Source organism: Apteryx mantelli, chromosome 2 (genome assembly GCF_036417845.1).
Source record: "Apteryx mantelli isolate bAptMan1 chromosome 2, bAptMan1.hap1, whole genome shotgun sequence".
NCBI lineage: Eukaryota > Metazoa > Chordata > Aves > Apterygiformes > Apterygidae > Apteryx > Apteryx mantelli.
Window position 1 is genome coordinate 32,518,375 of NC_089979.1, and position 144,179 is coordinate 32,662,553.

At 36.9% G+C, this 144,179-nt stretch overlaps 1 protein-coding gene across 1 annotated transcript; it reads left to right on the forward strand.

The window, feature by feature from the left end:
- Positions 1–29,607: 29,607 nt before the first annotated feature.
- On the forward strand, positions 29,608–30,972 carry LOC106494386 (elongation factor Tu, mitochondrial-like). Its single transcript, XM_067292322.1, has one exon. The coding sequence runs from the start codon at positions 29,623–29,625 to the stop codon at positions 30,970–30,972; it is 1,350 nt and encodes a 449-aa protein (XP_067148423.1). The 5' UTR covers positions 29,608–29,622.
- Positions 30,973–144,179: the final 113,207 nt, after the last annotated feature.

Here is a 144,179-nt window from a genome sequence, read left to right on the forward strand (position 1 = left end):
AAACTATATCCAGGAAAACTGCAAAGGCACTAGTTGAAAACTGCTAGAAGCAACTCTAGGATGGAAAGGAAAGAACTGGCACAAAGCATTTCAAACTATTTATTCTATATCCTAATTAAGCTCTCAAAATTACAGAAACTGATTGCTGATCAGTTGGATTATCAGTCGATAAGTTATCAACTTTTCAATAAAGTGCAGTTTTTATAAAGACATTCTGCACATTCCCTTTTTGCCCATCATCCTTGCTGATCTTCCTGTAAAAATATTTAGCTAGCATCCTAGCGTACAACCTGTGGACCAGACTAATGTCTTCCACTTGCAAAGCAGTGTTTAACACCATACAGATAGTTCAACCCCAATTTCTCAGGAAGAATGTTGCCAAAAATAGAAGTTCAAAGACTAGATAACATAGTAGGCCAATTTATTATTCAGATTAGTTCCTGAAGTGTGGCTAAAGACCATTCAAACACAGCCTGCCATAGCATTCCTTTCTGTTCTTCCCAGACCTGCAGCTATGAAGGAAATATTCAGGCCTCTTACACAAAATTAAAGCAAGTGAAATGTCATCAGAAGGATCAGTACTATAAACTGAATATCCATTTTTTAGTGAGGAAACACAATTAGTAGCCCGTTTTCTCAGATGAAACACCCTGCATTTGAAAGTCAGAAACCATGTACAATGAACAAATGAAGTAAATATCACATATACATTATATCCTTGTACACATCTTTATACACTTGTACACAAATCCATTTATATATCCAGATCCCAATGCTAGACAGTGTGAAACAAAAGGCAGACTTTAACTTAATAACTCAGTAGTGCAGTGATCTGGCATATCTGGGCAACATTCCTGAGCAAGGCTACCACAGGTTTGCACTGGTATTTGCTCTCTCTCTCTCTTTTTTTTTTTTTTTTTTTTTTAGTGAAGATCTAATGTTCCAGGTTGTAGGAAAAATAAAATAAAATTCATCTAGCAGTGTAAAAAGGAACATTACGTTTCAGGAAGGATTGTGGCAAAAATATTGTCCCTATTTTTAAAGTGCTTTTCACAAAATTATTTTAAAGTGACAATGATGAAATATTAGCAACAGTGGAGTGAAAATATTTGTTTATTTATAATCACTGACCGATTATCTGGAGACTTTTCCTTGCCTCTTCTTTACATAGATGTGGCTCCTTTAAATGATTTTCTAATGTTTGAGGAACTCTTTCTGCTTTATCTCTTGGGCTAGGTTTTTCACCATTAAAATAAGTCATAAATCACCCTTTGCCTTCAATGACACAGGACCCATGGTCTAATGCTTCAATATTAATCCTTTATTTTATAAAGACCAAACTCACAGATATTTTAAACATACTCATTTTATAACTGGTTGATAAGATGCAAAGGCTTCTTGAATCAATTGCCTAAGAGAGATGGCTCTTATCTCAAAGACAGGTGGCTGTTGTCAAATAAGAGAAGGTACCTAGTTAAAATTATTTTAAAATGTCTCCTTATGGAAGGAAGTGGAGTAAGTCTAGTATGAAGAAAAAAATGAAAGACTAGATCATAACCATGATACAACTCTTAGAGAAATAACTTACTTGGCAAATTAAATTTAACATTTGCACTGGTATGGAGCAAACTCTGGAACAGGAAATGGTAAAATCAGGAAAATTAAGGAATAGTCATATGCAACAAATAGTTGCGTCAAATAGCATGACATTAGAAAAATTACATCTATTGAGACCCCAAGGCAGATGTTGTTCACAAATGCAAATGATAGATCCCATAAGACAGAAACAGAAGAAAAATACAGATGAGAAGACTTTGTTGGAATGATGCCACTGACTTTAATAAAGCTACTCAGGTTATAAATTTAGCTCTTGAAGATCTGTATAAGGCATAGCTGAAAAAGAATGAAGTACATCAAAAAACAGCTTAGGTACTTTTGAAGCTAGGGCTGGGTAAGCACAAAAAGGGAGCCATTTTAAAACAGAAACAGAAGAAAAAAAAAATCAATAAAGCCTCATTATATGAAGGAGGGGGGTTAAAAAAGAAATAGGTAGGTTTTATCTTTCCGTAGTAATTGTGACATGAAGTTTTATACTCACACTTTTGCTAAGCTCAGTGCACAGGGCTCAGGGCACCACACCGTGCAGCAGGACTGCAGCCGCCTCCTGCCCCCGCTGCACTATGTCCCGGGCAGCACGGCCTGCAGCTGGACCCACCAGCGCCGCTCCTTAAGTGCGGAATCGTCCGGGTACAAGAATGGGCAATCCTGATACTCAGGAGAACAAGCAGACCTGTCAGGAGACTGGATTGGCTAAGCAGTGAGCTTGTGATAGAGCTACAATGTGAAAAGGAGGTATATGGGAGGTGGAAGCAGGGACAGGCTACGAAGAAGGAATTAGAAACACTCTCTGGACAGGTAAGGATGGTGTTAGAAAATGCAAAGCTCAACAGGTGTTGAGCCTGTTTTGAGGAAAAGTTTGGACTAGAGACCTCCTGTGGTCCCTTCCAACCTTGAATTATTATGATAATTTTCCCTGTGTTACATAAACATAACGTTTTTCATATTTTGGGAATATACTGATGATATTTCAGTGCCTGATACTACTTTATTCTCTTTTCTGTACACTGTCTTGTCATTTTGAAGTTTCCTCCCAAAACAGTAGTTATCAAAACATCTCCCATGTTATGTGGCTTTCTTCTGGACAGGAATTTGCATTTGCAGCTTAGCTAAATATTGATGTCTGTACTTGGTTATGCAAAGGAGTTTACCAGATTATTTAAGAGACAGGCATTTTTGTAAAGGTTTGTGGTGGGTTTGGTATCTATTTTACTTGTTTTTCTAAATTTATGATTGTTTTTCTGCAAGCATCCAGTCCTGTAAAGCCCATTGGAAGTTTTCCTTTAGGCATTGTACTGAGGGGAGAAGGTGTGAGAGGCAGTAAGGTTAGAGAGGCAAAAGAGTCAGAGTATGTGAATCCACAGATCAGCTTAGCTGAGGCTAAGAGTTCAGAGAGGAGCAAGAGAGTGAGGTTTTAGCAGTGACTCAGATCCTCCCAGGAGCCCTAGGGTATTGCCTTTCACTGCAGTTCAAAAAATTGCTGAGTTGCCTAGAAGCAAGGACTCATCTCTGAGGACACAGTGATCAGGAGCAGAGTTACATACAAGACCTGTCTTTGCTCAGTAACATTAAGCTTTTTTCTTTTAGTTTAAGAACCCTTTTAGGGAGCTCACTGAAGGGAAGAAGTCTAGGTCCACCCGCTTTGAAACTGCAGTTGTTTCAGGGTCCTGCCACAGGCAGTACAGGTGCCTAGTGAGACAGGACAGTTCTGTGGACCTCAGTAAAATTCCGCTGAGGGAAAACTGTCAACTTCAGATGAAGAACATACTCCTAGCCATTCCAGCCTACAGAGTGTGATGTAAAGCAAGACCTTATGGCACTGTGGTTTTCATAAGCTGTTTGGAGTTCCAAGTTTTGCATGCTCTATAAGTAGTATTCACCTCTAATATCACTTGCAAGTTTGTAAAGCAAACTAAAATCAGTATGGTTTCCCTGTAGTATGCAATTAAAAGCCCTTTCTCAGCAGCACGTACTCTTGTGCTCACAGAAAGAAGGGATAGAGAGGATAAAGGAAGTAAGAATATTCCTTTCCCAATAGAAGTCTTTCAGTCTCTGGATCTGTTAAATTCATGTTAAAGCAAGAATATAAAGCAAAACTGAAATTTGTTTTGTGCAAGAAAAACTCTATCACTGTTCTGTATCTAATTTAACTTTGGGACCCTGACATTTTTATGATTAAACAATTTCTCAAACTTGCTACCTAAAGATTTACAAGTTTATTCCATATAGGATCAAATGATTTTGTATGATTTCTGTAATAGAATACAGATGAGTACAGTCCTTTTGTCATAGATTTTTATGATGTGGTTCTTAAACTGTGGTAATTATACTTCTTGGGAACTCTAATAAAATGAATTCATCACAGTTGCATCATGGGCTCAAAGTTATGTTATTCAGAGTTATCTAAATGTTAACACTTCTTGGAAAGTTCTAACCACCAGAACAGTCGATGAATTGCAAACTAGCTCTCATTTAATAGTCCAGTATGTAGTCTTGGGATTATTGAAATGTTGTAGATAAGAAAAAGTTTGTTTAAGAAAAGTCTGTTTTCCAGTTGCATAAAGTATTTTGCTTCTCTTTTGGAATGCAAAGAAAAGGAGGAAAGTACTTTGAAAGTAAAATATTGTTTTGCTGCAGTTGTATTACCTGAACTCTCTTTTGCAAAACTGATGTGACATGAAAATCCTCCAGTTAACAAGTTATTTAAGACTATTGCTGAATTTCAGCCTGGAAGTAATTTCTTTGATGTTTACTAGGTAGGACTTCAGTAAATTCTTAATTTTAAGTATTTACTTTTTGAATTAATATTTTACAAGCACATTATTTTCAATCTTGTTTTTTGAATGGGAAAGTACTTTCAGTGTTTTAAAGTCCAATATTCAAACACAATATGGCTTCCCAGTATCCTTAGTAATGAAATCTGGGATCTAAAGGCTAAATGGTTGTCTGCTTGTACCATTGTAACTGTAGTATAGTAATGCTTTTTGACATTTGCAGTAATGTTCCCAGCTACTATATTTACTCTTACTGGCTCTTGATTTTTACTGGATTTTAGTAGTTTAATGCAAATGAGTGGTATTGATGCAAGCTTTTCACATGGAAGTAGTAATTCAGATATTGCTATGTTCACTGACAATATCTGTGCCTGAACTTTGCTAATATAATTATTTTTTGATTTGTGCTATGGCTAAGCCACTTTAACCTTCTGTACATTTAGCAGACAGTCTCTCTGTGGTGATAATTTGTTTTCTTCTAGACCTTCTGGCATGATCCTTGTGGGAGACCTTTTGGGAAAGATGCTGGAGCTAGGGACACTTTCTGATATGGCAGTCTTTGGAAGGATCTATGTGCAAGAATTAAGGCATAGCTTACCTTTTTTTTTACTTTTTTTTTCCAAGATGAATGTTGAAAATTACAGTTGGGAAATGTGCATGGATATGCTATGTAGAAGAGCGTGATCTGCAAAGAGGCTAAGTGATGCATTATTTCTTTTTTGCATAAGCAAATCTCAGTGCTTTGCAGAAGTGTGTTTTATTGCTCATTCATCATGAAAAATATGAGGCAGAGGTTAAAAATACTAATTTTGATTAAGGAAGGTTGATCTTCCTCAACTTGCAGTCTCAGTGGAAGAGCTGCATTTTTATGTCTAAGAGCAGCTAGAGTTCAGATCCTGCTTAGATTTATCTGGGGAGAAGCTGAACTCTGTCTAAAGACTGTGGCCTAAAGTTATCTCTGCAAGCTAAGGAAAATCTTCTGAGCATCCCTTTCAGTACTTGGCTACATACTGGTCTCCTGGCAGGATGGTGGACTTCATTAAACAAGATCAGTCTGTCTACCAGAGGCTTTATAATAATTCTGAAGCTGTAATGGTTATCATACTTCCTATTCCTGATAAATTTAGTCTGTGCTACAGAGTTGTTACCTATGCTACATAATAAAGCCATTACCTGTGTCCTCCTCAGTTACTTGTTGCTACTCTGGCTGAAGTGTATGTCTGAATGCATTATACCTTTACTTGACTGTATGGCTGACTTTGAGCTGAGGAAGAAAACAGAAGAGCAGAACATCATCAGTTAGGGTTGGGCTGAATGGGAAAGCAAAACACTCCAGAAGCTCTTGCTTATCAAGCCACATTGTTAGCTTCTGAATAAAGTTCAAAACAAAAAGCCCTTTCAAGGTGGTTTGTTTTTTTTTCCCTAAGCTGGAAGGAATTCAGCTTTTAAAGATCATTTCAGCTCATGTAACAAAATGCTTTACTTTAATCTGCTTGGGGATGATAATATTTAAGTATAACGAAGTAGTGGAAAAATGAATCTTAAATTTGTTTTAGATTTAATTGTGAATATGTGACTGAGCAATGAAACCAGATTAGCTGAGTATGCAGTCAAGAAAGTAATTTCTGTTAAATCTGAATCATCTCCTCAAATTAAAAACTTTCTTAATTTCTGTAAAGTTTCAACTGTTCTAATAGATACAACAGCCTGCTGCATCACAGTTATGGTGGTTAAAATAGCATGCACAGATAAGGTCTGTCCTGCATGATATGGTTTTCATTCACATCATGCATTACCACCTGCAATGTATGAGGTCTGATACAGAATTAATTTGTTTTTCTCAGTTCTTTTGTGGACAAGTGCTTATGCCATTAAACTTACTATACAGTTCAACTGTCTACTGTGAGCACAGGGACTTTCCTTTGTTTTGAATCTGCTTCTTGATAATTTTTTTCTGTTGTTTATTAATAACTGTGTTACGGGGTATGGAAAACAATGATTTCTTATTCAATTTCCTCATGCCACACAAAGCTACTCTATTATATTCCCCTTTATCTGTCTCTTGTAGGCTGAAAAGTCTTGGTTTGTTTTGTTGCTACTCTTATGGGAGGCATTTCATACCTTTAATAATCTTTGTTGCTCATCTTCATAACTCTTCTAGTTCTTTTTGAGAGTGAGGGGAATCAGAAAAGCAGACCACTTTCGAAATACTAAATGCTGTATAGCTTTATTCAGACTGTTTTCAGAAGGAAAAAATCAAAATAAAAGAATCCAAAACCCTCCAAATCTCTATTAAAAACAAAAGATGTTCCCTCGGAATGTGTCTCTTGGACATGACACATCCGGTATTTTCAAACATGATAGTTTAATCAAGTAAAACTAAAGCACATCTTTGAGTCAGACTTCAAAGTAACTCTTCAGGCTCCAGAGATGTGATTGTAGGTGTATTTAGTTTACTTGTTCTCCTGCAGTGGACTGTTATTGTGTGTCTGTCAGCTGGAACACTAGCAAGGAACATGTGAATGATTCTTTAATAATTAAAAAATAAGTGTTATTCTAGTCTAGCCTCCAAAACATTTTAAAAATAATTCCCACTGCCTGCTAATTCAATTACAGCTGGACTAACTGGAAAGTTTAATTTGTTCAACTCTTTAAAGAGATGGCTTATTCAGCTCTTATTGATGATAACTGTAAAAGGTACTGTTAATTTCGTAGTATTTATAGTCTTTTCTTTTTCTTTCCTTTTCCATTTTAGAAATAGCTCAGTTGCTAACTACTTGCATAAGCCTTCTACTAGGAAATTTTTTTAACTCCTCTCTGCCTTCATCAGCAGAGAAGAAGCCAATTAGACCTTAATAACAAATCAGAGTTGAATAGTTCAAAAGTGAAGTGCAAAGAAGTTTCAGTATAAGAATTTCAGAAAAGACAAGGGGTCATATATTAAAATCTTCTTCTTAAAATCTTCTTCGGTGTTTGCTATAGAGGCTATATTAAAACTGAAGCAGTGCTAATTTTTTCATCTTCACTGATTGCCAGATGAGACTAATAAGGAATGAAAGCTATATTCTGCTACATGTTCAACTGTTGAAGTATGCCTAAAAGACTGCTGTCTCTTCTGCTTTTCCTCTGCAACCAGAAAGTGTGGTTGATAAAGGCCTTCTGTGGGGGCAGCAGACAAGCCATTTTTTGTCTTTTCCAGTAATATTAAAATTCCAGATAATGGTAGGGTGGAAATATGCATTTGCACAGGAAAATTATGGTCAGCTTTAAGTGTATCACTGAATGTTTCCCAGGCTGCTAATACGGCATACCAACATTATGCCTTTCATACTTGACTTACTGCTTTGCCTCGAAATGCTAGTAAAGGAATATCTTGACTAAAGATGTAAAGTGGATCCTGTTCTCAGTCTGTGTTGTCTTTATCCAGCTGTGTACTCTTCCTAGACCTGTACCTCTTTTAATCAAGTTATTCCCGATGCTCAAATTTTCTGAGAGTTTTTTGAGATGGTAATGTAATGGAAAGTAATACCTTCTAAGACACCGGTATGTTTACTTGCAAACCTTCAGTGCGTACTATTTCTCTTAAACCTCTTAGAAGAGGATGAATTGCATTTTGCAATTGAGCCTTTAAAATTTGTCCTTGATAATGACAGTATTACCAATGATCATTTCATTGGCTTTTTAGATGTTAGGATCTCACCCATTTTCTGTATAACTGAATGATAAAATAAAGGGTGGGGGGAACTATACAGATTTTATCTGTGGAAAAAATATGCAGATTCTGCTGATAGGTAACTTTAGTCTTAAGAGAAGCCTGAAACTGCAGTAATACTTTTTTTCTTACATATAATAATCCCTGGTTTAAATATAATATGCATTCATTCCTTTTTCCTGACCTGGAGAGACAAGCAGATAGGGGGATACAAAAACACAATGATGATTTATTCAGATGCTTTAATGCAAACCTCAGGCAAATTCATTACTTTGAAAAGGACAGCAGCAGTGAGGAGCAGTTTCTTACAGGACAGCCTGAAGGACTTTGGCCTTCTAACAGTTGAGGTGGGGGGGATTCAGCTGAGCTGTTGGTTAATGGATACCTTCAGGGTACTGCTCTGGTGTATGGGAATACAGACCTTTTGCTACAATGGCAGTGCACTTCCCACTGTTTTTAATAACTCTTAAGTGACTAAATTTTCCCAAAGTGTTTATTCTCAGTACAGTAAGTGATAAAATTCCTTATGGGTAGAATTGTCCTGTCCCAAATAATGTGGAGAGACTGTCCCTCATGAAAGAAACATATGAGTGCTCCCGATGAAACCAACCTGCTTGTTAAAGTAAATGACTCTTATTAGGGTGAGGATTTGGGAAAAGACAGCTGCCTAATGTAATGCTGTGAAGACCAGAAGTCTATATAGTTCGTGTAAATTATATATAGTTCTTGTAAATTTATAGCTCTGCTGTAAATGGTTGGTTTTCAGTTTGCTGTGCTTGCCTCACTTATTTCTCATTAACATTTCTTAAAAGCCAAGGTGTATGCGTGTTGATATTTAGCTAAAATAATTTTCTGGTTTCCACTTGCTGTTAATTTATTGTCTGATTAAAATACCATGGTGGTAGTGATATCTGCATAAGTTTCCACTGTGTCTTCCTGGATGGTTGTTTAGCTTATTTTGTGGACTTCCTGAAATAACAGGCATATCTTTTAGTTAAACATAATATCTGGTATCAAGTAACATTTAACAAGTACCTAGCTGTCATGTTAGTGGAAACACTATTATTAACTGCATGAGCACTTAGATTGAGTCTTCTGAAGCATTAAGATATATGCTAGGCTTGCCCAGGCTCAGAATAGCCTAAGAATTCTCCATCTTTCATTAAAAGTACACTATCTTATTTGACTCCAGTGCTACAAATTTAATACCTCTTTTTACATTACAAGAGTGTCTCAACACTGATCAGCAAGGCAAGATGAAATGCAAACAACAAAGATGACACTCCCAACATACTTTTACCTGCTTCCATTTATTATAACAGCAGGGTACTGTTTTGAAAGCTTGAAGCAAGACAGATGCTTGGAGCCATATGTGCAGGAACATGATTACATTTAATAGAAATGGCTGTTTGGGAGCTGAACCATAATTGTGGTTCTCGTTAATGCCCCCCCTCCTGTCCTCCCTGAGGTTTTCTCCAAGGACAAACCACTCTTCACTTCCTTCATATCTCATAAATGTACTGAACCTCATTTTCCATAGTGACTGTGTGGGTTACAAGTGTTCTGAGGTGTCTGTCCTCTTACTGCTCCCAGGCTGGCTTTAGAAATAGCATTGGATTTTGTCTGGACCAAAGAACAGTTAATCTACACAACTAAGAGTGTCTTCTTAGTATTATGAGTTTGAGTCCCAGAGCCAAGAATAAGGACTATTGTTATTTAGCTCCAACTTCTTAACTTCTAGGATGGTTTACAGCAGAAATCTGACATTTATAAAGTCTTTATACTTTTTTGAAGACTGCTGAAATAGTAAAAGATAAAAGTAGCATTGCTGTAGCCATCATTTTTTGCTGTATCCGCAGTGCTTGTTTCACTCTCTTGATTAGTGTCTACCTTTCCTTGGTACTGGTGTTTTTCATGTCAAAGAAACGGCAATTTTGAAGTATAACTTGTGCTGAGATGTACAACACAACAAAGTGCTCTTTAGATGGGGAAAACCCCTGGAGACTATGATCCTAAAGCAAATATATATTGCTTTACCTGCTCCTGCTTTGAGGAGGTATCAAACTAGGCTACAGAAAATGCTCTGGTTAATGAACCAGGGATTTGCAGTGCTTCTGTGAAGGTGAATGTAAAATCTGTTGTAAGGTCATTGTTAGCTACTAGGCACTAGAGCTTTCTGTACATAAGGGTGGCATCTTGCATACTAGCTTTACTTTGCTGTGCTAAGGTTGACATATTATTACATGTGAACTAAGTCAAGTCTAACTCATTTTTCCTGCTAGATTAGGTAAGCGATTGTTAAAAATTGTACTGAATAAAAGTGGTTATTCTAGGTATATAGTAAGAATCATACTCCTACAGACAATATATTTTATTTAATACCTTGCACAGGCCTCTAAAATGAAAATAAAAAGTTTAAAAATCAAGGAACAGAAGTATTGAAATCCTAGAATAAAATCTCTAATCTTGTTATTTTCTGAGTTAGAAAACTGTAAACTTTATGAAAGTCTGTACTTGTATGTTAGCTTCCTGCTGTTAAAAGTTGAGTAAGTCCAAGTGAGATAAAACATTCTGGATACAGAATCAAAAATGATGAAACTCATGTGGATTTTGTTAGAAGCCACTAGGCCAAGCCTGAAGAATTTGGAAAATTCCTCCTGTTTTGTACATATAGGAATTCAAATGAAGTTCCCAATCTCACGGTGAGCTTTAACAGAAGATTTGTTGTCAACAGAATTGTTACCTTTGTTTTGAGAAGCTTATGTGACTGTAAGAGTGTGAATTAGATTCTGTGGGAGTCATTTTTGGAAAACTAAGAGGTGGTTGAAATTTAGCAGTGTTGTATTGACAATATGAAACCCCAGACCTACTAACCCGGGTTTCTTGTTTTTGAGATTTTGACTTGCTTCTTGTTCTCACAGTTGAATATAACACATCTCACTTGCTTTGGCTGTTGCTGGGGAAAAAAAGAACACATTGTGTGTTTTCAAGAGTTACTTTTTTCAATATACAATGTTGTTCTTCCTGATAACATGGAAATATTACATACTTCAAAAGCTGTGTTTCATACATGAAAACTTTCAATAGAATTTTAGGGGTCAGGATACAGGCCATTTCTAGCTATCTTTCTATTCTTATGATTTTTACTAAAAAATTCTTTTTATAGATTTTTAGTACTGTCTTCTTAAAGATTTTTTTTAAATGTTGCAATTTTGAAAAGCTTTTCAAAGCTCTCTCAAATTAGGCCTAGTTTCCTGTGAGATTTATGAGAACAAAAGAAACAATAGAAGACTAATTTTTCTGTGGACAGTAATTTGATTTGAAATGAGTGCTTATTTATTTAGGAAAGTGGAATGGGCCCTTCCCACTTAGGCATGTTAGTGTAAGAATCCTACAAGTGTCCGGAAATGCTGATTATGTCGTATTATTATTTGCCTTTAAAGATTTATCAGTAATGTTCAAATTCAGAATATAACTGAGTAATTACATTAAGTATAGTAACTTGGAAAGTCCCATATAGCTTTACAGATTTAACATATGCACTTCAACTTCTGAAAGTCTTTCAGTTAGAAATCAAAATCTATTTCTTTTTAGCCTTTTAAATGAATCATCTTCAAAATCCAATATTGCAACAATCCAACATTTGTATTATCCTGAATCTTATTTTCCATTTCTTATGACTCCCAAGTGAAGGTTCTCTGAATTGACTTTCTTTGAGTGGAAGCTCTTACATGCCATTTACAGCCACACTTACAGGGTTGTAGTTATTAAAATGTGTCTTGAAGTACATCTATTAGAAATTGTGTGTAAATGAAGTAATGAAGGTCGCTAAAGCCATCAGTAAAAAATCACACATATGTGTTTGCACACACCACATATTTATATATATAAATGTTTACACACACCGTGTATATATAGACTTACATGCAAGCATGTTTGTGTGCATGTATTTACACATGCACCCATATGCACATTTACACACACATGCATATGTTTACATGCACGTGTGCCTACACACATGTATCTCCACATGCACACTTGCATGCACATGCACATATATTTGCATGCACATACATGAACACACACACGTATTTTCATGCATGCATATATGTATTGCCCTCATGTGCATATTTGCCCACATGCACATATTAACTCCCTCACAGTTATGTATGTTTTGCTCATGCCGCAACAAGTGTAATACCACAATAGTATCTTAAAGAGGCAAACAGAATAATGAAATATTTTGGCAAGCTCCTCCTGGCCATAATGGGAAGCAGAGAAGAAAGCATAAAGATACTTATTGGGTAATTTGACAGATGAACACAGAAACTGGACATCCAGGATTTGTTAGAAGCAAGAGATTAAAATTCAGTGGTAAATATGAGGCATAAATGGCAGAGAAAGTGCACTAAAGGACTCCTAGGTTATGTGCTATGTGAAAAGGGAAACAGTGCAACGTAGTCAAAGCAACAAGTAAAGAGGCTAGTCTATAGACACAATTTTAAAAGCTATGGTAGGGCATAGCTAGGTTTACCTTTGTCAAGAGAAAGTGATGATTCAAGAAACAGGACATAATAGGAGAAAGAGCTAAGCATGTATTTTAGCTGAGTAGAGGTATAGGAAAGGTATTTAGCGATCTTATGTAAAAAAAACCCCAAAAACAAAAAAACCCTCAGCAAGATATAGACTTATCCTGCAGTTGAGAATTTGTCAGGGTCAGAGATGATGCCTGGATTTATATGCCTGAGTGACAGGCAATATAATATTTAATAGGATCTACGGTCTTATAATATCGCATTGATGGATAGGAGAATGGGCTCAGGGGTGAGGGAGGGAAGGAATTAAGAGCTTTGTTTAGTCAAGTTGTGCTTGAGCTAATAACTAGACACCTAGGAAAAAGCACTGGAAAAAGAGGCCAGAATTTTGGTTTGGTTAATATTTCTGCACTGAAGTTGACTTTCAGCTATGGAACTTTTACAGATTTTGGTAATTATAGATGAAAAAATTAAATCTTTTTTTAATGAAATAAGATTGGGAAACAATCTATGGGAAGAGAGGGGTATAAAATAAGTGGACTATGAAAATGTCAAATGAGTAATTCAGTCAGCATTTTTTCAGTGGAATATTAGTAATGCATGTCTCATTGTGTAGAGAAACATTGAGGTGGAATAAAGCTCAGAGACTTAGCTGAGTTCGTGTAGCATGTCAACGGCAGAGTGTGGGACTGGTTTCAGATCTTATATCTCCCTGTGTTGCAGTCTACCCAGAACAGCAGTACTATGTGAAAATTACAATGAACAGCAGGGATAAAAATGTACTAAACATTTCTTAAGTCAAGAGAGGAAGAAGGGATTAAAGAGATGGATATAGGAAAGAGAAATAATGAAATACAAAAGTAAGAAAAAGTATAATTGCAGTAGTGTCAACAGAGACTTATATGATGATCTGTTTGTCATGAAGCACTGAGTGCTATAGTAATTTTAAGGCTTGGGTGTCTTCCAGGGATTTCTTTAACATATATGCCATGGGGAAGGAAGGCAGGAAATTCAAAAACTATTTTTGGACCTATGCATCTGAAATATTAACCCAAGAGAGTGCTTTTGTTGGTGTGAGTGTGAGCTGGGGTGAGGAAAGGGAGGGGAGAACAATGCTTTGGAAGCAGGTAGGGAGTTAAGCGTGGATAGAAGTAAAAGGAAGAAGACCTCATTAGGCAAAGCTATGATAGGGGAGAGAAGAGTAGGTGAATGCTAATAATAATCAAGGAAGAAAACTCGATGGAAAAACTAATGGTGAAAACTGGAAGTAGGGCATTTAGAAATTAAATGTATGTATCATATTTAACAATAGTAAAAAATTCTAGAAACGGGGACTGCTGAAATAGTGTATAGTTGCTCTGAGAGTACTCAACAGCTGTTTAGATGGACCATACAAGAGAGGACAAAAAAGTCTGTGGAACTGAAAAGTTTTGCAACTGTTTTTCTGTGATTTACTAGGTTTGCTGTGTTTTACTAGAAAGCTGAATACAGTTTTGAGAGATAGTTTTTAGATGCATTGCTGTGTCTGTACACTTTGCCCATCACTGAAAATAATTTCCATTGGTATGGAAGGAAGTTCCAAAATTCCCATGATTATCAGCTTCTAGGGTAGCCTGCCCATTTTCATTGCTTTCCCTTCTCTGTAGGAAAAGGGACAGTCTTCAGGGAGAGAGGCAATGAACTAAGCGCTGAGTTTTCAAATATTATATTGTTTTATATGGCTGGAAGGCTATTTTCCTGGGCGGAAGCAAAGTTGTAGCTTTTATGTTCATTTAGTGTTTTTGTCTTACTTTGTTTTTTTAAGAAAGCAACACTCATAGGCACATATATTTATCTGAGTAGTTTTAAAATTTGCCAGGCTGGATGACCTGTTGCTGGAGGACACCTACGTAGTATTGACTGGTGGAAGGTAAGTGTCTTTTTTGTATTTTGTTTATAGAATGGCTTTCTGAAAGAGTACTTAGAATGGTTTTCTGAAAATGTGGATCAAACCCACTTTGTTTTTGGGGACCAACAGGATGCTTCAGAATACTCTGCAGTTGGGAATAAGCATAATTTTCTCCACCATGAAAACAAAGCAAAACCGAACTTTGAATCTCAGTGGAACATTGGATATTTTTGTCCCTTTTAATTTTGTATTGGCCACACTAACTGCTGATGAATATTTAGAGTAGTGCTCTTTCCCACTGCTTATAAAATGGAGATAAGTTTTTAATTACTTTTTCTTGGTGAATTGACCACGGGGGAGAAATTAAATTAAACTGATTAAAAGCATGGCAAATGTAGCCCTTTAAACAACCTTATCTATTGATTTTTCCTATTGGTTGTCTTGAAAATTCCCCTTTTTCCTGCATCTTTTCAATGTCAGAAAATTTAAGTTATATTTGAGAAGAAAAAGTATTGGAAATGGAGCAGGCTATTGCTAGCAACCTGAAAGAGCATCAGAACTGAGATTCTTTTAGGATGAGATGGAGTCAAGAGGATCAGACAGCTGTGAGGAGAATAAAGTTACCTGAAGGTAATGCCAACATAATATCTCTACAGAAAAAGTGGTAGGGATATTTCAAATATTCCCAGTCTAGAACTCATTAATGTTGATTTATTTTCTATTGACACTATCATTGCAGAGAGAAAACTGATGTGAACGTGGGGAATAGCATATAAAATTTACCAGCATCTTAGAATGTTGAAAAATCGAAACCAGTTCAGATGATTTCTTATGATTTTCTTCTAAAGATGCTATATGCATAATATACACACTGATATTAATCAGTAGATTCTGTAGAGTCATATAGCTCAGCATCCTTTTCCCCAAATGTGCGATTTATGAATTTGATTCTTACTGGTGTTACTATTTGGTGGAAGCCTCCTGTGAGACTTTTTCATATCTGCAATCTGCCAGCCCCATGCGTATGCAATGGATACCCTACAGTTTCTAAAAAGGCACCTAAGCATTTACATTTAGGCTTTTGTATGAATGGTCTATCGATAAGTTATGCTGGAACAAGGTGAGAGGTTTTGGGGAGAGGAAGCGTGTAACTTGTGCACTGTGGTGAAAGCAATGTTAATGTGTCTGGAGCTTTCTGTTACTCTTGTGATGGGATTCCTCCAGATTACACAAGGTCTACCTAAACTACAGCCTAATGAATCATGTTACCTTCCAAAGTTTGTCCTCTTTTTATCTTTTTTGATATTCATTCCAATTATTATTATCATCATCATCTCTGAAATATGTGTGTATGATTCTCAGTTTACATATTATGGAGTATTAAATACTAGAGCTTAACTTGTGTAATACACTCATAAATATTAAGGCTTGAACCACAAGTTTGTTAGGAGAGGTGACTGTTGCATCATATAAATGAGATCATTTATTGACTAGCCAGGTATTATTCCTGTCTAAGCCTGCCCAGCCAGAGGGTTACATATCAAAGATATCTGTGCCTATCTCAGACTATCGTTGTAACAAACAACATGTCATTACCAAGAAAGCTACAAGTCAGTATTACTTAAAAGAGGTGCCAAAGAAACATTTGCATTTAATGGTGTTTTCAGGGAGTAGGTATATACATAAAAGAAAGAAATTCTACAGTTCTCCCAGCCTTTCAGAAATTTGAGAAAACAGTCTGTAATTGAAAGAGCTACAAAATTACCGTGTCAGCTAATTCCATTTCTCCCTCTGCTGAATGAATTACAAAGAAGATTTCATAGACAAGAGAAAAAGTACTAGGTATTAAAAAATATTATTTCTAGTTATGTGCCTCCAAATTTAATGACTGAATTTTGTTAGAATACAGTAATAATGTTTACTCTTCTCTAAAATGGTGCTGGATAATTTCTGGGTTGAATGATATAGATACCTAACTTGTTCTTGGAGTGTCTTGATATTGGTGTTTTAGTTGACACCATAGGTCACAGCTGCAGTGAACCTATTAGGTGTTTCCACTTTCTATGCATCAGTTCACCATCACAGGGCAATCTCAGAGCACGCAGACTGGATTCCTTTTAGAAGGAAGACAGAAGATGTGAACTTAGTGTCCAGAAGTGCACCTAGAGCACTCCAGCCATTGTTTTTCAGTCCCCTAGACTGGCTTAGAACAAATCTGCAGTAAAAATCCCTAGAGATATGTATAGCATGAATGTTGGGCCATTGGTACCAACTGTTTCACCATAAATCTATTCCTGTTACTGTGCTCTACTGGCTGATATAGACAAAGCTCAGGTATCTTGAAGAGTGAAATGTTTTAAGGACTTGGTTATATGCAGGTAACATAAAATGACAGCTTTGTGAAGAGACGTCTCCCTTAAAGTAAGCTAGAGTGTGCCTGGCATACAGCAGATAAGTGGGGACCTCAAGTGTTCTCATAGGCTAGTCGGAGGATCAGTCCCATCAGTGTGATAGCAAAGTGTTTGGATTGGTTATTCTAAAGCAGCTGCAGGTGGCCCCCCTGAGGAAAAGGCTAGTTTCCTATGAACCCTCTGCCCTCTTCTTCTCCTTGTAATGATCTCTCTGCTAGTTCATGTCATTTCTGGAGCTCTTTTTTTAGCTTTACTTAAGCCATTCAATTGCAGGCAGACAGAAGTCATGAGAAGACTATATTTACTGCCCTAATCAAGCTAACGGGATTGAGAAATAATGTTCAATGCCGTTGTAACAAAAGTCTTCCAAACATCTCCACTGGAAAGGAGGAAATTCTGTCAAGCTCTTTGTTTATATGAAGTCTTGAAAGGACTGCTGGAGCCTTTTGTGAAATGCACTGGATTTTGCATCAGCTATGAAAGAAGCTGGTAACTGAATTTTTACCTACTTAGTGATGTATTTCCACTACTCCCAAAAGGAGAGTTTGTGTAAAGTTATAGTCTTCCTTTAAATTGTTATGGATTTTACTATCTTGCTAATGAAAGATGATGAGCAATGCAAAGATTTTTACAACCATAAACTTCTCAACCCTGAAGTGCACAGTTCTGCAGCCTCATGAATGTTATTTCAGACTGTTTTCAAGCCTTCTTTAGCCATTGCAAGATATGCATCCCGCTCAGTTTCGCATTCTGAAAGGAATTTGTCTGCCTACTTGACCACTGGGGACGAGCATCAATCCAGAGTTGCACATTTGATGCCAAATACAATTTATGCAAGTCCTTTATCTGTATTGAAATTTAATGATTTTAAATCTTCAGTTCTTCTAATTCACTTCCTATATTCATTAGGTTGCTTAGAGCAAAAACAACTGACTATCTAAGCATCCTTTTCAGAAGACCTGATCATTTGCTCTTGAATAGTGATGACTAAGAGTGTGATTTTGCAGTATTGCTGACTTTTAAAGTATATTGTGAATGTTTCTTCTACCTGTATTATGCTGACAGATACACTGTTTCTGGACTATGTAGTTGGTGTGTATGTTAACAAATTCTTTATATTCCTTCTGCCCATGATATGGCCTTTATCCATGGGCTTGGATTTGTAGTGCAACAATATTCTTGCACAAAGCTTTCTTTAACTACGTGGGAGCCACTCCTTAGCTTTTCTTCATACTTGTAGTGCACTGATACACAGAGAACTTGATGTGAACCCAGGGGAGCACTGGAAAGGGATATAGACTATTGCTGCCTCCAGTGTGAATGTAACTCTACCAGAATTGATGGAATCATGGTGATGAGGCCAGATGAAACTCTCTCCTTTAACTGGAGTGCAGCAAACCTTCTATAGGTTCAGCGATACTGTATGGCTGCGGAGCACACTCCAAAATTCTTTAGAACTTACTTCATTAAAGCAGCTTACCCACCTTTTGTAGTGCCTTGCCAGAGGTCTAAAAGTGAAACATGTAAGACTACACTAGCTCTCCAAAGCATTCTTTGTAGTCAATAGAAAGAACATGAATCATAGTCTTAACTGATTCATTCCAGATTAGGAGTCTAAAATGAATATAAGCAATTATGACTGTTTTCTCTTCACTGACTGTAAGAGACTGCCAGGTGGCTAACTCAAATTTTGATGTTTAATTTTAGATGTATAGGGTAGGTTCATCATATCTAATTTTAGATACTGTATATTCCTTACATTTAGTGTATGATAGTAATTTTATTTTGCTCAGCTAAGTCTATTTTCTATAGCATTTCTCTCATACAATCTGTCCCCAAAAGCATAACCTAGTAAAATGCATTTTTTTAAGCATTACAGAGAGAAACATGCCTTTTTTTGAAATTGGAGAGATTATGGTTAATTGATTATAGAAAAGGAACATTCTCAGATGAGATTTGAACACAGATTGGAGAAGATTATAGAATGACAGAGAAGACTGGTCTGTGCGAAATGGACACAGAAGATGTTTTTTGTCTTTCCAAAAAAGGATAGAGAAGGCTATAGAAATCCATGCTACCACAGACAGTGTCCTGGCAGTGCTTCTTTAAACATTCTTTCTTGAAACAGTCTGGCATATGCGTTTTGCATGAAAATGAAATAAAATGTAATGTAACATTATGTTACTAATTTCCATTCAGCAACAACTAACTCAAGCACCACCTAAGACCTTGTGATTTCTGAAGAGATTTACTGGAACACCTTTTAGATTATGCTGTGAAACAGAAAAAAGAACTGGTTGTTCTAGAGGATGATTTTTTTTTTTTTTTAACATGACTAAATGCAGACTTGCATGATATTTCTTGATAGTGCTTAAAACATTAGCCTTCTCTCCTACCATTACTTACAGGGTGGTACTTAATTGCAAGTCATTTTAGAGCAGGATGGATTGTTTGGATCTGAGGAGGTATGTTAATGGTGCTCTTGCTATTTGCCTTTCACTTATATCACTGTGCTTCTTGATGCTTTTAAATGTTCTGCAAGACCATGAGACAGCAAAAGCATAAAATAAATGCTAACTACTCAGATTTTTACTCCTGTTCCTCACTTGCAAGTAAGGAGCTCGAAGAAAACTAAACGGTAAAAGAAAGGCATCTGAACTGACTTAAGTTTGAAAATGGAAAACTAATTCTGCATGGACTTGAACTTGGTATGCCTGTACAGAAAGTGCCTAGAATGGATGGAAGTGATATCCAGGTACATAAAGAGGGAGTGATGAAGAGGTGCTGAAACATTATTTCATGCAGATGGAATCCAGAGAATTAGTGATTAGTATCATACATTAGTATTAGAATTAGTCTTAGTAATTAGGGTTTATGTCTATTCTAATTTTGGTAGGGTAGCAAAGAGCCGCTCTTTCTGTCCATCTGAGACAGAGTACTTCTATGTCAGATTACTTCCTGGACATATCACTAGGTTTGCCTAAGGCAGATGGAGTGGACTTTCCGTCTGTAACCTTTGTTTTTTTTGGAGTGGACTGCGGCTCAGGTTTGCATGTTTAGTTTTAGAAGCCTGCATTAGGTGAGATGAATCATACCAGGAGAGGCCAGGGCTCTATGTCTAGAAGCACTGGCTGTGGTCTCTGTCCCCTGTAATGCATAGAGCCTCACGGGGCTTTCCACAGTGCTCAAGTTTCCTTATCCACAATTGCTTTCTACAATGCTTTGTGTATCATGTTCTGTGATTTAGATCCATTTCATGGACAAATTTCGAATATCTGCGTACATATTTGGATGAAACAAAAGAGTTCATTAGCTTCTAGGTTAAATTTGTTTGTAGATGATCAAACATCCTCAAGGTATTCTGTCAAATACATGCTGTAATTATGAATTTCTCTGACTTACAGCACTGGTCCCTACACTATTTGCAAGGTATACTTCTGGGAGACGTTTGAGGAGAGATGTTCTTGTGATTAAAGCACAGAACTGGGAAATCTGATTTATCGTCAGTTCAAGCTTTCCAGTGTGACCTTGAGCAAGGACTTCAAATATGCTTCTATTCTGAATATCTATATTTAAAAGTAGTACCTTGGTACTCAAGAGAATGAAAGCCTGTAGGTATTCAAAGTATTGTCTGCTGACAATACTGGCACAGAGTCTCTCCTCCCCTTCCCCCTGCAAAAAAACAAAACCAAAAACAAAACACATAATTTTATTCCTTTTAGCCCTGAGGAGCTATTTGTCAGGGCTGTTTATCTGTTCAAGTAATGCACTTTAGTTCCATACTTTCACTATTCCCTCGCTCCTCCTACCAACCCACACATACACTGAACATGTAAGACCCATCTTCAGTGAATATTGTAATGCTGCTACTAGTATTTCATTCATAAAGCACTCTTTTACCCTTTAAGTTCCTATTGAATTTAACAAAAACGTTTGAAATATCTTAAATTAAAACAGATATGAGTGAAATGAGAAAGAACCAATAAAAAGGTACATGTAATAACTAAAAGCAAAAAGGTGAGGTAATAACTGTAGGACCAAACTGGACACTATTAAAATTGCCTTTTAAAATACAGATCTTGATGTAGTTTTTACTAGAGAAGCAAGAACTTGGACAATATATCTATGGAAATATAGGAGTGGGATCAAAGTATTAGGATCATACAGCCCCAGCAAGACAATGCTTGAATGGACCTCAGGAGGTTATCTCATTCATCCCCTTATCCCTAGTGGGAGCAGTTACACTTTTGCTATTTCTCACAGATGTTTTTTCTCTGTGGCTTTTCATACCTCTAATGAAGGAGCCATCATTTTCCTAGGAAATCTTTCTTTATTGTTGAAGTTTACCTGAAGTGAGGAATATTTCATCTAGACATTAGATGAAATCCATTGCTACTACTTATCTACCATGAATACAGAGAATAGATTATTCCCTCTTTTCATCTGCTTTTTATATAGACTCAAAAAATGTTCCAACCTGAATCATCTCTTTTTTAAACTAAATAATTCTTTCGGCCAGTTTTTTTTTTTAAGGTCATGTTTTTCCAGGCCTCAGAATCATGCTGTGGCTCTCATCAGAACTAACTCTGGTGGTTTCCCGTCTTTCATGACATCCAGCTATTTGCTTCTTCCTATGTGAATAGCGTTAGGTCCCTACTGAATTGCATCCAGTTACCTTCAGGTTATATCTAAAGGCAGTACCATTTAGCCAATTAGAGCGTACTTCAGTCAGCTTTTAAGGAATGTCACTTGTCTGGATAAGCTACCAAAATGAGCCAAACTATCCTGAGAAAATTAATGACAATTTCTGGTATCTTGACTTGAATTCATATCTGAGAAGTGTCACATTAAAAATGAATGCAGCACAACATATAACACTCCTAGTTCCAAAATATGCGTTCAAACTTTTTTTTGCCATCTGGTTTCAGAACTACCTTTTTTATCATCCTGTGTATCTCCCCGCCTTTCTCCTTCTGTCCCTCTCAAACACATCTGTGCAAGGCAGTAGATCTTGTATTACTTGATACTGTTGGACCTGTCATTGGTGGTTTCTTTTATCTACTGGCCTAAATGAAGTCAGGAAATAAGTGAGACATATAACAGTCAAAATCATTTGTTGCTTTGAGTACAGCCAAGAATGACTCAGGAAGGTTCTAATGATGCTAGTTCCTCAAGAAGCAATAACTTTAGGCCTTTTCCTTGAAGTACCCTGATGTTCAAAAACAATACACTGTAGGTAGGATGTTTAAATGGATTCAGAATGTTTAAGAGGATGATTATCTCTAAAATTCCCCTTTAATTTCAGAAATTGCATTTTGAATGACTTGATTTGATTGCCCAGCAGTTTAATGTAATTAAACAAAAGATTATTTTCCCTGGATTACCTATTGAATAAAGTTATTAGTTTCTGACAGTTTATCAAATACATTAGCTAAGGCAGTGATAAGTGTTGAACTCAGTCAGTCTTGTGAGTAATTTCTTCCAACAAGAACAAAAAATACTTGATAGTATACAGAAGACTTTGGAACCTAACTATGTTCTCCAAAGCAGGTAATTCCATTGCAGCCACTTTGTGTGCTGTCTTGATTTCTGTCTTTTTAGCTCTGCACAAAAGTGTGAGCATAGATTGGTACTTAAACAAGCGTAGTTTTAAGCATTGGGACCTTGGTGAATCTGCAAAACTGAACAAAGCGCTGTAAGTGCTGTAGTCCTTGCTGTTATTTACACTAGCCAACCAAAAGGCATAGAAAAACACAAAAATACCACAAAGATCTGCATAGTGAAACATGGTTAGGATAAATCTTTTAAGAGAAAAAATATTCTGGAAGAATGCACAGAATATAGATCAGGTTGAAAAAAAAAGAGGAAACTGCTTTCAAGAATTTCAAAGCAAATAATACAGACCTAACCTTATTGTATTGTTATTTTTTCCTATATTACTGAAAACCAAAGGGAATAAGTTATGCATGAGCATATTCTTGGTACTAATAATAAGTGTTTAAAATTGCGGTCCCCCACCATGTCCTGCCCCTCCCCCCCCCCTCCAAATAAGAACACTTAGTGCTTCTGCTTCTTATCCAGCTGGATATGAAATGCAGAACCCATCTTTCTTACAGTAATTTCTGACTTCATATGAAATACAGAAACAGAACACCAAACATAATAGAGCAAAGAAACAAGTGGGAAAACATGAGGCATTTTCGAGAATTTTCTGCTTGAAATCAGTTACTGAAGCCTGGGATAAGGAAGTAGAATCTTTGTTGTTGTTGTTGTTGTTGGAGTATCTCTGTCCACGTAAGGGCTGGTTTCTAAATAACCGCTATCTAATTGGCAGTATCTAAACCTATTACTGTTGAAAACAACCCACCAGATTTCCCGCTCCTGTGGGGTAATATTGACTATGATGCGCTGACTCTGAGTCTTTGATCATGAGTATTTAATTGTAATGTTAGAGCTATTTTTGCTAGTTTTCTGCAAAACCCTTTCTCACATGGCTGTGTTATAACATTTCTTATATCCCGTGGTACATGAACAGACTGTATAATGCTGCCCTGAACTGCAATTGTACACTATGTATGGAGTTTTCAGTATCAGCAAATCTTGGAAGTTTATATCTACTAGGATCTGTAACTGCTGTCTTTAAAACAATAACCTATATCAGTGCCCTAAGCAATGATTAAACTCAACACATTCAACATTTGGTTGAGCCTTTTCCAACAAATATTATCTGCAGTCATTTTCTTGTATTTTTTCTTACTGTGAGGCAGCTCAAACAATGAAAACATTGCAGATGTATTTTAAATAACTGTTTAGCCTTTTGTTTAGTTTACAAAGTTTTTTTTTTTTTTTTTTTTAGATAGACGTGGAGGTGAGAGCACATCAACTATTTTATAAGTCTTGTCCTTATTGTAGGAACATACTGTTACAGTGTGTTATGTGTGGATTGGTGAATGTTAAAGGACTCACTCCTGAGTAACTATTTTGTGTCTTTAGCTACAAGCTCTTATATGAGGTTATAAGTTACTAGAACCCAATATGATTTAATGCGGTCAAAACCATCTAGAAGAAAAGGGAAGTGAATGAAATGGGTTTTTCTTCTGTTAATAGGTTTCTTCATAGCTTTTTCTACCCACTGGAAACTGTTGTACAGATGCTTATGGGACATGTGTGGGCTTTTTTTGTTTGTTTGTTTGTTTGTTTGTTAATATTTGGATATTGGCATGTTGTAACACTCCTCTGGGGTATCCAGCCTCTCAAACAGGACCGTCAGGGTTGCTGACTGGTGGTGGCAGGAGCCTCCATTGCAAAGGTCCTAGTAGCAGTGTCTCCAGCTGGATCAGGTAAGACACCCTGTACTGCTCATTTCTTATAACCCAGCTGCCCCATGGTCCTGCATGAATGCTCCAGCGTGTGCATGATCTGTTTCTGTTCATTATTTTAAACTATGTACAAAACATCTCCTATTTTAACTGTGTGCAAAAGACTGTCCTGCATGACTGTTTCTGCAGGAGCAGTTTCTACTGACTGTTCAGAGTTATCTGCATAAAGTTTGGTCAGTTTTACAGCTGGAATTGCCTGGGAAATCACTGTCACTGCCAGATTCCTCATCCAATATATCAATCAATGCATTTAAGTGTACAGATAGTACCTATCAATAGGTCTAAGCACATTGGGGGCTGCTTGGGGGACTCTCCAGGGCTATCTGAAATTCCCACCTGTAGAGCTTTCGCAACTTTTTGGGGGAGCTTTTTTGTGAAGCTTGCTAAAAATTCAGTCAATCACCTTGTCTCAAGTCATCCATTTTCCCAGTCCAGTTCATTGTTTCATCTGTGCAGAGACTAGGTAGGAAGTCCTGGGACCACGCAGGGAAGTAATGACTAGGGACATTGGATATGCATGCAGGCACAGCCCTGATACCTAGCTACGCCACAGCTGTAGTCATTGGACAGATTTGAATTTCACACTTACATCACAATTACAGCTTAAATTTAGTAGCTCTTGCTGCAGACCCAAGAATCCTGTTGAAAGGCTTAGATACATGTTTTTTGTTTTTGTTTTTGTTTTTTGAGATCCAGAGTTTTGCAATTCATTATTGTCCCTAAATGTTTGATTATTGTCACACCTGGTATCAATCAAGAAGCTAGAAGCAAACTACACTCATTATTCTTGCTCATTATTCTTGTATGTAAACAATAGATACAAAACGTATGTTTGGGTGAAGTAGAGGTGACCAACTATAAAGCTACTTGTGAGATTGGAACTCCATCTTTCTGGTGATAATTTTCTTTCTGGAGTTTTTTTCTTTTTTTTCTCTTCCATACACTAATTATATGTTTATAGTTTACTTAAGCACTGGACTTTCAATTAGCAAGGTCTACTCTCGAGAGAATGGAAGTATCCCTCCAAAGCAATCTTTGGATTATGTAATTAAGTTGTTGTACCCTAAAATGGTTTTGTGTTTTGAGTAATTTGGAGTATTCCACTGCATATAGCAATCTTTATATCTGTAAGATTGTATGACTTTCATCCCAGGATGTTGAGCAGTGAGGTAGAACGGAGTGTCTGTGTGGAACAGTCTGTATGAGTATAAACTAAGTCATGTTGTTAGTGATATTTTCTGGCACTTTATTAGAGAAGTTTCTACACAAGAAATATTGTATTAGTATAGGAATATGATTTTAATTCTATCATTTTCATGAACAGCAGTCAGCAGGATGTAACTTGTTCTCTCTTTCAGGATAAAGGATGAGGAAAATAAGGGGTCTGCTAGAATGACCCAAGTAAGTATTGGATTCTGAATTATTGAATAGAACTCCTGTATTTCCAGTCTGTCATTATATATTTGCCAGTTATGGGAAACTCTTCTAATGCTCAAAGAGTAAAATCAAACCTGCAATCAGTTTTAATTTTCCAGATTAAGAATCCTGTAAAAGCACCTAACTGCGCCACATCTATTATTGCATGGACCTGAAACGGTGTTGTGCCAGAAGTATCTTATACCAACGTGACAGGTAGGCCTATGAAAACCACTGAAGCCAGGACATCATTTAGAAGAGAACCATTTATTTCTGTTTGTGACACAGCCAGAGAAAAGTGACTGCTGAAAGTAATTAGGTAACTTTTAAGCATGTAATTCCTATTAGAAAAAGAGAAGAGAGCCAAGCTCTGAAGCAGAGCAGATGAGGTAGGTCTTTTTTTTATTGAAAAAGAAAAAGAAAGAGGTAAAATGTGTATTGAAGCTAAGGAGTAGAAAGCTTATGAAAAATGGAGCTTATTTCCTGACATTGGTGTCCAGAATAAAGAAAGGCATGGCCTAGCTTTTAAATGAATAGAGCTTTAAACAGGCATGTAAGGGCATCATGTTTAGTTTTCAGCCCTATGCAGTAGCAAAGGGGTACATATACATTGTCTGTATCAATCCAAAACCCATACTGGCTACAAAGCTGAAAGCATATATTTCACAGTATTGTCATTGTATGAATTTTAGTTGGTTTGAGATGGGTTTTACAAAAATGTTAGGACTGAGTATTGCCTAGTATAGATTTTTTACCTAAATATAGACATATTAAAAGCTAACTTGTGTAGACCTGGTAGAGATAGTAACAGAATATGGCACTGGTCATGACATGACTTTTTCTTTTCTGGTCAAAGTATAACGAATACTTGATCAGTTTTGTCAGTATTTTCAAACTTTCATTTGAAAAAAATGTGTTCCAGAACTCTAAATTTCTCTTTTTCTTTGAATATTGAAAATGTCATGACAAAACCTAATCTGTGGAAACTTGCACTGTAATGGAAAATCCCATTTTTTGTGAAGAACAAAATTTTGAAATGGATATTCTTCACTATCTCAGATGTTGTCTACAGAATCAGCACTTCCCAGAAGACAGCAATCACAAGAGTGTAACAAAACGTACTGTGGTTACTAGGGAAAGAATGCAGTAACTGGGCACATCTGTATCTCCATATCATAAGCTAAATTGGGTCAATAAAATGTATTCTTTTGTGGGAGGTACCATCTCTAAGTTAACAAATACAACATTTAGAATAACCATTCTTATTTCAGACTTGGGTAATGTTTAATACTATGAATATCATTAACGATCTTTATGTTATGCTAAGCTATAAATTGCCATTACATGTACTTGTTAGTACAATTGTAGGCTGAAGCAGTGTAACTTAAATGGTCAAACATGTATGAAATTCTGGCTTCACTTGTTTGTTCATGTTTGTTCTTCCTTTGCCCCCTCCCCCACTTGCCCTATCCTATAGAGAATCCCAGATAAAACTGTCTTTGAAATTTGTTCATTTCTCACATACTGTTCTGGAACTTCTTTATTTCTTAAGATTGATTCTATGCTTTGCAGTTTATTTTCCTCTGCTTGGATGACATCACACTGAATCTCATTATTTTTCTTTGTGTTAGACCTAGCTCAAGATAGAGGCTTGGCATTAACTCTGCACTAGGGTGTCAATGGAAATCACAAATTCTATTAAACTGAGAGTAGTCCACAGCTAAAGTTTAGATATCATCTACTCTGTTGGCTTCACTGCTTATCCATAACTCACTAGAGATTGAGCTACTGTACTTCTTATTGGCAGAAGGATTTTTATTTAAACTTGGAACCTTAAAATAGCATGTTTTAGTTGTCTTTTTTTTTTTAACTTCAGTCATTAGTAATGGGACATTTCCTGATAAACTTTTATTTTCTATCTATGGCCATAGCCTTTCAGTTTTTATTTTTTTCTTTCCTTCAGAGTTTTCATTTACTCTTCCTTCAGCTAGATATAGTTCTTTTCTATGGGGAAATATGCTCTTTTCATCTTTATAATTACAGGTTGAAATATTTTTGTAAGTGACCCTTTTAAATCCCTATTACCTTAGCTTTCATCACCTTCTAGTTCAAATGGTAAGTTAGAAGTAGAACCAGAGAATTTTCACTGACTTCCTGATCATGTCATACACCTTCAGAAACTTCAAGAGTCAGTGTGTGGATGATTTCTGATTAATCCCAATTTCTTCTGTTTTCAGTATCTTTCTTTTGGCTTTTGAAAAGCAACCTCTATGTTATCTCCTAATTTTGTTTTTTTTTTTTTTCTACTCGTTTCCTTCAAAGATCTGTTGTTAATAAGCGGCTTCACATAGGTATAAAAAATATTTTGCTAATGTAAAGCTTTGTTAAGCAAAATAGAGCTGCAGGGAGAAGCAGCTTAGGTGGGAACTTCCCCTCCAGTTTCTTGCTATAGCTAGCCTGAGACCTGTTCCTTTTGTCGCTGTTTGCTTACAGAGTTTCTAATAAATACAGCATGCAGCCCGGTGTCAGGAGACTGAAGTCCTACTACTGACTGGACCTCTGACATGGGACAAGTCACTGAATTCTGTTACTCAGTCTGTAGCAACTGAAGTAATGGTTACCCACATTAGAAATCACTCAGAGATCTATGTGTAGAATAAAAGTAACTGTACTACTGGGTAATGAGGTTACTGCTAGGGGATGGTGGTGATTTCTATTCTTGTTTTGCTGAAGACATGGGCAACGCTGGATGAATGAGAAATACAAGCCGTATTACAAAGAGTGTCTACTGCACTAAGTTTCAGTTGCTGATTTCCAAGATGATAGAGTTCAGACTCTTATTGTATACAGCATGCACTTAAAAGGTAGCATGAAACCAGAAGTTTTAACGTTTTTCGCTTAGCAGGTGTTTCTTTGATTCTTGAATTACTTAGCTGGGAAGTTGACAGGACTTTTCTACTCCTCGTTTCCCGTTAGTAATACTGAAAATTTGGATTGGTGGTGACAGAGAACCTCTGATATGCACGTTTAAAAAATAGCTTATTTTATCAAATCTAAGTGATTAGAATTTCACCAAATTATGACTCTTGATGAGCTTTGTCTTTGCCTTGGAGTTCATATTTTAGATCTCTTTCAGAAGCAACAAAACCACTTTCGGGTGAACTTTGTGCAGCAAAAGCTATATTTGTGGTGCCTGTCTTGCTTGTTGGTGAATTGTTTGCAACAAATTGCCTGAACTTAGGCCTTAATTCAGGTGATTGATAGTGTTCAAATTAATGCTGTATTGGATAATTAGAATTTGAGAAGCTCACTTGGGATGTTTGTTACCTAATGGGAAGTACAGTAAATAGCCTGCAGCATGTTACTAAGCTTTATTTTTTAGAACAAAACTTCCAGTGCTGGTGCTCACAAATACATATTTAAAACTTGTTTCTGTAAAACAAGCTTAAAAATAGCTTTTTCCAAGATAACTTCTTGTCATTAAACTTCCTTTACTAGACTATTTAGTCTATATAAAGAAATGGAAGGTATTTTCTAAAGAAGTAAATTATTGACAAAATTCAATTCATGCAATTGTATCCAGCTTCCTTAACTGATGAACAGAGTAAACAGTGAGTATAATGCACAAATTGAAGAAAAGCATACCTAGAAAAAAAAACTCTTAGCTTTTGACCCTGGATTAGTGAAATAAGTATGTATTTTCTCTAAGCACTATAATTGCAAATATTAAAGACAGATTTATGTGCTTTGAGAATAGTAATGGTATGCCATTGTAGAGGTTACTTGTCGGAGGACACCGGAGTGGGAGGCAGGCCCAGAGAACGATCATACTCATATTGAGACTCCGTCGTTACTCCGGGCCCGGAGAGGGCGGGGGAAGGAGGTGCAACATGGCGCTGCCCGCAGTGCTGCTGCGCGGGGCCCGGGGCAGACCCGCCGGTCTCCAGAGCCGCCTGTCGTGGCTCCTGCTGGGAGCCCTGGGCATGGCCCCCCCGGGCCCCCACCCCCAGCGCGGCCTCGCGGTCGAGGCTAAGAAGACCTACGTGCGGGACAAGCCCCACGTCAACGTGGGCACCATCGGGCACGTGGACCATGGCAAGACCACGCTGACCGCTGCCATCACCAAGATCCTGTCGGAGTCGGGCAGCGCCCAGTTCAAGCACTACGAGGAGATTGACAACGTGCCGGAGGAGCGGGCCCGCGGCATCACCATCAACGCGGCCAATGTGGAGTACACCACCGCCAACCACCACTACGCCCACACCGACTGCCCCGGCCACGCTGACTATGTCAAGAACATGATCACGGGCACGGCCCCTCTCGACGGCTGCATCCTGGTGGTGGCCGCAACCGACGGGCAAATGCCGCAGACCCGGGAGCACTTGCTGCTGGCCAAGCAGGTGGGGGTGCAGCACATGGTGGTGTACGTGAACAAGGCGGATGCGGTGCCGGACCAGGAGATGCTGGATCTGGTGGAGCTCGAGGTCCGGGAGCTGCTCACCGAGTTCGGCTACGACGGGGAGAGGACGCCCGTCATTGTGGGCTCCGCCCTCTGCGCCCTGGAGCAGCAGGAGCCCGAGCTGGGGCTGAACTCGGTGCTGAAGCTGCTGGAGGCCATCGACACCCACATCCCGCTGCCCGTCCGCGACCTCGACAAGCCCTTCCTGCTGCCTGTCGAGTCTGTCCACTCCATCCCTGGCCGCGGCACAGTGGTGACGGGGACACTGGAGCGCCGCAAGGGCGACGAGTGCAAGTTCCTGGGCTACAACCGCAACCTGCGGACGGTGGTGACAGGCATCGAGATGTTCCACAAGAGCCTGGAGCGGGCGGAGGCCGGGGACAACCTGGGGGCGCTGCTGCGGGGGCTCAAGTGGGAGGACGTGCACCGCGGCATGGTCATGGGCAAGCCCGGCTCGCTGCAGGCACACCAGAAGGTGGAGGCGCAGGTTTACATCCTCGGCCTCCAGGAGGGGGGGCGGCACAAGCCCTTCGTGGCGCACTACATGCCCGTGATGTTCTCCCACACCTGGGACATCACCTGCCGCGTGCTGCTGCTGCCGGAGAAGGAGATGGTGATGCCGGGCGAGGACACGCAGCTGAGCCTCATCCTGCGGCAGCCCATGGTGCTGGAGCAGGGCCAGCGCTTCACCCTGTGCGACGGCTCCCGCACCATTGGCACCGGCGTCGTCACCAAGACGCTGCAGCTGGGCCCCGAGGACGAGCCCATCAACTGGGGGTAGCACACGGCCCCCACGGGGGCCATGGGCGGGAGGCGGCAGCCGGCCACGGATGGGGGGCCCCAGGCACCAGCGTGGCGGACGGGAGGGAACCGCTGTGACGGATGGGGGGCACCGCACAGCTGGCGGTGGATGGGGGGCGACGTGCGGCCCCCGCCGGTTAATAAAGGTCTGGAAACACGGAAAAAAAAAAATGGGGGGGAAACGCTGCCGGCATCTTTGCCAGCTCCATCCCAGAAGGCGGAAGTTTCCTCAGAGCCGACCGGTCCGAGCTCTGAGGCAAACGCGGAAGTGCACCCGGAGAACGATCATACTCATATTGAGACTCCGTCGTTACTCCGGGCCCGCCTCCCACTCCGGCGTCCTCCGACAGTTACTGTGGAGTCAAAATAATGAAGCAGAATCACACTAAAAAAAGCAACTAATAGGCCTGTATACAGAGAGATATTAGAGGAATATCCATTAAACTGGTTAATTAGAAAAGCGATAACACTTGTATGAGTCCATGTAGGCAGTTACCTGTTTACTTTCTAAATAATTTATTATTGTGGATTCTGATGACCTGAGTGGTAGAAGAATGCAGCCTGTGCAGTGCTGTTGTCCAGCTGTTGTCTTTTCCTGGGAAGAGATAGGTCTAGGTATTTAAGCACTGAATGGATGGAGAGAGGCTGGGCTGCTGTGGTGAGGTTATTCTTTGCCCTCTCACTGTTCCTTCTGCAGACTTCTGGTACTCTTCCTTCTTTAGTGTGGAGGGAATTGGTACTACTAGTATTATTTGATCATTATATGTATTTCTGTAGTGACTTAGAGCCCCAGTCATGAAGTACATTGTCAGGTATGGATAAAAGAAGAATAGAAAGGCAGACACTACCCATGGAGATCTTACAGTGGAACTACTAGTGAACAGTGTTAGCAGAGGGGTTTAGTTGTCCAAGACAATATTATTTGACATGCTAATGTGGGGCTTTAGTAGATCTTTGGCCTAACTAGTGTCAAGGTATTTTTTTCATGGCCTAAAGGAATAATTCCAAAGGAAAAGATTACCATGATACTTCTGTATTGAAATTGTTTAGGGAAGATGCTACGAAGTCTGACTTGCAGTGAGTCTTGTTAAAGAGCTTTTGTTGTCCCCCACAGCAATTTTGGAGCATATTGTTCAGTTTGCAGAATGTCCTCACTTAGAAACCTATTCACAGCCAACTGAAATCAATTAGAGAATTCTCACAGTTTCACTATACATTAAGATTCAACCTTAATTGTTAACTGAGAATATGTACTACTGGATTTTCTTATAGATCCAAGCTAAGAAGAGAACTTTGAGCAGAATCTCAGAAACTTAAGCTGGCATTAATTCTTTTTCCAGCATCATGCTTTGGCATAGAAATGGTAACATGAGTGAATTACTCCTCAGAACAGTAATTCTGAACATCATAGGACTGTTGTATTCTTCATGAAATGATTTTTCTATTTGGAAACCCCATCACTTATGGTTTTCATTTCTAAAATTATTAGTTTTGGAGCTATCCCTAAGTGTTTTTCTTTTCAGGTGCAATCATTTCTGTATAATTAATATCACCCCCCTCTAAGTACACATATATACAACATATATTATTCTTCATGAAAAAAAAAACAAAATTGTGGACTTATATGAATTTTGCAAAATTTTAGAATCCATAGTTATCCATTCCAAACAGCAGCTGTGCATGGAAAATACTTTATGTAGTTTAGCTGTATACCTTGTTTGAATGCTCAAGATCATGGTTTGCATATGATGCTCAAGTATATACTGCTATACAGAATACCCCAAAAGAATGTTTTATTCTCGTCTCAAAGCAATATTTTATATCTCCTGTTAAGTTTGGTCCTATATACTGGTGGCAACAGGGTTGATACAAATCTTTTAAGTGTCTCATGGCCTGACTTGCAAAGTGTTCAATACCTCAGTTCTTGTGGAGGAAGTTAAAAGGAAAAGTATAGCGCACTTTGAATAAAAATGCCTTTAAATATGCAAATGATTTCCTTGTTCCTGATCTCCATAGCTACATTCTTGCATGCCTGCACTCTTCCAAAGGCAAGGTTCTTTAAAAAAAAAAAAGAAATCACAGTACTTCTAATTTTTATATGTTTACTGCAGTGCAAAACATTGCACTCTTTTCCTTTATTTCATACCACGGAAGATGTTAAATGCTAATATATGGGTATATGTGTGTTTGCTAATAAAATTAATGAAAAATAAACTTGGAATTACTAAGAAGTAGAAGAATAATGTGCATATGCATATTTGCACAGGATCAAGGAGGAAGAGCCTAGCCAAATATCTAAAGAGTGGAAATCCTCGTTTACTTTTGCCTAAGCATACCCCAAGTACCTTACTGAATCAGAAAGCATGTATCTCAATTGTTCATCTTGTATAACACAGAGATCATTTCATAGAACTTCCAAGAAGAAGCCACATGAATTTAAGGATTCCCACTGGGAGCCTATAATCAAAGGCCTAAACCTTTTTGAAGTGTTTGAGTGCTTTCAATTTCTATGCAGTTATTATAAAGTAATAGGCATTCAGGTCATTCAGGACCCAAAAGGCATTAAATGATGATGTCCCAGTAAGAATACAGCAATTTACATGACATTTATCATGGAGGTTATATGAAACTACCTCTGTGCTGAAAGAGTTTAAAAGGTGAGGTTCCTTGTTCTTTTTAGTACAAGCTTATTTCATAGAGTTCATTTTGGTACTTGAAAGAAAATGTTTTCTTAGAGAATTGTGAAGACCTTAACACTAACAGAACTCTTCTGAACAATTCTCAGTGTATAATTAAAAAACCCTAAAATTAATCAGACATTATCATTTGTTTCTATTTCTATTCATACAGACACTATTTTTCATCTGACTGGAATCTCTTGTCTATGTACATGTTGTATTCTCTTTTAAAGGGTCTTTTGATCTGAAGAAGCCATATATTATAAATTCATTTGCTGCAGAGTGCAATGCGAAAGTATATGTACCATGGTTTACATGACATCATGCAGATAGATTGCAACCTCAGTGGCATATGATGGGATAATTCAGAACATCTAATACTGTAAGGTAAATGGTAATGGTTGTATTTTGTAGAGGATATTAATAAGCTTGGTGAAGAGTTACTACAGAAATGGAATTACTCATTATATTCATGTGCTAAGAGGATAGTAACAAGATGATTAAGGTACATTTTCACAACTTTAGAAACAGAGGCTAAGATGGCTGCCCACAGTCTAATTAAGTGTAAATCTGGTTGTTTGCTTTGGAAAATTAGGGTAGTCTGGATGCAAATTCGAGCTATGTCATGCCATAGTGTGCCACTTGCAACAGAAACAGGCATTTTGGGGGTTTATGTGTACTAGCACTTTTAGCAGCTTCTTAGAGTGAAGCCTGAAGGTGACCTTCAGGAATGCATCTAAGATGTACCACCTTCTAATCCAAGGGATTACACTAGAGGCAGACCCAAAATAAACCCCCTGAATGCCATCGGGTCCTTGGTACCGAGTGCTTTGCTCTACAGCTCTCTCTCACTATCTTTGATGATGCTATCCAGTTCGTCTTACAGGTTCAGATGGATTATGACATACCATAATTACTACCTTTTTCAGCACCTCTCTTTTTTTTCTACTGAATAATTACCATAAACTTTGTCTCAAATTAATGGTTGTTATTAATATTCAGGTTAATTTTGTGTATTAGCTGACTTCAAAGGAGAGAAAAATTTAAATTATTTAACTATATCAAAATAAACAATAAAGACATTTAAGTGAAGCAAATATTGAAGAATTTGACTGTTATATGCAATTTTTTATAAGATTAGTGCAAGAAGATATTTTTCAGCCAAAATACATCTTGTGGAACATGTGAATTAATTTTACCAAAAAACTCTAAAAATCTTGTCTGCTTCATCAAACTGGTCCTAATTACTTAAAAAATGCTGAACGTATGTCACAGTCCAGGTGCTCTGTTTCCACATTTTCAAAATTAAATGTCTTAGGTTTCCATGTGTTGCTTTCTGTGTGTGTGCAGTGACTCTACATATTTATGGCCCATATGTTAGTTATTGGGCAGCAGAGTTCTTTGCTTCTTTGTTAAACATTCAGTAGTAATAAGTAATTGAGACAGCTATAATTTGTTTGTAACTATTCTTGATAGTTTCAGTCAAATCATTAGCAGTCAGTCCTTGTCCTCTCGCCAATCTCAGAACAGATAGGATAAGAAATGATGGAACTGAAAAGTGAATTTTGTTTCCATTTCTTCAGGGATGGAAGGAAGTGATGTAGGGAATTACCACAACCTTGCTGTTGCTTCCCTACCAGCTTTGTGGCTAAATACTGGACTTCAATAGCTAAGGCTGACAAAGTGAATCTCATTGGTATGAAATTCACATACAACTGAAATACGCTACAGTACTACTGTATGTCAGCAGAACCAAAAGCAAAATATGCCAGCATAATGCCAGATACTTTTTTTTTTTTGAGGCTTTTATACCTGAGAATATCAGTGGTACCAGCTTGTAATTGCCTTGTGAGACAAGACTATAGAGTACTGTGCTCTACAATACTAGCACAGAACTTCTTCCAAAATCTTAATTGTTTTTTCCCTTGCTGTTCCCACAATCACTTTTAAGTCTTCTCCTAAGGGGAAAACAGGATGGTGTATGGAAGACACATTGCAAATCTAAGCCTCTAGTTACTGCCAGTGAGTGCTCTTGTAACAGAGTTGCTTTGGAATTCTTTCAAAGATAAGATTTTCAGCACAGCTGTTTCCAGATAAAACACATTTCTTTTGTAAAGAATCTCTGTTATTCTCCTGTTACAAATATTGGGATGAGTTGCAATATTAACATATTATATATCATGGTAATAAATTAATAACTCATTAAACAAAGTCACTATATTTTTCTTTGGGGTATTTTAGAAATGGTTATGGAGAAAGAAGAATGCAGTGGCCCAGCCTCTGTAACAAAGACCCTTGGCCTGAATGCATTCTAGAGATTACTACAGAATGAGACATTTTTATTTAAATTTATTTTAACTTTATTTAAAATTAAATCAAAAAATGAAAGATCTTGATATATATTACATAGCTATTAATAAAATAATATTAAAGGTCACATTATTTATGAGTATGGAACCAAAATACCCATGATATTTTCCAAAAACCCCATACATCAATAGCATTCATGTTATACAACCACTCCCCATTCTACACTAGGTACAACTATTTTTTCTGTATCATGTGGGCAGTCATTTCAGGAACCAGTTCTCCCCGATAGCCACTTAGTTGAAAGCTGCTCTTAATTGTTGTTACTGATTTGGATATTTTCTTGGTCACAGCAGTTTCACTGCTTCAGCCAGAAAAATAATAAAAAAGAGACTCCAGCAAACAGATGGGTCAGAAAAATACCTGGAGAAAGGAATACAGAAGATGAGAAGAGAAAACTTATTGCCATATGTTGTAAAGTATACAATATACTTCTATTTGTGATAGGGAAAATCTTATAAAAAGAAAAAAAAAATCCTCCAAACCTCCAGGATAAATTCCTCAGCAGTGAGATGAAATTGAATAGCAGATGTATTAAGAGAATGAACAGTAATTCTGAGACCCTTTGTACAGTGCAAAAGGGTAGTCTGTCCCCATTTAGGCACCTAACATGAGCCAGCCAGCCTTATTTGATTATGGAATTTAGCTGGAAAGTGGAAAGATGGTTTCTATATATCCTTTTAGTAGTTGATCTGTCTTTCCCTCCCTCTCCCTTTCTCTAACCTTCTCTTGCCCCCACCTCAGTCCTGGGAAATTGCTTTCTGTGTTTTCCCCTTTCCTTGCTTCAGATAGTTCCTCACTAATCATACTACTACTGTGGGCTTTCATGCTCTGTGCTTTGAAGAGCTGGCTGAGTTTCAGCCAGGAGGCTGAAGGAGAAAAGCTTGCTCCATGGCAGGCCCTGGAGCAGAGAGGTGGTTGGTTTGCTAGATCAGGTGGCTGGCTTTGGCTTGTGTTAGGCTGTAAGGGAAAGAGCTTGAAAGTGCCTGCTGAGGGCTGCTGTTCAACGGTACCAGTTGCTGTTGGGGAAAGCGTAGCTGTTCCTTGAACTGCTTTGTGGTTTGTTTGATGTTGGAAGGGTACCCACAGGGGAGGTTACTTTGTTCTCCCTCTATACTGGCCATACCTTCCAGGGAAATAGAAGTTTGAAGTGAAGATGAGGTGCTTCATGGCTAACTGGAACACAATCTGGAAGTATAACCTAAGTATCCAGGTTCCCACTGCCATATGTAGGGAGACCTGAGGGCTGCTGTAGGGATCTTGAAATCTAAAGAATGGAGGAAAGAATAAAGAAATAGAAACTACCTAAAGTTAGAGTGCTGAGTGGAAGTTGCCTAGCACTATGGGAATGCTGTGAACTGGGGCATCTTAAATCTGCTGTTGATGGGCTTTTGCTGCATTCTTGGATGCTGTGGAGGCTCTACTGAGGCTTCATATGCTGAAACTACACTTGGAAAAGAAGTGCCTTATTGCATGTCTTGCAAAAGAATTGTGCTTTTAACAAGATGTAACTTTTCCTTTTTCTCTATAACTACTGCTTCTTAGTCTTCTTGAAGGATGTAGAAAATCAAAATTTTATTTCTCCTTCACCTCATATGATTCACCTCAGGATCCCAGAAAAATATTTTAAATATCAAAATATATATGTGACTTCAATGAAGGGTGTGTTCTGCTGGGGTTTGTTTGTTTGTTTTGTAGACTGGCTTTAGAAAAAGAAAGAAAAAAGATGGATGCACCCTTTAGCTCTTCAGTTAAACCATGGCATGGTATTTGAGATTAAGTGACTGAATGAGCAAAACATGGATTTCTGCTAGCCTCACAGTGTTTATGCAGTTTCATCAGCCCACAAGAGAATGTCAATGCACTGAATATTGCATGTTCCCTTTATCCTGGGTCTCACCTTGGAGCTGTATAAATGAAGAAACTGTGATTTCCATAGGCCCCTTAAGAAATACAGATGTTTTCCCCATTTCTACTTCCTTCATAGCCTTCAAGATAACACTTCAGGTACCTGATTTTGAGTCCTGGGAATTGAGCTTGCTATGCAGAAACCTACTGGTTTCCAAAATGAATTTTTCCTTTTGCACAGAATCTGAAGATCTGCTCTCATCTCTTCTATACAGTTATATAGCCTTTGTTACCATCCTGCTGTGGATGTGTCCTGGGTATCTTCTCAGTTAATCTGGCCAGTTAGAGTTGAAGAGCCGATGGCTTGGAAAAGCTTAATTAGGTAAAAGGTATGTAGCAGCTTCAACAAGGAAATTATATTTGTTCCTTTAGGAACATTGCAGTTCATGGTCAGACATGATGATGCAAGCAATAATGAGCAAAACATGGATTTCTGCTAGCCTCACAATGTTTGTTGACAATACTGTGGGTAAACCTCTAGCACTCCTTCTTGGAAATCGTCATACTCGCATGCCTCTCTCAAGTGCCTGTACACAAATGCATGTAGCATGGAGAATAAACAGGAGGAAATAGAGATATGTGTACAGCTGCAAGTCTATGATCTCATTGCAATTATGGACACTAGGTGAGATTGCTTGCATGAATGGAATGCTGCAATAGATGGCTGTAGGAAGGACAGGCCAGGAAGGTGAGGATGAGGAGTCGCTCTTTATGTGAGAGAGCCGCTGGAATGTATGGAGCCTAAGGGAGGACGATGGGCTGACTGAGAGCTTATGGGTAAGGATGAAGGGACAAACTAACATGGGTGACACTGTTGTGGGTATTTGCTATAGAGCAGCTGATCAGGAAGAAGTAGTAGATGAGGCCTTCTACAGACAGCTGGAAGTAGCCTCATGTTTGCAGGCCTTGGTCCTCATGGGCGACTTCAATCACCCTGATATCTGCTGGAGGGACAACACAGCAGGGCACAAGCAATCAAGAGGTTCCTGGAGAGCACTGATGATAACTTCCTGAAAGGGTTGATAGAGGAGGCAATGAGGAGAGGTGCCCTGCTGGACCTCATACTTACAAACAAGGAAGGGCTGGCTGAAGACATGAAGGTTGGGGGCAACCTTAGCTGCAGTGACCATCAGATGGTGGGGTTCAGGGTCCTGTGAGGAGGGAATAGGGCAAAGAACTAGATCACAACCCTGGACTTCAGGAGAGCAGACTTTGGCCCCTTCAGGGACTGGCTGGGAAGAATCCCATGTGATAGGTCTCTAGAAGGAAGAGGGGTCCAAGAAACCTGGTTGATATTCAAGGATCACCTCCTCCAAGCTCAAGAATGGTCCATCCCAACGAGCAAGAAGTCAAGCAACAGGGACAGGAGACCTGCATGGATGAAGAGGGAGCTTCTGACAAAACTCGAACAGAAGAAGGAAGTGTATAAGAGGTAGAAGCAGGGACAGGTAACTTGGGAGGAATACGGGGATGTTGTTCGAGTATGCAGGGATGGGGCTAGGAAGGCCAAAGTCTATCTGGAGATGAATCTGGCAAGGGATGTCAAGGACAACAAGAAGGGCTTCTTTAAATACATCAGCAACAAAAGGAAGACTAGGGGAAATGTGGGCCCACTGCTGAATGGGGCAGAGGCCCTGGTGACAAAGGATACAGGAAAGACAGAGATCCTGAATGCCTTCTTTGCCTCAGTCTTTGCTGGTAAGAGCAGCCCTCAGGAATCCCAGGCCCTGGAGACCAGGGTGAAAATCTGGAGAAAGGAAGACTTTCCCTTGTTGGAGGAAGACTGGGTTACGGATCACTTAAGCAAGCTAGACATACACAAGTCCATGGGTCCTGATGGGACACACCCATGAGTGCTGAGGGAGGTGGCAGACCCAGGGAAACTGCAGGCCAGTCAGCCTCACTGCCATCCCTGGAAAGGTCATGGAGCAGCTCATTCTGGACACCATTACCAACCATGTGAAGGATAAGACGGTGATCAAGAGTGGTCAGCATGGATTCACAAAGCGGAAATCATGCTTAACCAATCTGATAGCCTTCTATGATGGAATGACTGGCTGGGTACACAAGGGGAGAGCAGTGGATGTTGCCTACCTTGACTTCAGTAAGGATTTTGACATTGTCTCCCATAATATCCTTGTAGGCAGGCTCAGGAAGTATGGGCAGAATGAATGGTCAGTGAGGTGGACTGAGAACTGGCAGAAGGGCAGAGCTCAGAGGGTTGTGATCAGTGGCACAAAGTCTAGTTGGAGGTCTGTAGCTAGCGGTGTCCCCCACAGGCCTATACTCAGTCCAGTCTTGTTTGGCTTATTCATCAATGACATGGATGAAGGGACAGAGTGAACCCTCAGCAAATCTGCTGATGATTCAAAACTGGGACAAGTGTCTGACACCCCAGAGGGCTGTGGTGCCATTCAGAGGGACCTGGACAGGCTGGAGAGGTGGGCAGAGAGGAACCTCATGAAGTTCAACAAAGGCAAGTGCAAAGTCCTGCCACTGGGGAGGAATAACCCCATGCAGCACCATTACAGGCTGAGGGCTGACCTGCTGGAAAGTAGCTGTTCAGAGATGGACCTGGGAGTCCTGGTGGACAACACGTTGACACTGAGGCAGCAACATGCCCTTGTGGCAAAGAAGGCCGGTTGTTTCCTGGGCTACATTAGGAAAAGTAGGTGATCCTTCCTCTCTACTCAGCCCTGGTGAGGCCACATCCAGAGTACTGTGTCCAGTGCTGGGCTCTCCAGTTCAAGAGAGACATGGAGCTACTGGAGCGAGTCGAGTGGAGGGCTACTAAGATGATGAAGGGACTGGAGCATCTGTCATATGTGGAGAGGCTGAGAGAGCTGGGACTGTTTAACATGGAGAAGAGAAGTCTCTGGGGGGAATCTATTCAATGCATATAAATATCTGAAGGGAGGGTGTAAAGAGGCTGGGGCCAGACTCTTTTCAATGGTGCCCAGCGATAGGACAAGAGGCAATGGGCACAAATGGAAACACAGGTAGTTCTGTCTGAATATGAGGAAAAACTTCTTCCCTATGAGGGTGACCGAGCACTGGACCAGGTTGCACAGAGAGGCTGTGGAGTCTCCTTCCTTGGGAGATACACAGAAGCCATCTGAACTGGGTTCTGGGCAACCTGCTCTGAGCACCCTGCTTGAGCAGGGAGTTGAGCTAGATGATCTCTAAAGGTCCCTTCTAATCTCAACTGTTCTGTGATTCTGTGATAATAAAAGTTCAAGCCTGTAAGCACATTACATGCCAGCATGGAAAAGTGACGACAGTAAAAAGGCCAGTATAGACTGAGTCTTCTAAGGAGTCAAGGAATAATCTTAAGTATTCCTAAGGCAATATGAGTTCTTTCCTGGTAGACTACATAAATTAAGAAAGTGGGACCATTAGCTTGGAGTGAAAACATTAAATTTTTTTGTACAGAAACAGACGGAACCCTAAAGTTATTTCTTCATGTGGATTGTCCCAAAAGATCTCTTTCAGAAAAGTTCAAGTCATTGTTTAGGCATACAAAGAATGTGCAAATAATCTTAATGTGAGATGTGCTGGAATACCTTTGGAGGGCTATAACTGATCCAGCTCAAGTCAGTTCATTACCAGCAATATTCACAGTGCCCGTGGGGATGTGGATATTAGGTCTTGCCTATGTGGACTGGTTGCTGTCTCTAAAATTCAGCTTGTGCAAACTAATAGGTAGGCAGCATAAATAAGCAGGAAATGAATAGGTACTTTCCTATAAGCTAAAATGGATCTAACTTTAAATGACTGCCTCTTTTAAAGCTGAAGTGTTAACACTAGTAATCAATTTCACAGTGAGGTATTTTGAGCTGCTCAAAAACTACAGTAATTAATCAGTGTCACTCAGTTAATAGGAACAGAGAAAGTGCTTACAGTCCATAAACAAAAATGAAATTGATGGGAGGGAAGAAAATCCTTGGTACCTTATTTACATTGGTCATATGAATTGGAAGTTAAAGGCTTTGTTAGTTGCATCTTTTGTCTTTTCCTCTGTCTTGCTAATGAATAATGTTAGTATTCTGATCAAATGGCCAGCAAGGTTTATCCTGATAGAATGTTGTACTTTGTCTTTTATGAGTGTATGTAATGTAAGGATATTTGTGATGGCTATTCAGCCTATGCTGCCCTACATATTAGCCATGTGACTCTTCTTGTAATGACTGTGAGAATTATATTTATTTAATTTCTAGCTTAGAGACAGTGCTTTAAATTCTAATTACTTAAAGCAGTGAAGGAAATTCAACCTCAGCTTTTCATTATTTCTTATTTCTGCAAATCACTTGACAACACAGTACATCCAGTGATGAAAAATACAACTATCAGCGAAACATGTTTTATCACCTCTTGATGCATATCTGTGCAAAAGTATTTCTATTTCTGTTACTAGTAAGAATTCTGCACTGACTACCATAAACGACAAAACTGGTTCATATCTACGTCTTTTGGTCAGTAAATATTTTTGGTGTCTTGAAGCTTAGTTTTAGTGGTAGATTCGTTTATCATAGCAACTCCTGAACAGTGATTTAACTTGTCCTGTGTAGCAGGAGGCAATGAATCTAAGTCCCTTTTAGCTTTAAAATTATCAGTTAGGAGTAAAACTGCCACATGAACAATGCGTTTGTGTTCCTTCTTGGCAGTTGAACTGAAAAAAGTAATGAGTTCATTACTGTGTTTCCTATAAGGAAAAAAAAAAAAGATTCATCCTGTTTTCTTTTTGTTTGGTTGTTTTGGGGTCTTTTGCATTGTTTTTCTCTTGGTGGGGAGGCCCTTCCTGCTCTGATCTTGTGTTTTCCTTGTCTTACCGATAAAGTCTTTCCCAGTATGTGAAAACAGGTATACTGACCCATTTTCTCTCCCACACAACTTAAAAGCAGCCATTCAGTGAAGAGGTCTGATTGTGAAGTTCTTATTGTTTTGCTGCTATATGCATAGTTCCTTCTCTCATGTCATTAGGAGAGTTACTCTGCAGGGTATTCTTCAGCTGTGTTTTGCCTTCATTGTAACATAGTAATCATCATGTAGTGGTGCATGTGCTAGCGCTGCACAGTATGTGTCACTCTGTGTATCACTCCTTTATGAAACTCCCTGGGAGAATTTTGCACAGTATTATTCTGTTAAGTCCCTGTCTTGACAATTTACTGTAAAATCTTCATGACATAATTTAATGTATTACAATCACCTTCAGTCTTCCTCTCTTAAAAACACAATAAGCAATTTATAAATGAGAAGCTTTTTCTCTTTGGGGAATTTTAGGCTTGAGTCTATTGAATGATGAGAAATATTCCAAGATCGTTACTGGTTTTTATCTGCTATTTATAGTAATCATTATTTTTGGTGAGCTCTTCCTAAGATCAGAAGGTGGCTTTTTTAACATTAGGAGAAGGATAACGATCTTGATAATAGTAATTATAATGTTCCAGTTTCCACTGGCCCTGAAACCTGAACAAACTTGTATCTTGTTAAATTTCCAGGACTGTGATTGAATATGAATTCGCTGCAGCACTGAAGATTAAATATTTGGTTTGTGAAGACAAGCAATTAAATACATGCAGAGCAAGATATTGTAGATTCTTTTGACTGTGACTGAAATCTTATGCTCTGGACAGCATATAATATTTCAATGTCTTGCTTAACCAAGATGGTGAGAAGCTCATGTCTATGTGGTAGCTATAAATATGATGTGTATACTGGATGGGGGAATGAATTGTTAACAGGGGTTGTAATCTAGGTATCAGAAATTAAGTAAAACCTCTGGAGGAGGAAAAAAGGAGTATGCAAATGGATAAGCTCAAGATAAGATGGATGGGCAAATGGCAGTTCATTTCTCTCAGTAGGGAATACAGTATTTTACAGGACATGGTCTTGCCTGGAATAATGGAGAAATTTGCTGCTGGCTTTGCTGAGGAGCTGAATTCCTTAGGATGTATTAATATGGAGGTATGTACTGGCTCCTATTAAAAATGGATATTAATTTACCTACAGTTTAAGTAGATCATCCCATGTTTTAGACTAGCCAAACTTGCTGCAATTACTGATTTTTAAAAAGTGGAGACTGCAGACTAGGGGAAAAAATGATTTATTTGCTTAATGGAGTTAGGATTTGGATAAAAACCAATGTCTGCAATGGGTTGGAGATGGCTATAAGGTAATTTAATATGAGTACCTGGTGTTTAATCTTGGAGAAGATTCTTGTGGAAGAGATTTAGGAGTGTTAAAGGATGACAAAAGAGGGGTGAAATGCCAGTGTTTGACAGCTAAACACTGCTCAGATTTGATCTGCAGAAGTGTGATATCACGGTATGGAGAGTAATAGCTCTGTTCTACATGGTAGCATAAAGCTGCACCCTGTGATGAGCTGTATTCAGTTCTTGGCACTCTCATTCCAGAAGATTGGAAAATGGGAGGGAATGCAAAGAAGAGTTTCAAATATCACTGACATATAAGAAGGATCTGATTTCTGAGAAAAGCTGTGTTAAGCCAAATATTTAGCTCAGATTAGAGAAACTAAAGGCCATACTATTTCCTAGAGATAAGCCAGAGGAAGGAATTGTATCTGTGAGGTCATTAGAGCCTCTTTCCATGGCCAGGTACGACCCAGCTCTTATTGCAAAGCCATCTGGCCTGTTATCATGATACTGTGCCTGAGTATTATGCACTACCAAGATGCATATTAACTTGGACAAAGTGTTTGCTAACATTGCCATTCATCTTCTGAAATGTCTGGCCAGCTTGGAATACAGGCAGAACAATTTTACATTTATCTGCATCTGCATCCCCTCAGCAAGTTTGCAGATGATACAAAGCTGGAAGGAGTGACTGATGCACCAGATGATTTTGCTCCCATACAGAAGGATTTTGACAGGCTGGAGAAATGGGTGGAGAGGAACCTCATGAAGTTCAACAAAGGGAAATGCAGAGTCCTGCCCCTGGGGAAGAATAACCCCATGCACCAGTACAGGCTGGAGGCCAACTGGTAGGAGAGCAGCTGTTCAGAGAAGGACTTGGGGGTCCTGGTGGACACCAAGTTGACCATGAGTCAGCAACATGCCCTTGTGGCAAAGAAGTCCAATGGTATCCTGGGCTGCATTAAGAAGAACATTGCCAGTGGAGTGAGGGAGGTATGAGGTGATTCAGTGATCTCACTGTGTAGGCTGTTAGAAACATTGCATGCCAGCGTCGCTCCTGTTACCTCCAGTACTGTTTCAAGCAGGAGAGATTGTGGTTGAGTAAAACTGGCTGAGTCTGGTGCCTGGAGGAGATGGGATTAGAAACAGACTAAAGATAGCCAGGGCTGGCTAGTGGGTAACAGCTGCACTCTAGAGCACAAGTAGCAGCCAGTGGGAGAGGGAGGGTCTGGAAGAAATAGCCAGAACCTGTACCATTTCTTGTTTGTGATTCAGAGGTGGTGATAGGACTGAGGATGCTAATGCATTTCCAGTAATTCTGTAAAGAGAATAGGTGTTTTTTCTCTGGAGCAGTCCCTGTTGCTGGCCACTATCTACTGACTTATTAACTCACTCTGTTACAGGTCTCGAGCTTCTCAGTCATGAAAGGATGGGCCTGCTGTTTCTGAGGCTTGATAGATCACTGCTTCTGTCTCTTCTGAGTATTGCTTAATTGGGGGAAGACTGCAGGGAGAACTAGATAACACTCCCATAGCACATCTAACTTAACAGGAACCCACCATCATGAGTGATGACTCATGATTTTCCTTCTGCCAAAGACAAACAGGTTTCACCAGACTTGACAACTTTTTGGAATCTGATGATGGGAAAATGCTGCATATCTGCCAGATATACAGTAGTACAGTCAGCAACCCTACAGAGTTAACCAACCTGTAACTTTCCTCATTTGCTCTCCACAAAGGTAACAGTGGGAAATATCAAGGAAGGTCATGCTGCTGGCTTTTTCTGGGAACCCACTCCTTTCTCCTTGCAGGTCAGTGACAGGAAGCAGCATTGTTTGGGAGCTTGGTAGTCTGCTGAGGTCTCTCCCAGACCTGCTTTATATAGCTCCATATGGGAATTAATTAATTGCAGTATGAGTGGTATAGTAAAGGTGTACTGGGATGAACACTTGGCTTGTAAAATACAATCCTTATTTTGAGGAGATTAAGGAAATACCATGACAGGTTTTACATTTGCTAGCAGAATTTAGTAATAACTGAATATTAAAAGGTGTATCTTTATTCCAAGAAAAGTTAGGAGACTAAGCTTGATATTTGAAGTTGAAAAAATGGGAAGGAAAAGTATGATTCAGAAGGAGGTGGGATCTTATTTGTAAAGACACTGAGACGTTAAAGATACAGACAGTCCTACTTGGCACAATTTATGAATATTGCAAAATATATTAGGTGTTCTTCCTTTGTTAATCACTGAGAACATAGGAACATTCCTACTGAAGAACAGCGGATATTCACAGGAAACTATAAAGTCATACATATAAATAAATTCTACTTTCAGTCTGACTTCAAGCTTTTTTGTGATATATTCTTAATGTGCAGAGAATTTTCACCATGTGAACACTTCCATTGCATTTTCCTCTGTGTCCTTCCACTTTGTTTTTAATTGGGATGCTTATGAAAATGTTTTACTTTTGAGGAATATTTAAAAAAATGAAATGGTTATAGCAAGCTTCTGAACAGACAGGTAAAATGACAACATACAAGTGTTTGTAGGAAGTAGGAAGACAGCAACCTCCTAATTCACAGTTCTAGCAGATCTGTTTGAGTTACCTGTTTAAGCACATACATAAAACAGTGACGTCATAGCAAATTTTCCAGATAAAGCAAACATTTAGCGCAAGTATGTGCATTCTTTGGGTTGTTTCTTCTGTTGAATCCATAAATAGATAACATTTGCAAGTGATATTAAAAATCAGTTGCAAGTTTCTCTCTGCTGGGCAGCTGAGTGAAATTCACAGCTTTTGTGAATACTTTTTTCCACTCCTCTGTCAGCTGTTCAGTGGTTGTGACTGTTATGTACCATATATTCTGTGACTGAATTTGATGAAGCTCATGTGGTTAAGTGCTGTGCTGTTGTTGTATTTTTTTTTAAAAAAAAAACCTTCATTCTATTTCCCAGATAGATGAATGAATAGCAGGAAACATATGGCAATAATATGAAATAGGACTCGATGACTTGACTCCTGTCTAGGATAAAGCAGGAAGAGAATGGAATTTCTACTATGAAATAGATTTCAGTACTGAACCTTCCTTCTAAAACGCTGAGCAAAAAAGTGACCCTTTAATGTGATGCTGTAGTGTTTTCCTGCATTTGGTTGCAAAATGTTTTGTGATGTTTGAGTTCAACGGATGTCAATTTGTAATTTACTGCAGATTCTTCTTTGCAAAAATTACATTATTCTGCAGCAATATGTTTATATCGAGGTGTATTTTTTCCAGATGGCCAAAATAAGCATTCCCTATTAAAATGAAGTTCCTGATGATTAATGTTAAGATCCTGAATATTAAGTGCCTGATGAATAGCAAGCATTACATTATTACCAAGGAAAAATGTTAACAAACTTTTTGGTACTACAGATCTGTGGTTCTGTGTACATTCTGTACAGCTTTTGTTCTTCAAAAACAATAAAAATCTTTCTCTACTGTCAGTTTCTTAATGACAAGTTATGCCAGTTATATTTTCCTGAAGTTATGAATACAATGTGGTTTTGGATTTGTATTCAGTACTTCATAAGCTGAAGGACTAAATAATGGGAAAATGAATATTAGAGTTGGAAAGGACATCAGAAATGATTTTGTACCTACACATGTTAAATAAGTGGCAAATATAACAAAGGAAATCTCGCACAGAATTATGTACATATACTGCTTAGAAGAATAAGCAGAATAGGAGTATTGTTTAATATATAATGTGTTAAAGTAAAATCACCCCAAAGCAAATCCCTTGACTGTTACAGTACCTGAAAAGGAATACATGTTTAATCAATCTGCACATTGACTTGATGTAAATATTAATTTATAAATATGTAACAAAGGATATGAAAGTCACTTATGCAAAGAGCAGTAATATGAAGTCAATATTAATTACTGTCTATCTTTGAGGGAGTAAGAGGACTAAAAACTGTCAAGAAAGACAAGGTTAATTACATCTATGAATGAGGTTTGATATATTAGTTCATAAAAAACACTTTCAAATGTGAGATAGCTGGAACTTACTTGTAAGCGATTACCTCAGACTGTTCAAATATACTTACTTCTTTATTAAATGAGTATATATGAAATCTCAAGACTTTTAGTGGAATACTTTTGGTTGAGTTTAACACTAATTTTCTGTGAATATTACCTATTATTCAATAGGAAGGTAATGAAATTTGACACCTTTCCTTTTCACATGTCTGATTAACATATTGTGGCAAACACTTTCAAGATATAATACAATCTTTCTCCTGTTACTTTAGTAGAGCAAATGTTTCAAAAGAATCTACAAACCGCTCTAGAAAGAGCACTGTTTTGGAGATTTTTAATCTTGGAATTCTTTAACTTTAATCTCTTGGAATTCTGACAAAAAACTGACTGCTTGAAAAGATTTGAATGCAGTGTACTGTATAAAACTTTACCATAGTGAGATAGGAAAGTAGTAGTTTTAAAAACTGCTTATGAGAGGCATGCAGAAGCAATATGTTTGGCAGAAGACTCCTCAGCAAATTTGTTTTAGCAAGAGCTACAGAAATTTTTGTAAATATTTTGCCTTACTAAGAAGGCCATGATGTCATCTCTCCTCATACTTTTCACTTGTGATGTAAGTTTAATTTTGTGCTGTGATATTCGATATATATATATATTTTTTGTCAGCCCTGATGTATTAGAAGAAGCTTTTGAAATGGGAGGAAGGGTAAGTACAGGTAGGACTTTTTAAAAAATACTTCCATGTGTAACCACAGTACTTGAAATTGATACCTGATTTGCTCTTTAAAACCTTGAATAAAATAGGCCTTGAATCTGCAGAAAAGACTGAATACGATTTAAAAAATCTATACTTGCTATTCTTTCTGAGCTGCCATCAGAGTGGAGTGTTGGAAGGGTGTGGTAGATATCAAAAGCAGATGGTGATGCACAGCGCCCCTTCCAGCTCCTACTGTTGGTTGGATAGTTTGAACTAGGACCTAATGTAGCCAAGAGTGATCTTGGGGCCCGATTCCTTCTGTCTAAAACTAGCTCTGCATTTATGGTGGGTGGGGAGTGCAGGGGGTAACATATAACACATCATTAGTATTAACTACTATACGAGGCTACAATAGCTCTTGTGGATTCTCTATGGGGGTACACTTCTTTCCTATATGAAGATAAAAATCAGTACGATATTTTTGAGTTTACTGATGCTGTATCATATCAAATACTTACAAGACTAGACATCCTGATACTGCTGTTCATTTTGTAACATCATGCTCATGAAAACACTGAGGTTTTTTTTCTTCAAGATTGCTTAGTTTCCAGTTTCTTGAAGATAGAGAAGCTATCAGAAGCTATTCCAGTCAGAAGATAGGGAACCTCTGTTACTGATTGTCTGCAAAGCTGGAGAAAAAATCCAGAATAGTGATTGGTTGTTCTGTAGCCAGCACCTTCACACAACTATAGATAATCCTTTCACTTCAAGGTTGACAAATATATGAATATCTGATAATCATGCATCTCTAGATACAGAAGCTGGGGATCTGCCAAAACCTGCCTTACACGTATATAAATATCTTGTATGGCCAGATCTTACTGTCAGTTTTCTTAGAGTAATTCCAATAACTTTTATGGAGTTTGTCCAGGTTTGGCTTGGTTTAGTACTTATGTTGTCTCCTCACTTGTACAGAAAGAGAAAAATATTTAATATGAGTTCAGGCAATTCACAAGTGTATTATTCTCTTCCAAGCTAGTCCCAAACTCTTCCCTTAAAAAGTATTTAAGTCTTTTTCAAAGCAGAAAAGTGTCTAAACAGTTTACTGTCTATTGCATTGTTGTGTTAAGGTTTACATGTATCTACAAATTAATCTGGTAAAATAGGCTATAATCTTAAATTTGGTTTTATTTTCAGAACTATACTAGGACTGGCAAGTAGGGAAGAACAGGAAAGGATTCTCTTCCCCTTATGTATGATACGCAAGAGTCTGTCTAAATGCAGCTTTCAAACTTGGAGAGCTAGAGACAATCATCTTTCTGAAGGAAGGAGGGAGAGACAGTGACATGGTAGAGTTGCTCTGGCTTTTCTTATTGTCACACCAGTAGTTACTGTGGTCAAAGTGAGAGAGGAGAGAGGAAAACCTTTTGATTCATAATATCTTGTCTCACTTTTTACCAATAGTAAAAGTTTGTATTTTTCAGAGATATTATTGTTTTCTTTTCATTTTTTAGTATTCAGAAGTTCAGGAAGAACTTAATTCAAATCAATCAAGACAGAGTCAAAAGGCAGAAAACTCAGAAAAATTGTGGTCAGCACTGCTTTTAAGGTGTCTTTTCATGATTAGGATGTTTTTAATGCCTATTTGTTTCCATGCTGTGTTTTTGAATATCAGAAATGTAATCTCTCTTAAACATTAAAAAGGGCTTTTTAAAATGTAGTTTGTGAGCTGAAAAAGGCGGCTTTCAGTGTTTGAAATGTCATTGAGCTGGATTCATTACTGTATTTTTACACTGCCTTTTTTACATCAGTGCAAGTCTGTTGAGATTTCCAATCTAAAACTGGAGCAGTAAGTCAGAACAGTAAGTCAGGTTTCTTGTAGGAAAATAATAAATATCCAGTCAGAAATCTCTGGAGACTGGAAGTTGAGTGATCTTTAAATAACTCTTCCATGGTAGGTTATACAGAACATATTTATAGCCCAGGAATTCTGGGTTTTCCTTTCCCCTTATCTGGCCTCATTTTTTTAGATAAAATGAGGTACTTTGATCAGTTCATTGACCAACTAAATGCTGAGCTGAAATTTATGACCTTTTTGATTGAACCTTCATGCTGTTGTTCACCAGAGTTTGATTTTTCTGTCAGTCAGTTTCTGGCAGCTTTCCTTGGTGTTCTTCTAAACTAAAATTCATGCCTGAAGCTTATCTGGTTTCCATCTGCTCACCGTAACTTTTTTCATTTCTTCCTCAGAAATCTTTTTTTTTGGGGGGGGGGGGAGGGGTGGAAGGAATGGAAGTAGGGGTGGTGGTGGGGGGTAGCATTTATTTGGCCTATTAATTTGATGCCTTGACTGTACACAGCACAGACTGTGGTTTTAATAGGCAGAAGCACAAATAACAGAAGTATATAGTAAAATTGCTGAGCTGCTAGCAAGAAAAAAGAGGAAAATATTTAAGGTTGTTATGGTTTGTGCTTCTTTTCAAGAAAACTTCAGTGAGTACTGGATAAAACAAAAGTCTGTTTTTCTTTTAAAGGACTGGAATGCATGCCAGCCATACTAACAATATTAGTCTGTGGGAAAAAAAATTGTATCTGAAGCAAAGTTACGACAAAACCTGTCCTCCAAGAAACTTTTTGGTGTTGTTTACAAGGGGATGTTACTGTGAGGCAGGCTGGGAGTGGTAGCACACTTCTAAATAACTCCAAGCATGGAGTTTTGTGAGGAGGAGAAGGAAGAGAAAGAAATAAGGGTGTTCCATCAGGCAGTCCATCTCTTTTACTTTGCTGCTGTGCCACAAATTCTCCTCACTTTCCCAAAGCAATGTCTGAGCCCCTCAAAAAACATTAAGCACGGCAAGGAAATGAATTTGCAGCCTTGCACTGAGACTGTGAGAAATGGCAGCACTGGGGAGCAGGAGATAAGCAGTAATGGGTTGGCCAGTGGACTTTTCCATGGCTGTTATAGGCCAGCGCAGGCTTATCACCATTTTACTGCCATGTCTGGGTTTCTAAGAATATGACCTACTGCTGCGGCATTGACCTCTCTCAGTCCTCCCTCTTTTGTGCCTTAATTCACATGGGGATTGCATTCATCTCTGATTTTCCTTTGAGGGTACTGATACTGAAAGTAGTTTTCCTAATGAATAATTTTAATTCTAAAAGGCAGCATTGTGATTTGCCAAGAGGCAGTATTTCTGAAGCTAAAAGTCAAACTTTCAGTTTGAACCTAGAGCAAAACCACAGTATTATTGCGCTAGCTCTACCTGAGGGGGCAAATAGGCTCAGAAGATCATCTCAGCAAGATTTAATCAAAGGCTTTAGTTGAATAAAAGAGTAACAATTTATGCTTCATGTGCAGATGGCAAACAACTCAGATTCATCTAGTGAAAAGAAACACACCCAACTGATCTAATGGTTATATAACTGGATGCAGATGGGGGACCCTATGTGTGACAATAGCATGGGAGTATTTCAGATCCCCAGGCATGTAAATTTTTCTTAAGTGTAGCTAATTAGTGAATAAGAGTAGAGAAGAATTTCAGTAAGTGACTTTGACTGTAAGAAGAATAAAATAAATACAAAATAAATACAGATCACATGACTAGAGGGTCTGTTCTGTACCAGCCTCAGTAAAGGTCACTTTCTTCATTTACTCTTTCTGAAAATATTAAATAAATAGCTGAACAGTCTGACTGTACTATATTTGTAGTAATTTGGTTTCCATTCAGAATGGCAGTTATCTTGTTACTGATAAACTCTTCAGAGGGAAGATTCTGTTAGTTCTTCAGTGTATGTTTACTTATTATCTGTTCTCTAGCTAATCAGATGTAAATAGTTCTAAAATTCAATATTCTAAGATGGTTATTTTAATGTTTCAGAGGGATTATTTTTTTGTCCTGGCGTCTAGTCAAATAAATAGCATGATCTTACATCAGAATGGACTAATAAAAGGCCTTCCTCACTTTAATCTCTCTGTTTTGTGTGTAAAGCAAATCAGAGAAAGGCTGTAGTCTAGCAACCATGGAAACTGAAATCCTTTGACCAAAAAATTACATGGGTAGTGCCTACACAGATTTAATACCAATAGCTTGTCAGCATGCCTACTCATTCCTTGGCTTTTGTATAGGAAGCTATAATTTAGATTTCTAACAATGTAATCACCATTGATTGTTATACCTCTCTGCTATCCCATTTTTTTCATAGAGCATACCTATCTATTAAATTATTTCATTATGGTAGCTTAGAAATCTACTTACCCTTGTGGAACAGTATTTTCATCCTCAAATTCATACTGTAAGGTTCAACACTGTTTCTTTTGGGACACCTAAATTCAGTCATTGGGCAAATCCAAGGTGGTAGTCATCATAAAAGTGCTTTTGCCAAGTATGAAGGATTTTCCATTGTTTTCATGGCAACATAGGAGAATACAAAGATTAGACTACCATTATAATATATTAAGTGATAACTAATGGTGTATAGACCTCCAATATTGTCTTTCTAGATGGAAGAGTTTCCAGTGACTGGTTCTCTTCTCTGTTCTCAATTTTGTGTTTGAAGTGATGATCTTTCTTTCTCAGATATTTTCAGAAGGCTATGCAAATCTCTTCCCCCACTCCAATTTTTTTTGACTGGGCATCTTAAAAATCAAAGTTTTGTTTGGATTAAACTGCATTTCCCCTTCCTCTCCAAACATTTGGGTGTGTTGAGGGACAGTATCACTAAAAAGCGAAGAACAAATGTAGAACAAGACGGATGGAACAGAGAGCATCATATCCTTTTACTTGAGATCTCTTGGGTTAAAGCACTTATGACATCTGGAAGACCCAGGTCTATTTCTCCCCTCTGCTTCCCAGCCTCTGATTACAAGGCATTCTAGAAAAAAGTAATTTTGATCTCTTCTGTGACAATGTTATGCCTCATATGAGCAAAAACTCACTGGAGTAATGACTAGCACTGGAGGCCTCATTCCTAGAGAATTGCTTTGTCTTCCGGATACACTTATTATTTTTGCAGATGGGACAATTGCATCTGGAATCATAGCAAGCATCTCTTGTACAGAATATTATTAGTGGATGTCAGGTTAGGATGCTCACCTGAAACACATGAACTCCGACCTCCAATTCAGATTTAGTCTGAGGAAGAGGGAGACATTTGGATTTCTTGTTTGGCATTCTTGCCTCCAGACTGGTTAAAGTTCGGGAGCTGTCTAAATCAGCTGCAGTGAATGTAAGGAGAGCTTGTGAAAAATCCATTCTCTAAAAAACCATTTCCCCTTGTTATTCAGGTTGCCTGTTGGCAGATGGGAGATGTTTGTTCAGATTCTCCTTAGGAAAAGTAGGAATTGAATCTGGATGAGGTGGTATGTATCTCCCACACTAGAGTGTGGGAAAGGACATTCCTTCTTCCACACTTTTGCCTGCCAAACACATTTGTTTGTTGTGAAACTGCTTCAGCACATCCCAAAATACAATATTTGTAGATTAATTAATCGTTAAAAAAATTATCCAGTCCTAGCTGCTAGTCTACTGCCCTGTCTTTCTAGATGTATATATGATCTCCAATTTCTTATTATGTAAATAGTAATAGAAAAGAGGACCCTAACATTCTGTTTCTCACCATCTACATGCATCTAAACCTTAGACTGATATTTGAGTTAGCAGCACATGAACTGAGTCGTGTTAGCTTCAGCATGCACACGGTTAGCTGCAGTAAAACAGCGATTTAATTAAGCCTGCAAAGAAAGAGCTGAAAACATGCAAATGGATCATTATCACAGTGAACAAAAACTGATCGTGAAACTGATTCTTAGAGTCGTTTGAGGAGAATTTTTTGTGGTTGTGTATATGAAAAAGTGAATATATCTGAAGACTGCGAAGACTGTATAATGAGAAAGCTAAATCATAGAGATGACTCCTGAATTTATTGCTGAATCTGAGAAGTCTAGAGGTCAAGCTGACTGGCTGTTGTACCTTTGTAGTCAGAAGACAGACAGGAGTAAACCCATTCTGTAATGGGGCTGGAAGACACCACTCTGAACAGTTGCTTGTGGTTTTTTGGAATGCAATCCTTGTTCAGTCATGTACATCCTGAATTTCACAATCAGGATAATTTGTTCTCCCATGCCTATTATGTAAGGACAATGTACTCTGTTTAAGAATTGAGATTTTTCACACAAGAGCAAAATAAGTAATAGTAAGAGACTGTAAGACAGCTGTTTCTGTTTCATCTATGATGACAGAAGTATGAACAGCTTGCTGGTGCAGTGAGACACCAAAAAAAAGAAAGTAAAAGCTATTGCTTTCCCTGATTTTAATTCTGAAATATATACCTGGATGCTAAGAGCTAAGCAAAATTTCACTGTGAGGGAAGCGAAAGCAGTACTGTTATTTTATCTGCTAATTGTAATCCTCCATTGCTTCACAATGCTCATTGTCTTTAGGGAATCAAAATTTGTCTGACTTCTCTTGAACTAGATCCAAGTGGAAAACTCAGAAATGAAGATGAGATGAGATTAAATGGGATGGATGAGAGAGATTCCTGGAAATTATGGTTTTGATCTTGTCTTGAAAAGCTTCTGAGAGTATTACGCTCTGTTAAGTTGTTATAGCCTTCATTAAAATTTACTCAGTCTGAAAGGTGGGTGGAAAACAAATATACTGTTTTAGCTTGTTATGATCATAAGAGCAACAGCATTACATGAATGTTAAAAACTGTCATGTTAATGTCTTAAGTTATGCTCGATTCATTATTTTTCTTAAAATGTTCTGGAAAAAGAAACTCTGATTAGTATTTATTAAGACAAAGTTTTCTAACTCCATGATAGGTCTGTTTATAACAAAATAAAATATTGAGATACAGTGATGTTGCAAGTCAAGACTAATTTCTCACTGTAATAACATCGCACATTTATCCTTGGGTAAGGTGGATTGATTTGCTAATTTCAAATTAACCAGTTCTGCCCTGGACATAAATTATGAGTATGTTGTTTTAAAATTAATACTGAATTTGATGATATTCTGATGTTGCATAGGAAGAGTGAGAACAAAATTTTATTCTGTAGCCACATCAGAAGCTCTTTCAGGGCAATATTGGATACAATAGATAAGGACTTTTAACTACATTATTGTTGTACTGCACTGTGTTCCCAAAAGTTGCCAGTGGCTGCGTGTTTGGGACAGGAACATCTCTTCAGACAGGATGGAATGAGAATGCTGCCTTTTGATGTGCTGAAACAAAATGCTGCTACTCCTCAAAACAATATTCGATATAATGCAAGTGCTTAAAATTTTGAGTCTGAATGTGGTAGTGGTATCACCATCAAGCATATTCAATGAATATTAGGGGCTGTATCTGACATGCAACAACTTACCTCTATAAGTTAAATTAAATAACGATAAGTTATTAGCAGAAAATATTCCTTTTGAGACTGAAACAGCATTTTCTGTTTATCAGGAGGTTGGAGGTGGTTATATAGTTGCTATTAGTGTTTTATTATACTAGTTGCTGTGTCTGAGGAATATACTGAGAGCAAAAAATCATCAGCTTTGTTCAATAGTTCAAGCTATTTGTGCATCTTTCTAGTTTAGAATTCCATGTAAGACAAGTTAGACAAATAGCGTAATATTGTTTCCTAACTTCTGATATGGTCTTAACTAATCACTCTTGTAAACAGATTCAATTTAGAAATGAAAGTCAGATGTTGATGCCAACTAATGTAGAAATATGGTGTATAATACCTTCTCATCTTGGAAAGTTACTGTAACTTAATGTTGCAAACAAAAGAATGCCCTCTTTTATCAAGAACTTCTCATAAATTTTAAAATGGTCCATTACATATCTCTTGAAATACATTCTGATATTTGCTTTAGAATTCTAGTTCCACTTCTTATGTTTCTTGCTTGTGCTAAACATCTGGTGATGTCTGTTACAAATTATCTGCGAAAGGATTGTAGGTGAGATTCACAAGGGACTCGTTATTAAAGCTCTGTTTCAGGTGCCTAAGTCTTAAGGAAATTCATAGTCTTTATGTGGAACAAGAACCCATAGTATAATGCATATTTTAAAGGTCTAAAGAGAGATTTATAGTTGTTGGTAATTTAGGTGTGTTTGTCTAGGGTGTAGGAAATACTGACTACGGATGTGAGAACAAGGTGGGTTATTAGTACCACATTACTTCAGTCACTACAGCCTAACCAAATAAACTTTTTTTTTTCTGTTTCTTATCATGCGAATCAAAGGAAACTAGAGAAACTCCTCAAAAGGAAATTCAGAGCATGAGATCTATTAAGGAACTAACTCAACATGTTGCCTACATAAATCAAGAGAAGGTGTCTGCATCTGTCTGGGATTCAGGACTAGATTTTGTTCTTAAATCTGTGCCTAAGTCAGGTTAGTTGCCCTTCTCAAAAGCAAAAGAAGAAAGTTCCTGACATCATCAATTATAACCCAGGCTAAAGGACTTATCTGTAATGTGAGAGATTTTAGCTCAAATTCTCTCCTAAGCAAATCAAACCCTTATTTGCCAAGAACATGATCCTAGCTACAAGGCTATAGAACATTTTGAAGTAGAGTTCTCATTCTCATCCTGTGAGGGATTTTTACAGTAAATGAAATATCTTCAGCTATTGGTGAGATAGGTAGTTGTCTGGGTGTCTGCCTTATCCTTTTTCTTTTCTCACATGAATGCTATAGCCAGTGGATGACAGCCTGTTTTACTGTAGCCAAATGAATATTGTATTATTCCATGAAAATGAAACAATTTCAGCAGAAAAATTAAAAGCTTTGAGTCAGAATAGTTTATATCTGGTGGCAAATGTGGTTTAAGTCACTTCACATAGTTGAAGGTCTTAAAGTCTCCAGTCTCCTACAGGCCAGGTGATTGTTGTAAAGTCAGATTTGATGGCCTACTGTTTGCTGATCACTCAACAGAACTAAACTAGTTCATCATATCTATCAGTTATGTCCCTTAAGATGAGATAGGGAGGAAAAAAGGTATTTCATGGATATTATTGGAGCTTAGGCAGAAGCTAAACAGAGGTGTGATTTGTTCAGACCAAAGTGCTGGAGAAACTAATAGAAATATAGGTTTCATGCATAGGTGTCTGCACAAAAGTATGTGGCTACTAACTAGCTTCCTAAATTAAATGGCACTTTTTCTCTGAGCTCAGCATCCAAAAGTATACTTAACTGACTTCTGTGAATCTGACTCCATGGAGAATTCTTCCAAGTGTATGTGTAAGTGAAAAAATAACATTATTTACAAGCAAAATACCGAGAGTCCTTATAGAGTCATGTTAAAAAGGTAAAAATGTAGGGTAAGTTAAGTGTTTAAAAAGTTTAGGAAAGCATGCATTTTTCATAATATATTATGTCTCTGTGGCAATTTAAAGCTATGTAGCTGGATTGTACGTGCTTTAGAAAATAAATGTTCTTTCACCTCTACCTCATATTCATAACAAGCTTTATAATTCTCTAAGATAACCACTACCTTTATAAGCTGTTTCTAGGTGTGTTCTCTTAGTAACAGAAACAGGCAACCAGTGGAAGATGAGGTTAAATGAAAAGATGATGTGGTACTGCTAATTAATTGAGAAGGATTCCAAAGCTATGACAACATAGAAGGCATAGACTTTGAATGGAAAAATACTCAGTTGTTTTTCTGCCTTGATTTTCTGCACCACCAAAGGCCCTTTAAGAAAACTGAAGCTCTAAAATGGCTGGACTAGCCTTTCTTGTTCAATTATATACATTATAAACAGGGTTGATTTAGAACTGGAATTGGCTTAAAATGCAGGACTTGCATTATAGCATTCTTAGAATGAAAAGTCAGGCTGCAGGCAAGCAGTTTTGTTTTCTGCCTTCTCTCATTATTCTGGTACTTGGAGGATACCTGGTAGATTGTGCTGGAAAGCATCTTGCCTAATCATAATGCTTAGAACCATTTTGTTCAGACTGCTCTCAGAGAGAAAATGAGTAACTACTGCTATACTAGCATACTTCTGACAAATCATTTGTCATATTTTGTGAGGACTTACTCATACATATATATATGTATGTGTGTGTGTGTGTGTGTGTGTGTGTGTATAAGTATTTGATAATCTGCTAAGAAGGGAACTTGGAAAATTTGTGCCAGGAAGAATCAAAACAGAAGCTGCAAGGGAGATTGGTAATGAGAGTCAGAAAGGGAGCCCCTGGATATCACAGCAGTCTCACACCTACATGTGGCACCATCAGAACACCGAATAAACAACAAGAAAGGAAAATATAAACATAAAGAAAAGTAAAAACTGAATGGGCACACAGTTCATTTGTCTAGTTTGCGCTGGTGGCCTCAAGAGTGAATATTCTGCCATGGATCATCTGTCCATGATCTCCACAGACAGCGCTCCTGTGTTTCCAGCACATTTGAGAGAGTTCTGTTAAGCACAGCACCAACAGTACATCCTCTGGGACTGCAGCTGTTATCCAGAGAGGAGTCAGAAAGGAAGTTGAGGGGAGGAGTAAATCAAAAGCAGCCTGCTCTTGGCATTTATCACATCATGCTCATTTCTCTTTGCTGCAAATGTTAGCATCTCTGGGAATGCAGAGGATTATTTGAAATATAAATGTTACTTATGGATGTTACTACAGAGACTTATATTCTGGAGTGTTCAGACTCTTATTATTTTAGTCAAGCCATCTCATTCAGTCAGTGGTGCAGCTGATGATGCAATGCTGATAGGGTCAGTAGAAAATTGTTTGGTTTAGCACGTGGAAATATTATAAAGATGCGTTAAGCAAACAGAATGATTATGACTGCTTTTAATGCAGAGATACTTTCTTATTCTTTCAGTTTCCCACATCCGATTGCTTACTGAAAGGCAAACTGTTGCCTGTATGCGCATCTAAACTGTGAAATGCAATGAAGGTTCACTTTGATGCACAGATAAAACTCATACGGGCTGATTGGATGGCTTCCTTTAGGAAGCTCGGAGATGGACATTAGTGGCAAAACTATTGACAAAGCTTTCATAGATTGGCCTCTACAATGATTTAGAGCATGTAAATGTGGGGTAAATCTTTTGCAGAACTTAGTCTAATATTTTGTCCATGTTCATTCAGTCATTGAATCTTTCTCTGACAGCAGTGGTCAGGTGATAGTGGTAAACTGATCCCTGATGAGTCACACTTTTTACTATCCAGAATAGTCTAGAATAGCAGTAGATGTGCATCCAGATATAGACTGGCTGCCATGCCCAATGCAACTGCAGGTGAAGCGCTATTTTCTAACAGCTGCTCTTCAAGCTAACATTTATTATGTCCAACACACAGTCACAGAATTATGTTGGTTGGAAGACACCTCCAGAGGTCATCTAGTTCAACCTCCTGCTCAAAGCAGGTCTAGTTGGAGAAGGTTGTTTAGGGTCTTGTACAGTCAAGACTGGAATATCTCCAAGATTCTTTGACCTCTCTGGGCAGCCTGTCCCAATGCTTGGCCACTGTCATGGTAAAAATTTTTCTTTTTTTTTTTTTTCTTGCATCTAGCTGGATTTTACCACATTCCAGCTTGTATCTGTCGCCTCTTGTTCTTACACTGTGTGTCTCTGAGGATAACCTGGTTCCATCTTCTCTGCATTCTCCCATTAGATAGTTGTAGACAGAAGAAAGATCTCCCCTGAGCCTTTTCTTTAAACTGAGCAGATCCAGTTTTCCCAGCTGCTACTTGTAGGTCAGGTACACTGCTGACTCACATTTATATTAAGAAGCACACTGCTATAAACATTGACATCTATCACAAACACATGCCTGTACATATCCCCCACTTGCCTGAGCTATTTAAAAGGGAGAGTTCTGTTCTATTGGTCAGCTTTACCTGGGAACTCCTTAGGCATCAGTAGAAGCCCTCTGCACAGAAAACTTACCAAATATGTTCATTTTTCTACCTGGCTTATTCAGTCCTTGATATATTATTCTTTATCAATATTAAACACATTTTAGGATTAAAAATGCAATAAAATCCACTTGCCTAATTATAGATTTAGAACAGCACTGAATATCTTAGAGTAAGAGGTAAGAGAACCTCTTTCACATATGCCAAATGATAAAATGATGATTCAGTGAAAGTCATATTTGTCTTATCTTTATAGCATGTTAAGTAATACCTAATCAAATATTGTATTCATAATTTCTTCAGTTTTTTCTTAGGGTGCTTTGGCTGCAACTTGAGGAAGCCAAATTTTTGTGATTGATTTTGCTTTCTCTCCCTTGATGCAGTAACATGAGTCAACCAAAGTCTTTCCAACAGTATAACTAATGTACGCCATTTCAAGAGTAGCTGCAGGTCTCTGATTGTCTGGCTGAGGTTCCCAAACCTGTTATTATCTGCCATTACTGTGGAGGATAACTGCAGTTTAAATGGTTGAAATATATGATCAGCTGACTAATAGTGATGGAGGCTATTGCTGCACATAGCTAGACATTAGCAAAAAGTAGTTTAGTTATATAGTGCTGTAATTATTTTCTACTCCAGGCAAGACAGGCTGGGAGAGGCATGTTGCTCAGAAGCACATATTTAGAGACTGAGAAGTATCTCCAAATCAAATGTCATTGGATACCAAGGTGTTCATTAAATATACTAGGAGGGATGACTTATTAAGGAAATACTAAAATTAAATGGCTTCTGTTATCTCTAGAAGATTTGAGGAGGTTATTTCAGTTCCCCAAACGTACAAGGAAAAATCTGTAAGAGGCAAAGCTGTATATTGATTATGTGAAAGTTTGTTCTTACCTGTGAATTCAATGAAGATGCAGTTATAGTGGTAGTGTGTGAAATTTCTGTGGTTCGTGATAGGGAAATGCCACATTCTTTTTCTATTTCTGTTTCTAAAATGCAAATCATTTTGGGCCAGAGGGAACATGCATCTCAAATTATTTTGTATTTTTTTTATAAATACCCATTCAAAAATGTATTTACTGGGTGAAATTCCAATGAAATTAAGTGTGGCAGCTGTTAGTCCTTTGGGGTAAACATAAATTGTTCTTGTATATATCCAGATAGTAAAGAAAAATAGCCACCACCATGTAAAACATAGACACAGGTGGATGAAACAGTTTCTGTAGGTAATACTCTTCTTGAGGGGGCCAAGTGTGAGAGAGAGGCAGTGAAGAAACTCAGAATACTGGAGACATCAAGAATGCGCCACAGAGGCAATGGTAGTAGTATGGCCACCCCCCCCCCAAAAACAAACAAACAAACAAACAAACAAAAATGGCCAGGGCGGGGAAGGAGGAAGCTGTTTAGCCATATACTGGTTAAGTAGTGATTTGGGGTTATAAGCAAGGAACTCGCCTCCTGGTTTTTGGTTTTGATATGTTCAGGAAAAACAAGACTTTGTGTGCTATTTTGAAATAAATAGAACTGCTTCATAGATGTCTGACACCATCAGTTTCTCCTTGGTAACAGAAAAAAGATCAGCTTGCCTCTAAATCTTTGCTAAGAGCCCAGATTAGAAAAGGGAAGTTGCATTTTATTTGGTCACCCTGGAGAAGATACACAAGCTTTGAGACACACCTTTGAGGCATAACAAACTTGGGCTCTAGTGGATTGTTGCGGAAAGTGAATTCTAAAATCAAAGAAGCATCCCAACACTGCCGATAACACCATCTCATTTAGGCTGAGTGATCTCTGACTTAGGTATCTCAGATGATCATAACTGTGGTAAGAAATTTTAAGACAGACAATGATTCCCCTAATATTCACATAACAAAATGTCTTGGACTTTATAGATTGAAAGCAGCAGTGAGCTGCACGTAAAGCAGATTCAGGTTAGAGTGCTGGAAGTGGGAGAAGAATCTAGAGCCAAAAATTTAAGAAATGAATATTCATATAGTTAAATTCCAGCTGTTTCATCCCAGCTGGATGATATTTCGTTTCAATACAACTGAAGACAAAGAAAGGACAAAACCTTCAAGTTCAGTTCATATCACGAGAATTGATCCAAATCTATTAAAGTTGAGGGCAGTGGACTATATAGAGAAGACAGTATTTTCTCACAGTTCTATTTTGAATGATATTTTGTAAGTAGGAAAAATAGTGTAAAGGGAAACGGGGCAATCAGGCAGAACAGCCAACCTGGATTTTCAAAGGAAAAAAGTGCTAGAAAAGAAAAGCCTATCTTTTCAAAATCAGTTTTCTTTCTGAGCCATAGATATTGGAATAATTTAATAAATGCAGTGTTCAAGTGATAGGTATGTGCCTTCACATTTAGGCTTCATCTAGGGTCTGTTTGTTTTTAAAGAAGGTGTTATCTGTCTGGCAAACTGGATCTTCAATTATTTACTGTTGAAAGCTATACAAAGTAATGTTAAATGAGCTTTTTGACATCAGGTTAACGAAAGCATGACAAAAATAACAGCTTCCTTAGTCATTATTGCTTATACTGTATAATCAAAGCAGTAAGTGGGGATACTGCTTCTTCTATACAGTCAGACCAAAAGGAGGGTGGAACTGCTCACACTGATTGTTGTCTAATCACAGTATGTTTTTTCTTTTACTGCATGTCAACTATTTCCAAGTTTTTGCACAGCTGTGTGTCAGCTTTCACTTTCACTCCTTCCGCATATAAATGAGACAAATAATAAATTCTGATATGGAATTCTAATTTTATCCAGATGTGATCCTTCTAAAATGGTTCCCTCATTGAGTTTTAATGCAAATTTTTTATTAAATCCACAAGAAATATGTTACCCTCCCTTTCCCCTCCAGCCAGCTCAACTCTTCCCAGTTGCTGCTAATTGATTGAGTGCTGTCAGTGTGATTGGCACTACACTTCCTATCCTTACAACCTAATTTAGAGATGCTGCCGAGATGATTCAATTTAATGGCAATGGGAGTTATCCCATCTGATGGTCATTATAATGCTTTCCATTATAGCTCTCTTTCTAATTACTAATGACTAATTTAGGTTAATCAGGCTAAAATGTTCCATACAGTATCTCTTGTTGAACATGATATTTCTATAAGTTTTAGGGGAGAGGAAAAATAAAAGTAGTGTTTAAGATATGAGAATCCTGTATAAAAATTTGTAATTATGTCATTAGACTGGATCATGATGCCTATTGAAGAGAGAAATGGCTACATGAGATTTAGTTATGGCAATGAATTTGGGTTGTAAATTTTAATAATTTGTTAATATATTTTTTTAATGGAGTGTATGTTGCTTATGTAATTAATTTGGTGTAAGGATCTTCTGGATCTCCTGTTTTGAGGTTGGTCACGGGAAGACTGTTTGGGAGAAGGACCATATGTAAAGGATGGTCCTGGAAAAAAGGAGAGGTATTGGAAGTAGCAAAATGGTGCGTTCAAGATGGATGAATAATAGGAATTTAAGGAGCAAAGGTGATATACTCCATCTGTTATGATACAAGTAAGAATGGCAGTACCAAACTTTAAAGTAAAGTGAAGATAAAAAATGTCAGTGCAGATACAGAAAGTGAGAATACTGTGATTAGGATGGAGAGAGGTAGAGATGTGATTAATTTCAAAATATTAGATGTAGGAAAGGCAAGATGGAAACTGCATAAAGAGCAACATACCAGTTCAAAAGAGAGTTAAACAAATGTCACCAGAAATGATTTTCTGCAGGTAAGGTGGATGAAGAAATGCCATATTAATAATGCCATAAATAAAGAATTTGAGAGCACATAGTATTGCTGGCCACAAAGCGGAGATTACAGTCCATCACTTTGCTCCAGAATTGTAAGGAAAAGGAAAAGAAAAAACCCCCCAGTGAATAATCTGCTTACACAAAATGATCTATTTAATTCTTTTTTAGTTCAGTAATTTCAATTGGACCTATAATAACTTCCTTATATAACTAGCAAGTAAATGGGATCCTAAATCAAAATAACCAGATGGTTCAAGAGATACTTCTGCCCTAGGGCTATAGTGAACTAAGTATCTTTCTTTTTGACAGATTTCTAGAAGTGTTGAGGTTTAAAATACTAAATATGAATATCTTACTTGTTAAATGTACTATTTATTTCTATTCTAATCAACTTTTGCATTCCATATCTTGTAACTCAAAAATTGCAGAGGGAACCATTGCTGAATCAGTAAATGAGAAAAGTGTGTCTGGTTGAAGCACACACTTTTTTCTTCATGCAAAAACATTATTTGTAGAGAAAATAAGGCCCCAGTATCCACACCACTTTGTTCTGCATTCTGAAGGAATGGTTGAGAGCTCCTACAAAATGAAGTCAAAACAAGATCTCAAGACTTTATAACCTTGTTGACATCTAGAAATTGATTTAAATGCTCAGCGCTTGTCACATACAGATTTGGTAGGGGTCGAGAAAAAAGGTCTCTTACAGTTCAGGAACAGATCTCTAAAACTCAACTTCATGAGGATGTTGTAAGTCACCGCTTAACATGGTTGAACTTTTATGATTAGCTAATGTTGTCCCTTAGCTGGAGGAAAGTAAGAAAAAAGTGATCCGTTTTCTTATATTAAAGATGATACTTTGTAGAAGTATCTCTGCTTGGATGTTGTAATTTTCTTCCCAAATTTTAAAATGTTCATCCAAAGCAGCTGAAGTCTAGTGATCTTTTTGCTGTTGTTGTTAAAATTAGTCCAATCATCTCAGAATGAATGAACTTCTAAGTTCTTTTCTTCTACAATGAGATTCTTCTCATGTAGGAGGCCAAAGTATTATATTCACCTTGAAACAAATTTCACACTCTACTTCTGGAATTTTAACAGACGGTTGAAAAAGTATTTAAATCATATTGTGTGTTAGGTAGTGCAGTTGAAGGGAAATTTTTTTATCTTGTGATAACTTCAGTTTGTTTTGACTTTTTTGTGTAAAGTGAGAGAAATTCAGAATTTCAAAGATTTGGGAATTAAAACCTCAAACAATTTTTTGGACTGGATCAATTATATTGATAATTTTGAAATACTCCAAAATATGTTTTCTGAAGTTTGTTAAAAAGGAAGATTCCTTATTCAAAAACAGTTTAGTTCTTATGATTTTTCCCTATTCGATAGATTTTTTTTCATCAGTTTTCCTGAATATGTGTTAAAATATTTGTTAACTTTATAACGAAGTAATGATACGATTTTTAGTTATGTATCCTTGAACTAGAGTATATATACTGTTAGTCTACATATTATTACATGCATAAATTAATATAGGCTCTACCTAAATGAATCTAGGAAGGGGTTTGTCTCTCACCTCGGTTTAGACATCTGTACTTAGGCAGTGCAAGGAAACTTCAGGATCATGACTCATTATCTGTTCAGATGTCTATTTTACCACAGGTAAACCACAGCTCACCTAAGTTAGGTCTAAGATAGGACAGAGGAATATTACCCTTTGAGTCTGAAAGTATGTTTGACTTAGACACTTTTACTAAAATTCAGAGTATGCTCTTGAATCTTGTCTTCCTGAGGAAACAAAGCTTGCCCAATTGTGCTCTCTATATGTAGCCCCCCAAAAAGTATAAACTCAGCAAATTTCAGTCTGTTTTGAAGGAGATGCAAAAGGTGTTACAGTCCCGCAAGCTTTGTGAAAATCATTAGCTTAATAGAGGACAGAGTCCCACCTGGTGCCCCTTGCTGAGGGAAAGGCAAGAAGAATTCCACCATTAAACGTGTTTTGGAGCAGTAGCCAGATATCAAATCAGCTTACATGTAGCTGTAGACTAGCTGTAACACATGCTGTTTCTTGCCCGTGGTGGGGTGGGCATAAGAGAAGAAAAAGATTTTATGGCATGGAGTATGGATTTAGGGATAAAGGGCGCACATGCTTAGGAAATTATCTTCATTAATTCCACTACTCACAGAAAACTTATTTATGCCATATAAAAAGAATAGCTCCAAGTGCTGCTTATGTAATTCAACAAGGAATGTTTTTTTGCTGATACGCCACATTTTCTTTGGAGAATTAACATGAACTCTACAGTCAGTAAAACTCTTTTGCTGATACAGGCCTGACCTAAATAGGGACTGCTGTACTGGTATGTCTGTTTCTTGGATTTCTTTTCTTGGGTAGACTGGATTTGAGTATTTTGTTAATCAGATTTCAAATAATTAGTCCCCTTCTACTTATCTTATATGAGGCATTTGTCTCTTGAGTGCACATGCTATTTTTTGCATGATATTACTTTGGTATAGATTATGTGTTCTAGTAGACTGGGCCAGGAGTTTTAAATTTCATGTGCTTTTTCAGAAGAAAATGGAAATATTGTTAAAAATAATAGTAATGAAAATTTCACTACTACAAGTTTGTATACCCACAATGGAAAATTTCAAGCTAGTAGGCTCTGTGCAAGTGCATATGTATATATGTATAATGGTTTTTGTTCATCTCAGATCTTGTCCTACTTCATGACAGTGAGTGATGCCCTCATCTCCTTTTTGGTGAAGATATTGTGGTAGGGTAGTACCCATCAGAAAACATATTTGTTTCCTTCTGGCTAAACTGCGACAGTGCACCACATGAATTTCATTACTGTGATGCATTAAGTAAGACCTCATTTTAGTTTCATTCATTTTTTAAATCTTTTCTATTCATTACTGCCATGGAATTAAAAAAAAAGTTTAAATATTGGAAATTTTCTTTGGCATGCCAATATTCAAGTTATTTCAGAGTCTTAATTCTCCCTGGAATGTTTGATTTCCTACCTCTTCCTCCCAAAACACTCATATCTAACTAAGCTTTTTAAAAATATCATATGTATCTTTCGATCTTGATCGTATTTTTTATTATACCAAAGTTTGCTAAAGAATGCCTGTAGTCCTGCTGTCTCCTTACTTTCTTCTGCTCCCTCCTGGAATGCAATCCCGGGTGTTAGAAAGGGATCCCGAGTGGTACATACGTGAAATATCATGATGTAGAACTTCTCTTTCCTCATTTCATAACCAAATGCTTTCAAACCTCATATCAAATAGTGCATTTCTGTGGTGTCGTTGAACTTTATTGTTGGCATATGCTTACTTGGTAAGACAATGACATTGTGCATCGTTGTGTGTTCCATATTAAATGGTGTTCTCTGGGCCACTTTCTTGATTCAAATAGTAATAAAATGTACTGTAAAAATGAAACATGGGGTTTGGTACTTAGCTGCAGTGTGGAAATGTATGATAAAATTCATCTCTGTGAATTTTACTGCTGTGTACTTGCACACTGTCACATAGTTGTAGGGACTAAGTTGCTGAAGACTGCTTAGATAATGAGGATGTACTGAAATAAATGTATAGAAATCTTCTTGATTTCTTTTAAATTGTAATTATAAGTATAGTAGAGAAAGTAATTAGATACACCTTTTGCATAATTCCATCTCTTTCTATTTCTTTCCTGGTCATAAAGTTACAGTGTGAAGAATTTTACCTAATACATCTAGGTGGATCAAATTTTTTTCATAAAATTTCATCTTGAGATTTAAGAAAAAATATATATTTGAAAAGAAAATTGTGATTTTCTTCCTCAGTCAAAGCTCATATTTATATTATATCAGATTGGAGAAATATATTGATTGTAATTCTTGATACTTGTGCTCCCTTATGCAAGAACATTAGGAGGAGGGCAGCGTTACTTAGTTAAGTCTCTGGAACGCCGAAGTAACAGCTGTATGTTCAAAACTCAAGGGCCTCATTTCCATTGATCTGTGTGTCTTAAACTCCTTTAAAAACTGACCTTAAGCATCAGTAAAAGATTACCTTTATCATGGCCTTTGCTTTCCTAATCTCCTCAACCTCTTTTTCTCTGGGAGTATTGGTATGGGACACAACGCGCTATATTCCTCACTGAAAAATTCATTTTACTTTGAGAGGCGATGGCTCATTTCTTTTTTTCTTTCATCTGCTAGCAACCAGTATCCCTTTTGGTTTCTTTCATCCGTAAGAGTTGCCTTCCACCTTTTATCCTGCATGAAAAAGAACACAGAATCACAGAATCACAGCCTGTTATTTTCTAACCTAGGGGCTCTTCCCTGCTTTCTGCCTCCACCCCGCTCTGCCACTGACCTCATTAGCCACTCAGTCACCGTTGGCTTTTCCTACTCACTCTGAAAAATGCTGTTATCATCCTTTGCTTGTGCAAAAGAGACTAAAACTATTCTTGTGTTGTCTGTCAAATACTTTATCAAAACATGGATTTCCTTAGCAAAATTCTAGACGATATACTCAACCTCTTTTCTTTTCTTTTTTTTTTTGCAGCAGAATCTAACAACCTTTGTTCTTATGATTAGTGAGTCAGAATTGTAGGAAGAAATAATCAGCCTAGAGAAACTGATGAAACCTTGCTTTGCTCATATAAGTAAACTATCTTGTATATTTAAACTAAACAGGCCACTGTCTTGATACTGCAGGTCTGTTTGTTAATGCTTTTCAGCAAGTCTTGTATTAAATTTCCCAACACTTTTTTCTGAGGCTTGCTTTCTCTTAGTCTATCTGATGAGCTATGAGCCTTGTACTAAATCAGAAATAGGGTTTATACATGTAAGTGCTGCCCATCTGCCAGTGTCAGCGCTTACATCCAAAATATACATCTCCCAAATCTGCTCAACTGCAGTTAACCCTGGCGGCTCCTAAATTCAGGTGCTTAGAAGCTAACTCTGAAGCATGACCAAAACAGCCCAGGTTCTAGCAGCAGGCAGTAGCTCATACTAGCATTTGTAAACTGATTGACTCTGGTAAGTGTTCTTGGAGGACACCTATGATCAGCTGCAGTTCAAGTCTGGACCCTCAGTGTCACAGTGATTGAATCTTTCATCAAAATGTAAGAAACCCAGATTCAGCACTGTTTCATTCTGATGGAATACATAATGCATCTGCCATATGTTTTTAAGATATTCTGAGAAGGGCTGTTTTCAATTCTTAGGTGGATTGAAGCTGTATTTCTCTAAGGATAATTATATATTCATTTAAGGCCTTATAAAGAGTGTGCAAGCTTGATTCTGTAGTTTAGCGAGATGCCTGGGAGGGGTTTATAGTCTGCTGAGATAAGACAAGTTATATGATTAAAAAAATACATAAGTTGCACTTTAGGAAAAAGAACTTTAGAAGGTAAAAATAGGTGGACTACAGTTCTGCTTCAAATACTGTCTCTAGTTTGGCGACTGCTTTTTTTTTCTCCCCCTAGTTCTCGTTTCTGCTGTTACAATTATTCCACTTAGTGTCCTCCATAATAATCAGCCTTTACAAAGATAACGTCTCAGTTACTTGACTTCTTCTAGAAACTGGAAAACAGAACAAGGTCACTGTTCTTCTTCAACAATACTTTAAAGTATATGTTAATTTAAAAAAATGATCAAGTTACTGTCCTTTCTTTTTTCTTTTCTTTTTTCTTTTTTTTTTCTTCTTTTTTTAAGTTCCCCACCAATCCACAGTATCCAGCCTGTTCATTTTTATAACTTTGGGCAGTAGCGTGAGAGTTCTTTACAGAATAGTGGGGAATCCAACTCCTTTTGCCTAAATACAGTTTCATTTTTGATCATTTCAATTTCCAGTGCTCTCCCTGCTGTACTATGTACATCATCTTCTTGGGATGCTTAATAAATTACTGGCTTTCTAGTGCTGGTATAGCTGACTGGCCAGTAAACAATATTTCTATTACTTCCCAACCTGTATGGTTTTTTTCTATGAATCTTTGTTTCACTAGGAAAAGAAGGAAGGTTTTTTAAAATGAATGAAACCTGCTTAGAGAGATCTTACTTGAAAATGGAGGAAAAAGAAAAAAAAAGGCAGTTCTACATTGGTCTCTTTCCACTGGTGGACTGATACCCATCATACCCTGGACATGGAAATTGATTGAGTTCTCATCTTCTGATTGGAAAAAAAATGCTTGAAAACTATTCTGATTATTAAACTAATTATTTTTCTAATATATTTTGTTTTCTCTTTGAAAGATCTGAGAGTTTCTGATAAATACATATTTTTAAAGAATAAAAAGATAAAGTGTTGCTTGAGAAGAGGCTGGTCATTCATTTGTGCACGAAGGGAAGTGCTTTTTAGTCTTGCTCAGAATTTGCATCTAATGCTTATTCTTTTAAAAAGATAGAACCAAATCCTTCCAGATATATCAATTAATAAAACTATGTGACATTAATATTGTCATCTGAGCAGCAACAGGAGGATGTGGATTCTTTACAGCATAAGAATGGCTATCTGCTTAAAAAAGAATCTACATAATTATTTACAAAAGAGGCAAATTACAACAAACTGCTTCATGCAAGTTGTTAAAATAATCTCATTAGGAAGAATTTGTATAGACATGGAAGGAAAGAAGATGAGGGAAATTACAAAAATGAAGATGCAAATCTAAATGTATTGCATTTTGAAACATTTAAATTTGCATGCAAATTGAATATTCAATTAAAAAGCTTTAAGAAAATGAAAACATGAGCTATTTTGGACCTTAAGAGAAAATCTAGAAAGCTGAAACACATTTTTGTTTTTCTCTGCTGTTCCCCTCGGCATATATGTTGTGATCTTTACTATTACTCTCCTATTAAAGAAGTATAAAAGAGTTTAGGCTTGATTTCAGAAGGGCATATACTGCATTACATCACAATATTGTTGCAAGACAGATATTAGCATTAATAGTTATGTATATATTCTCCTTGATATAATAACCAGAAAGATGAAAGGAAGCAAATCCATTTGAAGATCTTGGTCAGTTAAAATAAAAACTGCTTTTGGAAAATAAAAAAAAAAGGGAAAAACTGCTGCATAAATAGTAATTACATTTAGTTTTAAATGCATCTGCAAATTATAACAGATAAATTACGTTGCCCCTGGAAATTGCATAATGAGAGTTGTTATGCAAGGGAATGCCTATATTACCATATTGAAATAATAGGACTGATATGGCACTCTGCCTGCTTTTATCTGTCTATCATTGAAACTTATTTCTATTGACTAAACCATTGTTCATGAAAAATGGTCTTATTTTTGCATAAAGAAGTAATTTGTTATCACAAACTGTGATGCTTTTAATGCCCTTACTGGGCTATTTCTCTGTTAAGTCTATTGGAAATTCTTGCTGGCAAGTATTGGAAAATGATTGAATAGGTAAATGAATAATCCTTTCCAGAAAAAGAAGATGTTGCTTAACATTTCCACGCAATAATGTCTATTTGTCTATAGGTTTATGTAAGACAGTTGTATTAATATCAAGAGGAGACATGCATGTCAGGGGAAAAACAGACTTGTAGTTGAGAATTTTAGGTTTAATGAGCTATCAGATGACCCAGAAATATGAATGATTTACTGTGTATTAATATTTGCTTTCATTGTTGTAGAAACATCATGGGTATCTTAATAAGCCCATTGTTTTGATGTCAATTTCCTAATATGTAACTCACACTGAGGTCTTCACTCTTTTATCTCTTGGCTTTAATTCATTTTTGACTGCTCCTTTGCAGCCTAAAGTACAACAGTACTAAGAAGAAACATGATTGGGATGTTAAGTAAATAAAAGCAGCAATTAGAAAAAATATATAGTGTTTATGAGCAAGAGGGTTGTTTCCAAATATGCAGTCAATATTGATGTTCTATTGAAACACATTAGAATTCCAAACAGAATTAGGTTGTTCTTGTCACTGGGTTTCTGAAGGTTACCAACTAATATCTGCAGGCTTGCAGCTCATTTAGTGCAGTGTATGAAGCACTGACTCTTACCTAGTAGCATCCATAGAAGTGCCTGGGTCTTGCTTTACAGAATCCTGACAATTTCAACAGATTTATGAAATAGCAGGAGGATGCTCCTGTAAAATGCTAAGAAAAGCAAATTCCAAAAGCAAAGAGGGAAAATCCTGAGGCTTTGTCTAGTAAATTTGTTCTATGGAACTGACAAGGAAGAGCCCAAGGAGAAACTGGCAAGGAGATCTAATCAATAAATGGTACCGAAAAACACCTGTGGCATTATCACTTCAATACTTCAGTATAGTTTCTTCTCTTAATATTATATTTCCTTTAACAAGAAACCTGAAAATAATGGTTCTTTATTAAGATATTCCATATCTGGATATATACTGTAAGGTTCCTATGAACAGCTTTGCACTTTTAACTGGAACTCTGACTCAAAGAACCTATTTTTCTATGCAGATAATAAAACTAGCTGTTAATGTTGCTGGAATACAAGTGTATGGCAAATAAAATATTCGTGTACTCAGAAATATGCAATAAAAGAGGAGAAATTATAAGCCAGACTTGTGGGTAGAATATTACTTTAGAGACTTGAAGGAAGAGTTATCTGATTTTTAAGCATATGGAGATGTATAATTTCAAATTCCTTTAATTACTTTCTAGATCTTTCACTCCTGAAATTTGCCACATGTTCATTATCCTTTTTATATGTTCACACTTGTAATGATTACTTATGCTTGTATTTAACTTTAAGTATCTTTAGGAACAGTGACTACTTAGTAATTACTGAAATATCCCATTGTCAAAGTTTATCCTGTTTGTGCTGTAAGGAAGCATTTTTGACACCCAAACAAGTTCTAGTTTACTAAGTAGAACAACTTTTGTAATTACCCTTGTCATAACTTGGACTTACCTTCCGTGTTACTGAACCAGAATTTTCTGCATAAAATAGTAATAATACAAAATAAATGGATCTTTCTACTGTGATGGCAGGATAATGTGTTGTGTCTTTCTGTAACACGCCAGAGGTAGTAGTGCAGAATACAGCGTGTCATTTGATATTTACCTGGGTGCCTTTTTTTTAAAACTAACAACACCTTTCAAGAAAATCTGCATTGAATGTCCTTAGCTCTTCTAGCTTGGAATGTATTTGGAAGCTATTTATTAGACGTTTCTGACAGTGTCATCAGTCTCTGGAGTCTGCTTCTTATGACTGGTAATCTTAAGTGAGATTGGTGGAAGTTAGACAAGCCATTACCTTTGTGGAAGTCATACAAGGGTGCCTCCATCCAGATCTACCCAATTCTTCACTGCTTTTAGAAGCAGAGTGCTTCTGTCACTGCCTCTCCAGATCTTTCTGTCCTGGAGATGATATACTGTAAGCAATGCCAATTAAATATGCAAGCCCCTTCACCTTCCCTCTGTTTCAGGAATGCAGGACAAGCCTGCCGCCTCTATTATGTCAGGAGTTGTAATTCTTGATAAATAACTAAAAATGTGCCATAATTTTTCAACAAGAATTCTGTTTTGTTAATTTTATGTATTTATGCAAATGAATTCAGAAAAATACTGAGGGTAGAAGAGATTGTCAGCCCTTTAGGGAACTTCCTTTGTTTATATTTTTATGCTTTATTACACAGCTACAAAACCTGAATGCTATTATGATACATAAAAGTACATAAAAAAGACTGTAATCATAGTTTTTATTACTTTCATTGGTATATAGATGTTCTAAGATGTATACTGTTGCAGTCCAGATTCTTCTCTTTAAAGAAAAGATAAACCAGAATTAAGCAATAAAATATGATTGTAAGCTTCACTGCATATATATATCTGTGGCATGAGTGTGTGCACATATAAATAGATAATGTATATAAGCATGTGTACAGGAACAGATAAGAAAATTATTTCCATAATCATCAGTAATTCATAGCAAGAAAAGTTTTAAATTCTGTAAGAGCAAAGCAATAGGAAGAAACGTGTAAATCTTCTCTTGAAACTGTTGATATGAATTCACCCATAATAAGGTACTGCAGGTTAAATGGCTTTAAGTCTAAACAAAGTTTTGTTTCTCTTAAATAATTTTTAGCAGAATTAATTGAAAATAGAATTGAAGATTTTGAAGATTGTTTTTGAGTGACAGCTGGTGAGAAGAGCAAATTCTTAGGTGGAATTTTGAGTAAGGATTGTGATTTGAAGTTGATTTGAAGTAGATTTGAAGTTACGCAGAATTTTGAAAGTCTACTTTAATCCTGGTATCAAACATTATGTGACCAGGTGTATAGTTCCCTTTAAAATTACCCAGCTCTTGTTCATTCGCACTCATTTTACATTTATTTTCTTCCAAGTCACACCTAGCAATAAGATTAACTTCAACATTTTGGGAAGAAGATCAGCTCTGAGTTGCAGTATTTCTCATCTGCTCTTCCTTAATTAGAAATGGCTAAATTATGGAATTTTGCATATGAAAATACATACAAAAATAAAAATTTTGGAACTATCTAAAATTCTAAGTGAACTTTGCAATCTGTTATGTATTTCTCCATGAAATCAAGGATTGCTATGTTTTAGTTCTCCTTCAGAGAATTTCCTCCAGACCACCAGTCACAGATTCTTGTGCTCTCGCTTTATACCATCCAACTTTTACTACCTTTATTCATAACAAGTGTAGAGACTGTGGTTCAAACTCCTTTCTCTATTTATACTTTTTAGCTACAAAAATTTTAAACTCAGTTGCTGAATTTCAGCTGTCTAGTCAAAGGGCAGTTTAACTTTTAAGTTAAAAGTTCACGGACAATGACCATTTGTTTCATTTGATTTTTCTTAACTACATTCATTTTATCGAGCTGCAGCCATTAATTCAAAATTCCCTCTATTTCTTTTCATAATGGTATTATAATGAATGAGGCCAGCCTATAGATGGGGATAGCCTGGATCCCAACACACTCTCTGACCCTTGATTCTTGAATGATCCAGGGTGTTAGAAGGGCACTTCAGATTTTGCTGCCTACACTTATGGCATATGATGTTGGTACTTTTAAAGAAAGAGTTTGTGACTGACATATCTACCTAGTGTAAGACGTGATATTTGAGCAGTTAGGTAAAGTAGCAGATTATGTTGCAGGAGACATGTACTACCTGGGTGCACCCTAGGGTAGCACAGAGCCCGGATTTTGCCTTCTGGTGCGTTTCTTCTCGTGACTTTTTCTTTTCAATTTTCTTTCAGTGATGTGTACGTGGAATGAGAAAACTTTGTCTACCTCAGTTACAGGGAATATGGAGCCTTGTGTAGCACAGTGTCATGGAGGTCTTTCGCCTCTGCTTCTAAGGCAAGGGATAGTTCAGCTGCATCTGTTGACTGCAGGAGTCATGTCAGGCTGTCATGGAGAATTTCTGAAGGAAGGGAAGAGTCATTATTGTTACATGTTTCTGGCCCATCTTCTCAGTGTGTTCTCTGTCCTCGATTAGTAAGTGGGAACCTTGCAGAGTACTGCTTATCCAGAACCTGCAAAACAATGACACTTCAAAGGCAGCAGGTTCTTCTGTGCATGGTGCCATCTATTAAGCAACGCACGTCACTAAAATGGGCCCACACATCAGCCGGAGACACATCATTTTATTCCAGAGTAGCTCATTATTTTTAAAGTTTAAATAAAATTAACATTCAGGGAAAAAGTGCTATTTAAATACCATCATGATGAAAATAAAAATTTCCTTTTTCTTATGTTACTGGCAGATGATTGTGTTTTTTTAACATCTGTTGTGCATTATAATAATTACAAAAATAAAGAGCCAAGCAGTGTTTGACTTCTGTAAAGCTGTTACCAAGAGAAGGTTATAAAATTCTACTTCCCTTCTCTGCCCTGGTGTCTATTTGCCTTAGGTCTCTGTCTCAACTTCTCCCTCATTATATCTGTTCTTAGTTTCAGTCTCAATCCTTTATTCCTTTTCCCCTGCAGTGCCACTTCCCTTACAGACAGTAGGATCTAAGAATCTGTGCCATTCTTATTACTGTCTCCCTTCTCTATGTCTCACATCAGTCTTAGATTCATCAGGCCCTCAAGAAAGAGTTTCATCAACATTTAAAGAAGAGTAAAAGGCTTCGACTTTTTTCCCCCCTTCACAACTGTCAGGATCTGGAAAAAAAAAAAAAACATGAAAAGAGACTTCAGTAAAATGGACATTATTGAACTCTTCATGTTAAAATAACAGTGGGGCTACCCTTTTTTCTTTTTATGTTGTCTTTTCTGGCCTGTTAACATTCCAATGAAATACACTCAAGAGCACCACAGTTGCTTTTGACCTGTGTCTGATTCCTTGGCAGCAGTCAAGTACTTAAGTAACTCAGATGAATTAAAGGATTTTTTTTTTCCTTCAGGAAGGAATTGTGAAGTCTGAAACAAAAATATACATTTTGACAGTTCCAGTAGTTGTATGTCATAAGTAAAGAGACTGTATTTCTATAGCAATTCCTTGTTGTATAGTATCCTTCCACTTCTTTCTTTTTTTCTTTTCTCTCCTTTCTTTTTTTCTCTCTTTTCTCCTTTCTCTCCTTTCTCTCCTTTCTCTCCTTTCTCTCCTTTCTCTCCTTTCTCTCTCTTTTCTCTCCTTTCTCTCCCTTCTCTTTGGATGAATACTCAAGCAGTGCATCTTTTTCAAGCCATCTGCCTCCTTTTAGTGTTTCTATCCCTTGGAAATTCTTTAACTAGATAAATGATGAACTGTAGCCTTTATATTTCTACATGTTTTATTGCAGCTCTCTTGTCTCTTCATTTGTCTATGCTGATTGGTAGAATCCTTGAAGGTAGCGTTTTCATGGTTTATGGGTTGCTCTGAGTTCATGGTCGTATCACTATATTATGATCTTAATAGCCATTCCTGTACAGAAGATTAGCTCACATGTGCCCGTGACAACTATTCCAAGAAGGAAGGCTGTTTTACTTTCTAAGGAAGTTGTGTCTTATGTTGCATTATTCTTCTGTTTGTCAGTCTACCTGAATCTGTGATTCATTTCTTAATGTGACATCCTTGATTGTTGGGACTTCTGTATCTTATCATAGTTTCTCTATCCTTGCCAAAGAATAGTCATGTGATTACCCTTTCCAGATTGAACATTGAATGGGTTTTAATAAAGTCATTGAAATCAGGGATTGTAAAAACACATTCAATAACTCTAGGGATGCAACAAATTTTCAGTTGCTGAAGTCTTTAAAATCAATATGGAATATATTCGTAAAAGATGCAAAGGAGCTTTTTGTTTTTATTACTGTGCTTGAAGCTTGATGCAGGAAGTGTCATGATGAAGTTCTGTCTCTGAATAATGCAGAAAAATCAAACATAAATTGTTGTCATAATTCTCATGACCTTAAAAAGCTGTGAATTTCTTCACAGATCTTCTTAGCTCTATCCTGCCTGATTATGTTAGACTTTCTTTTCTTCATTTTCAGGTTAGGATGTGGACCTTTATATGGCATCTTTTAGTTAGCTTTCTGACCATATATAAAAATACCAGTTAGCGGGTGTGTGTCATATAAGAGCCTTTTTCTTGGAATCCTGGCTTGGTTTTACTAGGGCTTTTCACTGACATTTTGTCCAAATTGTTTGAGCCCTCATTGAACTTCTTAGTATTGTTCTGTTTTCCCTTTTAGCGACCATTATTTTCACTTTACTAAGAAAGTATAAAATCTCAGCTCAAGATTTTTCTTAGATATTATGTTTTTTAGGGCTTCCCTGCTGTCCTTAACAATTTTTCTTCTTAGGAAAGAAATTTACTTCTTTTTTCTTGTTTTATTTTTAAGTATTCTCTAGTCAGACAGTATAGTGTTTATTGGGTCTGCTGATTTTGGAGAAATAAGCCTATCTTTTGAAGCAAGGGCTGAAGACCATATGCTTACTATAGCATACTCCCATGACTTAGATGGGAGGCCAAAAAAATTCTAGTGTCTCTTATTAGCCTTGTCTGACAAGGCAGAACACCCTTCCTCTTTTTGGAGAAGAGGAAAACTCTAATCTGTGAATCCAGTAGTTATGACAAGAGTTTCACTGTAAGCATCTATACTTATAGGTGCCTATGCTTGGTTCCTATCCTCTTTCTTTTCCACTGGCAAAAAATACTAGTCTGGCTTTAAATTATGACAAATTATTACAGTTCTATACAGCCTGTTAAATCAGTTCCTTTCCAAATATTATTTTGCACTTGATTTGACTTCTAAGAACTAAACTTTTTTCAAATTAAAACACACAGGATGAAAATCCTCATCGAGAGTGATAAATCTCATCTTTCTTCAATGGTTTGCCTTTTTTAAAAGCCCTTTTCTTGTACATCCATTGTCCTTTTTTACATCTCCTCAGCTGAGGTGAAGGGAAAATCTAGGGTTTCTTGTCTTGATGCTGATTGTCCTGTTGCTAATATACTTTTTTTTATCCCCAGCCATAAGGACACTGAACAAACTGAAACCAAACTGATAAGCAGTTTCAGAAAACTGAAACTTTCTGTTTCATAACACATTCCATTGTTAGGCAAAGACCAAATTCCTAAAGCACAGCTGCCTAGAGTTTTCCAATTTAATAGTTACATTATTTTAAGAACATACATATATGCATCACGAGCTGACTCTGGATAGCTGCAAATGAACTCTAGTGGCCATCTGAAGGTGCAAATGCAGCAGAATTCTGTGACTGATGCCTAGAATGGTCTGCCGAATCAATGAATGGGAGTCATACCTTCATTTTCTGTGAGGCAAAAAATACATCCCTGAAGCCAGTTGGATTCCTGAAAGTTTTTTTGTTTTTAACCTTGAACTGCATGATAGAGTAAATAAATAAATACAAAATTAACAAATTGTCTTTCCAGCTTAGTTTAAGTGGATAATAAACCACTGATATAAAACAAACATGAAGTGGTATATTTTCAGATTCACTTGTTCCTCACATCTGTTCTGCACAATTTAATCAGATGTTTATGAAGAAAGAAGGCTCATTCCCTCATCATTTTTTCCATTTCCTTTTACATCTTCTCCACAGCCCTGTTTATAAATGTTCATATATAAGAAACTGATGCCAAACCAAACTTTATGACATTTTTCTTTTATTATCTTTTCTTCTTTGAAATGGCAGGACACACAATTCCCATTTTCCATAGATCCCCTTTCTTATTAATTTTTTTTAATAGGAAGAAAAAAATATATATAAAAGTTCTCATATCTCCTGTTCCCAAAGTAAAAGTGTTATCCCTAGAAGGAAATCCATTAGACTAGGTACTCATAATACTTGCAAGGAAAAGGTTGTTTCATAGTGCAGTCTGATCATTTTTATCAATTCTTTTGGTGTGTATTTTTCTAAATAATGTATCCTACAATGTTCTATCACAGATTAGAGTCCATCATGGAAATAAATACAACTCATTTTCCCCAGTACTGTTTTATCTCTTTCTTTTTGCCACTGTTCATCTTGGGAACTCCTAAGTAGTTTAGTAGCTGATTCTGCAGCTTGAATTTCATAAGCAGACTCCACTATGAATTATGCTGTACAATGCAGAATCACATGTAAAATATATTGCCATTCTGTCAACAAAATAAGATGAAAGAGTTTTGTAATGGGAGGTAATGCTCAGAGAGATCTGGAGTTTACCTAACTGTCTAGCACCCGAAACAAGTTTTCTGCTGATGGTTTTGCAAAGGGCAATAGTAAAGAAAATTTTCTATTCTAATGTAAAAAAATTCCACTAGTGTTTATGTTGCAATCAATCTGCCCCTCTGCGGTAGTATTATCACTTTTTTTCTATTCTTCCTTTGCAAGTCAAGTTTCATCTGCACACCATAATGATTTGTGAGGCCCAGTTTTATGAAGAGACTTCTTGAAGGTTGATAATCCAGCTTCTGGGAACAAAATAATTCACCAAAAGTGGGAGCATCACACTGGAACCATTCAGGTTCCACAGAATTTTTCAGACAGGTCACTGAGATGCTTCTCATGTCCCAAAGGAAAGAAAGCAATAATGGGTAAAATAGATAAATTTTTAACTACTATTCATTCGGTTCCCAAATATTAGGTCAAAAGTTAGGTGAAATATGTGATTAAGATGAAGCTCATTGACAATTTCAGGAAGTTGCATAAGAAAGAGGACAGGAGAAGGAACAGAAGAAAAGATTCTTGCATCAGCAAGGGTATGGTTGTCAGGCAGGACAGCTAAAAAAACAACCTTACATAAATAGAACAAACAAAAGAAAGGATAAAGGGAGATGTTCACTAACATACAGTATTCTTAACCATTTCTATTCACCCAAGATACTATTTTTTTTCGCTATATTACGGTGGGCTTATAAGAGCTGCATTTTTGTGACTTTTCCAGTATAGTTTATAGTTCCAAATAATTTTATCATAATTCTAATAGAACTTGGGGCTTAAACTCCTGCACTGTTTTCAGTAGTAAGTAACAACAAAACAAAAACAAGGTGTAAATGTCATGTCATCATTTTATCTCAAAGCCATCTGTTATATCATTTCTGTTGCACTCTTTCTTATTGTCATTTCATTCAAAGCAGTGTAACATATGGTGTGTGAACCATCTCATAAAGTACACTTACTCTTCTTTTGTTTATAGGAATTCTTAAATATTCTCTCCATAGATCATTGTTAACTAGATATTCTGTACAAAAACAATAAATAGGTTGAGTAGACTTAAAAATTAATGATACACATCCTGATGTCTTCATTTATTTTATAGAGCCCTTATCCAAATAAAAGTTTCCCTAAAGTAACAGGAAACATCACCAGAGTATGGAATGACTAAAAAGACCATTAAAGTTTCAGAATTTTCCCTAATAAAGGAAAATATTATAAATTCGCTTTAAGCTTACTCGTGTAAGATGATTACTGCTTTAGAAACAAACCATTCTGTGGTGAAATTGAGTTTTATGTATGTCTTTATGTGTCCTGTTATCTTTGTGTAAAAAAACCTGAAAATTAATATACTGGCAGGGATGGATGCTGAAGGAAGGAATTGTAAAAGGCAATATGGAATATTCATTGTAAATTCTCCTTGAGCCTCTGTCCTCTGATGTTTAATGGAGAAGTTCTGTAGTATGCATGCTACATAGCCCTTGGCATTTAGGAAGCTATGATCGATGGAGGAAGAGAAAAAAAAAGTTGTAGAGAGATTCAGAGGTGCAAAATTAGTCCCTGGTCTTACCCCTCACTTTCTGGAGGAACCCATTTTTCTAAATACAGTGTAAGCCTCAGAAGACAAACCGGCTGTGATCAGTGATTGAAGGTGGGTATCATCAATACTGCAGAAGGTTTTCTGCTGACCCAAACCAGAAGCAGAAACAACATCATACGTCAGTTTTATGTAGGCAAATCTATATCAGCTCAAAGTTTGAATCAACGCTTTTGATTGCTTATGCAATATAATTGTGCATGCATAATATGCAGAGTAACAATTAAAGGAATTTAACATTTAATAGTACTGAATAACAAATAAATAAAATACCTGTAAATAGTGACTGAACTAAGTGCTGGAATTAACTTCTAAACCAAGAAGCCAGTTCATTGTACTATTTATTTGGTCTGTTTTACTTAAATGTGGTTATTAACAACTGCTGGGATCCCCAACAAATAAATGTGACAAAGTTAGATTTTTTTAATTAATATTTTTAGGATTTTGTTACTAAGAAAAGCATTTAGAATATGTTATAGTATGGAGAAGGCTTTATACATGTTTGTGCACACAAAATCAAGCACTATTTGATAATTTAAGTGATGAGATTGAACACAGTAATAAGAAATTCTATAAAAGAGCTGTGCACAACCTCATTTAGATTAATGTGCTGTATTCTGAGCATGTAGAAATAGATGAGTTCAGAAAAAATGTCCACAGGACAAGGAACACAGTGCATCAGGCTCTGAAGGTTAATGTGTTAGTTGGTTTTTAATGTGTAAGAGTGTGTTTTTAAGGTTGGAGATTTTTTGAAAAAATAATACGTAAAAGTGGATTTTTAAAGATGCTAAACTAAATAGCAAGCTATCTGTTAGATTCCAGGAGATGACCTGTGAATAAAAAAATATATATTGGAGAATTAAAAGAATGTTTGTAGTTTTTTGTGTGAGCATTGGTCTGAGGTGCAAAAGTTTCTAATAACTTACTCCCCTTTATGCCAGTGACAAAAACTCCACTAAAGACACATGGTGAGGGCATAACTGACATGTGATAGATAGGACTTCTATGAAGTGTGTGTTGCTTCGCATTCTTAGATCAGACAAGCTGAGGAATAACATACAGGTTGTAGGATGAAGGTGAACTGAAAGATCGCAACTGAATTTAATAGGAATTTTGCTGTTGACTTGAAGCAGATCCATGATTTTCTCTACTCTTCCCATTTATGAAGCAGAAATGGAAAATCAAACTGAAGTTGTCTTATGGATAGAGGCATCTTCCTTTAAATAAACATTTTCACACTTTCCTGATAGTGGCCACTTCTATCATATTCTCCTCTTGATCCTACAGTATCTGTTAGACCAACTAACAAACTAGCCTACTTGAATTCTGACTTACTGGGCTGAATAATGGTATGTTTAACAAGTGATTTCTCCTACTCTTTCAATGAGTGGTTTTAAGAAAATTAGTCAAGTGAAATCTGAGAGGATTATAAGTTCATTGGGGCCAGGAAAAGTGTTAGATTCAGTTACAGGAGTTCAAACTTGTAGTAGACTTTGATGATTCTTCATATTTGTGCCCATGTTTTCCTTCAGGAAAACAATTTGATCTAGTAATAAAGTCAATATGTAAGATGGTGTTAGCAAAAAATCTTCCAATTTCTCTCAAAAAAGAGACATGTAAACCTGAAAATTGAATCAAATACATGAAAATTGCTTAATTATACCAAAATGCAACATTTGCTGCTGAAAACACTGTAACGTACCTGCTTAGAAAATTTGTCATAATAGTTAAGACAGTTTTCATCATACCTAAAAAGCATTTGACTAAAATACACCTTGCACTTGTTTCTTTTCTTTCACCCTCATGTGGCATATCTTTCTTTTGTTATTTACTCTTACTACTTGTCATTCTGCTGCTCATTCCCTTTTGCAATACCGTATTTTAGAGACACATGATTAAAGCTGTGATTCTTACCCAGGCAGAATTCCTATACTCTACTTCTGATGACTAATAGTACATCTATATAATCTTGTTATTTGAAGTACATTCCAGCACCCCATTAAAGGATATGTAATCAAATCATCTGAATAAAACAGGTTCTGTTAAACTAAACAAAAATGCTGGTAGGTAATTTCTGTCCTATTTTAAAGCCAGGTTGTTTAAAGGAATTCTGCTGTACTCACTTTAAATTAACTTCAATAAGAACTAAATTAGGAGTGAGATTCCTGCATGCATTATTACCACCCTTAAGTACTTCAGGAAATGCTTATATTTATATGTATGTTTATAATAGCGATATATAAAAGCTACTGTTATGCAGAAATCTTGAGTACTGCCTAGGTTTTATCACCACACAATTTTCTTTTTTTGGAAACCTGTGACAAGATGTTGTAAAACATTCACTTCATAAGTGATAAAGCATACTATGCTAATCAATCCCAAGTGTTCAGACTGACCAGACTATACTGTTTGCATGCAGAAGATACTGGAATCAATTATATTTAAGATAACAACATACTCTTAAGTTTACCATGCATTCACAAATAAATTACTTTATGTTTGTAGATAATAAGAAACTGGTTCCTGATCCGCAATTTTAGACCAGTGTAGCACAGTTTTGGTTCACTGATATGAATTCTGCTTTTCTGTGAAGCCTTCATTACTTTTAATATATACCTTCAATTCTGAAAATCCTTCTCCAAGGCTACTCCATTGTCTCATCTGACTGTCCATTGACCCTAAAGCAACCACTGAATAAAACAGAATTTGTTGAATGATCATTTTCAGTCTGAAAGATTAAAAGCATGAAGATAGCAAGTATTCATAACAGTGCAGTCCTTGTTTCATAGAAACACTCCTAATCAGGATGGCATTGCAGTGTATCCTTAAAACCTATCCCTGTTTATGCAATTTAACCACATGCCAAAATCTTATTTGAAAGATCCAGATTAAACATGCTGCTCTGTCAAGTCTGAAGCAAGCCAATATCAGTATGTGTAAGTAGTAGGGGTTGAATTCGTCTGAGTTCATGTTTCTGTGTATATTGTGACTGTTGTTTTGTAGCGGAAGTCTTATCTGATTTAGCCACAAGGATGAGAACATAGAACTAAGACACTTAGAATGATACAGGAAAATGTTAACATAGAAGTGGTTGTCTGCTTAAGCTGGGATGCATCTAGAATATCTAAAATTTTTTGTGCATAGAGATGCTTACTGACAAAACTGTATAGCAGCTCAGTTTGAAAGGCTTTGATTTATCACACTGAAACTTGTAAATGGAAACAACTAGCCCCAGGGCAATGAGCAGCAGAGAAAAAAAAGCAACTCCCATGAGAACGGAGAGCCATGTCATGGTATTTGTTTTCCATCCTGTAATATTTTGATTTCTATTCTGTAATATTTACAAGTATATGTAGCTAGGCCTAGACTTCTCATGGCCTTGGAAGTGCTGATAGCTACTATGCCAATGGAAATCTTATGTAAGACTGTACACATTCTAAAAAAAAAGTGTTTTCACAGATGCTTTTGTGTATTTATTTGCATTTATGCATGACAGAAAATCATCTTAAAAATTTCATGAAAAAATGTCTATCAAATGGATACAACCCATGGCTCATGAAGCTCCTAGACTGATGATACTTCAAAGCTGAAAATGCATATTGAGGGGAATTTCTTACCCTGTTTCTTTTACTGCTCCCTGAACAATTGCCTACTAGCTGGAAATGGAATCCTGGACTAGACAGACTGGTCTGACACAACATGTCCATTGTTTTGTTCCTAAGGCACAGGAGAAGCAAATCCTCAACTCACAGCTTCTAATTTGATCAAGAACTACAGTTCAGAATCAAACAGAAGCAACTGTAGGTTTCAATTTCAGACACCTCAGAAACCAGCCTGGGCTTCTGTGTAACTCAAGAAATGCTTTAATTTTCATCAAGCTGCTTGTGAGTATTAGCTGAAGAAGTGAGAAGAAGAGCTCAGTGTTTTACCAGTGCTCACGGAAAAGATAAAATAGATCCTTTATAGCAGCACTGTAGGTGTGTCTACACTGGAAATGCACTTCCAAACTAAAATTTCTGATCCTGAGTCAATTACAAAGCTACTTGTGCTTTGGTTTGCATCATAAAGCTGTGTGGGAGTGTACAAACTGGATTTCTTTTGGATGAAACTGAACTGGAAGCTACGGTCCTGCTCTTAGTGGGTGGTTAGTCCATTAGCTTTGGACTAGTCCAGCACTAGTCCTTGGTAAAACCCTCTGAAGTGCATATAATACGGTTGTCAGATTCTCAGCACCAGCTGCTTCACACTACAAACGTGCTCTTGGCCAATACTTGCACACACAGATGGAGCCACATGGCACCCAGATTTCCACTTGTACTAAAAAGTGCCTGAATCTACCATGAAAATATAACTAAGCTTGATCCAAAAGGAAGATCTCTTTCCTTGTATCTAGAAAGTCTTTAGTTCTTACACATTCAGGATTTTTTTTCCCTTCAGTGATTTCATACAAGAAAATCCTGGAATGTAATGAAATAATGCCAAGCGGCACAGAATGTATAGGTATATGTTTTAACTGAGTTTATTGATTTCATGTGAGAACATAAATTGGGTTTGTTAGGTCTGTTTAAAGCACAAGTTCTAGTTCAGCAGTAGTCCGAAAAAAACCAAAAAACAAACCTGCTGTGTTCAAAGGTGATCTGTAAAAGAAAACAATCTGAATATGTTCCCTCTCTTGTTTTTTCAAAATAGAGTCAGGAGGAGAGTTAGCGGGGAGAGGACATACATGTTTGAGTTAGACTTGGTTTAAATATGTATTAGATATTTTTGTCTTGAAGTCTATGGAAGTACAAATACCGTCCTTTCTGTATTTTCTAGAGGTCTCTCAGAAAAATAAAGAACAGGGCTAGGAGATTTTTGGTCAGTAAAGTGTCAGGGCAAGGGACTGAATATTGAAGATGTAAATCCCTTTCCCCAAACTAAGCCAGTATTGAAATTAAACATTGTAAACAAAAATGAATAAAATGATAAAGTTTAAATAGTCACATTATTATTATCCCTCAATTTTCTGTTTTCTCTGCTCCACTGCAAGTATATGCACTTCAGGGAAATGAACTTCACCATAGCTGAAATGCTTCAGTTTTGAAGGGTTGAATTAGTCTTTCTGCTGCTTTGCCAGTTGTCCAAGCTTTCAAGAAAGACAAGGAAAATAGTTGTTCAATGTCTATTGTAAAATAAGAGGAAACGCTCAAAATATAACTTAAAGTCTATGCTTTATGTTTCAGAGGGAAGTTAAAGTAGTAGAGGTCAGTTCTGGCCCTCTCCCTAGCTAAAATTTGACTGCAGTTTAAAAATCTGTTTTAGGCTACTGTTTCCTATTGCTCTACAACTGTGAGTTTTCCTTTTTTTGTCCACAGCAAACTAAGATTTCTGCTTGAATATGAGAGGAGATCTTGGGCTCATTTGTTGGAGAAGGGGAGAGGACTTTTGAAAAGCAAAAGAAGGACTTAACATCTTAAATATTTCCTACATTCGATATTCCTTTTGTCTGTGGATATGGAAAACTGCACTCTGTCACCCAGTTGAATTTTGCATATGAGAGAAAACTGCATAATAAAACCACACACTTACTGGACCGAGTACTCACTGAAAGATACACCACAATATGTACCATCTTAGGTGTATATGAGCCTTCGAGCTCAGAATGAGGGATGAGACAGTCTGCACAGGCAATTGCATTGAACCGCCTTGAACTCCTGAATGGGACTGTGACCTAATCACAGATCTCATTAGGAAGATGTCACTAAAAAAAGAGCTCCTTAGTTCCCACTTAGCAGAATGGTACAGACCCTGGCTTAGACTACTTTTCATCCACTCTCTGCCCACCTATGTAGGTCAACAGAAAAGGGATCAGATAAAACTACAACCCTGACTGCATGATGCCTCCTTGCTTTGCTTGGTTACTTTAGGGCAATGATTTTTCACAGTCATAAGCCTTTTATGGTACTGGGCTTGACCTATGTCAGCAAAAGCAAGACTAGAACATAGAGCTTTTTTTAAATTAAAGACAAAATCCTTATATCTTTTTTTAAGGTTGCTGTCGTCCACTGATACGTCAGCATATTTCCAGATGGTTGCCAGATCTACCACTGTTTTACCTCATAATGCCTTAATTCAGTTGCAACAGAGGTCAATGTTTTGTCACATGTTGGTATGAAGTATGTGTAATTTGGCAGGGAAGTGTGTTGAAAGGCCATAGTCAGAATTTAATTTAGTTTAAAAAATAACAGGCTTTCTGATGAGAAGAACATGAAATCTAAAGTTTGGATTCAGATGTGCTACCCCAGTTGCAACATCTGATTTGTAATGATGGCATCTAATGTCTCCAGATGTCGGTATGGAAGACCTAGTTGAACTCCACTCTGCATTTGTTATCTAATTGTGTGGCTTGGAACTTTAGCTGTAGCTTGACCTTTATTGCTCTAGGCACTTTGACAGTAAAATGGTAGTGCCTTTTCTGAATTGCTGATCAATCCAGACTTGTTTAAAGTAGTTCCATTTTTATCTTTCTGCTTTGTGATGACAAAAGGAATAGAAAAGTCTTGCTTTTAAGAAGCACTGAGCAAAGCCCAGTGTTGTTAGCAAGTGGAAAAGTATGACTTGTGTAAATGGGCTTTGTACAAATAACTCTCAGCAATCTGCCCAACCAATTAAGCTTTAACATTTAACTGTACATGAAGCTGAAAAACAATATTCTGTTCTTTTTAACTCAGTGTTCTGTATAATTGCCTTGTTTTTGCCTGCCATGAATAATGCGCTCAGTTGCATTATTCAGAACTTCAGGTTCTACCATACTTTCATTTATTCAGCTCTGAAATCAGTATTTTTGAGCTAAGCAAAAGGATTTTCTAAAGCATTGCCAGATGCCTAATATGGTTTTCAATTGTTATAAACATTCTGAACTCATATGGCTTCTTATACTACTAAACAGTTGTACTAAGGTCATTTGATTCCACATTGGTGCATAAAGCATCTCACTACTTATGTAGTAACAGCATTACTATATCATTACAATAGAATTTTGTAATTGGACATAAAATGCACACCAAAAAGATCACAAAAGGGGCTTATACCATACTAAGCATGTAAGAAATAAATTTATTATTCTGGGTTTGTTGTAAACTGACTGTTTTTTCTGAATAGAGAAGAGACAAAAAAAGAGACAAAATGTTCATTGATAAGAATTCACAGTCTGCACTCACTTCATTCCTAATTAAAAATAAGAGAAAAATCACAGTAGCTACGTGTTCTAAAACTGTTGTCCATTAGATCCCAGTCAGTAATCCATAACTAGGCTTTGGTACCCTTTTAATGAGCCAAATTTACAAACCTATCAGTTCTTTAAAATACAAGAATAATCCACTGCAATACTTAAAGCTGAGACTAATTTGCTCTTCCAAATGTTTAGAAAAAGACTGTATGAAGCATTTCAGGAAAAAAAATACGATAAAATGCCACTCCAGAGTCTAGAGCATGGAGGTTCTAAAAATGTTTTTTTCTGAAGAAGAAGGTACTGTTCTTTAGCCTTGTTTAGGAAAAAGCAGAATTTTCCTAGGAATTTGGATAATGTCACTGAACAAAATAAGCAATGCTTATATATTTTGCATTGTTCTTACTACACCAAATTACATTTTCCCTGATATTCCACTGTCTTTTACTGACCTGTTGGAGTGCATCATGGGAGTCAAGCTGCCAGATTTCATCATGGTTCATGAAGTCTAAGCTTAGCCTGTAGAAAAGAATGAGACTCAAGGTACCTAAACTATTAGTTTTCAGGTTTGGGATACTGTTTTTTCTTTTATATCAATGTATATTAATTGACATTTTATGGTTTAAAATGTTAGAACTTTAAAGAGGCTTTCTTTACCATCATCTCAGTTTGCTAAGTGAACCAATATAAGAATTTATCCCCCACCTCCAAAACATCAAGACCTTATTTTCTAATATTGACCCCATGTGCCTAAACTATGAATAGAAGTGACTTAAGTCCCTTTAGTGTTTTTATTATTTCTCACTTTTAACATCAACATCTTCTGGTAAGAAGTTCTAGCTTATACGAAAAGGAGAAAGGCGAGTAATTTAATACTGGGCTTTTCAGATAGGTGAGAGAAGTGTGTGTGCTTTATCAGATTACAAGCCAAGTAAAAACATTTTATGTCTTTTCTATATTTATGGGTGTTACTGAAATACAGGAAATCAAAATTCAATAAAGGGAAAAAAGAAACCCAAGAAACAGTAAATTTGATTATGAGAAACTAAATCAGTCCTGTGTACCTTCTTTGAGTATGCTGGTATCCTATACCTGAAACAGGGCTACATGACCAGGAGATAAGGAACACAGCTTTTACTGCCATGCAGAATCCTTCATTCCTTCTATTCCAAACTTTTCTTTCTCTGGAAAGAACTAGGATCTGTTTCTGGAATGTTCTATGGGCTTGGCCCATTTTTTCATTATTACTTCTCATTTAGTATTACCTTCTCTCTTTCCCTTCCTGTCCAAACTGCTTTTTTCATCACTAGTTTTGATATCTGTAACTTTTTCTGAAATAAACCCTCTTGTTACTGATAAATTTGCTCAGCTTCCCATGATTAATAAAGCTTTCCTGCACTTTTTGGAGTCTGTTCAGACAGTAATGTAGACGATGTATTAAAATAGGTTTCATTTGAATTCCTATTGGTTAATACCAAGTGACAGAATGAAAGTGTCTGATTAAGCTTTGCTTTGGATTTGCACCTACAGCTCTATCACAAAAAAACCACCTGTAAGTAGGTACTTGAATCTCTCAGATGGGAGAGATGTCGGGGTGGCCAGATATGATGCTGACCACCACATTCTTTTTGGGTACTGCTGACTAGAGAAACTGATGTGACAACCACATTAGTTCAGTGTAACCTTGGAAGAGCCCTTTAATTATTATTACCATTTTTGGGGTGTTTTTATTGGTGCATCTCAGAGTATGGCCAACCACTGGGAAAGTTAAATACAAAGTCTACAGTTATGTTCTTGGTTGCATTATGAGGAATACTGTGCCACACAGTAAACTTTGAGTTTACTTTGCTCTCATTCATATAGAATCTTAACCACTAGGGGCAGAACTTGCTATCTATATGATAGCTGCTGTTTTGGCTGCTGTACTCGTGAGCAAACTAGGATTTGCTTAGGGTAAAACTAATCAGGCTGCAAACTAGTGGCTTATTTAACCTAGCAAAAATGAAGTTTGAGGGGTTTTGGCCTGTTACCTATGGAGACAAACACACTGAAAAGAGCAAAATTATTTCAGTAAAAGGAGGAGTTTGTCATAAGGACAACATTTCATGAAATGGATGTGAATATGTTTAAACTAGAAATTGAAAGAAAGTTTCTAATCACTAAGGTAATAAGGTTACAGAATGATCTTCCAATGGGAGGAGCATGGGGCAAACGATCTAAATTATTTTAAGACAAAAATTGATAAATTTGTGAACAAGTTGCATATGAAAAGACTGCAAGAAAACAACCCATGAAGTTGTCTCTCTTCTAGTTGTGTGCACCAAAAGTAGTAACTTTTTTTCTATTCTTAGCACAAGGAACTGGGCTTCTGACTGACAGTTCAGAGCTGTTTCCAATATAGTCAAGTGCATTGCTATTAGAAACAACCACTGTTTCATTGTGGGGAGGTTTTTCCCCCCCCCCCCCTTTAAAAATGTATTTAGAATTGAATCAGACTAAAAAAAGACATTAAAAAAAAAGGGGAAAGAGGGAGAGCTGAACTGAATATAAACCTACTTGCTGATCAGAACTTGCAAAAAACAGGTGGAAAACTGGAAAGCTAATAAAATGAAAATAGTGGAAAAATGAAACCCTTTAGTTTTCACCACATACTCCCCAAATTTTGGTAATTTTAAGCAGAAACAGATTGAGACATTTGGCTGGTGCTGTACATCAATGTATCTGCTTTTTGAATTGCTGACAGGAATATTAACATCCACTATCTTCCAATCTATAATCAAAGAACTAAATGGTAGACTACATTAACCTGAAAGACAATACATTGATTGTAGAGATATAGGAAAATTACAAGGTGTTTAAAACATTAGAAACATCATACCGAAGCTTTTGTATTAGAGCAGGATTGTGACAAGAGATAAGCCAGCTCACAGCTACAAAATTACTTTTTCATGTAAAGTAGGGTTAACTAGATTCTATTTTTCAAGAGAAGGATCTGAGGAAAAAAAACAATTTACTAATAGGAGGCTATGTTTTATTTCTTATTTTTCAATAGATGCCGAGAATTTAGGAGATCCTGAAGAACTGAAGCTGATAAAGTAACTTTGCATCTGTTGAAAGCACATTCAGGAATGAAATCTAACTGAAAATCATGTTTTGTGATTTTATGAAGCAGTAACACAATTTATTTGCTCTTTTAATTTGTTTGCAGTCTTGCTCATGTTTCATGACACAGTAGTGCTGTCTTTTTTACCAGACTGCAAAAGTTTTGCTGCTATTTTCCAGTGAGATACAATGAAGAGTTCAGGCAGAGTTGAGGAAATGGGTACACAATTCATTGGCAGTGTGAAGTAATGGATTGCTATGGATCACTCTTTTTTGTATGAATTATTGAGGCTGGGTTATGCCCATCTCTGTAAGTACTGTGTAGAAGATCTGATGTTGGAATTATTTTCTATTGGTTTTGAGTTATACATGAGGTCATACCCATGCTCAAAGTAAAATCATGAAAAAAGAAAAAGCTTTCTTTTTTCTCACTGCTTGATGATGACATTATGCTAAATACTACTTAGTGCTGGCTTCACACTAGAACTTCATGTTTCACCTGCGCTGGACATAACTATTCTGTCGAAGTCCAGAAAACAGGTCGTTTTCTGGATGTGCATACATACAACACTCAGCAGGTCCTGTGAAGTCTGCAGTTCCCCAGTAACTTATCCCAGGAGCAACAAAAAGAGCTGCAGAGAGGGAAAAAAAAATGTTACTCTGTGCACTCCTTGCAAGGTAAGGGGAAAAGACAGGATTTCTGCCCCATATTAAAGGTCATTCACAGAAATGGGAGGATTTTGCTTAGACAGAGCTTACTTGGAAAGTCCTCAGAACTAAAGAAGACTTGCCACTTGAAAGAAGCAAAGGCCATGTGGATGAGGTAAAATCAGTGGTCATATGTGGAAACTGGAAGGACTTTTTTTTCATAAATCTTATCTTATACTCAGTGTAAGGAAGTTTAAATGTAGCAAATAGGCTAGCTTGCACCCAAATATTATATCTAAATATTATACCCAGATATTCACGGGGGACGGATAAAAAAGAAACATTTTAATACGGACTTTAGACTTAAAAAGATCTTGGTGGACTTGGTGGACACCAAGTTAAGCATGAGGCAGCAATGTGCCCTTGTGGCCAAGAAGGCCAATGGTATCCTGGGGTGCATCAGGAAGAGTGTTGCCAGCAGGTCGAGGGAGGTGATTCTCCCCCTCTACTCAGCCCTGGTGAGGCCACATCTGGAGTACTGCGTCCAGTTCTGGGCTCCCCAGTACAAGAGGGATGTGGCACTACTGGAGCAAGTCCAGCGAAGGGCTACAAAGATGATTAGGGGACTGGAGCATCTCTCTTATGAGGAAAGACTGAGAGAGCTGGGTCTGTTTAGCTTGGAGAAGAGAAGGCTGAGAGGAGATCTTATCAATGTGTACAAGTATCTGAAGGGAGGGTGTCGAGAGGATGGGACCAGACTCTTTTCAGTGGTGCCGAGCGACAGGACATGAGGCAACGGGCCCAAACTGAAACACAGACACTTCCATCTGAACATGAGGAAATACTTTTTCACTGTGAGGGTGACAGAGCACTGGAACAGGTTGCCCAGAGAGGTTGTGGAGTCTCCTTCTCTGGAGATATTCAAAACGCGCCTGGACGCAATCCTGTGCAACGTGCTCTAGGTGACCCTGCTTGAGCAGGGGGGTTGGACTAGATGATCTCCAGAGGTCCCTTCCAACCTCAGTGATTCTGTGATTCTGTGATCTTGGAATTTTACATTGAACATTTGGATCTTGTGAATGAAAGTGCCATTGCAGTGTGTATGTTTTGCAGACTGAAGACAAAGTAGAATTGTCTCCAAAATCTTTGAGGATGAAATAGATGCATTCACATGATTTTGGCTTACCCTGAAAACACTTTTGAAATTAAAGGCAAGTGTTTCATAGGACTTTGTCAGGTTTTCTAAGGAACTTACATCAGCAGTGATAGAAGCTCAAGGGAGAGTAAGTGTTATTAAGGATGGCGTATGTGCATTCATGTCTTAGCTAGGCAGGAGGATGTTAAGTAGTAATTGATAGCAAATGTTTGTGTTCCTTCCCTAGTTATGCTTAATGATAGAACCAGCTGTATTAATTTTTTATACTTTGTATATTTAGTTAGAAAATAAGTAGAATTCTTGGGAGGACAGAACCGTTGTAGGTTTCAAGAGTACTGTTCCTGTTTAATTCCCTGGCCTGTATAGGGTATAGATTTTCTTGATTTATATGTGGTATTGTTTCGCCAGTTACCATTTTTCAGCAGAAATTTCTGTTCTTGTGAATCTTGACCCTTGGGAAACTAACGATTTAATCTTCAAATTGATTTGGCCTTTTGACACATTAATAAAACCTTCCTGCACAAACATGGCTATGTACTTTCATACAAGAAACTTGACAGCAACCAGTACCGCCTGCAAAAATAACAGTTGATTAAACTAAAAGGTATCATGAGGAAAACCAAAAAAAACTGTGTAGCCAGAAGAGCTATTTGTTAATGACTGCTGTAAAGTTGTGCATTTGAATGTAACTGATGATACCAGCTGAAAAAAGTAAGTAGAGAGAGAGGGATAAGGACATTCCTTCCATGCCTCAAAATAACCCCTAAATGTAATAATGTTTGTTGCCTCTAGTGCTTCTCTTTGTTTTCCTTCCCCTTCCATTGGATGTATCACGTTTAACACATAGATACTTTACACATGAAAAGAACACACAGGGCATGGTAAACACAACAATAAAAACAGTTGCATTTCAAATGGGCATTAAAATTCTGTTCTGAAGCATTTATGGAACTCCAGTTTAGCTTGCTCTGTAATAGGTGGTTGATTTCTTTGCAGCGAATGCATAAATAAGCAATATGGCATTGCAACCCATTATGGGGAAGAAGAAAATGATTTGTGGAAATTCCAGTCTTAACTGAAGCCAAAACTAACTCAGTGAATACAGCAGTCCCTAGCCTGTGTGCCAGCATAACAAAAAGCACTTACTATCTGATGCCATTTCAGTACCATGAAACAGATCCTCAGAGAATTCCTTACACATGTTTCATGGAACAGCCTGATTAACCATGTGTTGGCCAAGACTGACTCTGGTCCTAGTATTCCTCCTTGAATTCTTCCACTTTCCTCAGAATGATGTGATCATGGAAGACAATAAGCTCAAACAGCTGACAGTAACTTGTGACTTCCACATGGCAGGAACACAAAGCAGGAATGTTACTTATCTGTTTAGCATCTTTTGTTGCACACCAGCTGATTGAGGGATTGCTTTTGGTCCACGCCGGTTGGTTCTTAGAGGAGGTGGACAAGAGAGCCCCTGCAGGGAGTGTGAATAACAATTCTGCCTTACCATGATGCTTTAAAGTGTAGGGAGAGTGACACAATGAGTGTGTGATTTTATTATCCAGAAATACAGAATATGTTGAATTGATTCTACATCTACTACAAATAAGCAGAGATATGGTTAAATGAGGTTCAATCAGACCTTAAGTTTCGCAATGGGGTGTCTGGATTACTGTGGTGTTTCTTGTGTCCAAATGCTGTTCTTCAATTTTGTTAGGTCAGGACTTTCTTTCAGTTGAATTTTTCACTGCTCTCTATCCCCATAATTCACTCTCCTGAGGCTTGTAGGTGCTCTGCAGAACTCATCAAATCAGGGATTTTATCATCTCTTTTTATCACTTCTCCCACAGACAGCCAACAGTTACTTCATGTTTCCTCCTACTTGGTGCAGACTTTAGACTGCCTCAGTGTGTTTTTATTATTACTGAACTCAATTAAATGCAAGTATCTGATTCTTTGTTACATGTCAACTTTTTTTTCGTTTTCTTGTCTCTTTTGGCTACTTTCCTGGATTGGTTGTTTTGGTATCTACAATACTGTCTGAATAACAATGGCTCCCATTGATTACGTAAAACACATTGCAAATTGTGGTGTGCTGCAAAATATTTTAGGAATATCTGTTTACATTTAAGCCTTGTGATACTGTTATGTAAGCTGTTTGATCCATATTGAGCACTGGAGGCCAGTCTGTTGACCAATCCAAGGTATAGCTGATTTTTTGAGATATGATTGTATTAGTGCACATTCTTCATTCTCTAGATAAAATTATGGTGTGAGAGTGTGTCCTCCAGATGTTCCCCTGTCTACCTGCCTTCTGTGTTTTTTTCTGTTACTTGACAGAGCAGCGGTTAGTTGTATTTTCAGAACCTAGGACAGTGTAGAGTGAAATGAACAGATAAAATAATATAAAAAACTATGTGGCTTACAAACCACCAGCTTTCTTAGCTATCCACAGAATCATAAAGCTGTAAAAACTCAAATGGAATCTGCAGAAATTATAATAATAAACAAATATAGGGAAATGCCAAACCGTGAGTACAGAAAAAGTCTATTCCTATTCTAAATTATTTTTTCATCAGTCATTCATTCAGCATCAGTGTGCATGCATTGTTAGTATCTGTGAATTCTGTTCTGCCTTATATTTGTAAATCTTAGCAGACAGATGACAGATGTCAATTGATTTAGCTCACAATCCCTTTTTTGAGCTTTTTAAGTATTCTGATAAAGAGCTGAAACATCACAAAGCAGAAGCTTCTACTTCTACTGATGGGACTTTCCCATCAGTACTCAGTATATTTGTGTTAGAGCTAGGTGCACATGTCCTGACCTTCCATCTGTGCTGTAACCACAAAAGAATGATCTATTATGATGAGTGCTTTTCCTTACAAATTAACGGCATAAGAGGCTAACATTTTCCTCTACAGCTCCCCTTCTTTCTTCAACCTGAACTTAATAAGGTACAGACCAATACAAATGTTGCTATTTTATGAGCAGAGATATTTTTAAACTATTAGTTTGTTGGGTCATTTTTTATAGTGCCAAGGTTCTAAATGGAGACTACCGCATTGTTCATTTTCCTTCTCCCAGACTGAGAGATATGGGAGCTATAAACAGAAATCTTGAGTAGTTCTCATGTCAGCTTTTGGGTTGCATCTCCAAATGATCTTTTCTGTTATTAATTGTTCATTTTTTTCCACTGTTACTTAAGAGGGAAACCCCACACACACTTCTGTCATCTCCAGGTATATCTGATGGAAGATAACTAGGGGCTGGTAGGGTGTTTATATGAGCGAGATGTTACCTTTCCATCACTGAACAGAATCTCTCAAAAATGTCTACCTCCCATGAATTTGTTGACAAAAGCAGTTTACTTAGCTTAATTGTCTGTCTTCCATGTCAGTACCGGTAACTATATGGCCTACAATATGTTTGAAGTCATGGCCCTTGCAGAAGACTTGATAGTGTCAAGGGATGCACTTGATAAAAAGGCTGCAGCAAGCACAGTCTTCTTCAGGACTGACATTTCCTTTTTTATCCTTAATGGACTGGTAGTCTTCAGAGCAGGCAAAGGCAGCCTCTAAAAAAGGCAGCAGTGATTGATGCTTACATGGTTGCAGCTGAAGCTTCATAAATTCTCCTCAATGAACATTCTACTTTCTGATCTTTCTGGTTTGGGGGGATGATACCCCTTCAGATGAAATGAAAATGTCTTTGGCACATAGAGTTAAGGGTTCATCTCTCTCACATAACTTCACTGATGTTTCTTCACTCTTTGCAGTGAGCAAAACTGTAGACAGCTGCAGGATCTTTCAGAATTTACTGGTGTCTCTTGCTCTTTTTACAAAGTCCTTTATATGTGTTATGAACAGGAAAGAAAAAGAGCGCTGCTAGTAACTGCTGCCTTTTATCTGAGAGGCTTCATAGGACTTCCACAAATGGTTGGTTCTCTCCAGGAGCAGGACTGACTGCTCCTGACAAAGTGACTATAATGGGATGCAGTGGCATTTGAACTCTAATGTATGGAAGGTGTGAGAAAAATTAATGAGTTTAGTTTATAAAAGTAATGCTGTTCTGCAATTTTAGAGTGATAAAATATAGATGGAAAATTATATGATACTTGCTTTAAACCTCATTTTATTAACAGGATATGCAACACTCTAAAGTAACTTCATTTGTTTCTTTCCTTAGTTATGGCCCTATTTCTGAACTATAAGATGGAAAAATAAAGCAAAACATTCATACATCACATGAAGGAAAGTGTGTTGCTGTCACAGTGCAAGTTTTTACATTGTGCCAGCAACAAATGTGTCACATAAATTTAGAGACATCAGTGTTAAAAAGGTGATATGATACAGCTACAGAGATCTCACTAATTATTGATAAATAGGAGCTGAGGGACACTAGCCAGATTAAAAATTTTGCAGAAGAAAGAAATTAAATGTAAAGACAAGATTTACAAATAAACTGTATAATGTATACTTCCTATCACAGCACAGCCAATGTTATAAAATTGAACATTTTTGATGCGTTAAAAGTACATTTTGGGGCAGCTTATAACAATTTATGAGATATATCATCTGCAGTATGTGGTCCCGGTATTAAAAAATACATACATGGTAGAGTCATTTGTACCCCAAGTGGCAAAAAGGTTCATAACACAATATCCACTAAAGAAGTAATGGGTTTCAGCGCTGCCAGAATCAGCAGTGATACACGGGGCAAAATAGATAGAATTATCCTCTTGGGTGAATCTTATTCAAGATTGGATGTTTGTCCTCAGGGTCACAGATATTACCATATTACAATACAAGAGCTTTGTAGTGCTATGGTACTGGCCTATAACAGTTCTATGGTTAACAGAATTTACCTCCAGTGTTGTCAGTGGTAGACACTGGCACTACTTTCAGCTTTTGCTGGAGTTTCCTCTGGCTTTCTACAAGATTTTTCTCTTTCTAATAACAAAGTCAAATCCTTCAGATAACTTGAAGGAAATGAAAGCAGAGAAAAGGCTAAAAAGTACAAATGAAGTAGTCCACATGCTGGCAAAATTTAAAAAGAAGCTTTGGAAAAATGAGACACATTGAAGATGGAAATTCAAACTCTTGCATTCACATTTTAAAAATATATTCTGTCAGAATGAACTATTCAAAGAGAGTTTTTCTTGTATAAACATGGCCTGGAAAGAGTTGGTTCCACTGGCAGTCTACCATTAGGACTCAGAGGCTGTGAAGTCTTATTATAACAGTTACAGACACCTATATATTATAACATTTATTATATGCATGGGCAGGCCATATAATCTTTACATTAATGACCAGAGCAAGAAAGTAGATATGCAAGAAAGTAGATATGCATTTTCTAAAATGAAAATAATACATTCTTCCAGTTTGCCATCAAGTCAGAATCAGAGCTTTTCATTGCATACACAACTGAATCCCTTGTGCATTCACATTCTGAGCAATCATCATCTATTTCCATCTTTCCTTGCATCCAGTATGAAAAGAATAGCCGTGAAGTTACAGAGTGAAAGAAAGTTTTCTTTAGGTCATTCTCTTCCTTCCAAAATGATTTTCTTCCAGAAATGTAGAATATAATTAAAACACTTGTGCGGTTATTGAACTTTCTAACATGGTGGAATTTCATATGTAATCAGAAGAAAAAGGATGCTCAAATAGCAGAAGATGAGATGTTTCTTTTTTTGTTTACACAGTTTTGGACTAGACATGAAGGGCTGCTTTGCAGAACTTTTGATTTAGCAGAGTGATACAGCAATATACTGAAATCAGAATACAAATGTACACTTATACAGTTCAATCACAATACAAATGTGAATGCCATTACCGGTGTCTATGATATGCTCACCATCATGATGCTGGGCATCTCCAGTCACCAGGAAGGAATATGTGGGTTGAAGCCAGCTCAAGCCGCTTGCTCTCTTCAAAATTCCATTTTTAGTTCTTGAGGTTTTATACTCTATGTTGGGTTGAGGCAGGTATACACTTCCCCCATGCTGGTCTGGCTAATTTAGGGAGACATTCCCATTATTCTGATAAACTGAGGAAGAAAAATTTACCCCTGGTCCAATTAATGGCTATGGCTGCTTATCTAAAACAAAGGTCACCCTCCAGTTCCCCTTGTGTTGAGATAAAGTCAGTTCTCTGTGCAACAGCAAGGATTAAGGAGCTGCATCCTATGCTATTGCTGAACTTCATGGGGTACCTCGCCCTCTGAGCCTTCTCCCATTGTAGGGGTTATTGGTTGGTCACAGCAATGTAATTGGGCTTTTGTAGCTGCCCTAGTAATTCTGTTCCCAGTTTAATATTTTACTAAAACATATGCTCCTGTGTTCTTATGATTTTAGTATCACTTCTGATAGTCTTTGCTTTACATTTCTGGGTGTTGAGATATACTCTTTGAAGGATATAGCCTTTTTTTGTGTAGTTTCCCTTATTTCTTTTAGTAAATACAATTATTTTGCTCTTAAGAATACCCCAAATCTTTTATCATTAATATCACTAATATCTTTCTTAAGACATTTGCAAAAAGCTCCTTATTTGAAAATATTCTAACCAGAATATATTCTATTTTTAATGACAGCACTAATTCTGGTTTCCTAAGTTTGAGTCCCCTATCTCTCCACTGTTATGATTTTGCAAATCAATGTTTCATTTTTTATTTACATTCAGCACTGTTATTTGCAGGTACTAGAAATCTACTTTTAAATTGCTGCCATATAATGTATAAATATCGTTATTCAGCATAACATGATGACACTGGAGGATTTGTGCTCTTAGGTGTTCAGTTATACTAAAAATAAAACCCCAATGTGTTTCCATAAATGGTGTAAAAAAAATAAAATAAATTACACTCTGCTGCCCCAACAGATGCCCATCAGGTCTAGATCTTTCATTGTTTCTGAGATTTCCCAGCTACTGTGTGTACAATCTGTCTCTTTTAGAGACTGGACAATTAAAATTCTATTCACAAATGAGCCTGAAGATTAATTCAATGGCCTCATCATTAAATAGATACATACACACACATACATAAAAAAATCCCCCACATTTTTTTCCCAAGTAATATCTACATCATTCCACAAATATCAGTATTTACTAACTTTTGTTGATTTTGTAATATTTAGATATTAAAAACCTTTCTTTACCATGGCCTTTATAAAAGCTTGTGAATTCTGAGTATATAATAGGAAATAAAGGCATTTCTGAAGGCAAGGTTTCAATACAGAAAACTCTTTGAATATAAGTCTTACTGACAGTGCTGTGATGCTTCTGTTTTGTTTCATTTTGAAGTTGTGCTTTTAGATGTCGAAGAGAAAATTTACCTGCTATTCACCAATCATCCTTCACAATTTCCTAAACTGTTATTCATAATTGAATCGGCAAGGATGTAGAGACAAGACCTCAGCTCTCTGATTTTCAAACGGTTGCTTGTTTGTACCTACAGTATGTGATCAGCAGGAACATTGTCCATGGTTTGTTTGTTTGTTTGTTTGTTTGTTCTGCTACTACTCCATATACATCATTTGCCTGAATAGCGACTGACTGGAACACTCTTATTCTGTGAATAAGAATGTCTCTCTCATGTAAGTATCAGAGAAACAGAAACTATGCGCTCTGTTCTACCCTTTGATTTTTTCATTATAACATCGTGCAATTATTGTACCAAAGCAATGGTACCTAGTAGTATTTCAGTTCCAATATTTTAAGTGGTTTTTTATCTTATGCTTAGCATCATACTTGCTGTAAGCTATCCAGTTATCTATTGGAAGTCTCCAACAAGATTCCTTTCTGATCTTTAGCATCCCTCGTTCCTTGGCAGTGGAAAGATGGCACGGTAAACATGCTTCTATAGCCCTTCACTTCTTGGAGTCTCCCGTTTATTTTTCTTTGCTGTTTATGGCAAATGCTGTTACAACGATTGAGGGAAACCTGGGAGTTTTGATAATGCAGCAGCCTTCTTTATCCTGGATTTTTGTTAACCTTCTCAGCTGGCAGAGAACAGGCTGTGCTCTTTGTCAGATCTGGGTCCATGAGAAAGTGGCTCCAGTGTGACTTTTTTCCCCCACTGAGGAACAAATTTAACATTAACATAGCAGACTGACTGCTTTCTCCCTGAAGAGAATAAATAGAGTAGTCTGATCTGTTTGTGTTTTCCTTAAGATGATGTTTTTCATGATACACTATCTCTTGCTTGGTTTCCTTTACCCTGGTCTGAAGGGATTTCACAGTGTTTTATTCCTGACACTATTTCTTCATCCTTGTGTTCCCCAGCCATTTCTTGTCAAAAGGAGTGAATCTCCTTTAACTCTTTGATCATCATTGCGAGGAGCTGGGAAAGAGTGTTGTACAAGAGCTGGTGGAGGGGACATAAGGAGTACTGTCTTGCTGATTGCCAGGCTTTTCTTTCCTCTTCAATGTAGTTTGCATCCTTTTGAAAAAGTTCTTAATGATGCCCCAAGTAATGATAGACTCAGCAAAGACTCTTCTTTCTTTAGTAGTGCATGGCTTTGCTTTTGTAGGCTACTTACTAGTTCATAGCAGCAGCAACACAGGCAAATCCTTTAGTTGCCATCTTGTTCAATTGTGCAGAGTACACTGTTGCACTGTATGTGTGGAAATATTAGGCAGTTTCCCAAAGGGCCTAAAATGACTTTATATCCTAAATGTAAAAGGTCATTTTGAAAAAAATATAATTTAAGTTTCATTATCACTTTTGTAAAATTCCAGTGTAGTCACGGAAGAGTAATCAGAGTTCATATTTCCCTGATTACACCAGAGCAACGTTTACTCATCAGTAACATTGCTAAAATTTTAATTTATATTTATTACTTACACCTTTCTGGAATTTATTTGAATCAGAGATTATTTGTATGTTTAATGGAGAAATATCCACGGTTTTGGATAAAGTATTGATAATTATTTGAGGAGAAAAGTTTTCAGAAATTCTCTTTTCTTGCCTTTTCTAGGGACTTATTCATAAAAATGCTGGCTTTTAAATCTCATCAGCTTTAAAAGAACTGTCAAATTTATATATGGGGCTTGTTTTCAGTAGAAAAGGTAATTCAAGTTAAATAGCATTAGGTAAAGTAGATTAAATAATGAGAGTACCTGTAACAACAAAGAATATACAAACTCTTAGTTCCCTTCCAGTCTTTGGTTCCTAAATCCTAGTGAAAACAAAATAATTTCTGCTTCTACTGTAATGATTATGGCTGAAAGGAAGTATAGGATCTACCATGAATTGCTGAATCATGCTAAAATCATCTCTATCATGAGTCTAATTTGGCTGTATCTCACAACTGTGAGGGGGACCTATGTCTAACTGAATTTTTCTGTGGTTTCAAGGGAAGGAAGTGTGAATTCTTCCATATCATGACAATACCTGAATTCAGTTTTGATCAGCTGGGTTACAACTTTTATAAGTTTCATAGTACAAACGATATAGATATATAGAATATCTTTTCAGCCTGGATGCAATATTAAGTGATATAACCCCAATAGTATTTGGCAAATTTAGGCTCAAATCTCTTCTCATTTATCTCCATCTAACAGTAATAATATTCCATTGATAGAGAAGTTGTTCTATTGGCTTCATGGAATTATTTATATCAGTGTCAAGCAGACAGTATTCAGTCTCACTGTCTGAATTTTAGTGATAAATATACTACCGTAAATAGCATATGTAAGTACCTTTGCTACAGTAAGCTAATGATATGGCCAATTAAAGTTGAACTTGCATCAGCTAATAAACTGATTGCCCATGATCAGTAAGGTATTTGTTCAACTTACTTCATTATACAATTACCAAGATACACTCTTCTCTAAATTTCTTATAGTGAATCAGGTAACAGTTACTGGCAAAAACTAGACAGTAGTCTAGGTTATTACCTGAGTCACAAATTAACTGTAATATGTGCAACAAAGGAAATAGAAGGAAAATCATTGTTGTGGTGCCTGTGATATCTCAAATGTTCTGCTTCTTGTTTTGCGGAATGCAGTAATTTATTATGTTTCAGTGAAAGCAATTTTGCAGCTATAACCAACCAACCAACCAACCAATTAAAAAAAAAAATCCTACCCCCCTAGAAAAACCTATGCAGCATTTAAAAAGCTTATTGTAATTTTTATTTTCACATCCTCTTTGAGGTCTCTACCTGCTTGTTAACAGTGTTTGTGTCTGCACTATATTCGGTTAGCTTTTTCTTTAAAAAGTTAAAGCCTTTTACACTGTATTTAGGTACACAGACACTGTGTACCTGATGTCTTATTCAAAACAGAAACACCATGAAATATTATAATTATGCATTAATTTCCTGCATTATATTATTTGGAAATCCCATAGAGCAGAATAGATCATAGAAACATGAAATCATTTCATAATTAGGAGGTAGGTTTACTGAGCTGGTAACACACACACATTCCTACACATAGGAACCATAGGTATAAAAGCTGTTGATTATATATGTATGTATGCTAAATATAAAAAGCATATCAGTAAAAACAGTATCCTTGTAATGCCTGTACATTGCTTATTAGATTTACAAATACAGCACTTATCTGTGTCATGATAACATCTCTCTCTCCTGTAGACATGGCATTCTCTTTTCACAAGTTAAGATTGCATTCTTAATTAATTTTTATAATAACTATGATAAAAATGACAAGATTTTTAAATCAATAATGTGTTATTCGTAATACCTTTGGCAAAATGCCATTCAGCACACTTTCACTGACAAAAGAGATACATTTTTTTCTACATGTCCTTATTCTGTACTTAGCTTAAACAAAGTATAAAAGTCATTGTACTGGATTATCTCTAATCTTGGAAGCAAGTATGACCTCACAGAAAAGATTCTTTAGTATTTGGTAGCACAAAGACTGTTTCCAAAAGTGTTTTAAAAGTTTAAAAGTTTGGAGGTTTTTTGGTTAATTGGTTGGTTACAGCTGCAAAACTGCTTTTGTTAAAATATAATAAATTACTGCATTCTACAAAACAAGAAGCAGAACATTTGAGATATCACAGACACCACAGTGGTAGTTTTCCTTCCACTTCCTTTGTTACACATAAACTTATTATTTGGTGAGAGGTAGTCTTGTTTTAAATAAAGTGAGGCATAAGTATGTCAAGGTTTTTTACCTCTCTGCAATTGGTGTTGAGGTCTCATGGTTACTCAGACCCTGAGAACATTAAGCATCTTTCTGGATGTATTTGTTAGTGATTTTAGGCTTCCAGAAAGAAAGGATGGTCCATAAATCAAAGCTAATATCATTTCTGCTATCATTTTTCAATGCCTGGTAAGAATGAGCTGAGAATATAAGCAATAGCTTCCAAATTAGTTCTAAAAGCAAATATATCTTTCCCCAGTAACACTTCATTTCTCAGTATCTTCTCTTTTTATATAACTGTTGATTCAATAGTATCTACTGTTGTAAAGAGCAAAAAGTAGAAAACAGTAATCATGCAAAAGGTCCAGTTCTTACATTCAATTCATCCTTGATATTGAAAATCTTGAATAATATAAATGTTTTTTATTTTATGAATTATGATTATATCTAGGAGTCTGTTGTATTGATTTTAACAACACTAAATGAAAACATTAAAGTCTTTAAAAAGTCTTTACAAATAATTGAAAGGTTAAATGCAGTGAGACAATTTTTATTAGCTTATGCTTCCCAGTTTTTGAAGGCACCATAGAAGGGGGAAAGTTTTAACTGATTTTGAAAGATAACAATATTCTAGTTTAGTTGATGTTTTTCCCAAACCAAAGGCAGACAGGGGGAAAGCAGGAGAAAGCTTGTTTAAAAAATTAACAATTGGGCAATGGAAGTTGGCATCATGGGGTAAACAGAGCATGAGTTAGCATCACAACAATGAATGAGAGATACGGGATAAAACGAGGCATACCATTGAGAACATTGCAAATGAAGTTAAGTGACTAGCACCGATGTAACAGAGAGGGAGAAATCAGTGAAGGAAGACAAAAGAACTGGCATAGTCAGCAAAGTTATGGATCGGGAAAATGATTTTTGCATCGGCATTCTGAACTAAAATGAGCTGTGCAAAAGGTGTGAATGCAAGGGCGGCAATCCAAGATAACTTTCACCAAAGAGAAGATAATACTTTTTTCAAATTTTATTTAAATCACTGTAGACAGCTGCATTAAATAGAAAAATCAGTGGGGCAAAACTTAACATGGATCTTCAATCACTGTCTTGTACCTCAGGAAAGCAGAAGATGTAAATTTCATTGAGCTTCGGGAGGAAAACCCGTTAGGCAGTTGCTCATGCTTATAGTATATCTGGTCTTGTTTTATGGTGTTTTCAGGAGAAATCAGTACCTGATGAAGCACTTTGGATTTAAATATATAGTACAGTAATGAAAACATGGTATTTCTCATTATATAAATTTCCAGTTATTATTCTGAAGCTGTTATTCCTAGTAGCCCCACTGTAATTGACAAGGAAGCTGTATCACTGGAGAAATCACTCATATTATTAACAATGTTTGCGTGCATTAGAAAACACCGGCCCAGTAGAGATGCCTGTCCATCGTCACACAACACCTGAATGGCAATTTTATTACTCCTAGCAACTTAAAATAAATGGTAAAAGACTTAAAACATATCCAATTATTTTATTAGTGAATAAAACTCTATGAAATAGCAAATCTTGACTGGATGATGGGTTTCAGAAATACTGTAAGGGAAAGAAGCAACAATAAAAGGACCATCCTGTTAAGTTATGAGCACACTACTCTTAACCCTCAGTGGAAGTGTTGGTGAAATATTTGGTAGCAGAGACAATCCTTTCACACCAAAAGTTGTTTGATAGAAGTTTCTGCATATGATATTGGAACATCAATGGATGACAGATTCTGAAATGAAATGGAGTAGTCATAAAAACCTCTGATAGCGAGACCCCTTGAAAACACTCCTACTCGCTCAGGTTGAGCAACCACAAGTGAACGCAATAAAAGTAGCACAATTTGCATCAATGATCCTTCCCACCAGGAAAGCTTAACATTACTATATATTCACATAGATCAATCAAAAAGACCTGGTAGTACCCACTTGTAATATTTTTCTCAGATATTTAATTTAGAGATTCAGATGTATGTTTTACAACCCAGAGGCTGGCAGTTATTACTGCTAGGAAAAGAGTTGTTTTTCATGATATTGTGATTACTAAAAATGTTCATGAACAGTTTCATAATGTTTTTTTCAGGATTGTTACAGAAAAACTGCACTAAATGGAAGATTATTATTTCTGGAACACCATTTTAGTTTCCATTAATGTCTTTTTGTTAGACACTTTCTCTCCTTGGAGCCCAACAACAGTAGTAGAATGTACTTGATAATTCTGCCCCTGACCTCCCAAATTACATTTTATAGAATTTCAAGCATTGGAAATGTATTCAACTTACTGTTAAGCAACACACACTCGTTTGGCATCAACAGTCAAACTTGATGCTTTGTCTGTTCTGGTGTGGAAAAGAGGCTAAATAATTGGAGTTTTTCCTTGGCTTCTCACTGAAGGAGAACTTCCAGCTGCTGTCACCTCTTTTATCTGGCAACTTTGAAGACCCATTGAAATGTGTACAGTGCTTCCCAAAAGAAATAGAACAATTACATTGACACAAACACTCATAATTAGTGGCATAAATTGATGACAAAGATGCCAAGAAGCTTTCCAATTTTACTCAGCCGCAGTTTTCATGTTAAGAGTAGACCTATTAGATTAATGGCAGAGATTGTGAGTCTTAAGGACATCGTGACTAAACCCTGATGGTAAATGACTACCCTAATACAAGTAGAGCAGAAATGCCTGTGCTCTTTTTGTAAAGTATCTATAACACATTTCTCTTAATCACTATTCCCATCTCACAAAGTCTTTAAAATAGGGTATACTGAACCAGTTTGCCAAATGGAGATGCAAAAGCTTTAATGTATTAGTATTTGGTCAAAACAACAGTATATTATTCTATTCAAGAGAATTTCTTCAGAAATCTTTTCTTAATCTGTTCAAAGCTGTGAAGTACTTAGACATTCTTTGAAATATTTTTTGTTGACTTTGTACAACGAGCAGGGATATTTCAAAGAAATAAGAACATCACTGACATAACGAATTAAAGACAGGAGACCATCTCTGTGTAGCCGGTATTGGAGAATCATACACCTAGGAGGGAAAAGCTTTTTTGACATCCTCAGATTATGTAACACATAGGAAATCAGTAAAAGATATGTCATTACTGCATTGTGGAAAATCTCAACTGCACAGAAAAATACAACAAACAGATAAGAGCTAACCTAATAAGGTAGGCTTTGGTGGGCCAGAAGTAATTTTACAGCAAAATTACAGGCACCATCATTTAGGATACTTCCACAGAATGGGTATTTATGGGTTTGGCATATGAATTAAAAAGTCAACTGAGCCCAGCTAAGCTAAAGAGCTTTCAGTATGTCTGTAGGGAAAAAAAACAAACACAGAAAAAAGCAAACATAAATGTTCAACTGGGAAGGAAAAAATATAGGGGAGGGGAGGGATGTTGGAATTTGATACGTTCATAACATAAGCCATGTAAACCCAAAAATGGTTTGTCTATGTGTTCTGTACAATTATTTGCTTATTCAAACTACCTGAAATATTCATGATAGTATATTAAAATCACTAAAGTGAGCAAAGATGGAAAGGTTCTGATACTATTTCATTACCATACAGATGTTATTTGGGACAAAAAGGACAGGCTTTCCACATACAAACTAATTTTCCTCTCTAATAGCAGGGATAATGGGAGTGCAAAGTTTGTTGCAGTTACTGGATTAGTCACTGCTAACAGGCATTTGCTGTATTATAGCTATATATATAATAGGTGCCAGTGCAATATGTTGCTGAAGGATTAATTGTAATGTTAACAAGTTAACTTTATGTCTTTTTTTGAATGTTTGAAACATTCATCACTGGTGAGATTATAGTTTTATGGGCAAAAAAGATTCCAGAAATATTGATAAATACTAAAGCTAAAATAATAGTTTCTTATACTCATTTACTGTCTTTTAAAACATTACCACTATGCACATTTTTGATAACCACACGATCTTATTTTGCAGACTTAATTGCTGCAAAAGTTGCATATAATTAATTTGCACATTTATGATTCTGTTGTTCCTATTCTGATTTTATTTATAGCAAAGTCTAATTAAATCACCTCAGGTATTAAAAACCATGCATATCTTTTAGGTCATCAGTATTTCTTTGAAAGGAAGATTATATTATTCATGCTTGCTACCTATGAGAAAGATTTATAATTTGAGCTAGACTTTTTTTTTTTTTTTTTAAATTGCAAGTGCTAAGAATATTTTAACAAAACAGGATATAACTGGAGATGACACACAGAGAAAAAGATTATAGGTATACAATTAATATAAAAGTGTGATTCACTCCATTAACATTTTGGGATTCCTCCTGTTTATCAGAGGTCCAGGTCCACCAATATTTGGATGATCTAGTCTGGAGTACAGTGAGCATAATTTCCATAAGTATTGGGTTGCCAGTTGTGCCAGGATCATTCTAGCTGGTCCTTTGCTTGTTCCTTACATTAAATATATAGGCCTAAGCCATGTCAGAATACTCTGTCAGGAGTACTTAGTCAGTGTGCTAAGTGGCATAGATAAAAGGAGACTTGATATAAGGTAAATAGTTTTACAATGGAATGAAATTATTGCCGGATACAAATGACTTATTGTCTTCTAATAACTAAAAGTAATTAAAACCAGTTGTTGTGAATTTTCAGTTATGCTGTTTATCCTGTTCTTAATACTCTCTGAATTATGTCACATATTAGACTGTAAATCTTACAGAAAATTCCCTGAACAGTCATTCTGGCCATATTCTTCCTATCATCTTGGTCTCTGTTCTTTATATTCTCTTACAGACCTTACCTGTATTGCTGTTCCAGCAGATAGATGCCTTATGGTGTCTTCACCATACCTATGTAACCTATGTAACACCCATGTAACAGTATAGCTATAATTCCTTATTAATGAAAACATAAGCTGTTCTCAGTCCACACAGACATCCATTTTGTTAACTCAAAGAGCATTGAAATTCCAGTTTGCCCAAAAACCTTAAAAGCAGGTTGTACGTTTTGCGAACAGGCATAACGGTTGTGTTGCTACCAGGGGAAGGACTTGCAAGTTGGAGACACATAGCTTTTATGATGTTTGCTTGCTCTGGGTGTGGAAGTGATGACTTATCTCCTGTAAATCTTTTAGATATTGCAGCTCTTCAATGTGGCATGTTAGGTAAGAGGGAAACCTGAACCCAGATTTTCGCTCTCAGTCCTTCTTCATCTCTTCCTTGACCAGGGAAACATTTCATAGATCACAAAACAGTTGAGATTGGAAGGGACCTTTAGAGATCATCTAGTCCAACCCCCTGGAGCAGGTTGCCACGAACCTTGTCCAGAGGGCTTTTGAATATCTCCAAGGATGGAAACTCCACAACCTTGCTGCATAACCTGGTTCAGGGCTCTGTCACCCTCACAGGAAAGTTTTTCCTCATGTTTGGATGGAGCTTCCTGTGATTCAGTTTGTGTCCATTGCCTCTTGTCCTGTCCCTGGGCACCACTGAGAAGAGTCTGGCCCCAGGCTCTTTACATCCTCCCTTCAGATATTTATACACATTGATAAGATCCACTCTGAGCCTTCTCTTCTCCATATTAAACAGTCCCAGCTCTCTCAGTCTTTCCTCATGTGAGAGATGCTTCTGTCCCTTAATCATCTTAGTAGCCCTTTGCTGGACTCACTTTGATAGCTCCATGTCTCTGTTGTATTGGGGAGTCCAGAACTGGACACAGCACTCCAGGTGTGGCCTCACCAGGGCTGAGCAGAGGGGAAGGATCACCTCTCTTGACTTGCTTCCAATACTCTTCCTAAGGCAGGTCAGGATATTGTTTGCCTTCTTTGCCACAAGGGCACATTTGCCATATAGTTGCACGGCACTCTAAACCTCTTGTACTTATAACATCTGTGCCACATCAGGAGGGTGGAATGAGGACTTGGCAAATTTAGGTTTAAGATGGAATTAAAGTGACTGGTTCTCTGTTCTTCTCCTCAAACATTTCCTGACAAGATGTGTAGGTTCTCAAATCATGTGACACACTTCCGGCCAAATAATCACTCAGATCTTTCCTCTCTAACATTTTTTCAGACCCTACCTTTCCTTTTTTTCTTTAATTGTGCCAGTTCATGCCAGTCCCATCTAATCCTTAAAGTCCTACCTTGAACTCCTTCTCCTCGAAATAACGACAAAGATACCAGTGTCCTGGCTCACTCATCCATAATAGTGAGTTAAAAACAGCTTGGACTGTATTAATGTTATATGGCAATCAAAATGAGCAAGACCAATCATATTGACAAGTCTTACAGTGCAGGAAGTGTGCAGGCAGCAGCTATTCCAGTCTTTTCATTTTTTGATTTGAGATTGAATTGTACGCAGGCAAGTTCTTTAACGTTGCATTTCTGTTTATTCTGCTGAAGCAAGACTGATTATTCTGTAATTCCGTGTATAGCCTAGAACTAAGAACAAATGTAAAAGAACACTATGCAACTGGGGTGCAGTGTAGTATCCTACTGTTCTCAAAGAAGAAGAAGGCAATCAGTCCTGAGAGAAAAGCTGTTTGTTTCAGTGCAGGATGGGAGCATTTATCCTCCTCCACTTTCTAGTGGAATACCTTGCATTTTACCTGTTCAGCTCCTTTTGATCTGTTTTGGTAGGTTGTGTGTACCAAGAGAGGGATATTGGCTCTGCATGGGCTGACTAGAGTAAAGACCATAATTTTGCATTGCTATTATGCAGGTAAATACACACACACAAGGGAAGTGGTCCTTGTGTGCTAAATTAGGAGCCTGAATCCTTCATCCTGCCCCTCCACTGCCCAGGTTGCCAGAGCAGAAGGGAGCTGCAGCCTTACCCTTACCTTGTGACACCAATACACTGCATTGCTTCTGCACGTGTTACATGCTCTAAGAAGGAGCCTGAGGCCCCACCAATCTTTGTAAGTAAATCAACATGTGATAGCTGCCATAATCTGCATAGGTACTTGTTATTTCCTTAATTTTTCTCTTTTCCACTATGTTCGTATTTCCAACCAGTAGAAATTCTCTCCACGGATTAATATTGTTACAGCATACTTAAGTTGTCACATCAATCACCTCCCACCTATTGTCACCCCAGAGTGCTTTCTGGCCTCTTGTAAGATATTGGAAATCACAGGAAACTTGAACCCTGAAAATCAGAGGGAGTATGTCACAGACACTTTTATCCAAAATCCAGAACATGCAGATAGTATTTCTGCATAAACAAGTGAGTTTTGGTATTTTGTATCAAAAGCTTTTAAGTATTTACCAAATCCATACAGTAAAGTAGAAGCATATGTTCCATCTGACCAGTAACAGTTAACCACTGCAGAATTCAAATATTCATTTGTAAAACAACTTGAAAAAAAAGCTTAAGAATAAAATTACAGAAAACTACATGCTGCTTACATTTTTATTATATTTATATGGTCATAAAACTCTATGTGCACTTTTTCATTTAAAGAAATAGGAGTGAATTTCTATAATCAGCCAAAATAAATGCAATGTGTTTGGGCTAATAATGTTACTGGGAAGCTGAATCAATAGATGCCTTGGAACATTATGCTGCTAGGGAGGAAATTTACCAAGAAAATCTGGGAGTTATTCTGGAGCAAACAGAAAACATGTTTTGTCAGCACTCAGGTCCCAAACAGTACTGAATATTGGAGAAGACTGTGTGTGCATGCACGCCTAAAATTGTCTTAACCAGTATGAGGAACATATTTTGTGAGTGTGCTGTGTTCATCAAAAGCATTATATTTAAAATATGATTATAGTTCAAACACAGGTAATTTTGTTATGCCTTTATTTTCTCTTTTTTAAAATTCTTAGTGCTGCTATTGATTGTTGCCTTCCATCTCACTTTGACGTATCCTTTCCTTCCGCTTCTTTTCCCTTTCCACTTCCCTTCCCTTTCTTCTTTCTGTTTCTGTTTCTCTTTCCTTTCCATGGTGAAGAAAACCCTGGTGGACTCATTATTTAAACATATATACATACACCAGATCTAAAATGAGATGATCAAATAGTGCATTGTACAATCTTTTCCTTTCCAGAAATAGGAAACTAGCAATGACACTCAGTTTTTGAGAAGTCTTTTCTCAAGAAGTAAAGGTAAAGCAGTGAACAAATTATCTTCAAAGTGAAATATTCTGATTGAGCTGAAATGTAACCCTTCTCATTTTGTTTTGTGTTTTTCTGTTTTGTTTTTAATAAAAAATTTACCTGGCTACTTCAATGTAATCTCTTCCCCCCCCCCAAAAAAAAAAAAAAAAAAAGAGAAAGAAAAAAAGCGCCTGGTCTGGAACCAAAAAATACTTTATTTTTTAAAATTTTTGTAGAAATTGTTTTTTCAAGCAAATTTTTATTTATGTCTCTAGAATGTGACTGCCCGTTTCCTGTATATATTTCCATTGAAATCAGTTATGGGATGTTTTACCTATCATTCATCAACCACCTCCCAAATCACACTTCCCATTTATCAAAAAACAAAACTGCAATCACTTTCAGCTTTCCAATACCTTTAAAGACCTTATGTCAGCAACACATAAAATTGATTTTTAATTCCATGTAACATAAGTTTTGCTTATGTTTCATTTATGGCTTAAAACTAGTCATCAGACATGTAGAATAAGTTATTACATTTTGGAATAAAGTAGAGATTATTCCTTTCAATCAATATTTTTAGTTATAACTTGTTATGGTGTCTAACTTTGGAAGTGGTTAGTCATTAAGGTCCTTGAAATCCTTTTTGTTATTTGAAGGGATTTTTCTGAGGTTTTCTAAAATTGGAAATCTGGAAATCTATTTCAGAATGAGATATACTGACTTCTTTATATAAGACCATCATACAAAAAAAAATTCCTAGCTGTTTGTATTAAACAACTCAGTTAATCATCTGTTGCTAAAAAGTCTTTCCCGTATCTGAGGATCTGGAATTTGAGAGATGATGCTTTCTCCCCCCCAGTTAGATTATCTTTAGATCAGGAATTTGACAGAAGGAGGGAAAAGAAAGAGGCAGAGGAGCAACACAGGACGGGTAGCTCTTATCTTGAACTATATTTTGTTCAGTCTGTAAGCTCCAAAACAAGCCCAAAACAAAGCTGCAGAAAATGTTTTCTGCATGGTTTATATATAAACACACACATACTTTTATATATATTAGATGTGTGTGTATATGTAACTATGTGTATATATATATGATAAATAGTGTGTGTATGTGTGGATGGGTGTATATATTCATATATATCATATATAGATAGATGAGAGGATTAAATGTAATTATTTAGTGAACAAAAGTTATTAAATTGTCACAATAATTTTACTTAGCTGCTTTTCTAATGATTTTCTGTTCTGATTAAACTGTGCTAGAAATCTTAAAATTGTGGAAAACTTTTCCAAGTGCCTGTAGAATTTCAGTCATGATTTCTACTCTGGAGAAGTCTACTTATCTACAAGAATAAATTAGTCATGACTGCATGACATTCAGAAACCTTTGGGCTCTAAAATTGGCTATTTCCACCTAAGGAGACGAATGAGCAAGGAATGATGCCAGTAAAGCAATATGTGTTGCAGCTTTGAACAGAAACAGATATAAAAATGGCTTGTAAGCATTAACTTTTGAGACATGCCACTATGTTCCTCAAGCAGAGCAGTTGTTTATCTTCAAGAGTGAGATCTGAAGAATGAGTTTGCTTTCCCATGTCAGACACTTCAGAGCGCTCTGTAAGGTAGCCCTGAGATATCATCCAATAGTCCAACTTTATAGCAAGAGATCATTTCAAAGATTTTCTGACAATGTCATCTAAGGAGCAGAACTCTGCAGGCACACAAAGGAAAAAGGATCACAAAGGAAAAAAAAAACAAAAAATCCTTAAATTCCAATATTGCCCCTGTCTACTAAATGTAGTGCCAATTAGCATATCATATCTCTTCAGTAACATATGAGAGTTTAAGATTTCTTTTAACCAGGAATTGCAGTGAAAGTTTTCTAAATGTGGACATGGATTTTCTTTTATTTCAGTGAGCTATTTGCAATAAATACTAAGTCTAATAACAAAAAGTCATCATTAATGAAGAATTACAACTTTTACCAACAGCATAAAAACTATAATCAACTTATGACAACTGCCTCCAATGTGAGGCTAAACCATCACTGTGTGAAAGAGGCCAAGGGGGAAGACCATGCAACATAGTAGAATAGGAAAACTTAAAATATTCCTGTACTGAAATTAATGGAAATATTGCTGTAATGGATTTTTTTTCAAGTTGTTTGTCACAAGAACAGTATTTATCCACCTTCAAAATAAAGCTTATTTTTAACCCCATGCTCTGGTGCTTCCTCCTTCACTTTTTCCTGTTGTCCTCTTATCTTAATCAAAATTCTTCTTTTATTACAAACAGGTGCAGGTTTTGGTCTCTGTGCCCTAAGCAGAAGTCTTTTCTTCTCTGTGCCCCTTTTCAGCAGTCTGTTCAACACTCCAAATCTCTCTTCATTTACAATATACATTCCAAAACACCTTATTATTTATGTAGGTCAATAACTGAACTCTCTGTGAACAGATAAATATGAGATATTTGCGTATATCTGCTATATATTTGTTTGAATCTGTGTTTTCCTGATTAACCAAAACTGGGGCTGGTGTGTTTTTTACAGTTTTTCCCCCAAATGACTTATTAGTGAACACACATTAGAAAACAGACCACCAGCATAAGAAAGGGAAAGGGGGTCCTTTGACTATTTCTACTTAGTCATTTATCTTATGCAAATGACTAATGAATGACTTGTGTTAACTGTATAAATATAAAAACATGATTCAGCCATGAACACGATGCAGCCATGAAGTGGTTACTATCTAACTATGAGACTAGAAATAATAGGAGAATAATGCAACCTGAGTCAGGAGCCCGTAGAAACTCCCTCTTCTTATCCTTCAGTACATGTTAACTGTACCTGCCGTGGATGTAATAGACCCTTGAACATCAGATAATGCATGATAGATGGAAATTTTAGGAAGTCTAATGAATATACAGAAGCTGCTTTATTTGTTTTTAATGCTGGGAACACTAGGCTGTGTTAGAAGATGATTCTGGATACAAAAAAAAAAGTCAGCATACGGCAGTGGTTCTATATGGAGCTCTCTGACCTGATGTATGGAAAAAAAAAAGTATAGATAGAAAGCCAAGTACATCATAACGAGTGTATCAATGTATACAAATTAGTTAAATTAAGTTTCCGTATGAGTTAACTGTGAGACAGCTGCTGCTGTAAGGTAAGAGATAAGTTGAATTCCTTTAGGTATCCTTTAGGCAAATGTTTGCAGTAACTCAAGTTTTTTTTAATATTGTAAATTTGGACTACCTCCAAAATAAAAGAGCTTTTGATACAAGTCTAATATGTTGTACAGGTGCTTCCACAGAATAATATTTGAAAAAAATGAAGCTTCTCTTTAGGGAATCCAAAACTCAAGTTATATTGACATATTTATAGTATATCATAAAAAATTGTCCTAAATTGCATGCTGAAACTGTATACACATGTTTATGTAGGCACATACACATTTTGGGAGAATATATGCCTGTAATTAGGGTACTTCCTGTTAGTGGTAGCAGCATATTCCTCTGCTCTGCTGAGCAGATAGCAAGGTTTATCACTTACTCATCAGTCCCTACCCTTCTTACTGATCCATCCATCTGACACTCCAAAGTGCCTTCACCTGAGTCTGCTGGAATACTGTGTAGGCTGAGGAGCAAAAGGAAGGCCACATTATCCAGCAGGTACTTTCAGTCTTTCCATGCCTTGTATCCATCTGTCAACCTGTACCCTTAGCTTTCCCTTTTGGAGAACTTCCTAACCAATTCTTCTAACACTGCTGAAGAAAAGCAAAATATCTGGCTTAGAGACAAAGGACTGTGTCTGCAATGCCTAGTGTATGGTTAAATAACAGAAAAAAATGAATTAGATGGAACCAACAGTGTGGCAAATGAATTAACTAATGTATTTTCAAACTCTTCACAGTAATGAAATACAGTGAAGAAGAGAAAAATAAGAAGGGTTTCTCACCCTCCCCTTTTGATTCAAATTGTATTGAATAGACTGTACATACCACATTTTGAGAAGCTTCCCACTCTCCTCAAGACTTACAACATTACTAACTTAAGGTAATTCTAAGAAATTAAATCTAGTTGTGCTAATCATTCAAGCTGTGTTTTATTCAAGACCAGCAGGTATTAATCAATTGGATTTGCTTAACAGGTGAATCTCATTAACATAGCATGTGGGAACAATTTAATCTACTGATTTTTCCTGCATTAGGGATTTAGGTATAAAGGCCGTTATTCCTATTTGTTGTGGTGCCTGCATTTATTTATTTATAGAATGTAGATAACCTAGGTGCTGCAGCTGCAGCCTGTGGTATAGAAAGGTTGAGCTTGCTAATGTAGAGCTATGGTTTTGTTTCTTTTAAAACTTATTCTTTTTAATGTTCATTAGGAAATTCCCACAGAAAGAGCTTAAAATAAAAGAGGAAAAAGAAACAGTACTGTTTGCTTCCAGTGTTATTATTCTATAAACAACCAAAATATGACAGAGCATGTTAGGACAGGAACATGATTTTTACAAGCAGAGGAATCTACTATGACCGGAGGATAGAACTTGTTTGCTGTTGAAATGAGTTGATTCAAGGAAATATTTATAATTGGTTGTAGTAAGTTTATAGGGCTACTAATCTAATTTGATGGCTTTATGCCTTCTTTGTACAGTTTGAAACTATTACATAAGGTGTAAAGTAGCTGGGATTTGGGCTGAGAATGTAGTTCCCTTCTAGCTCTATCAAAAGCTAAGCAGTTGTATTTGTTGGCTCAGTTTTTCTACAGAAATGTTTTCTGAACCATTTAATATGTGTTCACAAAAGGAAGTACTTTTTTTTCCCTCTGTTTTCAAATAGACTTATAAAGAACTCTTATCAACTTCATTCCTTACTTTTTACTATAGCTTCAGATATTTTGATCAAGTGGCAGTAAAAATGAATAGATGGTTTTTAGAGTGTTTTCCTCCCCCACTCCTTTTCAGGCTATTTATCATAACTGAAGTGTTTCATAGGCAAAGCAGTGTCCTTTGCTATGAATGCACTGACCTATCTGACCCAAATTGAAATGAAAGTAAATATTAGTTCATTTTCTGATGTACTTAGAACAAATATCATAGTTATTCTTTAACAACACAGAGGGACTAAATGATAGAACTTAGACATTTCTGAGAGGTTAACAATACCACAGATTCATGCAAAAGCTTTAGTGGATTTGTGATAGAGAGGAAAGCCCAGAAAATACTATGTCTGAAGAAGTAAATCAGGTGGGCCAAACAAGGCAGCCTAAAAAGTGCATCTTGTTTTCATATATCTGTGTTAAAATGAGGAAGAAGAAGAAATAATAATAATGATTTGGGAATGAAAGGAGAAACTTAAGCCAGATATTTCAGAAGGGCCAACTGTTTTTTCCTAGTTCAAGGTTGTGTCATTCCTCTTCAATGTAGCAGTTGATAAGCATTGTCCATCTAGACTGGGAGACCTTGATAAATTGGATTAAGTTTATTAGTATAAGGTGCTAGGTCAGGTTGTTTGGGAATAATAAAAATAACTTGCTGTAAACTGGGAGATTAATTGCTGAAAGAGAGAGAGACAGGTATATTAATCAAGAACTTTCTGCTGCCATTATGCTATTGCTGGGGGAAAAGACAAATAAAAACTTGCTAAGATGACCATGGGAATGAAAAGTTTGTCATACAAGGGGAAAGAGAAAGAATGTGTTTGTCATCATATATCAAAATAAAGCTGAGTAGTCATGTTTGTTTTATGTGAATATACCAAGAATACCCCCTAGAGAGATCTACTTAAATTGAACATCACATTATTAGTTCTTGATGATCTTTATGCCTTCTGTTCAGCAAATTTATACTCACACATACATTCACACAGACACACGCATATTTTAGTGTACACTGACCTTCCCAAATTGGGTGCTTCAGACAAGGTAGTTTCATCACTGTGAGGGTGACAGAGCACTGGAACAGGTTGCCCAGAGAGGTTGTGGAGCCTCCTTCTCTGGAGATATTCAAAACCCGCCTGGATGTGATCCTGTACAATATGCTCTAGGTGACCCTGCTTGAGCAGGGGGGTTGGACTAGATGATCTCCAGAGGTCCCTTCCAACCTCAACCATTCTGTAATTCTGTGATTCTGTGATCTGTTTATAGTAATCTGGGAGTAATAGTGCCAGCGTTGGTACTGACAAATTTGATTTGGAGCCAACAGCATTTTACAAATATATTTTTTAAATAAATTATCTATTGGGCAACAAGTACTGCTATTTTTTTAAGACTTTTTTTATTCCCCTCCTACCTCCAGTTGTACTTAAGGCTTCCAGAGATTGTGTGAGCTTGAAACTTTTGATAAGGTCTGTGGGAATAATTTTAATATCTAACACAATGTTCCAAGTTTGAAAATGTCTTCTAAGTTATTTGTCCAATATTCATTTGTTTAAATGAGAATTAAGTGATGGGTGTCTCGATTGCAGTAGGTGCCTGAATTCTGAGCCAAAACTTGCTTTATTGACTACAGGACAAACTGCATTAACTGTAAATGCCATTTAATAATAAATATCAATTTTCTTGAATCATCTGAGATGTAAAGTTAATACCAAAGAACTGAATCGGAATTTGTGTGAAGGAGGGCAGGAATTTATATGGATTATTATGTGTTATGTGCCTAAACAGTGGGCTATAAAATTATCTGTCACTGTGATCTTCACATGCTGTCATACTGAAAGAAATGACGCTGTATAAAGTCAGGGTATTTCTTTCTCAGTTTCTTCCAGACTGTCACGTTCAGAACACTTTTCCAAACTTCTTGATTTTGAATTAGATTATTGAGGAATATTTGCATAAGTCTTTTTGAAGTTAGTACTTTAGTATCAAAGTATGTGGGTTTTGTCTGCCTTCTAGCCGTGATGATGCTGAACAGAGTTGGTGTTCTTGCATACACTTAAGGTCTGTGACGCTAGTGGCTTAAAAAAACATTTTGCCGAAACATCTTATGTAAGATGGTGGTTTTACATTAAATGTTTTTGGGGAAAGCTTCACCAAAAATGCTTCTGCTTCTTCTGCGAACTTGATCATTTGAGGAAAATATTGCAATTCTCCAGTCACTTCACTGGGAAGCTGTAGGGGACTCTTTGGACCAAGGATTTGAAACAAGCAAGGTTCAGTGTAGTGACTTGCAGTTAAAATGATCAGTTCTAAGACTCTGAAAGAAATTTCATGTTGTATATGCTGATTAGAGTTTCACAGGTATACTTGGAAAAACTCCAACCTATGCTACTCGTGCTCCAGTCCAATAGTATTGGGTGAGTAAGTGCTTCCCTACATTTACCGCCCCTCATTATACTCAGAGACATTCAGGATGTAGTTACCTGAGACGAAGTAAGCTTGAAAGGACAAAAGATCTGGTCCCTCATAGAGTGATAAGGAAAAAATTATTTGAGTGCCAGCACGAAGGATAAGATTCTACACCTGCATACTATGCTGGAAAAGTCTTCTGTATGTTATCACCTGCTCTCTGCAGTTCCCAGCTTCTTAGCTTGAATAAAATTTGTGGAAATTCTGCATGCTTATAGCTGTGCAAATAAAATCAGTGCTTAATTTTTGATACACTATTCACTGCTCTAAAATACAGATCTTCCAAATGAATTCTGACCTGATATCTCATGCCCAAATCCTTAAACGTATTTTGGCAGCAAACAATGAAATAAATATAACACTTAATTTTCTTGTTTTTAAAAGTTCTTTCTTCTTTCTTTTTAAAAGGCCTGTGCCTTCTGTGCCTTTGGTCCCATCTGCAAAACGGACATAAGATTTTACCTCATCTCACAAAAACACTTAATTATAGTGATGAGTATTGTTGAAGAGCTTAGAAGGAAACAAATTCTTTTTTTGGAGCATAATTTAGAAACATAGAGAATAATATGATCTGAGGCTTGCAAAATGAACAATGAGGAGAAAAAGCAGTAAAGTCACTACTGAATGAGCACTATCCGTCTGGTGTACTGAACCATATATTCTAATTATGGAATAAAGTCTGCAATGTAATGCTTATGTATACAGGAAAGAGCTTAAGACTATATTTTTTCTGTGTGGTACATTTAACAACCTTAAGTGTTCTCTTAAGTTTTCCTGTGTGTAACTTTATGCATAACCTAGGATGAACTTTTACAGGTATGGATAAATATGTGCACTTGGATCAAGCTTCTTTTGTACTTCCACTTATCATTGCTTACTTGTTGTATCTAAATGTGGAACAAGAGGGATATTATCTAGACAGCTAAAATTATTACAGTAAGAAGTTTGCATGCAGCTGACAAGTGTAGCTTTAAATATACCATCTTACAGATTTTTAGTTAATTATAGATCAGATAAATATAAATGAGATCTTACAATCTATTATCATCTTTTATTTAAAATGCCCAATTCGCATAATACTTTTGAATATGTAGAAAGATTTATTCGTTAAGTAATGAAAAAGATCAGAATTTGGCCTTCTGTGTCTTGTCCAAGACAACATTATGATTAGTGCATTCAAAATTCTTTGATGTATTTGTCAAAAAGTTAAGGATACATTGTATTAAGTGAAAACATTCTTGACAATAAAATGAATTACAGTTGAATTTGAGTTCCAATTCATCCTCTTTAGATCCACTACGAAAAACAATGTATTATCTTCTTTTACATCCGCAAAGCTGTTTCCCTCTCTAACTCTGCCTTGGCAAACTGTACTGATCATGACTGACATGATCAAAACACATATCAACTTAGCTGGATAAGGAACATTTATAGGTAATAATTGTATTAATTTTTTTTTTTTACTCTCTCAATCCACAGTGCATACAGCAATACATCTTGGCAAACCCCCTAAAATTAGAGATGTCATAGGGCCATGTGTTTAAGAGCTTCTCTCCATTCAGCATGACTGATGCTTATTCACCAGCTGCATGTGAGGTCATGAAGTATTTGTTCAGCACTCTTTTGAATCAGGCAAAATATTTAATGGCTCCCACCTGTGGATATTATGAACTTGTCCCTTAAAAATTAAATCCATTATGGAACTGGAAGAAAGCAAATGTCACTCCAACCTTCAAAAAAGGCAAGAAGGAGGAACCAGGGAACTACAGGCCAGGCAGCCTCACCTCCATCCCTGGAAAGGTGATGGAGCAGCTCCTTAATGCAATTTTCAGGCACACGAGGAACACGAAGGGGATCAGGAGTGGTCAGCATGGATTCACAAAGCAGAAATCATGTTTAACTTGATAGCCTTCTATGATGTAATGACTGGCTGGGTAGATGAGGGAAGAGCAGTGGATGTTGCCTACCTTGACTTCAGTAAGGATTTTGACGCTGTCTCCCATAACATCCTTGTAGGCAGGCTCAGGAAGTATGGGCAGAATGAGTCAGTGAGGTGGACTGAGAACTGGCTGTAGGGCAGAGCTCAGAGGGTTGTGATCAGTGGCGCAAAGTCTAGTTGGAGGTCTGTAGCTAGCAGTGTCCCCCACAGGCCTATACTCAGTCCAGTCTTGTTTGACTTATTCATCAATGACATGGGTGAAGGGACAGAGTGAACCCTCAGCAAATCTGCTGATGATTCAAAACTGGGACAAGTGTCTGATACCCCAGAGGGCTGTGGTGCCATTCAGAGGGACCTGGACAGGCTGGAGAGGTGGGCAGAGAGGAACCTCATGAAGTTCAACAAAGGGAAGTGCAGGGTCCTGCACCTGGGGAGGAATAACCCCATGCACCAGTACAGGTTGGGGGTTGACCTGCTGGAAAGCAGCTCTGCGGAGAAGGACCTGGGAGTGCTGGTGGACACCAAGTTAAGCATGAGGCAGCAATGTGCCCTTGTGGCCAAGAAGGCCAATGGTATCCTGGGGTGCATCAGAAAGAGTGTTGCCAGCAGGTGGAGGGAGGTGATCCTCCCCCTCTCCTCAGCCCTGGTGAGGCCACATCCAGAGTACTGTGTCCAGTGCTGGGCTCTCCAGTTCAAGAGAGACATGGAGCTACTGGAGCGAGTCGAGTGGAGGGCTACTAAGATGATGAAGGGACTGGAGCATCTGTCATATGTGGAGAGGCTGAGAGAGCTGGGACTGTTTAACATGGAGAAGAGAAGTCTCTGGGGGGAATCTATTCAATGCATATAAATATCTGAAGGGAGGGTGTAAAGAGGCTGGGGCCAGACTCTTTTCAATGGTGCCCAGCGATAGGACAAGAGGCAATGGGCACAAATGGAAACACAGGTAGTTCTGTCTGAATATGAGGAAAAACTTCTTCCCTGTGAGGGTGACCGAGCACTGGACCAGGTTACCCAGAGAGGTTGTGAAGTCTCCTTCCTTGACAATATTCAAAAGCCACCTGGACACAATCCTGGGCAATGTGCTCTAGGTGTGCTGCTTAAGCCAGGTATTTGACTAGATCATTTTTAAAAGGTCCCTTTCAACCTCAACCATTCTGTGATTCTGTAATTGAAATATCCTCTCCTAAACCACAGTTCATTACAAAAGAATAGCAACTTTTGTAAAATTAAGTATGAATCAGAGTCCTTGAGAACTTTTATTGGGTTATAAGTACTTAATACAAGTAAAGACTGTGGTTTGCTTTCCATCCTCCTGAAGACCTAGGAGTTACGGTAACCCCCCTCTAATCACATTTTCATAGAGCTTCATATTCTAAATGAATCTTTTCTTTGATATAAGAGAGACAAATGCTGACTCATTACAATGTATTGCTGTTCCTGACTGAAATCTCTGTGTTTGAATTCCAGAAATAGAAATTGTTAAACTATACTTAAAAAAAAAAGGTGCTATATTATCATCATGGATTCCTAATTGCATAGCCTTGACTCTAAGTTTACACTGATCTCCTATTCCTCAGGCAGCCCTGGTGGCAAGTATGTTTGAAGAAAGAACTTTTTAAAGTTCTTGTGCTCTGTTGGATGTTTCATTTCCCATGTATTTGCATGTCTTGTGGTAGGCTCTTTTGAAAATACGTTGCTTCGCTCATTTTCTCTTGCCAGAGAACCTCTAGTTCCCATAGTGAAATGTGGCAAGCATTGCAAGTCTGATGCTTCTGCTAGAGGTAGAGCTTCTAGTCCTGGAGTCTTTCGGGGTAGGAGATCTTACCTCTTGTCTGCATATTGTTTATAAAGTCCTTGGATGCAAGATAATGTCCCATTTCTATTTAAATGACTTAAAATTCAAGATTGGTCTTGGGAATGATTAATACCATTAACTTAGGTTCACTGTGCCTTCAAGGAATGTTTTTTTTCCTACACAGAGATAGTGGTATATAACAGAGCATAGCAAGACACATACAGTGCCTTCTGAACACAGAGTAAGCTCTGTTTTTTTGGTTACTGCTCCTTTATTCCTGTGTATCTTTATGTTCAGGGATTACTGGATCCAAAGTTTAAATCTTTGTACCTCCATAGCTACCTAAATTCTGCCTACTGCATGCATAAGCAAAAAATTGCAAGGAACAAACTTAGTCTCAGAACTAGGAGCTAGTCCCTAACTGACCAAGGGTCTGGCTGAGTTAGTGGAAGGCTGTGATGTTTGATCAAACTATGATACTACTCTTGTATGCTGAGAATTAAAATTACTGGTTATGAATGTCAATACTTTGTTCTGAGTCGCATGAAACTGCTTTCTCAATTGTTTTCAAGAATGCTATTTCACTATGATCACTAATGATCTCTCTGAAGTTAACACAGGACAGATAACTCTGTGCCAGCATAACTCTGTGCCAGCCTCTCCAAATGACAATATGGATTTAATGGAGCTGGCAAGGAGCATACTAGAGCATTCGTGTTGATGCAGCAGTATGAGGTCATTGTAGACATAACCAGAGATGGTTTGAAACAGTCCTGGCAATACCTGAAGTTCTAATGAGGCCAGACAACTCTAATCTTATAATATGGAAACCCTTTTTTGTCCTTTCATTGACTCTACAAAAACTTTAGAAATCATTCATCCAACTCTGCCTGGACTGACTATCCAATATTTAATTAAAATAATAGATCAGTTAATTGAAGGCTTAATTACTAATTTTATCTCTTTTCTTAAGAAACTTAATTCTCCTGGGCTTCCAGCAAAAAAGAAATAGCTCTGCTATAGTAATCTTTTGTTTACATCTTCTAATGTACTGCCTTTAGAGGCAATTCAGGCAGTCCAACGTAACTGCCATAAATCCTCACCGTCTTTTTTACATTCACACACAAATTTCTCAGAAAAATTAACACACTTGTAAATTACATCCTTAGCACAAAGGAGATTAATGATAACTTCACTTCCATCATTCTTCTCCGTAAGAAATTCTCCTGATCGATATAGGTCTGTCTTGCCTACAGTCTGATAGATATGGAAAGTGAGTCAGGTAAACATTTATGTAACTAAAATAAATGACTTCTTAGCCAGAGTATTCTTGACTTTGACCTTTATAGTACATTTGCTTGAATATATTAAAAAATCATGTTTGCTTTTATATGTAAATATCTAAAAGTTGATCAAATGATATTTGACTTAAGATTGAAAAGAGATGAGATTATTTTTCTATAAAATATTTCCTTCTCTTCTGGCTTTCTGGAGTCTGGAGTAAAATGTGTCAAGGTAGTTTTGGCAGAAACATAACATTTGTCTTAGTATTAAAGATTGTATTTCTTCCCTCTATAATTAAAAAACAGAAGAAACAAAGGAATCTTGGGGACAAGGAAACCCAGATAAAACACACATTCTGGATACTGTTAAGTTTTGGGGTGATATTTGCAAAAAGCCAATTGGATAGCTTAGCCTTTTTTTTTTTTTAACCAATTAGTACTGAAAAGAGCACAAAAGGGCTCTTACCCACAAAAGCGAGGTTTTCTTAGAACAGAAGCAAGAATGAGTAATACTTCTAAAAAAGTTCACTTTTAAAGTACTTCTAGAAAGAGAACTCAAGGTGAGACCAAACAGCAATATAAAGACTTTGTAAGTAAATCTCTCCTAGCTATGTCCTTGTACCCATTCCTTCTCACAGGTATATGCTCAATCTTACTGACTTTTGAGTTGTGGCAAACTCCAATTCCTTATGTCCCAATGACCTCTTTCTTTCTGTCTGCTTCTTTGCTATATATGTGAGCTTCTTCCTTCCTGAGTTTTTACTTCCTGCTTTTTTAATTCATGTCATGCTCTGCTTTCCCCCTAAGGAGTAACTGAGCATGGCAGGAAGAACGTAGCTCTTGTCTTCTGCTCTGTGGGGGGTGCTGTTTGATACAGGGTGCAGGAAGCAGGCTGTCCACCCACACCACCTACGCAACATAACATGGTCCTGAACAAACTAGTAAAATTGTTATTGTTTGTCACAAGATTAAAGTTATGAACTGGTGATTTTTTTAAATCGTTATTGGAATATTTTGCCTGGACATGATTATCCTTCTGAATTCTGCATCTCAAATTTACAGCTAACTGAAGAGAAATGTAACAAACTGCTGAAAGGACCAGAAGTCTGTGGGTGCAATACTTATTATATATACTTATATACTTATATGTGTGTGTGTATGTATGTATATGTATATGTATGTATGTATATAAGTACATACACATACTATTATATACATAATATATACATTATATACATGATATTTAAATACATATAACTATATACATACTATTATATATACTTATATGTATATATAAGTATATATACATATATACTTATACTGTGAAACTGTAGAAAAATTCTAATTTAAATTTCACTTCCCTGCCATCTCCTTTATTATCTTCAGTATAGTCAAGTCTTGAAGGGAAACATATATGTTAATGTAATTTGTATCAAATGTTGTTAGTATTTATACCAAATGCAGTTAGAGATTTTTTTTGAAGGATGGTGCTTTTTAACACTTTATACAAATTATCAATTTATTTTAGATGAGAGTCAAATCCTTTTCATAATGTTTTTACAGTAAGAGGAGATTCTTGGTATGATTAATTTATGTCTATTCCTGCTTCTACTTCTGCCACTGTTTGAAGATTTGACACAATGCATGATTTTCTGTGACTCTTATGAGTTTTGCTGAAGAAGACGGCGATATCCATTTGAGCCTCTTAATATTAATCTAGTGTTGTAAAATGGCCTGACAGTCTTTCCCCTTTTCTTCTCTTAATTTATCTACAGTAAAACCTTGCTGGAGAAAACAGAGATGACTACAGAATCTTTGGAAATAGAATTTTTTTCACATTATGTGATTGTATTTTAATTTAAACAAATATTTTAACTATAACTAAATGGGAACCCTTAGTTGTCACTGATCCCAATCTGAATCACCATAAACTAACAATAATTCAAATGTAGGAATTTTTTCCCTAGTGGTTTGGAATTCCAGGCACATTAGCCACTTTAGTGTGCCTTTCTACATAATCATCCCTGCTTTGGGTGACACACAGAAAAGAGGATTGTAAGTCATACCCATATTTTCAAAGTTTCAAAATCATATTCAGCTTAGACCTTCTCTTTATTCCTCATCCTTCTAAGTGAATGAATCTCCAAAATATGATTTTAATGCAATAAATAATAATAATTCAAATAAATAATTCTGAGGAGAATTAAGTGACTGGAAGCTACTCTCAAAGTAAACATCTCCTACTAATTTGTAAGTAAATAAAATAACAAGCACAAGATCATGTTTCAATAGGATATTTGGAAAGAAACTTTGCTCCCTATTTTAGTAAAATTAAGTAGAATTGAATGTGTTTCAGTCAGTAAGGTTTTTTTTTTGGGGGGGGAAGAAAGCAATAGCTTCTCTTTCGCAGTTTCTTTCCAGTGTCAGTTCCTGGAGTTGAACTCTCTACCAGTAGATTATTGTAGACCAATACAAAAATAAATCTTTAAAATGTTTTATTAAGTATAAAAATAATACAAATAAAATAATTCTTTTTGATTAAAAATAAGCTATTGCATTACTTTTCAGTATTTAATTCAACAAATCAGTATGCTACTACTTCTAAAAATAACTAATATTTTTGTAAAAGAAAGTGTAGCAGTATATTTTTGAGGAACTGTACAATGACAGAAAATGCCATGTTCTTATCTCAGTGAGTACTGAACATAAGAGTCTCTATACTGAACTAGAGACAAGAGAATAATCTAGCAAATCTAAAGTTTTGCTGTTGTTTTATAAGATACGTCCCAAGTTTCACATAAAACTTCTATCTTTGACCTCTTTATGTGTCCATTATATCACATATTCAGAAATATTAAGAACACCAATTCTTTTTTCTCTGTGTTTGCTTCGTAGTTAAAACTTGCTAAATAATGTTTTAAAGTTGTTTGTGTTTTCTACAGAAGATTATCCATTTGATATACCTGCTACTTCTCTGGAAGGTTTTGGTTAAGTACCCTGAATTGGAATAAAATCTGCAACCTAACCCTTCTCTCACTGAGGTTGCTAAGAAGTAATGTAGTCCTGACAATCTTTCCTTAAGCCGGTTGTCCTTCACAGAAAGCAACACTTATCTTGATTATTACATAAACCACCACTGACATACTACTGCTTCCTTTTTTTTTTTTGTATTAAAATATGTTTGGCTAAAGTTAGAAACCTGCTTTCAACAAAGGCTACTCTGTAACCTGGATTTTCATTTTCTGTTGTGTTGATCAGTAATTATGAGAATGAATAGATGAGCTTAAAAGTCTGTGCAACAATTGTTCATTTCCTTAATCTACTTTTAGAAAAAACTATAGCAGGAATAAGTGAAGGAATTTACAAGAACCAGCAAGTTAGCAGCTCCTATTTTCAGCAGTGCACGGAAGTAGTTCCATTAATGTTGATTTACAAGAATGTAAATAACATTCTTGCTGATTGTAATCGGGCTCCTTGTGTTGACAGTAAAAAGCAGTTTAGAAAAACATTTTAAAAAGCAAAAGAATTTATTTTCAAATAAATTTTGTTTTTATGAATTTCCTCTATGCACGTAATGAAGCAAAACTTTCTGATTTTGTGTTAGTTAGTTACATACTTTTGTCCTTTAATAAACTGTAGGTCACAATCCAAATCTGCTAGAGTAGTTTGGGGATCTCATGCAAATCACGTAGGCAAAACAATTTTGTTGCATCAAAAAGGCTGTACTCGAGTAGAAAGAGGGACTGGTGAATAGTAGGGGAAGAAGAGCCTAAAGAGGAGGACATAAATGCATTACTGTTTCTGACAAAACTGAAGATGATCACCTTTTAATCATTTGAGAGTCACAATGTAGCTGTCCAGATAACTTTTCCATCTCATACAGCTCACTCTAAAGGCTGAGCATTACTATATTGTGTGTCTCACTTTCTTCAGCCATCAACTTTGATTTGATAACATTTACTATTGAATATGACAGCTTCCAAGATCAGCCAACTCCATGGCTTTTGTAAAATGTTGCTCAAGAAGAGAGGAGAGCAGTGCATAGCATGTCTGGAGTCTTACTTTTTTAAATACAATATCCTACAATCATTAATTTAGGATATTCTGTCACCTTCTGACTGAATTGCAAGAGCTGTCACTCATATGCAGGAAAAAAACCCATACCTCTTCCCAGTTGGTGTAATACCAGTTGAGAAACTGGTGTTACATGTAGATTCATATGCAGTTAACAAAGCAGAAAACTGCCAAACTAACACTATGATAAAGGGAAACTTAGTGTTTCAATTTTTTTTTCTTTTTTTTTTTTTATGTTTGAGCAGACCCTTCTTAACTCATCAGAAATTAAAAGCTTGGACTCTTCTGCTGAGGCAAAGCAGTCACAACAGTCATTTGCTTAGTCTCAGACAGGAAAATTATAAAAGTAAATACACTGTTAACTCATCGTGGCTTAATCAATCAAGGTAAACAGTAAACCCTCGAGTAATAAACTATGTAAATGCATTAAGTATGTAATGTATTTTATGTTCTGTTGCTTACCTGGCAAAAACTTGTAACACCTATGTCTTAAAGAAATGGCAGGTGAAAGGCCTCAGTCCTGGCTGTCATGTACATAATGTGAATGCTGGAATGTCAGCTGAAAATAGCATATAGCAGCACCCCCAGAAGTTCAAATCCAAGAAACAGAGCAGACGGATTGGTATGCATTGGTAATTTTTAAATTCCTTTCTGCTTCTCTGTCCTGACACCAGCATAATAAAATTGCTTGTCCAGTACCTCAGGTGTTAGGTAATGTATTACTACTTGCAAAATAATTTAAATGAGCTTTTAATGAAGTTTACAATGTTTTGAACATTTGTTCATTTGTTCATATATATATATATATTCTTTTTTTTTTTTAGAAGGATTGGACTCTGATATTATTGCTTATCTTACCTTATTTTTACTCATCTTGATTTTCAAGATGATAGCATGACATCAGAAATTCTTGTGCAAGATTGATACCTCTGAACAACTTTGTTTTGAGGCAGTTTGCCCCAAAAGTCCTTTACAGTCCTATTCTAATTTCTAAATTCAAATTAGTGAGAGGCTGAGCTGGATCTTTAAGTAGTAATGCTAAATGAAAGCCCATGGTATGGTGCATGTCCTCACACTAATGTAAATCCCACACGTTCTTTATGACAGTCTTTCACTTTGTCACTTCTTATTGTTCTCCTACCATAAAGGTGGTACCTGATGCAATACCCTTGTTCTTCACGACTCATGTTTTTCTTGCTTGGTTTTTCCTTTGAAAGAGGACTGTCTCCTCCAGTCTGGTTTAGAAAAGCAAACATACATGCAAGATACCTCTTTCAGTCTTTGGAGAAAAGGTGATCACATTCCCTGTAATGATAGAAAGTAGCAGACATAATCCTGGCAGAACTGTCTTGGCACAGTCATGTTTTAGAATTGCCCAGTTCGAGGGGAAAAGTGGGGACATTGTTTCTCTGTACCCTCTTTGTTATTGGATTTCATCTTAAATCCCCCTCACTTCCTCATATTGCTATATATGCAGCTAACATAACTGATACTCGGCTCATTTGGGCTAGATTGTACATATACACACATACAGAGTTATTTGTCTCTTCGAGGTTTTTGGTTTATAGTCTCTGATTTTTTTGGCTGGTAATCCACCAGCATCATTTTTTTTCTTAACAACAATAAAGTAGTTAAAACAATGCAAAGCAGCCATATATTATACTATTTTTTGTTCTAAATTATCAAAGTTCCTTGAACGCAGCTTTGCTGTATTTCAGTGCACTGTGTTTTATTTTATTTTGTGTATACATTTTGTCAATAAATGAAGCAGTGCAGAATTTGTGGTTGAGCATTTTATTCTTCAAGGAATACAGTTTCAGTTTGACCAAAACAATTAAATAAACCCATGATGAAAAATGTTGCTGAAAAATGTCAGAAACAAAAATATTTTGGAAGGCTTTATTTCTCAGGAAAAAAATACCAAACATTTTGTAACTAGATTGTTAGTCTATTATTAATCTAAAAGAAATCTATTATTAACTCAGCCTTACTAGCAAGACATTGAACTTTCTTGCTTTCATTTATCAGCGGTTTCTTCTTTCCTTCATGTAAGTATCTTTGCATTTGCTACACTTAGGATTCAGAGAAAAAACTACAGAAGATGAAAAGTTTATCCCCACCTGGTCTTACAGTCTCTCTGGTGGGAATGTATAGACATAAGATCAAAGAAATCTCTTCTGTCCTTGATGCATGTGCGTAACTCTTGTAAACTTTAATGGGAATTCACATACTGAGTGAAAACTACCCCTATAGGTAGTTTAGTTTAGTGGAGTTTAGTAAGCTCAGTGGAGAGGGAAAAATCAGTCCCTCGCATTTGAAGACATCTGAATTGTCTGTATTAAAAAAAGAAGCAGAAAAAAAATCTGTCACTTTTTAAAGCATATTTTGAATTCTGCACTAATGAACCCCATGTTTTCCTCCTTTAGCAATGATTCTCTCATAGTGTCTTCTCTCTGCAACTTCACTGGAGGAGGTAATTTGTATTTTGACTTTACATCTAAATCTCTACATTATAGAAAATGGGCCCATGAAATGTTCAGTGCCATCAATTTTATGCATATTCTACTTCTGTGGGGTACTGTCATTTTCCACTCTCCAGTAAGTCACTTACCAGCCACAGCAGCAGTAATAAAACACATAGTTTTTTACTAGATATTCTATTTGAAGGTAACTTATTTCAGGAGGTACTGTGTTTGAAATGGTTGCAAAGTTCTACTTCACCACTTGTCAGAGTTTAAGACTTCTTTAAAGAATTAAACCTTGGAAATAACTTTTAATAAATACAAAAACTTCTGGGTGACCTGTTATTTTTCTATAGAAATACATCTCTTTTCTTTTTTAGCCTCATATTGCAGATAATTACTGACTTCTTTCAGTGTTTTTTTTTAATAGTACAGTCTGTAGTTGGCAAACCATATTTCAGTAGCTCTTCAATGAAAGAGAGCATCCAAATCACCCTGCTCATGGACATTTTACAGGAACTAAAGTAAAAGCTGTGTTCTGTGTATTAGCTCTCAGGAAACGTAGAGCAATGAAGAGTGGTGACCCTAAGGTATATTTAAGTTACCAGTTCCCACTCTGCATTGGAGTTTAATGTAGGTAATGTTACCAGCACTGCTTTGGATAGTTCTTGTGTGAGAACTTTTGCACATGCATAGCTTTTCCAAGATGGTTTCTCAGTTTGAATCTTCAGCATAACCACTAATCAGTTTGGTTCAACAAAATCATAGGAGATATTTTGTAGACAGAAAGGATATTTGGTTACAGGATAACTATGCTGCTGATGTTGCCCATTTGGGAGAGGTATTGAAGTGCATCAGTAATGTGCCAGTTAATGTCTGCCAAGACCTTTGCTTTTTTTAATAAGTTGGGCATTTTTTGTAGTGTACCTCTTGTTACTGAAGAGTTAATAGCTAAAACTACCTAACCGCAGTTTGGATTTCTTGTGCTAGTGGCCCTTTTTTTTGGGATAAGTATGTACCTCCCAGAAAGGGAATCAGATGAACTGTATAAATTCAACAGTGTTTTCCTGAATTCCTTTCTGCCTTGAGCAGAAACCGCACTCATCTGAAAGATGGAGCTCTCTTCCTTGAGGATTCATCTAAGAGTGGTATGGATTCAATCCTAGTAGGTTGACGGCTGAGGAAACAGCCAACAAGTGTCCAGGCACAGCAACGGTGGGCTGCTCCGGAGAGGAGGAGGAGACAGGAGCTGAGGGTGACAATGAGACAGGCAGGGCTGGCAATGTGACCGCCGGGCAGTTCAGGCCCCACAGCACCCGGGCACAGCGAGTGGAGCAGGTCTGGCATACCCATGGTCAGCGCACAAGTCTGTCGTCGCGAGGCTGGTCAATCCAGGGAGGCAAGCCAGCAGCTCAGGGTCCAGTTTGGACCTGCAAGGCTCAGGCATTGCAGTAGCACAGCTGAGGCCCAGGCCAAGGGGCTGAAGCAGAGGGGGGCCAGGTCCCACCTTTCACAGCTCTTCCTCACTCAGCTCTTCTTCACACAGCTGTCTGACTTGAGGCCATTCAGCTACACCAAAATCTAGCCCTGTGCCCAGGCAACCAAACCCCTGCAGAAATGAGGGGGGGAAAAAGTTGCACTTATGGGCTAAAGACTCTTGGATTTCAAAAGTTACAATGGGATTTAACTTCAATCATGTTGTCAGTGGATATTGAAAACAGACCTAAAACAAATGTATCATGTCCTTCAGTTTTTATACAACTGCCTAACTCCAGTCTTATACAACCCAAAGGTGCAGGCAATTTTAGATATTTTTGTAGTGCTTGTTACCAAGAGATAGTGCTAAATGGTGTGGGACAGAATATGCAGCTATATTTTTGAAATGAAGAAAGGAGAACATTTCTGTGAAGTCATCTGTGAAGTCAAGCCTGAAAATTCTTGCACAAAGAATGGAGGAGAAGGAACTGAAAATTTCAGAAGTTAGTAATTAGATAGTAAGCTAATCTGCTATGAGGAAATTTAGCTTGTCAAATTGTCTCATAAGGAGAAAAAGGTATGTTGTTTTTGAATATTTTTCATGCCTCAAATAGTAGGTACAAAACAATCACAAAGCTTGCTGAAGATGCTGATAGCTGTGTGATTGAATTCAGGTTCACAATGGGGTATTTTGCCCAGTATATCTGAAATACAAATTCAGATCGGTTTCATCATCTTAGTAAAATAGGACAATCCCTATAGGACTGATAGCCTGTGTATGATTTTAGTGTGTGACACTTGAGATTTTTTCAGGTTAGAGAAAGATGAGAACTTGACTGTACTCTCTTTGCATACCAACAGACTTCTTTTCCGAAAAGGTGGGAGCTTTTGCCAGAGCTATTCTAAATGATTATTGAAGTTCATGTCATCTGTATACTTGTAAAAAAGGAAGAGATGATATCAATGAATTAATTTTTCAACTCATCTATGAGCCAAAGGACGAAATTGACTCCAGCCAGCCTCAGCCAGGCAAGGACTCTGCCATGCACCAGCCATGCAAATTCCCAACCAGCAATTTTGAGAACATTCATGCAGTATGAACCTGTTGTGCTCAGTCCTGTAAATTTATTGTTGAATAACAGACACTAAAGAAAATTTAGGCATTGGTATCCAAGACTCAATTATCAACTCCAAAAACTGGTCTGGGCTTCAAGAAATGCAACGCTGTTCCTGCCAAGTCAGTGAATGTATCATATGCATTTGGCATGTACTCAAATCTATTACTATGTGAAAGCTGACAACCTTTGCCAATTAAAAGACTGACGAAAAGCAGAATGGTGTGCAATTTTAATTTGATGAAAAGTTGGAGATGAATGTTGATGTCTGAAGTATACATAAACTCTATTAAGACAGTGTAACATCTAATGTGAAAGTATTGAAAAGAAAAATATGAAGATATTCAGTTGATGGTACACTTAGATAATTGATAAAGTTGTACTTGTACTAATTTCTTTATGACCAATAATGAAATGAAATTTGGGGTAATGCAAACATATATTAATATCTAGACTAGGCAGGTGCTGTCATAAAAACATAATTACCTCTACTAAGTGTCCCATCATTAACATTTTCATAGTATGCAGAGATTTTTGTTTAGATATTGCTACATTTGAGAATTGTTGCTAAAATTTGCCACTTCGGGTGGTGGCACAATTAAGTTGCTCTCCTTATTCACTGACCACTTTTCTGTACCTTTAATATATAACAGCAGCGGAAAGAATTTTGCCTCCCCTGGTGCACTTTTCTGCTAGCACTTTTCTTCTTGCTGTCCTCCAGATTGCCTCCACTAGGAATTATGGGACAGAGGTCCTGTTTGCCAGTACTTATTCCATGCTGTCCTAACTACTTCCATTAGTGGTAAGGGGCCATAACAGAGAGAAATTACTCAAAATCTTCAGGTATTATTGCTTTCTGCTGTGTAGAGTTGCTTTTCTGAGATTTCCAGCCAATCTTTGCAGACAAAGGCAGTTGAAATAAAATATTTAAATTTCTGGTTAGGCTTACCTGACAATCTTTGGATTCCTCCACAGAACTTGCATATAGTGGAGAGCACTGTCTGGTTACTGTGCATTTCAGCTAGTACGTTGTTTTGGTTTTTTGTTTGTTTTATGGTCCTGAGGCATGGAGAAGAGGTTGAGTGGGGAATGCTATTTTCTGTCCTGGCAATTTTATAATTATTGCAAGGAACAAAGAATCCAAACTACATTACAGTATCTTGAAAAGATCTCCTTATATGAAAAACTTTAATGTTAATTATACCAACAGTAAACCAACTAAAAACATTTGATAGCAGATTTTGCAGCAATTTCACATGGACTTTAAGTATCCTTGCTTTGGCTTTTCTGTTTCGCTGGTTCAACAACAAACTAGTTAGCAATCAAATAATCATAACTTTGCTAACTCACACATCTTTATACTCAGTATAGGAGTTTACAGGGTCAGAAATTCTTAGGATGGCTCCAACCTAATTTAATTATTCTGATGTAAATAGTAGTGTATTTGCATTTGTCAAAGCCACTTGTCATTCAGTGAAACCAAAAGCTCACTAAACCCACTGATTACACTGTATCCTGTTACTCTAATTCTGAAACACTCTTGGTGAAAGATGTTTATTTCCTAAAGAGGTGCTCAGCTATTACTGATGAAATGATTGCTCTTAATCTGTTTTAGTGTGAAACCAAACTGATTAGATTGAGACATCTACAGCCGTAGTTAAAGTTAGGGTAAGTTCAGTTGTTTGACTTGTTTTGAGCTAAAAGCTAACTAGAGCTCAGCTGGGAGGCTGTAAATTACAGCTGATCATTGTTATGACCTCAAAGAGGCACTATTATCTTTTTTAGATAATTTAATCCCAGTGCTTGTTTTGGGCACTAATTCTCTTGTATGTAAAGGTTAAGGTCCAGTCAAGTAACATATGATTTGCTGGCTAATTACGGAGGAAATTTTAAATACCGAATATGTTAGGAATTTTTTTATACTACTTACATGCTAGGGGTTCATGAAAATGCTTGTAAAATGTCATGCAAGGAACCAAACCAAACCAAACCATGAAGTATTTAAAAAGGTGCTGCTCAGCCTTTCAGCAACACAGGAAAAAACTGGCTTTAAATCTCCTTTTCCTTATACTGTCGTTTTGTGTGAGCATATATTTTTGTAAAGGTACAGTCAATCTTTTTCTTTATATAGGAACAATGTTTCCTTCTGGGTAGGCACTTTACTATGAGACTTTATATTCCAAGTCTCTAATAGCTTTTCTAAATCTGAACTACATGTGGTATCTTTTGTAAAATCATTTCTCCAAGTGTTCAGACAAAGGATTTGCAGAACAGTGTGAGAGGTCTGTTTAAAGAAAGATTCCCATATGTAACGTCTTGGTGTGACTACCAGAAGATGGACATCTGGGCCAGCAACAGACACCTAAAATTCCACATAGACTGCTTCCATTCTATCAAAGTGCAGCTCCTTCTAGTCACACCTTAAATGTGTTTTGTTGAAGAAATGTAACGCTATTGGATGAAAAAATCTCACATGGTCACAGTTCCTCCGTTAGTTGAATTCCAAAATGGAAAAGGAAATCTTATACCGTACTGAGAAAAACATGCCTCATCGATTTGATCTGCCTGGGAAAGAAGCTTATTAGAAAAACAGTAAAACAAACAAACAAACAAACAAACCCCAAACAAATTTACTGCATGTAGAAATTACAATTTTAAACTTGCATGTCCTATATAATGCAGAATGTAATTTTAATTTCCTGGAAGGAAAACATACTATTTATGTGTACTTTGTTATTAATATACTGTTACTCTAGAAACTAATGATTAACAGTAAATGAGCTGCAGTGAGCTATGGTGAGATCTCTTCATGGGAAATTATGTGCACTATGGACTGAGATATATTCAGGATAGTCTGAGAAAGAGAACAATAAGACCTATTAATTTGTGTGAATGAATGTGTCTTTTTTGAAGGTTGTGAAAGTTAAAAAAGATTCCAAATACCTAAAATTTAGGATAGTACAGTATATCACTCTTTAAAAGACTGTATTTTGTAGCATGATTTACAGGTTTACATCTTTTACATGATTACACCTTTAGCTTTTCTTTTAGTGGGACTGTTCAGCTAAATTTTGGGTAATTTAACTTATACATTTATCTTTTTAAAGTTCTGTGTTGGAACTCATGGCAAAGAGTTGTAGATATTCATATATCTCTAATCACAGAGTATTAGTGGATGAATTATTGTATAATAAATATTAGGTGCAAAAGGAATCCTGACTTAAGTCAAGAGTTGTCGCATCAGAAACACCAATATAAAGTCAAGCTTTCAAAGAAGTCTCCCCAGAGTTATTAAAAGTGTTGTGCAGCAGAACTGAAGAACCAGATTTTGGAAAGAGTCAGTTCTTTATGAACAATTCTGAAACTGTGAACTAACAAAGACAGTGTTTTTGTAGCAGTTTAAAATGTATCAGTGGAGCTTTATCAAGTCAAACCAGCTGACAACCTGGAAAAATTTAGAGATTGTGGGCCATATTCTGTGACCTCGATATGGTCTCTCTGTGCCACTCAGATGGTCATAATGTGGGTGTGATACAACTACAAACTGTTGACAGAGAAGATCCCTGACAAAATGCAAACTCACCATTGGTGCCTCCAGGCCTGGGAGAGATGGTGGTGGAAGGGGGATTGAGTTGCTGCAGCTGTTTCTCCACCCTTCTTGGCAATGGGGAATCTGTCAATCTTCTGATGAAAAATGGTTCATGATTGAAGCTACTGAATAAGAGCTCTAAATGGTGCAGAATCACAGAGACAGAACTTGTTTCTGTATTTTCCACTCTGCCCTCAGCTCTAAGCACAAGTAACAATCATGTTACAGTTCAATTACTGCTAGACTTTGTGGCTTAACCACTTTGGACACTACACTACTCCCAGACCAGGCATCCCAGCTGAGCAGCTGCTAATGTTTATTCTTGATACTCCAGTAGAATATGCTGTGCCTGAATGGCTTAGACATGCTGCATTACTTTCCTCTTGAACAGTTGTAGAACCACATTTTTTTTATAAATATCACTGTAACTACTGCATATAGTTTGTTCTCCCTGCCCTTCCTCAAATGGAGCCATATGGATTTTCTCAATGATGGTTCTGAACAGATAAAAGCTTTTCAGATCTTCCCAATATCTCAGTGAATGTATTAGCCTAGCTTTTTGTGTGCTTTTGATTTTCTTTCCCCTCCTGTGATGTGGGGGGGAGGGAGTAGCAGAAGGTGGATTCTGACATTTCAGTGCAAGGATAACTAGAGGTGATTCTCCCTTTGCATAGGCTCCTTTGCTAAGCCTGCTCTCCCTAAGTCATATGCTGAATCACTGCACACAGAAAGAAGCACACACTGGTATCAGAGCTGATGCTATTATGCCATCAGTTATTTCTCCTTTGCTTTTTTATTGCCTGTGGCTGCAAATCTTGAATCTGACTAGATTTTCTTCTCACAGCTCTCATTAAAACCCTGTGAATTACCCTTAGTAGTTCCAAACATCTTTACTTAGCCTTGACTGTATTCAGAAGTCATGTTAGCTTGACGGGAAGTTATTTTAAAAGAATTTTGTTAAACATTTGCAAAGCCCTGCTATATTTAAGACAGATTTACAATATTGATTTTACTGAAATCAAACTAAATCACATTGATATGAGCTAGATTTATATTGAATCATAATGTCCATGTGGGGCTTTGATGTGGTTTAACAATGCATTTCTAAGCTAAAATAAAGAGTAAATTTATATAACTTTAACCATACAAGAAGTACAATATAAAGGCATATATGCACTGAAATTTAGGTTAGATGTCTGAATTCTTTGTTCGTCTTCAGCTCAGTTGATATACCAGCATGTTCCTTAAATCATTGTTTGCTTTTACACAGTGAACTTTAAGCATGTATGTCACAAACAGGTCTTAAAAAGAATTTCAGACAAAGAAGTGACTTAGAAAGAGATCCACTGTGAAAGAATCCTAGAGCATATGGTAAGAATAAGCTAATAGTTTTCCAAATAAATGATTGCATAAACCTCTACAATTAGAAAATTAAATCCCTTTTGTAATTTCTCTGTTCTACAGAATTATATTAAATTCTACAGAAGATTATCAGTCATCTGAAAATACTATTTTGAATTAAATGTTTCCATTAGGGGAAAAATATCTTAAATGATTTACAGTGTTTAGCATGTAGTGAGGAATTAGCAGTATTGTTTATTTTACTGCACCTTCACTTCTAAGAGTATTTGACTTTGTTTCACAGTTTTAGCTCTAGCTTCCATTTAAAATAAGAAACTTCATGTTGTTGCATTTTTGAATTAAGCTATTCTCAGTCCAAAGTAGTTTTCCATAAAGGGAAAAAAAAAAAGTAGAATTAACATACACCGAGTAGTCACCTGGTGTGATTAAAAAAAAGACAAAAATAATTCTGTCACAAAAATGTATTTCCATTTTGAGAAGCCCTTGTGAATGTGAATCCTTGTGACTTTTTACAAAATACAGTACAGTTTGTGTTCCTTAGATTAGAGTTCACAAAGAACTTCTCATATGAATGAAAGAGCACCATCATTGCTGGGCAGGAGAGAAAAAAAAAGCATAATGTGAAACTACAGAATCATTTTTTCCTACTAGTTTCATGTGGCCGCTGAGGCTGTCAGGGTCTGTAACTCCAGTGAAACCTAATATACAGGATATGCCTGGTAGTGTTTCTTACATGCCTGCACTGCTGAAGAGAAAACCAGGCAGAACCTTGAAGTTCAAAGCTAGAGCCTTGAAGGGAACTTCTTAAGTCTGTGGGTTCCTTGCTACGCACCTGGATACCACCTCTAGTTCTTAAGCTTAAAAGCCCCCCATTCTGTGGAAATCAAAAGCCTTGTTATGGTGAGGCTGCTCCAAGCTTTGTCATGGTGATTTTCAATCTAGAAGACCATGGTCACTTGGGAAGTCCCTGTGTTAGAACTGCTTCCAGAGTAAGCATAGCTTGTCAGGAAGCTTTTTTGTGCTTTAGGAGTCTTCAGTCTTATTAGTGTTCCTCAGTGTTGCATGGTATAAAAACAGTAATTTTTGGAGTCTAATGTTATAAAACAAGTTCATTATTATCAGACAGCTGATTTTTCCTTGCCTTTCCTTTGAGTCCCATCTCAACAGATAGTTTAGATATACATGATAAATACATAAACATTATTCCCAGAAGATGGAGAGGCCAGGGGTGAGATGTTACAGGCAGGCTATAATCAAGAAAGAGTAGCTTCATTCCCATGACACAATTGGATTTCATTTTTGCTCTTTGAAATGTACTGGCTGTTGCATCACTGTTTCTGTGGCTGAGTCTATTTTTTCCCAGTTAGGGAATAGAGATGGAGGGGAGGGAGGTACATAAGTGCAGAAATTCGGTTAATGTTGCAAATAATGCTGAGGCTGTGGGAGCGTGGAATGCTGTCTGAAGTATCACACCCCTTCAGTGAGAATAATACACCATGAAAACATTAAAGCTGCTTTTACTGCATAGAGCTTGGGTGTGTAGAAAGAACATGATCTTACTGGGAAAATTACCACTGTGCAAGTAACTTCACTGTGAGGATGTAGTTAGCTTCAGAATGAGTTATTGTCACAATAGCTCACAGCAAAATAATACCTGATTTGGTGTGTATTATTGGCATTAACAACAATTCTGAGGATTTAATGGTAATGCAGTCATAAATCCTACACAATGATGGAAATGTTGCAGAATGATCACCTACTGTCAGTGTTATGGCTGGTATCTAATCAGTCACATAATTTGTTTGAGTCTGTTAGGCCATTCTGAGTCCATTGGGTTTATTATGGTTGTCCATAATCTAATTAATATATAATTTGATTTTTAACCTAAAGATTAAAGTAACTCATTGTACAGTGTAGTATAAATATACTATATTAAATATTTTAAACAAAGTGTCTAAAAACAGAATTACTGAAAATGCATGCAGTTCTGCTATTCTGCTATCATACTGCCAGATAGGAACCATACAGGATTGATTCTGGACATCATGTAAATAGGAAACCTAACCAAAAGCTAGGAGTTCCGAAAATGTTAAGACAAGGAATTTGTATATTGTACAATGGGATGCAGTTGTTGTCATCAGTTCATTCCCTTTAGGTGAGATCTAACTGGTGACCGATATGCATATCTTACTTTTGTTTATTCATCTCCCTCTTTTTTTGCATTCACAGACTCCACAATAATTGGAGAATTTAATCCAGTCATTTTCCCAAAATTTTAATCTGGGAAAAGATGGTCTTCCTAGCTAACATTTTTCCTGTGGGCTCAGCTGGGTGCAGCATTAAATAGAAGCCTGCTTTCCTTATTAGTGGGTAATGTTCTGTGCATTTAAACTGCTGGGTTCTAGCTGTAGCCACATGCTAGTATGGGCAAAGTGATGTTTTTTGAAGAAACTTCCTTTTAGCAATAAAATAAAATAACAGCAGGTCATCTCATCCTGGTAATTAAGGTTCTCCCCATATTCCCACTGCTAAAGAACTGCTGCCTATCTGAAGAACACCTTGAAAGTAAAGTTCTCTGCCCTCTTAAATTCTTTTGTAATTTCCCCATTTTCTTCGTTATGCCCTATTTGTCAGGTGATATCCAGGCAACAGTTACAGCTCGCTTTCACAGATCAATGTTAATTATAGTTGCAACTAAACCTGATCTAAAAGGAGAGAAAGCTCTACATATAAGGAAAAACACTTGACTGCACCAGTGTGAAAAGACAAAGTTTGTGCTGCAGTAGGTTGGAAAGCATGAATCATAAGACAGATATATATTCAAGGAAATAAGTATCAAAAATGCATAAACTACTTGCCTTTGTCCATGTAAAGATAAATATTAAAAAGTCTAGCTTCATACATTCTTCCTGCTAATTTTTCCATTAGTGATTTTTACTCATAATTCTTAGGACGGTATGAACCTCTTACTGGAAGTTCTTGTTTCTTTTCACTGGTGAGACCAATGTGCTTCACATCAGTAGATACAGCCTATCTCATATCATGTCTCTCCCATGTAGCCTATGTAGGGTGTATGGGGAGTTCATCAGGCAGTTTAGAAACATTTGGTGCATGTGCCTACTGCATGGAAGAGTGGATTCAGAGATAACAGCGATGATCCCAGGATGCAGCAGCTGTGCAGGGCAGGCACCGCTGGTGGCGTGGTGCTGGGCTGCTGAACGTTCTGCTTTCTTCAAAATGAATCAGAAAAAAAATCTTGTTCCTCTTTTCCTGTTGATAACAAAAAGATCTTAACAGATTTTAAGGTAGAATGAAAACACGAAATGGTTTGAAGGGTCAGTAGTGAATGTCTTCTAGAATGGCTTCTAAAACTTCAGTCTTCAAAAATTATTTTGAACAGCAAGGTAGAACTGTGAAGTCAAATACACTGTTGTTTCGTGATTGTGTAACTATCTGTAACTACTAAGCTCTATGCCATATGCTCAACAAATCAAATTTAGAAAAACTTAGCAAAGGCTCTTCAGAGGACTTTGTTTTCTTTCTGGTTTGCACAATTGTTCATAGGATGAATTTAGTTTTATATTTGTGGATATTTTCCCCCCAGGTGTCAGTAAAGTCAACAGCTGAGCAGTAAAGAGTTCTGCCAAGTCTTTCTCTCATTCTTTCTTTTGGCAACTATTCTGTTCTGAATTAAATACTTTAGGCAAAACAGATGAGAGAAGGAATGATCCTACAGTCTGGTTACTGGCAAGTATGTAATACGTGCTTAAGGTAATACCTAATTATTTAAACATAATGTAACATGGTCAAGAGAAGAGACTCCATCTGCATCTGCTCCAGGATATCCAATATGACTTTTACTTTCATGAGAGTTCTAGACTGGTGTTCAAGTACTCTTGCAAAGTAGAGAGAATTGAATGTAGATTTTCTGTCTCCTGTATGGGTACTTCTGTAAACTAAACTATCAGAAGAAAAGGGAGAAAACCTTTCCAGTCTTGGGAAACTTTTTTTCTGATAAAAACTATTCGGTAAACACTAACCAAATTCACAGTCTTGTGATGACTAAAGCAAGGTTTTTCAAGAAAGTTATTATTCAGCTCCTCTGAAACTAACCTATCTGTAATTATAAGTCCTCTTGTTAGCAGTACTGTGTCACTCAAAGAAAACTTGATTGCAAAGAAGCTGATCATAAACAAATGTAGACATTAACCCATTTGTTATACAAAGTATGTAGCATGCATTATAGAAAATGTACAAAACAGTGATGTTAGCTGTAATACATATTATTTAAGATTATTGGTTTAGATTTATGCATTAAGATTTTAGTAAGCTATTCAAGAATTTTTATTATAGTGTCCTTCTAAAGGATATTTGAATGCTATTTTATTACTGTAATAAAGCATTATGTAAAAACAATGCACACAGATAGAAGATAAACAGTATTCTGCCAATTAGGTGGGCATATGATAACAATATACATAAAGTTTTAATTGCTCATTTAAATTTAGCACCAACAAACAATTAACATCTGTGCTAGACTCTGTCAGATCTTTTGTAAAGTTATTCCTTGGCTACAAACATGATTTTCTAATGTTGCTTATGAGCAACTGTACACTAATACGTGTGTGTAATTTTTACTGATCTGAATGGGAGTCTATAGATTGCTTTCATTGAGCTGAAAATTCATGAACAACCTATTTCAA

Excerpts from the sequence above, each read along its gene's own strand:
- LOC106494386 (XM_067292322.1), top strand. The coding sequence starts at position 29,623 with ATGGCGCTGCCCGCAGTGCTGCTGCGCGGGGCCCGGGGCAGACCCGCC.